The sequence below is a fragment of the Thermobia domestica genome, chromosome 12 (genome assembly GCF_964235325.1).
Source record: "Thermobia domestica chromosome 12, izTheDome1.hap1.1, whole genome shotgun sequence".
NCBI classification, from domain to species: Eukaryota; Metazoa; Arthropoda; class Insecta; order Zygentoma; family Lepismatidae; genus Thermobia; species Thermobia domestica.
In genome coordinates, this window is record NC_137465.1 from 28,641,465 (window position 1) to 28,769,501 (window position 128,037).

At 36.6% G+C, this 128,037-nt stretch overlaps 1 protein-coding gene across 7 annotated transcripts; it reads left to right on the plus strand.

The window, feature by feature from the left end:
- Positions 1-54,860: 54,860 nt before the first annotated feature.
- On the plus strand, positions 54,861-119,156 carry LOC145666385 (cotranscriptional regulator ARB2A homolog; the record flags this gene model as incomplete). Of its 7 annotated transcripts, none has more annotated exon segments than XM_081733575.1 (8): positions 54,881-55,014; positions 86,622-86,737; positions 95,527-95,608; positions 100,190-100,308; positions 104,618-104,808; positions 108,543-108,681; positions 111,374-111,493; positions 119,040-119,156. In XM_081733575.1, coding segments are annotated over 7 exon segments (882 nt in total), but the record flags the coding sequence as incomplete, so codon positions are not given.
- Positions 119,157-128,037: the final 8,881 nt, after the last annotated feature.

A 128,037-nucleotide genomic window follows, 5' to 3' on the forward strand; every position in this document is an offset into this window, starting at 1 on the left:
AGTGCCATACTAACGAGTTCGACTGACATAAGTTTCCTGCAGTAGTCAGGTCTTTAGTATGACGCTAATCTTACGTCAAAACGACTCTGCATAAGGCGGCTGGTCTCTAGTGATAATGATTAATCGAACTTAAACATAACACCATGGGCGGCGATTAGGGGGGGCAAAGGGGGGCAGTTGCCTCCCCCCCACCTTTTTGAAGTAATCCATTAATGTATATAATTTCATTTGGAAGTGTAGTTTTTGTATGTACAACTGTTTCATAAAAAAAAATGGTGCCATATGATTGCCGTTGCGTGAGTACGTATTGGTTGTCTTTCCGTGAAGTTAAGAAACGTACAGGAATTGCGTTTTGCCACGGAAAATGGCCCAAAAATTGACCTATTGAAGCACAACAATTTCAGCATACTTTCAATTCAGGGATATAGAAGCAAAACTTGCTAAATCCATTTTTTAATTTTCTCAGGAAATGAAGAAGTGACGCCCGTATGTTTCAGAAGTTGAACATTTTTTTTAGTGTTCACTACTTAATACAAATGAGTGAAATCAACCACCAAACAAAACAAAAAAAAAGTTGTTCAACAATTTGGAAGACATGATGGCATCACTTTTTCTTTGTTCCCAGATAAAATTCGAAAATGGATTTAGCAGGGTTTGCTTCTATACCCCCTTCCTACAAGGGCTCGATATGTTAGCCGCTTTGAAGCTAACTAAGAGAACGTTTCGCAAAGAAAATAAGTATTTCACAAGGTATTATTTAATTACACAAAAATTGACAGTTATTAAAATGTCTTTTCTTCTTTGTAAAGTAAGGAATATTAATTAAAAGGACAATAATAAGAAACAACTTCTACCTTTTTAATTGTTTTGTAGTGTAATATACGCGTGAAGTGGTGTGTTTAGGGGTGTACGAGTGTATATATAATGAAATTTAGTGAATTCAACACAATTCTAGGTTTTAGGATTATTTTCTATAACTGGAGTGTGGAGTGATTGTAAGTATTGTTGTGTTTTAATGTGTTCCAAGAAAGTGAAAACTGCACCTAGTGGCAACGAACATGTTTCGGGAAGCTGCAAAAGCAAATATTGCTTTAAATGCCGTAGCATATGCTTGTAGTATTTACTGTCTTTCATTTTTTAAGAGTAATAACATACGTTTAATAGCATATCTGAAATTAAAATTTAAGTTGTTCATTAATCCCAAGTTTTAATATTACTTCTACAAAACAAGACTCGTTATTCATTACTGTTTAATATTATCCTTTCTATTTATTTCTTTTGTACATTTGTTATTAAATAATCTGATTACACAATTTTCCACACAAAATTTTAAGATATTCATGAGCGTAATCAAATCTCTTCTTACACATTCGTTGTTTAACAGTACAAAGGGCTAGTACCTACTTGCATTGCTCTTGTCAATTTAATTAATAAAATATGAAATACGATATACTGTATTTTAACCGAAAAAGATAGTATCCTATTAGTTATACAACCTTTCGTCAAACAAAGTGTTAGAAACAACCAGGGAAACTAAGATTTATATACAGATATTCTGATCATATCTTGCCCCCCCCCCCACTTTTAACGTCCAATCGCCGCCACTGCATAACACATACCGGTATATTCTTCATTGCACTTCGAAACTGTTAATAGGAAATTATGTAAATAATTTATATATTTCAAGTGTTATGTATAAGCTCTGTAATTAGATTGTAAATAAATGTATTACACGAAGACATTGCTATTTTTAGAGCCAACAAAATTTCTTCGAAAGAGCGAAATATTCTTAGATATAATAATTATTAATAAGAATAAATATTTATTATTATTATTATTATTATTATTATTATTACTATTATTATTATTATATTAATAAAAATTAACGCTATAAACAAGCTTAGAAGCTTCTAAATGTAGGACCTACTTTTTTTTTTTTTTTTTTTTTTTTTTGCAATTTTTCTCTATTATATCCTTTATATTTGCAATTGTTGAAACAGATATCAAACAAGTAATGAGTCAGATGATTATTCGAACATTGTATACATAGTTCTTGTTTTCTGTTACGTTATAGATGTAACATTGTTTTTGTTTTTCTTTACACAAATGCCAATCAATGTATATCCTTCTTTATTTTATTTTATTTTATTTTATTTTTATTTGCTCGCCTTTCTCTCTATTTTTCCTCTCTCTTTTAGTTTTATTTTATTTTTATGTTTACTCTTATTATTGTACATGTATATAAGTATTTGAATATAACTTAATTCCTGTAAGCCTATTGTAATTGGGACAGCCGTCCTGTTATAGGTGACAAATAAATAAATAAATAAATAAAGCGGGGTTTGGAACCATCGCATTCAACTATCCTGTTGCAATCGAAGACTAAAATGCTAGACCGTTCCGCCACGCGGGTGGTTATAAAATATAGAAGGTGAGTAATATGCAAAATGTATTCAAATACGGTAACTGTTTATGCAAATTTAAAAGAAAATCTTTCGATAGGGATTGCACAGTTTGCGCATGAGCTCTTTGAATTAAATGAGTATTAGCTGATTTTTTACAGCGCACTGGCAACCCTGCCCAGGACCATCGAGTGACCGTTTCTCGATGACGGGGACGGGGCACCTGTCAACCAAATCTGAATTCCTCAGCCTCGCATTAAAGCCAGCTCCCAGTAATAATTTTCCTCGTGGTAAATAACATAAATTATCTTGGAAATATACTATGACGCAACAAGAAGAGATGTAGGGTTTCAAAAAACAATAAGAAAAACAATTTATTCCTGAATACCATTGAAGAAATTGTACACTTTAGCTTGCGATATACTATTAGATGTTTTGTTCATTTTGAAAATTATTTAACGCTTATATTAATTGCGCATCGTTGCATATGTATTATTACAATTTACAATTTAGTCAGTCTATTAGAAAATTGGGACAATACAACTTCCAAACAATGAGATTTCAATACTTAAACGAAGTAGCATGTACAGTACAACTACTGGTTGCAATCTATCTATCTAGCTAGCTAGCTATCTAAATCTTCTATATAAATAAAAGTGAAAGTGACTATTTTTCTGACTTAACTCTTGAGCCACACGACCGATTTCGATCAAATTTTCAACATAGATGAGGTTCGGGCTTGAGATGGTTTTTATCATTTCAATTTGACTGTGCTTTTTAGAGGAAGGAGGGGGAGATATATAAAAATGATCGAAAATGACCGATGTTAGTGTCAAATCCATAGTTTTTAGGGTCGCTGAGATTAACACTAATGCCGTTTAAATCCAAAATTAGCCCGCATTCGCAGTGGCGTATTTAAAGGGGGCTTCCGGGCTGAATCCCCCCCCCCCCCCGAAATTTTATTTACTATATTAAAGTTAATGAAATATCTTGCAGAATTTTCACATGTCCAGGAATAAAGTTAGCAAAGCCCCTCTCCGAAACAAAATCGTAAATACGCCACTCTCATTCGTACTCCTAAGGTGGATGGTGACATGTAAAAATAATTGAAAATGATCGATGTTAGCGTCGAATTCATAGTTTTTGGGATCCCTAAGTCGATTGTTGATAGTTTTGGTGCCCGTTATTATGTCAAAAATGAAACATATTTTCCCCGTGCGAAGAACGGACATTTTGCTAGTAGAGTAGTAAAATCAAAGATAGAATCTGTTCCTCGGATGCTGAATCCATATCAAAGACTTTACTCGCTATCGTGATATACTGATAAATGTTGAAACTGGAAATGACTAATTTGAACCACTTCCAGTTGGAATAAGTTAACGGAGGAGATGGGATCCATTCTTGGGACGCCGAATCGATTGAAAAAAAAAATCCATATATCTTACCGTTTTTGTTCTTTAGAAATCAGTATTGAAACCGAAAATACTAGCAAAAATTAACGACTTCCGGTTACGGCAGAATGTTGTGCTTGATGTTGGTATGTTCTTTAGAGATGTTGAATCAATTGTCGCTACATATTATCGTTTTTGTTCTATGATAATCAACATTGAAATCGGAAGCAGTTGATTCCTACCACTTCGGTTTTAATACAGGCTTAACGGAGGAAACGAAATATATTCTTGGGTCAGTGAATTGATCGCAAATAATCGGTTCCCGACATTCCTTTCAGTTTTTGTTGTGTGGAAATAATGAAAGCGGAAGTATTAGTAAATTTCAAATATTTCTGTTTTCGGTAAAGTGTTGCACAAAGTGATGATATGTTCTCCTGAGACACTGAATCGATTGTTTAAAAAAAATGGTTTGTAGCTATCGGTTACTGTTTGTTTCGTGGTGTTCAACTTTGAAACCGGAAATGGTTGAGTTCTAGTACTTTTGATTTGAGTAGAGGGTTAACGGATGAGATGGAACCTATTGTTGGGACGCTGAATCGGTACAAATACCCGCATCTTAATACGTCTTACCGTTTTTGCTCTGATACCTGTTGACAGACTGTCGAATACATTATCATATAAATATTCTTCATTATAATCTTGTTCTCTACTTTTCTTCACCTATTTCCAAAGTTTATTCTATAACTTATGCCTCTTAGCTGTGCTACCTTCGTGATACTGTACCTTTAGTCCCAAAGTTCGAAGCGCTCAGCTAATAGTTACTTGTTATGTCTACTTCCTCTTCAAAATTTGAAACGAATCTTTTTCTCTATATCTGAACTTTCCAGTACTACCATGTCTTCAATTTCGTTCCTATCTATATTTTATACGGGGAGATTCAACTTCAGTCATCATAAGATGATTTGACAACTTTTGTTCTTCCTATTTCTATACTTCTTCCATATAAGTACGAGGAGTGTTCAAATGAGAAGGTACGAAACAACACTGTGGGTATAATCGAAGTCTTTATTCAAAAGTAATCACCAGAGACCGAAGCAGAACTATCCCACTGTTTCACAAGCTGAAGGTTTCCCTGTTTCCAGAATCCCTGTGGCTGTGACAGCAGCCAGTCCCCCACTGTGTCCTTCAGTTCTTCGTCGGAGTTGAATCGCTTCCCTTTGAGATTTTTTTTTAGCAAACCAAAGAAATGGAAGTCACAGGGCGACATGTCCGGGCTGTAGGGAGGATGCTCTCACTGCTCCCACTTGAACTTGCCCAGTACACTTTGTATGACCTGGGAGACGTATGAACGAGCGTTGTCGTGGAGCAGAGTCACTTCCTACGTGAGCAGCCCAGGCTGTTTGCTCTTGATGAACTTGCGTAGGCTACGGAGTGTCTCACAGTACACGTGACTGTTAATGGGTTTTCTGTGCTTGTTTAATTCGATGAGTATCGGACCTCGGATGTTGAAAAAGACGGTGAGCATCACCTTCCCTGCTGAAGGCACAGCTTAATTTTTTTAAGGGAAGGAACGACGCATGCTTCCATTGCATGCTATCTCGCTTTGTCTCTGGCTCGAAGTTATGGTGCCAGCGATTGTCATCAGCGACAATCCCTCCACGGATGCGGGGTCTTCATGATACCGCAAAAGGTATTGCAATGCTAGCCTCATACGCAGTTCCTTTTCCGGTTCGCTGAGCATCGTCTGAACCCACTGCGCGCACCCAACCTGTCGTGCACAATTGTCTACATTGTTCCAACTAGGGATGCATTCGAGTCGAGTCGAGTCGAGATTTAAGACTGTCTCGACTCGTCTCGAGAAAATGTTGTCTCGACTCGTGTCTCGACTCGAAAATATGTTTCTGTCTCGACTCGTGTCTCGACTCGACAGTCTCTGTCTCGACTCGACTCGAATTCGAGTCGAGACGTCTCGAAATTCGAGTTGAGACAAAATGTACGAGTTAAAATATACGCACACATCAGCCAGACCATCATGACTACCTACCTAATTGCCAGTATGTCGACTTTTGGCATGGATAAAAACGGCGACACGTCTTGGCATACACGCAATGATCCTTGATAGGTCGCTGGAGACAGCTGGCACCACATGTGCTCACTCAGGTCACCTAATTCCCGTAAATTCCGGGAAGGGGGGCGATGTGTTCTGACGTCACGGTCAATCACATCCCACAAGGGACATCACTCAAATGTCCGGCTGCAATTTCAATGAAACTTTTTTTGCTGATAGAAGGCATGTATGCATCATTACTTATGATGACAAATTTTTGCCATGGTGCATGTTTTCTATTTTTTTTTTAATAACTTTTAAGAGTTGTGATGTGGTTATTAAAGATTACTACAGAAGTCCCTTACTACCCTTTGTAAACGGAGCGTTAATGAAGAAAAGTGAAGAAAAACCATGTGGATACATATAAGTCCTGGGGGGAAGTCGTATGGTACATATGACCTTGATGACAGCCATCTTGAAATCCGCCATTTTGAATTAAGGTCAAGTTTTCAAAATGGGAATAGGGTAATATGATACATAATTTCGGGCTAGAATTTAATTAGAAAAATAATGGTGAGGTTAGTTTTAAGATACACCCATTTGAGGGAAAGTTACAGGCATATTAATTGTTTTTACTTACTGTGTGCGTAAGTCCCTTCTTACTTTCGTTTTAAGACCTGTAAATCGATCGCAACGGCAGAGCCCGGTTTCGCACTAGTGTTTAGAAATCTTTAAACTCACTTGAGGCAATATTTGTGGATTATTGTATTGTATTTTGCCTTTAATTAAATTTGAACCCACTTCATGATCTTGTGTAAAGTATCACTAAAAGAGAATTTCTGTTTTTATGGAGAACGTAAGCATGGCAATTATAAAAGGTGACTAAGGTGCGTATGTATTTATAAGAAAGTTTATTTTACGAGTCTTTTGTGGTTCCGCCAACCTATTCTTTAGTTTTTTTTTTTTTTTTCAAAATACTCATATCTCATAACTAAAAGAGCTATTATAAAATATCTTACCACTATTCTTTAATACTTATAAAATTTTATTTATTGTAAAAGCACTGGCGAGATATTTCTTATCGCCCACTAAAATTATGGTGGAGCTCCTTCGTGGCTAACAGTTTGCATACTTGCCTTTGGCGTGGGAAACCTGGGCTTGATTCCCGGTGGGAGTTCATGTGGTTCGGATTCCACGTTAATCAGTAGATCCACGTCTCACATAGCCTCGCTGCTGAACGGGACGTTAAACTCAGAATCAATTCAACTCAAAATTATGGTTTTGACTTTATTATGATGTTATTTGGTCTAGGAATTAATTCGTGCGGGTGGACAAGAGATGGCGCAACGAACGGAGCGTCCGACAGTTCTGTGTATCCACACATGTTTTGCAAACCCCTGTCATCGCGTATCGTTCGTAGTATAGGGCAGTGGATTAAAGCGTCAACAACACCAGTTTGTAGTTAAGTGAACATGGCGCAATTTGTGCCTGATAAAGTGTTTTTGCAGGGTGTCCTGCTGCATTACTTTAACATGCAGAAAAGTGCGACTGAAAGTCATCGTATTTTGGTGGAAGTGTATGGTGACCATGCTCTAGCTGAGCGAACGTGTCAGAAGTGGTTTTCACGGTTTAAAAGTGGTGATTTCGGCTTGGCAGACCAAGAGCGAGCTGGACAGCCAAAAAAATTTCAAGACGAAGAATTGACAGCATTGCTCGAGCAGGATTCGTGTCAAACGCAGGAACAACTTGCAGCAGCATTAGGCGTTGATCAAACAACAGTCTCCAAACGCTTGAAAGCCATGGGAATGATTCAAAAGATGTCACATTGGGTTCCACATGAATTGAAAGACAGAGACGTTAAAAGACGAAAAACCATTTGCGAATTGCTGCTTCAACGACAGAGCAGAAAGGGGTTTCTGCATCGAATTATTACGGGTGATGAGAAGTGGATCCATTACGAGAACCCTAAACGAAAAAAGGCCTGGGTGAAACCAGGTGAACAAGGTCCATCAGAACCAAAACGAGATATTCACTGTGCAAAGGTTATGCTGTGCATATGGTGGGACATGAAAGGTGTGGTGTACTATGAGCTGCTGCAACCGGGTGAAACTATGAGTGGAGAACGTTATCGACGACAATTAATGCGTTTGAAGCAAGCTCTGGCCAGAACACGACCAGAATGGGAGAACAGACATGATAAACTTATTGTTCAACATGATAACGCTCGCCCACATGTCGCAAAACCGGTCAAAACCTATTTAGAAAATGTCGGATGGGAAGTTTTACCCCACCCGCCGTATTCACCAGACGTTGCTCCTTCGGACTACTACTTGTTCGATTGCATGAACAACGATTTGATTGGACAGCGGTTTACTTCTTCAGAAGATATCGAAACATGGGTCTCTGACTGGATCGCTTCCAAGGATGAGGACTTCTTTCGCCACGGAATCCGTACATTGCCTGACAGATGGGCGAAAGTGGTGGCTAGCGATGGACAATATTTTTCTTAAGGTATTTATGTATTTTGTGTTTGTACTACAGCTTCAATGTGTGCGTACCAACCGCACGAATTAATTCCTAGACCAAATATTAGTTTAAACGCCCAACTGCCCAGTAATTATAAACATTGTCTTCATTATAAAATTGTAATTTGTGACGACTAAAATATCAGAAATTAAAGATTATTCTTTGGGTTTTGGAACATTTTGAAAAACGTGAAAAACTGGTACTGCACCAATACAACACATCTTTTGGATTTGTCATAACATGTCTTACATAGCTTTGGTTCGATTCTCAACACGGACTGCAACTACCCGTTAAATTGTGCATCCGAAAGGCACTCTTTGTTAAACCTCGCTTATCACCGCTCATCTTAATAATATATATAACTTCACCGCGAAGCAAATGTTGCATTTCTCTCTTTCATCCTAACACAAAACAAAACTAACCACAGCTGTGACACGAAGGAGCTATTTCGAAAAGAAACAAGCTGTGCTTCATAGAGATGTGTACCAAATGATAGAAGTATAAAGAATTGTTTTCTTTCCTGTTTATTGATATCAGTTGGTGTTCTTAATGAGTTTACTCATTAGTTTAGAAAGAGGATATATGGAATTTGGACGTATGGCAAGATAGCCCCCCCACTTTCGAAAATTGAAACAATGACTAGGTCATTCGTTTGTACTACGTTTGTACCGTTTGTACCGAAAAAAAATTCGATTGTACCATTTTCCTTACAGGGTTACTTGAGAGGTCAACTGGGGGGGCTATCTTGGCGCCAAGATAGCCCCCCCGTATCACAGCACAAAAAATTGGAATACACCATTCGAGAGCAAATCGTTTGTACCGTTTGTACTGGAAAAAAGTTTTGTTTGTACCCTGGCAGTTTTCGAGAAACAGGGGATGATATGTTGGGGAGGGAGGCTATCTTGGCGCCAAGATAGCCCTCCAGGTATCACAGCACAAAATTTGAAATGCACCATTCGAAAGCAAATCGTTATTAACGTTTGTACCGAGAAAAAGTTTCTTTGTACCCTGATAGTTTTCGAGAAACAGGGGATGAGATTTGGGGGCTATTTTGTACGCAAGATAGGCCCCTAATGTGTACTTTTCCATGTCCATTAATAAGTATATATGTTTATCCCTGTAAATTGATGTGTATTTAGAATTATGGTTGTGCATATCAAAATAATAAAATGAATTTTTCAGTAATAACTCAACGTTAGAATTGAATCGGCGAGTGGTAAAACAGTGTGAGTCTAAAATAAGCCATTTTGAAGTAAAGGCAAAAATAACACTAAAGATGTAGAACTACAAGTTGTAATGAAGAGAAGTACAATTTGCAGGACCTTGCACGTTATAACAGAATGCTATAATGTCGACTGTACATTTGTGGCATTAACAAACCAAAGTTCTTTCTTCAAATATCTCAAAATGCGTTTTGTGGACTAGTAGTGGTTTTCCACTCACCGATTTAATTAATTTTTCTCTATTTCTGCCCTTTTCCTTAAGTAAATACGTATTATTCAGCAATGGCCTATTTTCTTTCGTCTATTGTCTATGAAAGCGGCAAACTTAATGTGACAGGTATAAGCAGCTATTTTTTTCAGTTGGTGTAAAGCTGAAACGTGGAAGGACGCAGTTTAGGTGAGCAAACATTTCATCTTTTAGTTTTCTTTGTTTAAGATTATTTCTGTAAATTCAGTTTCTTTCTGAATTTGTACACACTTCGTTATTCTTTTTACGGTATTTATTTACGGAAAAGGGCACAAATAGAGAAAATTCAATTGAATCGTTGAGCGGAAAAACACTACTAGTGCACAAAACGCATTTTGAGATATTTGAAGAAAGAACTTTCGTTTGTTAATGTCACAAATGTGCAGTCGACATTATAGCATTCTGTTATAACGTGCGAGGTTTTCCAAATTGTACTGCTCTTCATTACAACTTGTAGTTCTACATCTTTAGTGTTATTTTCGCCTTTAATTCAAAATGGTTTATTTTGAACTCACACTGTTTTCCCACTCGCCGATTCAATTTTAACGTTGCGTTATTCCCAACAAGTCCTTTTTTTTTGGGGGGGGATATGTACAACAAGAGTTCTAAATACACATAAATTCACATGAATAGACACATAATACTTATTAATGGGCATGGAAAAAGTACATATTAGGGAGCATATCTTGCGTACAAGATAGCCTCCCAAATGCCATCCACTCTTTCTTGAAAATTATCAGGGTACAAACAAAACTTTTTTCGGTACAAACGATTTGCTTTCGAATGGTGTATTTCAAATTTTTGTGCTGTGATACGGGGGGCTATCTTGGCGCCAAGATAGCCCCCCGCCCAAAATATCATCCCCTGTTTCTCGAAAACTGTCAGGGTACAAATGAAACTTTTTTCGGTACAAACGATTTGCTTTCGAATGGTGTATTTCAAATTTTTGTGCTGTGATACGGGGGGGCTACCTTGGCGCCAAGATAGCCCCCCGCCCCAAATATCATCCCCTGTTTCTCGAAATCTATCAGGGTACAAACAAAACTTTTTTCGGTACAAACGGTACAAACGATTTGCTTTCGAATGGTATATTCCAATTTTTTGTGCTGTGATATGGGGGGGCTATCTTGGCGCCAAGATAGCCCACCGCCCAAAATATCATCCCCTGTTTCTCGAAAACTATCAGGGTACAAACAAAACTTTTTTCGGTACAAACGGTACAAACGATTTGCTTTCAAATGGTGTATTCCAATTTTTGTGCTGTGATACGGGGGGGCTATCTTGGCGCCAAGATAGCCCTCCGCCCAAAATATCACCCCCTGTTTTTCGAAAACTATCAGGGTACAAATAAAACTTTTTTCGGTACAAACGATTTGCTTTCGAATGGTGTATTTCAAATTTTTGTGCTGTGATACGGGGCGGCTATCTTGGCGCCAAGACAGCCCCCCAAATGTCATCCCTTGTTTCTCGGAAACTATCAAGGTACAAATAAAACTTTTTTCGGTACAAACGATTTGCTTTCGAATGGTGTATTTCAAATTTTTGTGCTGTGATACGGGGGGGCTATCTTGGCGCCAAGATAGCCCCCCGCCCCAAATATCATCCCCTGTTTCTCGAAATCTATCAGGGTACAAACAAAACTTTTTTCGGTACAAACGGTACAAACGATTTGCTTTCGAATGGTGTATTCCAATTTTTTGTGCTGTGATACGGGAGGGGGGCTATCTTGGCGCCAAGATAGCCCCCCAGTTGACCTCTCAAGTAACCGTATAAGGAAAATGGTACAAACGAAAATATTTTCGGTACAAACGGTACAAACGTAGTACAAACGAATGACCTAGTCATTGTTTCAATTTTGTAAAGTGGGGGGGGCTATCTTGCCATACGTGAATTTGGACATATGTTGTACGTATTCTCCTGAGAAATTGATGAGACCAGAAAAGTTATAAGGACAGATGGAGTAGGTTTAAGCGCATGTACGTGACTTTATCAAATATTTATTCTCCATAATGGTACCACGCGGAAAACTTGGTATAGGCCTACTTTTATCTTTGCCTCCCTCTGTTAGCTGTTTCGTATCATATATATCGGATGGTTTTGCTATTTCTTCTGATCATTAAAACAACAATGGTACCTGTGTGCGTGCAGAAATGCAAAAGCACAAGGTAACTTCCTATTTGTTTTGGAAACAACAAACCCATTTCACGTGTGCGAGAGAAATTGAGCACATCGAGATCGGGTGTTTACTCACGGTCAGTTCGCAGTAGGAGTCCATGGTAAAAGATTTGGCTATCTCGAAAACAGTCGCAAAACCTTAGAAATACAAAAGACTGCGCTTCAAAGTTTAGACACAGATGTTTCAATTTTCTTTTAGCATCTTTCTTCAGCAAAAGAGTCGGTTCATTGTATTCGAAAAAAGGAAGGGAGAAAGGGTGAATTTATATTTTATGTGGGGGGTAACGTTGTAAGTAGTATAAACAATACATACCGCTTCCGACTCTGTACTGAAGCACTTCCTTTAGCTGTGTATCACTAGATCTATCCTGATCCTCATCCCACCTCAAGTTGTAAAGTAGAAAGGGACAGAAGTATTCAACATGACTGCGCACTTGAGTTTCAGTTCACAATACGAAAACCAGTGAGCAAGTAAACAGTCTTTTGTAGGATCGTGTTTTACTTCTTGAATTTATTTTTGAAAATTTCTGTGAATTCAACAACAGAACGCAGTAGAAATGCAGACTAGTTTTTACTCCAACAATTACTTTCGCTCCAACCCAGGGATGCCACATTTATGATTTCGTACTAGATTTAGTGATTTTACTATTGAACTAGTGATCTAGTACGTACTTCGGGTAAATAGGCACATTGTAGTGATTTGTTTTGCATTTTTTTTCTGATGCAGACAAATGAGAAGGAAATGGTTCTTAAAATAAAAGGAAGAAGTATATTGCAGTTCAAAACAAATGTAGAAACCTTAAATTATTTTTTCTTTTCCCTCTGACTGAATGAAACCCCTGCTGTGTAACGACCTTAGGTAAACAACGGCTATCTTTGGTCCGCTACCTCCTTTTGTTAGCCGACATGAGATGGGTTACTTTTTTTTTCTGGAAGAAAGTGAAGAAATAATTATCCAGTACATTTACGTTTTGTCAGGCACACAGGCGCAGTCTGTACTTGTTTCCTAACGAATTTTAGCAACATAACATAAATGAAACATATGTACCAGAAAATAGAGGCAGTACAAACGGAAAATTTCATCTGTGACACATTTGATGAGAAATATAGTTAGATGTCACGTGCAAGCACTCTAAACATGTCCTATCCTGTAATTCTATTCGTATGTTTATGTAGGTGAGACTGAGAAATCAAGAAACAATAATAACTGGTTTTCTTCCAGGGGAAAAATCTAAATGTGAAGGGGTGTTACACTGGGACTTTAATTGCGACCTTTGTACAAGATTAACAAGTAATAGCAATTTTTTAATTTATTTTAGTTCTTGAGGAGAGGAAGATGGAAGCGAACCCTCGTAAGAACCTCTGCAAGAAAACATGAATACTATTCGGCACTGTTTGTTACATTACACAAAATAGTTTTATATATATATATTGAGTTTTAGTCAGGGTTTTCATTCTGCAGGAGAGGGGGGGGATAGTAATACCTGACGAACATTTTCTATTCTCAGAGTGTTGCAATGATAGCATTTCCTCCATTATAACTTAGCCAAGCTAGTTGCATTATATGTAAGGATTAAGTTAGCCTAAAAAGCTTAAATTTCTATGGCTGTTTTACTCTGTACCCATGTTTCTCATTTTCGGTCTACGGGACTCTGTGTCCGGAAATTTTCGATGGCTTCCAAGTCGGAAAATAAGTGTATCAAAGGCATATATATTATATCTATGGTTATATGAGGCATGGATCTACAGTTTAAAGTGGGATACCGGTAACAACTTCATGAGCTTCCACCGTAAATCGAACCAGAGTCTCCCGCGATCAAGGCGTATGTGTTAACCATACAGCCACGAGGAAATTCACATAAGCACACACACATATATATTGTTGAGTTGATTTTGACTTTACCGTCTCTTTCAGCAGCGAGGATATATGAAATGTAGACCTACTGATTAACGTGGAATCCGAACTACATGAGCTCGCGCCGGGAATTGAACCCGAGTCTTCCACGGCAAAGACGCGTACACTAGCCGCGGAGTTCACACACACACACAGAATCAGAGTCCTCACACACCAAGGGTGAGAGCTGTGCCACTGATTCACAGCGGCCACGGGGCTAGGTCGAATCCACTTTACGTTCATAGTTTCTTAGTACATAAATGTTACGATTATGAAATAGATTTTCCTTAATGAGCTGCATAAAAACAAAAGCTTTCGAAATGCATTAAACAATTAGCTCGATTTGAGTGTGAACTTAAAGTTATATCAGAGTGTAAATACGGATACGCTCCAAAGCTCGAAAACTTAATACACTATTTCTCCTATATAGTCAGCATGTATCAATCAATCGTTCAGCTTTCATTTGAGAGGATGGAAATCGAAGGCCCCTAAACAACTATGTTACTAATGTGCGGAATGTATTTATCTTACAGTGAACTGCTTTGATGCCAAGTGGCCTAACTCCAAAATTGAAATTTTCCAGGAGTGAAAGTTTAAGTTCAATATCTCATGAACAATCCATATTTCTTTTATGTTGGGAACCAAAACCATAACTACAGGGACGGCACTAAGGGTGGGCGGGGGTGGGCGACCGCCCACCCGATGAATGGCCTTGCCCACCCATCCGCCCACCCCAACAGAAGTAGAATAATGAAGGTGACATCCTGTACTTCAAAAGCAATACGTATTACTATTCATGGTAATGTAATAGGTTCTAGGACCCTGTTTAACTCTGCAATGAACAATGATTTTATTTACAAACTTAGTTCCAGATACAGCTGAACGCCAATTTATACTGGAATAAGCAGTCTTCACCCTGAAAGTGAACATTTCCTCTCATTTGAGAAAATTGAACCACTTGCACGTCATTATGGATGTGATGTCGATAGTGTAGAGATGGAAATGAAACTTCTCCCGAAAGTTTTGAAACATTATGAGGAGGAAAAGCAATGCAAAATTACCTCCGTTTCTCAGTTTACTGAAGTGATGGATCGTTTCAAAATTGCTTTTCATTAAATTCACAAATTAGGCGTAATTGCTGTCACCATTCCTGTATTAGTTCACTATGAGTACTTTCTTTCTCGTGTCTTAGACGGATTAAAACATATCTAAGAAATCGAATGGCAAACTGTAGCCTAAGCAATCTTTCTTTGTTTCCTTTCAATAGAAAGAAAACTTGTAATGAATATTGCTGTAGAGAATGTGGTAAAATTATTCGATGTTGGACATAACAATCAACGCAATGTACTCCATTAATCTGCAGGTATAAAAGTTTACTGTAAGCTTGTTCGTACCATGTGATCAGCCCTTCATAGTTTAAAATACATTATTGTTTCTGTGGATCATGATGAAGTTTTGTTAATTGCTATTTATTTCTTTATCCAATTTATAATTGTTTTATTTTTTTCAACTTGAGTTTCAATTTCAAAGATTTCTGTGTAAGGTATGATCAAACAATATATGCTGTCGAATTTCCCTATTCTTTTAGTAACATAGATCTTTGCTGTTGCATATAGAGACCATGTCAAAAAATCTAAGGTGCACAAATTAAGGATATACGAGAGAAAATATAAATGATTTATATTTTTTGTCTCGCTTTTTTGTAATAGACGTTTCAAAGATAAAAATGTTTGCAGCAGCCTATTTTATTCTTGTTTTACTTTACTTACTTATTGTGTATTTTATTATATTAACGAAAGGGAGAGTATTATCTGTTAGTCTGTGCTGTTTGAACCTTCTTTATTTCTGTGCATTCATGTGCATTCATGGAGGGAGAGAAGGTAAAACTGACTTGAACTTCATCGGCTACACAGTACACACCGTTATTATTGTTTAAAAAAATCTGGAAGTAGAGGTAGTGTGTCTGCTACGCGGAATTCGGTAGGTCGACATATAGCCACGAACTCTCGCAGCCCATCCTAAGTCCTGCATTTCTTCAGTCCCACCAGGTGAATGCCGGAATTGTACCTTCTATAAGGCCAAGACAGCTGTTTTCCACATCCTTGTCCCTCCCCTATTTCGGTCTGAACCTTAGCTAACTAAAGAGTTTAAAGATTGAAACTTAATTATTGTCCAAAAAATGTCTACATTGCCCAGTTCTTATTTTCATTGTCCGCCCACCCAGCAACTAGGTCAGCCTTTTCCCGCCCACCCAGCAACTAGGTCAGCCTTTTCCCGCCCACCCCATCAAACTTTTCTGGCGCCGTCCCTGCATAACTACTGTATGTAGTTCATTGTTTTATAACTTAGTGTTTACAAAAATCCTTTAAAAAATGCCTATTCATAGAAGTGAATGGTACTTATCTGTACTAGTTCTTGGCATCCAAGCAGTCCATTTATTGTAATACTAGTTCAATATACCCATTCTTCGCATGGGGGCTGTATTTGGAAGTCAACACCTGTGGAAGTATCACCATTCATTTCAGTGACCGCGAAAACTATGGATTTGACACTAGTATCAATCAATATGGGCTATTTATACATGTCTCGGTATTCCTCACCCGCTGACACCCGGCCCGCATACAGTAGTAGCTGAATTTGTAAGTCATCGCTGATGGAAGTGTCACCATTGATCTCAGCGACCGTGAAAACTATAGATTTGACACTAATGTCGATCAATTTGGATTACTTTTACTACATGTCTCGTTAAACGCCCCCTGAGACCCCCTGGTTCCAATTTTCACAAAAACGCTTCGCCTTAGACTGGGACCTGGACCAAGGTATCCGTGACCAAAATTTGGTAACTCTCCGTCAACTTGTCTGGTCCCCAGGTCGGTCCCAGTAAACGTCCCCCCCGAGACCCCCCTGGTTCGAAATTTAAAAAAACGATTCGTCTTGATCTGGGGCCTGGACTAAGGTACCCGTGACCAAATTTTGGGAACTCTCGGTCCACTCCTCTGGTCCCCAGGTCGCACACAGACAGACAGACAAACACACAAACAAACTCTTTATTTTATTTATATTAGATAAGATATACTATGTAAAATAGTCTCGTATCATAATATGTGATTTACAACAAATGTTACATTATATATTATCCGTAGCTCGTGATATGCTGCAACATATTAAAGCCTCAGACTAGTTGGGCAAGCGAATAATCCAGAAGTTACGTAACCCTATTGCGTTCATGGGAACGAAAACACTATTATTATAACTATGCTAAATTACTATAGACTACCAACTGCTCATTCAGAGAATTTATGAAGTTCACTTTATCACAATAGTTTTATACAAACTAGATTTAGACTACGGATAATAGTTTTATACAAACTAGATAATCAATTATTATTATTATCATCATTATATTTGCAGTACAACCAAATACAACGACATTAACTATTAGTTCTAATTAACTGAATTGAGCTGAAAATTAAATCTTGATCTTTAAAGATTAACTATTAATTTTATGCGTTCTGTACCTTTCTGAAGGAATAAAAGCTGGAATTGGTTTCAAGGCTGTTTCTGAGTTAATACTTTCTTCAAAATAATATTAAAAATTATACAAAGATTTTCGAGACATTCGAGTCGAGTCGAGATTTTTAAGAGCCGTCTCGACTCGACTCGTGTCTCGACTCGAAAATTCGAGTCGAGAAATACGTTTGTCTCGACTCGTCTCGAATTTTACAAAGTGTGTCTCGACTCGAATCTCGACTCGAATTCGAGTCGAGTCGAGTCGAGATTCGAGACATGTCTCGACTCGAGCGCATCCCTAGTTCCAACGCTGTCCCTCACCGTCACTGCCAGCATTCACATTGCGACGCCGATCACTCTTCACCAGGTCATTTACCTTGTCGATGAGTTCGGCAGTGATGACCGTGTCATCACTCCCCCGCCCATCACAACAACGGGCACACCACTTACTCACTGACTTGTCAGACACACAGTCTCCCCTGTATACACCCAGCACCTGGCGATGACTGTCGGCCGGTTTAACATCTTTCGCAATCAGAATTGTGAAATACCTCGCTACTGAATATTTCAATCTGAACGCCTCATACGCAGCCATGTCATTTGGACGGAACGGAATACACAACTGCCTGATTCTCTCCTGCATCATGTGAGAGGCGCCCGCGCATGCGTACAACCACGCCAGACTATATTCTCTTCCCTAGATGTCGCACTATGTTATCGCAAAGTGGCATATTCCTATTTCAACCAGTTTGGTGTGAACAACGTTTCGCACCTTTTCATTTGAACACTCCTTATACTTCCAGCTTTCATCCATTTGTTGCTACACACAAAATATTGAGAGAACGCTTCCTCCCTGTCTCCCCCGCCAGAGACGCCCGCGTATAGATCAGAAAGATGACAGGAGTGACGATGTTATCACGAAACCAGTGATGTAATGCTAGCATTTTAGGTGAATATACGCTCAGTGTTTTAAAAAATCTAGCGTAATAGATAATTGAAAAAAAAAAGAGCATATAGTTTTGTATCACTCTTCTCCTCCCCCCCCCCAACACACACCCGTCCTTCAATTATCTCTGTTCTTCGTACCTTTATCAACAAATGTATTTTTTTTTTTTTAATGAAAGATAAATTTATGTTCAGTGTCTTTTATTGGCCGAGTAGCTAAGGCATATACCTTCTGAATGTGTGGTTTTAATTTCGATTCCTGATGGGATACTTGTTTACAAATGTGAGTAGCGGTTTATATCGCAGTTTAAACAATAGCTCCTGTCTTAAATAGCCGCAGTGTTGAAGAGGAACATACTCAAATCAATCAACTAACAAAAATAAGTTTTTACGAAGCATCACATTTCATGGACATTTACTACTATTCAAATTCCGAATAACATTTATAATTTTATAACAGAAAACTACAAAATTCTAAAATTAAAATTGAAACAATTGAATGGAGAAATACTTACCACTAGAATCTAACGTTCAGCAGTTTTGAAAAGTTGAAAAGTTGGCCACAATGCAAACAAGAAGAATATACCTAGGTATAACTCAATTTTCAGCATGAGGTCGAGGTGGCTCAGTGGTAGAGCGTTCACCTCTGGTGGATGTTCCTTGGTTCGATCCCAGCTTGCGTCAAGTGAAATTTGTGGTGAACAAACATCGTGTGCGTGGGTTTTCTCGGGGTTCTCCTCTTTCCTCCCACTTTCTTCATACCCACTATTTCATTCATTTCTCATCATTACCTCTCCTTTAGCCTAGCTGGCATAACGTGGGACGTAAAACTAGAAGATTTCATTTCATGTCAATTCAATTTTCAGCATATACCCATGTAAAGTTAGTATAAGATTGACTGTAAATATACTATGCTTACAGGTGGTATACGCTCGTATACCTTCCATTACTTCCCTCATATAATGTTAGAATATGCTGATCTCTAAAAATACTAGATGAGTACATGGCATGAAAATAATGGTATTGAAGTTGAGATGGGATGGGCATATTGCAAGAAGTAATTAGGCCTATGATCTACGGATAAAAGCATACCAAGAGAGACAAGGCAACCCAGAAAATATCTCCATTCAGTGTAGTGTAAGAAAATCAAGAAGCACTGACGAGTGGAAGAGATTTGCTCACGGTAAATCGGTGTGGAGAAGAGTTAGAGAGCTTCATCCAGCAATAGATTGACAGTGGTTGATTATGATAATAAGATGAGTAACTTATAGATATTATGATGATACTATATATTAGTTTTTACTGTAATCTTTTTTAAAATTCGATTTAAACTACTCGCTGACCAAAACAAGTAGATACTTGGCAAAACTGTTACACGTTATTATTATTATTATTATTATTATTATTATTATTATTATTATTATTATTATTATTATTATTATTATTATTATTATACAATAAACGAATTGTTTTGCTCAGCGTGTAATTTAAATTGGATTGAAGTCTGCTGAAAGAAAAACTTGTACAATGGAAAATATACTATTCTTTTAAGAAAAAATCTGCAAACACTCACATTCATTGAAGAATTTGGGTGAAACAAAGGTTTATTTTCTTTATATCTTACAAACTTTATGCACTGACATTGTGGGGGGAAAAATTGTACGGCTCGTACGTAAAATTGTATGTTACATTTGTAAATCCTGTAGTTTTTGAACTTAACGTACAGCAAACGTATAACTGGAAACGCATGTTTTATAATACTTTCTGTATAAGCGTTCCATTTGTACGCACTTTACGTATGAAACAATATAGGCGGTCAGAAGCTATACAAATATACGTATATAACATATAGCTCACAAAGGTAACATACATATATGTATGTAATATAAGGAAGACTGTTAGATATCAGACATCCTGCAACGGTATGATGTAACATCTAAGGGCAGTGCCTATGTAGCATACGAATTATGTATGCTCCGTACTGATTTCTGTAGTAAGCAAGAGGATTCCGTAAATTTCTACAATATACCACTGTCCGGAGAACGGATTTTTCTCAGCGTGGGAGACACAGGTTCGCTTCCCAGCGGGAGCTCATGTGGTTCGGATGTACACTAAAACTGTAGGTCCACATCTCGTGTAGCCTCACTGCTGAAAGGGACGCTAAACTCAAAATCAAATTAAAACTTACAAACTACCTGAAAGCCTTCTTTATAATATTTATTGATAATAATAATAATGAGAATAAAGTCTTTACGAGAAGGAGTGAGTGACCATAGCATTTTTTTAAACAAGCCTATCCATAATTTGAAGTAATAACGTCCGTTTAAAATATGTTAATGTATAGGCCTATAGGTTATATATGTATGATTTTCTTATAAGGATAGATCGTGCTAGAAATCAACAAATTCATCACGGAATCAAATAGCCTCGTAGCTGACGTTCCCACTACATAACCAACAATCAATTAATCAAATGTACGGATTTATTTTAATTTATGCTTCCGGATCGCCCGCAGAAACTTCCTTTTTTGAGTTATCGCGGGGCAAACCCAACTCAGAAATTTGAAGCAATTGCTATTGCTACATCTCACAAAGTGAATTGAAAGCGGTTTTGTCCTAACAAGATAAGCAAAGATTGAACATCATCAACGAGTATTTCCCTTTCGATGACCCCTATGATTGAAGGACTTCCTAAGTAAACACAAGCATTAGAACACGTTCTCATCTCAAAAAGGCACACTCATATATACGACTTCATGTAAATACATTGAACTTTTCTTATTAATGTAGGTTCACAGATGTCATGAAAATTGTACACCTTTAGAATACTGAATCATAATATCAGTTCCAGGTTGTGGCATGTGCCATGCAAATAAAAGAAATAAGACACAATTATATCAGAGTTTTGTTTTAAAGGTGGTATCGCATCGCAGTTTGCTACAGAAAATATGACACAACACTGGCGAACCTAGCCCGGGACAGAGGAGCGTAGGCCCCCCAGCTTTTTCAATTAAAAAAAATTGAAGCTGTTATATATATATATATATATATATATATATATATATATATATATATATAAAAGGGCGGATCCAAGGGAGAGCTTATAGGGGTTATAGCCCCCTCCTTGACCTTCAGATATACACTGGATAAAATGGACTTCAATCCTGTTTTACACATATCCTGGATCCGCCACTATATATATATATATATATATATATATATATATATATATATATATATATATATATATATATATATATATATATATAGATAGATAGATAGATAGATAGATAGATAGATAGATAGATAGATAGATAACTTATAATAAACCCATGATATACCTATCATGGTCTGGGTTTTGGCCGCCCCCCAGTTTTTACCATCTAGATCCGCCTCTAAAAACGAAATATGGCAAATGCTCTCTGCTTATAACTTATTGCTGAAAGTGAGCTATTTTTAACTCAGAAAGGAAAAAGTATTTCATTGTCTCTTCTTCATGACAGAACGGTTCTCTTTCTATCTCACATACACAGTGCGGCAATAAAGTTCCCGGTCTGAAATTTTTGCCACAAGAGAAAGCAGTCGATCACAGGAACGATAACAGCGCTGCAAACGCACATGTATGATGTCGTGTTGAGTGACTGGAGGCTTCAGGCAACGGTTGAACAGTGGAGTTTAACAATGCTACAAGATGCGCAATAACTCGGTCGTGTTTTCCAGAATAGAGTGGATGATTAACTATCAAGTCTTGCGTAAAATTAGTAAGATAAGGCACGGAAACCTATGGTTTGCTTCAGAGTGTTTACGGGCATGAAACGTTGTCTAGAACAAGCACATTTTTGCGGTGCAAACACTATCGTGAAAACAGGGAATCTTCGAAGAATGACTAGAGGAGAAGAGGCCCAAACACACGAAAAGAGAGAAATACTGTGGACTCCATGAGAAACTTTCTTGCTGACAATAATCATCTGACCCTACAGGAAATCAGCAGCATTGAAGATTTGCATAAAAGGAAACAGTGCTGCTGTTGATTACCAGCAAAGTAGAAAGAACATATTTACTGAAGGAGAATGGAAATCAAAATGTAAAATGAAATTATGTGGAAACAATACAGGTACGATACATACACTAAAGGTACGGGAAACTTAAGAAATTATATAGAACACTATGAAGATATTTCCATTTGATCTATGCAGAAAAAAAATATTTTATGAAATATGAACACATTGTTAAATATCTTTTTTCGAAAGCTATCTCCAGCCAATGCGACTTCTCCCAGGTGAATTTGTTTAATGAGCACCTTATAACTGACGCGAGCGTAAGCAAACTTTTACCATCCAACTCAACGAAGTTTTTGTCTATATGTCCGTCTCTCGATAACTTTTATAGAATTTATCCGATTTTAATTTAATTTGGCAGCTTGGGTTTGGGTACAAGACATCGCGGACCGAAATCTCGCCTGGGCAAAACCCCGCCGTCCAAAAGCTTGCAGCCCAAAATCTCGCCTGGCCGAAACCTCGCCTGGTTAGAACCTCGCCGCCCAAAACCTCGCGGGACAAAATCTCGCCGGACCAAAACCTCGCCGGCCCAATATATCACCTGACTAAAACCTGGCCGCCGAAAACCTAGAGTCCCAAATTTTCGCTTTACCTAAGATCTCGCCTGGCCTAAACTTCACGGTCCTAAATCTCGCGACATAGAATCTCGCCTGGCCTAAATTATGCGCAGCGTAATCTCGCCTAGGTGACGACACCAATAATGCAACCGACAAACTTCGCATTCGTGTTCAGGACCTCAATACAAAAAAAAAAAAAAAAAAAAAAAAAAAAAAAAAAAAAAAAAGTGTATCTGTGACTTTGGTCGGAAACAATTAAGGACATTGGGCTAATTAAAGGTAATTAGAGGAACAACCATTTCCACTAATTGTCTTTAATTAGCCCTATCTCCGTAATTAAGCGTTTACGATCAAAGTCTGAGAGAAACGTTTTCCTTGTATTGAGGGTCTGAACACGTATGTGAAGTATGTAGGTTGTTTTATTCAGTTTAGTCACCCAAGACGTCAAATCCATGGATTAGAGATTATGGGTTTATTTGACATGTGTCTGTCCATTTATTTTAAACTCGTCAATATTTTTACGCTTCTAATCACTAAAGTAAATGTTACTTATGCCTCCTCTTCTTTTTCTTCTTCTTCTTATTTCCAATATATTATTGGCATATTTAAAAACCCATTGGGTAAATTTTATGGAGAGATTTCATCGCGCAAGATTTTCGCCAAGCGAGGTTTCGGGTGGCGATCAGGCGAGATATTGGCCCAGCGATATTTTGCACAGGGGGGGTTTGGCCCGCGAAGTTTTGAGCGGCGATGTTTTGGCCCGCAAGATTTTGGGCGGCGCTGTTTCGGTCCTGAGATTTTGTCCATATCCCAGATTTACCAAAAGAAGTCTGTTCTTTGGGGTTGACATTTGTCAAGAACAAGAGGTAAATATAACTTTTGTAAAATTTATTTTATTTCGAAGCAATATGATTTGTACTTTGTTCAGGGCTTCTCGATTATTACCTTTGCTTGGATTTAAAATCGATCAAGGACATGAGCAAAGCAGGATCGAGGAGAATTTCATATGTATAAACTCTACAGTGGTCTTGTCTCTACTTTAGAAATTAATATATTAAACATATAGTAGTTTTTGTTTCAAAATATACTTATCTTCTTACCTATCTAAGATGGCCACTTTTCAGTGGATACAATGGTTGTCATCACAAATAGGTTTCGATTCCCGGCGAGAGCTAATGTGGTTTGGATTCCACGTTAATCAGTAGATTCCGTCTCATATAGCCTCAATGCTGAAAGGACGTTAAACTCAAAATCAACTCAACAAATTTTCCGTCTCCATTCCTTGGTGCAGTGCTGTCACCATTTCACCGTAGAAAGCATACGCGCCTCTGGGGAGGGAGAACCTGTTTCGATTCCCGCGGAAGCCCATGTGGCTAGGCTAAATCTATGTCTCATATACGTGGAAAGTGGCAACTAAGCGGAACGCTAAACTCAAATCTACTCCAATTAATATTTTCGGACTTATTAGCACAGACCAGTACGTTATAAACGCTTGTTATGTGCTGCATTGTACGTTTTAAAAATTAATTATTGAAAATGGAATTCTAAAAATGAAACTTTATTGTACACATTTTAAGATGAATTTCACCTAACTTTAGGAAATATAAAATGATGCATACTGTACAATATGAATACACACAATTTTAAAATAAACAAAGTAATAACGCAAAGGTAGCGCTAATTCTTAAAAAAAATAATAAACTTGATTTACTGTATATATATATATTAATAAACGATTACACAATTATGAAAAGATACAGGTGTCAATACAGGGTTTAGTTTTTGTCAGGGACGATTTCAAACGATTTTTCCCCGGGAGGAGAGAATTTTAATACACAGGGGTTAAAGTAGCACTTCAGAATCGGATTAACGCATCTGGAGGCCCGGGACTAGAAAATATATGTGGTCCCTGCTGACTCTGCTAAATACTTTTCTGTGAAAGTACAGAAGGAAAGTTAAGGGAATATGTTTCATATTTGTTGACATATTTTATTTAATGACAATGGTAGTATCTTTATGATTCTTTTTAGATAGCCAGTTGAGATTTTGATCAGAAAAAAAATGAAATGAAATCTTTAAGTTTAACGTCCCACGGTTATGCCGGTTAGGCTAAAGGAGGCGGTGATAATGAGTGAAATGAAGGAAGTAGGAGAACCCTGAGAAAACCCACGAGCACGGTGTTTGTCCACCACAAAGTCCATACGGTGCGAGCTGGAATCAAACCAGGGACCCCAAGCACCGGAGGTCAACGCTCTACCACTGAGCCACCGCGCCCCCAATTTTAACCAGAGTAGCCTGTTCACCTGAAGGCCTGAGGCTACAGCCCGCTAAAGCCCCTTTAAACCTGCCCTGACTCGTTGAGCACAATCTGAAATTTGTCCCGGGGAAAAATTTCCGCCATGGGGTCATATCCTAAAATCATCACTGTTTGGAGAAAACTTTGGGTAGATAATTGCCTCTCTTTTCGTTTTTATATAGGCGTTAAAGTCGTATGATATATTCCTCATATTACGGAGAATATTATTATTATTATTATTATTATTATTATTATTATTATTATTATTATTATTATTATTATTATTATTATTATTATTATTATTATTATTATTATTATTATTATTATTATTGAGAGTCGAAAGTCTACTCGGTGGTAGAGCGTTCCACTCTGGCAACGGCAAATTTATGTGAGTGCATATCAATGGCGGAGCGTGTTATATGTTTTCAGGGGACTGTCAATATTTTTTGATTGATTTCCTTTTACTTTAAATATTTATTAAACACTGTCATAAAGGGCTGTGCTGTGATAAAGTAAAAGGATAAGTTAGGGCTGCCCTAGCTCAGTCGGTAACATGGCTGACTTAAACGCATGAGACATGGGTTCAAAACTGGGACCTACGTTAAGGATAAGTTACTGTAACGAATATTCTCAACACGTGTAATCGTAATATTAAATGTAAACTTTCAACAACTTACATGATGCACAATGATTGCGAGAGGCAATGATATTATCAACAGGTTCCTAAAAGAAAATCTCACATTTATGCAAATTAAAATGGAAAAAATCTTCATCAAAGCAGAAAGAACTGTGCAAGAATTTTGTTGTGAACATGAACTTCAAAATGACTACAAGGTGTACAACTTTGCTTCTGCCGTTTTCCGATAGGTGGCCGCAACGGTAAGTAGCGGTCGAAATAAAGAGATCGCAGACGTCAGGCAGTTAGCTTGGACCTCTATCAACATAACCCCATTTAAGCATTAGTCGATTTGTGTGTGCGTCGTAAAGTTGTTCTCGATTGAAAATGTCAGTTTACGAGTCAAATTCTCACCATTTGCGGGAGGTTCTACTTTTTTGTTTTAATATGAAGAAAACTGCGGCTGAGTCTCATCGAATGCTCTCAAGTACTTACTCTCAAGTGGTGAGAACGCTATTAGTGAGAGAAAGTGTCGTGAGTGGTTTAAACGCTTCAAGAACGGTGACTTTAACGTCGAAAGCCGGCATAGTGGTGGAAGACAGAAAGTTTTCGAAGATGCAGAATTGGAGACATTGCTAAGTGAAGACTCGCGTCAAACTCAAGAAGAATTGGCACGATCATTGGGAGTGACACAGAAAGCCATTTCAAAACGGCTCAAAGCCATTGGTATGATTCAGAAAGAAGGAACTTGTGTCCCGTATGAGTTGAAACCAAGAGACGTTGAACGGTGTTGTGTGTTTGTGAATAGTTGCTTCAGAGGCAAAAACGGAAGGGATTTCTGCATCGCATTGTGACCGGGAACGAAAAATGGGTTTATTACGATAACCTTAAACGCAAAAAATCATGGGGATATCCCGGTCATGCTTCCACGTCCACGGCCAAACCGAATATTCATGGCTCCAAGATCATGCTCTGCATTTGGTGGGACCAGCTCGGCGTCGTGTACTATGAGCTGTTAAAACCAAGTGAAACAATCACAGGTGATCGTTATCGAAACGCAATTAATGCGTTCGAGCCGAGCATTAAAGGACAAACGGCCGCAATTCAGCGAGAGGTACAACAAAGTGATTGTGCAGCACGAGAACGCTCGACCCCATGTTGCAAAAATGGCCAAAACGTACTTTGAAACGTTAAGATGGGAAGTCCTACCCCACCCATCCTAAGATGGGAAGTCCTACCCCGTACTCTCCAGGCATCACTCGCTCTGATTATCACCTGTTACTATCAGTGGCGCATGACCTGGCTAACCAACACTTCCGACCTTATGAAGAAGTCAAAAAGTGGATCGATTTGTGGATGGCTTCCAAAGATGAAACATTTTTTCGACGCGGTATTCGTACGCTGCCCGAAAGATGGGAGAAAGTAGTGGCCAGCGATGGACAATACTTTGAATAATGCCTGGATAAGCATTTTTTTTTCCATTAAAGCGTAATATTTTGGGGGAAAACGGCTGAAGCAAAGTTGTATACCTTGTAAACAGTGTGTTGCTTGGTTTCTTTGGCAGAAACACTTTTGAAACAAACAATTATGTCTTAGAGGTTAAAAATGTTAACTTCCATCCCAATATTTTAATTGAATCGTCCGATTCCAAAACGGGCCTTGTTCATTTATATCAAATCCAAGAAGACCGAGAAAAATTGTAGGATCGATGCGTTTTGTAGAACTGCAAATATTCGAGAATGTTCAAGTTTTTCACCTGAACACACTGAAGTATTCCCAGTTCAACAAAACATGCAAATTCTGGGATTTGCTGTAAATGGACAAGAGCTACTTTCGAACTGGCGACTCAATTGCTTATTATTTCTTGATAGTGGCAAGTGAGGAATATTTATTTTATTTTGTTTCTGTGTGCGGCGCAACCCTAAGATTATTTATGTGGGTACTGGAGCCCCGGAGCACCCACGTAGTCGGCGCGCATGTCCTCTGGTGCATCGGGTCCTTGGTTCGGTCCCAACTCGCGCCAAGCGAGTTTTGTGGTGGACAAACACCGTGTGCGTGGGTTTTTCGGGGTTCTCCTGTTTCCTCCTACTTGTTTCATTCCACCATTTCATTCATTTCTCATCATCACCGTCTCTTTTAGCCTAGTTCGCATAATCGTGCGACATAAAACCTAAAGCTTTCATTTCATTTCGATAGTCTACTGTTTTAACATCTTTACTATGTACTTTTAGAAATTTTCTGTTTTTTTTTCTTCCCCTTGTTAGTAAAAGTAATTTTTCTCATAATATGTGTTTTTATTATTATTATTTGTATGTAAATATATGTACACGTGTAGCAAAACACTTACATGCAATTATAACATAGTTGATTGCTCTTTACTTTGTGCTATTTGCAATAATACTACTATTAAACAGTGCGCACACGATCTTCCCAAGTTGTAAATGGTATGCATCACGTGACAGCCTCAAGGAATGTTTGAAAATAATTGTCAGGGGAAGAACCTCTACGTCAGAAGTGGCCAACCCACATTATATTTCAAAAACCAGTTCTTGTGTTGACGCACACGCACAGAGAAATCGTTTTTATATCATAGGAGTAAAGAGCTTGATCATTCCCAAATAAAAACACTTTAAAAAAAATAAATAAAATAAGCAACGTTCCTGAAGAATGCAGTACTCATAAACAAAGATATCTTCCAGTACATGATCTGTCTAAACATAACGGAAACGTATTAATCAACCTTTGATTTCATACTGACGCATTTCCTGTCGTTTCTTTATTAGAATAAGTCCCCGTAACGATCTAATAGCTATTGAGTTGAATTGATTTTGAGTTTTAACGTCCCTTTCAGCAGCGAGGCTATATGAGACGTGACCTGCTGATTAACATGGAATCCGAACCACATGAGCTCCCGCCGGGAATCGAACCCGGGTCTCCCACGCCAAAGGCGCGTAAAAGCTATTGATGTCAGTGGCGTACGCAAGGGGATTTTAACCCCCGTTTTTTAACCCCCTTTTCCCTTGAAGATATTATGGAGAAATATATACCTATATATCAAGATATATACGCGAAAATCACGTGTTTCCTGAAAGTATATGAAATTTAGTGCTTGAATTCCCCCCTTGGTGAAATTCTACATACTCCACTGATTGAAGTTGATGTAAAGATGTGAATTATATACAATTATTACCTACTACGGGCTCAACAGACTAACAGATGAAATCTTCACATCATTGTAGGTATTCTGGCAGCATTGGCAAATAACTTGCTGCAATATTAGGATCACAGTCTTCAACTACCATAAGACGGGATTACTTTACACTAGATGTAAGGAATGTTATAGAAAATCGCATCTAACTTACAAATATAATGATTTAAAACACTGAATTTTAAACATATAATAGCTAGATACATAAGGAGAACATTTCGTGCAAGTGCACTAGTAAACATTTAGTATGGTTATAGTTATTGAAATATAAACTTTAGTGCAAAGTTACTCCATAGGTGAGGTTACTTTGCACAACATACAAAAAAGTACGTTCAACATACGAACATAATGTTTCTGTTCAATGTTTTACCTTCAGTATTTATACATTTCACTTCCTACATAAAACTGCATGCAGTCTATTGATATTAGAATGATGGTACCGGTATCAGTACTTAGTATGAATTATCGATATTTGTAAAGAAAATTATGTATTTTCTGGTACCGGGATAGGAACCACAAGCTGATAATTTAGCGTATGTGTCACAAAAATACCAACTCAGGAACATAAAAAAATTCCCATGGACTGATTTGCCTTGGTTGCTCCTTATGTCCAAGAATATCCCAAACGTAATCCAGGGGTGCCCACAAAGTAGGGCTATGACGCAAACTGCGTCATTGAAATATTTGGAGGGGGTTAAAAATCTATATAAATATGTTTGAGGGGGTGTAAAAATTAATCGGAAAGATTTTTTTTCATGGAAGAACACCTATGGATAGACAATTGGGGGGGGGGTCATGGACATAGGAGGGTGGGCACCACTGTGTAATCAGTGGAATATTCTTGGTTTGAGGATTTCAGGCTGATGTCCACCCAAATTGCACAGCTTCTTTTTTAAAAATCTAGTTTAGACATTCCTATGCGTATAAGCTTCAAGCTCCCCCAAACGTCTAGTGGTTTCCTTTTTTTAAAAATGATTTTCTGAATGAAGCCCCTCTCAAACTATTTTTCTGGATCCGCCACTGTTCGTAATTTATTTTCCAACAAGAATAGGGATGCGCTCGAGTCGAGACATGTCTCGAATCTCGACTCGACTCGACTCGAATTCGAGTCGAGACACACTTTGTAAAATTCGAGACGAGTCGAGACAAACGTATTTCTCGACTCGAATTTTCCCTTAAAAATCTCGACTCGACTCGAATGTCTCGAAAATCTTTCTATAATTTTTAATATTATTTTGAAGAAAGTATTCACTCAGAAACAGCCTTGAAACCAATTCCAGCTTTTATTCCTTCAGAAAGGTACAGAACGCATAAAATTAATAGTTAATCTTTAAAGATCAAGATTTAATTTTCAGCTCAATTCAGTTAATTAGAACTAATAGTTAATGTCGTTGTATTTGGTTGTACTGCAAATATAATGGTAATAATAATAATAATTGATTAACTAGTTTGTATAAAACTATTATCCGTAGTCTAAATCTAGTTTGTATTAAACTATTGCGATAAAGTGAACTTCATAAATTCTCTGAATGAGCAGTTGGTAGTCTATAGTAATTTAGCATAGTTATAATTATTGTGTTTTCGTTCCCATGAACGCAATGGGGTTACGTAACTTCTGGATTATTCGCTTGCCCAACTATTCTGAGGCTTTAATATGTTGCAGCATATCACGAGCTACGGATAATATATAATGTAACATTTGTTGTAAATCACAATTATGATACGAGACTATTTTACATAGTATATCTTATCTAATATAAATAAAATAAAGAGTTTGTTTGTGTGTTTGTCTGTCTGTCTGTGTGCGACCTGGGGACCAGACGAGTGGACCGAGAGTTCCCAAAATTTGGTCACGGGTACCTTAGTCCAGGCCCCAGATCAAGACGAAGCGTTTTTTAAAATTTCGAACCAGGGGGGTCTCGGGGGGGACGTTTACTGGGACCGACCTGGGGACCAGACAAGTTGACCGAGAGTTACCAAATTTTGGTCACGGATTCCTTGGTCCAGGTCCCAGTCTAAGGCGAAGCGTTTTTGTCAAAATTGGAACCAGGGGGTCTAAGGGGGGCGTTTAGCGAGACATGTAGTAAAAGTAATCCAACTTGATCGACATTAGTGTCAAATCCATAGTTTTCACGGTCGCTGAGATCAATGGTGACACTTCCATCAGCGATGACTTGCAAATTCAGCTACTACTGTATGCGGGCCGGGTGTCAGCGGGTGAGGAATATCGAGACATGTATAAATAGCCCATATTGATTGATACTAGTGCCAAATCCATAGTTTTCGCGGTCACTGAAATGAATGGTGATACTTCTACAGGTGTTGACTTCCAAATACAGCCCCCATGCGAAGAATGGGTATATTAAGCTAGTATTACAATAAATGGACTGCTTGGATGCCAAGAACTAGTACAGATAAGTACCATTCACTTCTATGAATAGGTATTTTTTAAAATGATTTTTGTAAACACTAAGTTATAAAACAATGAACTACATACAGTAGTTATGGTTTTGGTTCCCAACATAAAAGAAATATGGATTGTTCATGAGATATTGAACTTCAACTTTCACTCCTGGAAAATTTCAATTTTGGAGTTAGGCCACTTGGCATCAAAGCAGTTCACTGTAAGATAAATACATTCCGCACATTAGTAACATAGTTGTTCAGGGGCCTTCGATTTCCATCCTCTCAAATGAAAGCTGAACGATTGCTTGATACATGCTGATTATATAGGAGAAATAGTGTATTAAGTTTTCGAGCTTTGGTGCGTATCCGTATTTACACACTGATATAACTTTAAGTTCACACTCAAATCGAGCTAATTGTTTAATGCATTTCGAAAGCTTTTGTTTTTATGCAGCTCATTAAGGAAAGTCTATTTCATAATCGTAACATTTATGTACTAAGAAACTATGAACGTAAAGTGGACTCGACCTAGCCCCGTGGCCGCTGTGACTCAGTGGCACAGCTCTCACCCTTGATGTGTGAGGACTCTGATTCTGTGTATGTGTGTGTGAACTCCGCGGCTAGTGTACGCGTCTTTGCCGTGGAAGACTCAGGTTCAATTCCCGGCGCGAGCTCATGTAGTTCGGATTCCACGTTAATCAGTAGGTCTACATTTCATATATCCTCGCTGCTGAAAGAGACGGTAAAGTCAAAATCAACTCAACTATATATATGTGTGTGTGCTTATGTGAATTTCCTCGTGGCTGTATGGTTAACACATACGCCTTGATCGCGGGAGACTCTGGTTCGATTTACGGTGGAAGCTCATGAAGTTGTTACCGGTATCCCACTTTAAACTGTAGATCCATACCTCATATAACCATAGATATAATATATATGCCTTTGATACACTTATTTTCCGACTTGGAAGCCATCGAAAATTTCCGGACACAGAGTCCCGTAGACCGAAAATGAGAAACAGTAAAAGAGTACAGAGTAAAAGAGCCATAGAAATTTAAGCTTTTTAGGCTAACTTAATCCTTACATATAATGCAACTAGCTTTTGGCCAAGTTATAATGGAGGAAATGCTATCATTGCAACACTCTGAGAATAGAAAATGTTCGTCAGGTATTACTATCCCCCCCTCTCCTGCAGAATGAAAACCCTGACTAAAACTCAATATATATATATATATATATATATATATATATATATATATATATATATATATATATATATATATATATATATAACTATTTTGTGTAATGTAACAAACAGTGGCGGATAGTATTCATGATGTTTCCTTGCAGAGGTCCTTACGAGGGTTCGCTTCCATCTTCCTCTCCCCAAGAACTAAAATAAATTAAAAAATTGCTATTACTTGTTAATCTTGTACAAAGGACGCAATTAAAGTCCCAGTGTAACACCCCTTCACATTTAGATTGTTCCCCTGGAAGAAAACCAGTTATTATTGTTTCTTGATTTCTGAGTCTCACCTACATAAACATACGAATAGAAGTACAGGATAGGACATGTTTAGATTGCTTGCACGTGACATCTAACTACATTTCTCATCAAATGTGTCACAGATGAAAATTTCCGTTTATACTGCCTCTATTTTCTGGTACATATGTTTCATTTATGTTATGTTGCTAAAATTCGTTAGGAAACAAGTACAGACTGCGCCTGTCTGCCTGACAAAACGTAAATGTACTGGATAATTATTTCTTCACTTTCTTCCAGAAAAAAAGTAACCCATCTCATGTCGGCTAACAAAAGGAGGTAGCGGACCAAAGATAGCCGTTGTTTACCTAAGGTCGTTACACAGCAGGGGTTTAATTCAGTCAGAGGGAAAAGAAAAAATAATTTAAGGTTTCTACATTTGTTTTGAACTGCAATATACTTCTTCCTTTTATTTTAAGAACCATTTCCTTCTCATTTGTCTGCATCAGAAAAAAAATGCAAAAAAAAATCACTAGAATGTGCCTATTTACCCAAAGTACGTACTAGATCACTAGTTCAATAGTAAAATCACTAGATCTAGTACGAAATCATAAATGTGGCATCCCTGGGTTGGAGCGAAAGTAATGGTTGAAGTAAAAACTAGTCCGTATTTCTACTGCGTTCTGTTGTTGAATTCACAGAAATGTTCAAAAATAAATTCAAGAAGTAAAACACGATCCTACAAAAGACTGTTTACTTGCTCACTGGTTTTCGTATTGTGAACTGAAACTCAAGTGCGCAGTCATGTTGAATACTTCTGTCCTTTTCTACTTATCAACTTGAGGTGGGATGAGGGTCAGGATAGATCTAGTGATATACCGCTAAAGGAAGTGCTTCAGTACAGAGTCGGAAGCGGTATGTATTGTTTATACTACTTACAACGTTACCCCCCACATAAAATATAAATTCAACCTTTCTCCCTTCCCTTTTTCGAATACAATGAACCGACTTTTTGCTGAAGAAAGATGCTAAAAGAAAATTGAAACATCTGTGTCTAAACTTTCTTTGAAGCGCACTCTTGTATTTGTAAGGTTTTGCGAGTGTTTTCGAGATAGCCAAATCTTTTACCAAGGACTCCTGCTGCGAACTGACCGTGAGTAAACACCCGATCTCGCTGTGATCAATTTCTCTCGCACACGTGAAATGGGTTTGTTGTTTTCAAAACAAATAGGAAGTTACCTTGTGCTTTTGCATTTCTGCACGCACACAGGTACCATTGTTGTTTTAATGATCAGAAGAAATATCAAAACCATCCGATGTATATGATACGAAACAGCTAACAGAGGGAGGCAAAGATAAAAGTAGGCCTATATCAAGTTTTCCTCGTGGTACCATTACGGAGAATAAATATTTGATAAAGTCACGTAGATGCGCTTTAACCTATTCCATCTGTCCTTATACCTTTTCTGGTCTCATCTATTTCTCAGGAGAATACGTACAACATATGTCCAAATTCCATATATACTCTTTCTAAACTAATGAGTAAACTCATTAAGAACACCAACTGATATCAATAAACAGGAAAGAAAACAATACTTTATACTTCTATCATTTGGGACACATCTCTATGAAGCACAGCTTGTTTCTTTTCGAAATAGCTCCTTCGTGTCACAGCTGTGGTTAGTTTTGTTTTGTGTTAGGATGAAAGAGAGAAATGCAACATTTGCTTCGCGGTGAAGTTATATATATTATTAAGATGAGCGATGATAAGCGAGGTTGAACAAAGAGTGCCTTTCGGATGCACAATTTAACGGGTAGTTGCAGTCCGTGTTGAGAATCGAACCAAAGCTATGTAAGACATGTTATGACAAATCCAAAAGGTGTGTTGTATCGGTGCAGTACCAGTTTTTCACGTTTTTCAAAATGTTCCAAAACCCAAAGAATAATCTTTAATTTCTGATATTTTAGTCGTCACAAATTACAATTTTATAATGCAGTCAATGTTTATAATTACTGGGCAGTTGGGCGTTTAAACTAATGACATCATAATAAAGTCAAAACCATAATTTTGAGTTGAATTGATTCTGAGTTTAACGTCCCGTTCAGCAGCGAGGCTATGTGAGACGTGGACCTACTGATTAACGTGGAATCCGAACCACATGAACTCCCATCGGGAATCAAGCCCAGGTTTCCCACGCCAAAGGCAAGTATGCTAACCGTTAGCCACGAAGGAGCTCCACCATAATTTTAGTGGGCGTTAAGAAATATCTCGCCAGTGCTTTTACAATAAATAAAATTTTATAAGTATTAAAGAATAGTGGTAAGAGATTTTATAATAGCTCTTTTATTTATGAAATATGAGTATTTTGAAAAAAAACAACTAAAGAATAGGTTGGCGGAACCACAAAAGACTTTCCTATAAATACATACGCACCTTACTCACCTTTTATAATTGCCACGCTTACGTTCTCCATAAAAACAGAAATTCTCTTTTAGTGATACTTTACACAAGATCATGAAGTGGGTTCAAATTTAATTAAAGGCAAAATACAATTCAATAATCCACAAATATTGCCTCAAGTGAGTTTAAAGATTTCTAAACACTAGTGCGAAACCGGGCTCTGCCGTTGCGATCGATTTACAGGTCTTGAGACGAAAGTAAGAAGGGAGTTACGCACACAGTAAGTAAAAACAATTAATATGCCTGTAACTTTCCCCAAATGAGTGTATCTTAAAACTAACCTCACCATTATTTTTCTAATTAAATTCTAGCCCGAAATTATGTATCATATTACCCTATTCCCATTTTGTAAACTTGACCTTAATTCAAAATGGTGGATTTCAAGATGGCTGCCATAAAGGTCATATGTACCATACGACTTCCCCCCAGGATTTATATGTATCCACATGGTTTTTCTTCACTTTTCTTCATTAACGCTCCGTTTACAAAGGATAGTAAGGGACTTCTATAGTAATCTCTAATAACCACATCACAACTCTTAAAAGTTATTAAAACAAATAGAAAACATGCACCATGGCAAAAATTTGTCATCACAAGTAATGATGCATACATGCCTTCTATCAGCAAAAAAAGTTTCATTGAAATTGGAGCCGGACATTTGAGTGATGTCTCTTGTGGGATGTGATTGAACGGACGTCAGAGCACATCGCCCCCCTTCCCGGAATTTACGGGAATTAGGTGACCTGAGTGAGCACATGTGGTGCCAGCTCTCTCCAGCGACCTATCAAGGATCATTGCGTGTATGCCAAGACGTGTCGCCGTTTTTATCCATGCCAAAATTCGACATACTGACAATTAGGTAGGTAGTCATGATGGTCCGGCTGATGTGTGCGTATATTTTAACTCGTACATTTTGTCTCGACTCGAATTTCGAGACGTCTCGACTCGAATTCGAGTCGAGTCGAGACAGAGACTGTCGAGTCGAGACACGAGTCGAGACAGAAACATATTTTCGAGTCGAGACAACATTTTCTCGAGACGAGTCGAGACAGGCTTAAATCTCGACTCGACTCGACTCGAATGCATCCCTAAACAAGAAACCCATTCCGGCATCTTTCTAAATAGGAAATTTACCTAAAATTGGAAGGCAGGAGGTACCAGCAGTAGTAATTTCCTATCTAAGGGGTTACTTTGGATCGGTGCAAAGTAACCCCAATTAGAGACTGAAACCCCCTTCTCCCAGTTTTATTCTTTTTATGACGTTAAAACGTTTCACACTTCAATTTCAACTATTGTTTCAAAGTCTCATTATACACAGTAGTATTCTACGAAACTGACTCAACTTTGACGGAAATTTTTGTAGGTGATATATTTCAAATTTTGTCGGCCTTTACAGTGACTGCTTTCCATACCTGTACAACAACAAACCCTCCGGGTAATTAGAACCAATGTTAACCGCCAATATTATAGTCAAAATACAGTTAGATGTTCTATCTTACAGTGGCAATTGAAACTTGCTATATATAGTTCATGGTTTTACCGACAGAGGACTGTGTAACTCTTTTCATATTTTGTGCAAAGTTACCCCTGGAGCGCGTCTTACGGTAACCTTTTCATCTTCACGTTGTAATTTACTATTTTAATAGTCTGTCAATAGGAGCTTTTTCACCCCTCACTCTTTTTCCTGCCCACTATACCTTCTAGCACGCTTATCATGATAGCCTACAACAGTTCCTTCTCGTCCAGTTCCAGTTGGTTTTCTTCTTTTTCTCGGTTACATCTAAATTTGATTTTTTTTTACTTACTATTTCTAACACTTCTTAATTTATTTTCCGTTCGACCCGGCTAATTCTATTGGTACCAGTGGCGGATACAAAGGGGGCGATCGGGGCGATCGCCACCCCGCCAGAAGAGGACACTTTCTTATTATATATATATATATATATATATATATATATATATATATATATATATATATATATATATATATATATATAAATAAAACCCATCCTAGAGTTTGAAGCTCTTAAAAGTAGCTCTAAGTAGCAGTATGACAACCCACCGCCCCTCCCCCAGAAGTTGGTCTTGGATCCGCCCCTGATTGGTACCTTCCAAATGATTATGCTGAATCTCATAAACTTATTAGGCGCCAATTTCTGTGCTCTCACTATCCGTTTGTCTTCCTGCAAAGAGGTTCATCACAGCAAGTGTGTGTTCGGGCTCTTACTACAGTGATCAACAGGAATGTATTGGAGCCGGAGCTGAGAGGAGTCACGCTTCGATACAGTTTTTGAGGGAGGAACGACACTCCGGTACCCTGCATCATTTGCGGAATGCTGTTTTTTGCGTGTACTTGACTCCACGCCTCTTCCAAACCACTTCCAGCCATTATGTGACCTACTGATCCTATAAAAGAAAGGAGAAAGTGAAACCCTCCAAGGCGAATGAATAGAGAGTTCAGAGGGTTACTGAGAGGGGCTGCAGCTATAATTTCCCGAGCCTTGGCATATAATGGTTGATCGAACGTAACCATCGTGCAAGCCTGACCCTGCTTAGCACCTTCCTGAGCAGCATAAAGGAGAACGGTGTAAATAGTGGAAGGGTTAGAGGGTGCTAAATTCACAAATGGAAGAGCCAAAACTGCTGATGTTTCATACGGTTCTCCAGCATGCAGCCTTTCCATACAACCACTCCAACTAGGCCTACTATCGATACACGAACCATTAAGCCAAATACCAGACAACAAAAACATATTCAAAGTGTGGGTGGTAATAGCTGATAAAGGTTTAATTTGCATTACTTTCCAATTTAAAGCAGTTATACGTGTATACCCAGATGTATCTGGACGTTTGTATATCTGTAATTCTGTTAACCCACTGTGTTCAATTTCTTTTGTTCTGACATTCCTCCGAGGTACACAGGTGTCAACACTGAGTGCAGATTCAGGTGTCACACACAGTACACCATCCATGGAATGAAAAGTGGCATGACCATCCACAGTATGTACATTGTAATCAGCATTATCAAAGACATACTGAACATAGCCCTGATTTATGTTTAATTTATCCTTACTGGTAACTGACCTTTCGAATTTTAATATTTCGTTATAAGAACAGAACCCCATATTTGCCAGTAAGTCAATTAAGAGCCTGGACCCAAACCTTCTGTGAAGGGACACTGCTGTACCAAATTGAACAGGGGACACAAATGATTTTGGCTATGCTACTGCAATTATGGAATGAGCAATAGCGATTGTTTTCCGTTCAGTACTTTTTTTATTTTCTTCTGTTGTCCTTGTAGGCTTAATGATTTCATAAAGCAGTGTCTTCAGTAATTCTGGAATAAGATCTGGACTTCTCGTTTGAATTTACTCAAGAGTTGGAAACTGAGATCAATCATAAGCTTGAGATTTCAGTGTTGGTCGAATTATTGCTGCTGCAGTTTTGATCACTCTCAATTCATCATCTTTTTCAACAACTTGCCGATTTTGGTACCAGACGTCCGACAGGATTCTGGATGCTGTTCCACTGATGCAAATTACGACCCTTCTTCCGGGAAGATCTGTTACAAGTATGTTGGAACCAAAACGCCCGATCAATTTTCTTTTCAGGTGGTTGTCATCGTATGATTTCACGTTAGGGTTCAGATCGTTATACAGTTTTTGTAATTCCTTCAACGTGTACTGGCATTCATCATTCTCAATTAAATATTGACATAATTTATCAAATGCTGCTGCTCTTTCAGAGTCTGCTATTGATCCGCCTCTAGTTGCTGGCTTTCCAGGTTTACTTGAGCCTTCTACCTTGAATCTTGACAAACAATACCTATGGTACCTACCATCACATTGGACTAGGTCAATGACATTGCTAAGTCTGAGAAGTACTTCTCGTCCCCAAGCACAATTTCTTCTTATTGCGTCTTCACGGATATCTTTTATCAACTCAACTGTCTGTACCTCACTAAATTCTCCTTGGTATGGATATCTGCATTTCGATACGTCCACACATTGGCGACCACACAAGAAACACCGTGTTTTGAAGTCGAATGGAGCACGGGGAGTTTGTCTAAGCTCAGGATTTGGAACTGTTGGGGGTGGCTTGGGTTTTAAAGTGTAGCGCCTACGACACTCCTTATACACTTCCAACACTACTTCCTTTTCGAATTTCTCCTTCACACCATCTTGCTTAATTTCACTACACTCTATTATTCTCTCTCTCCCTTTTTAAGTTAACTGAATAAGTTCACCACCTTTATCAACACAAGGTTGCAATGCACAACTCATACTTACAATGATACTAATATCGTTTTCACGTCCACAAACCAAATCAAAACTGTTATGAAACAACTACCGGTAATACCACTTGTTATACTTTATCAGTGTGCCTTTGTTTGGAAGACATAGTAAATTATCAGAAATAGATTTTAAACGTAAAAGGTAAAGTAGGTTCACAAGAGAATGTCGTTTACATTTTTTTAAACATTAATCTTAAAATAATAAGTATGCATGTTGATTTAAAAATAACAATACGCAGAGGAAATGTCGAGATTTTGTAATTTAGAGACATCTGCGGAGCAAAAATATATAACTGTATCTTTAACAAAGAGAAAAAATAATTTTCTAATCTCTTTCCTTCTACCCCTTCCCTCTCCCAAACCCGACACTATTTCTGCGGAGACTTTTTACCACACTTAGAGTAAAGGGTAATAAATAATTTGGAACAGCCAAACCTTTGTTTTTTGGATGCCCGGGTTTAGGTGTTTTTCTGCCTAATTTTACTGTACTATATGGTCTATATGTAATGTGTGTTCAAAGTTTTATTGCAATATTTAGAATAGTTACGATGGAAAAATATTTCTCAATCCTACTTGACAATATCGAATTTCGTATATAAATAAGAAAAAGTGGGAAATATATATAAAATAAGTTTCCAAACAGTACTATTCATCCAAACATCATGGTTAATACGTCATTCTTTTCAGAATAAAACAAGACTTTAAATGATACCATGCGAATGTGTTTATAAGTACAAAAGAAAAGTGTTTTCGGATAAATATGAAAAATTTCCCTCCAAAAGTTCCTTTTTTGAAATTTGGGAGCCCTGAAGCTGTACCGGGTACAGATGCCTGAATATAATCTACCTTGAAAAATACTATTGTCTATACATAATGTATGCGCCAAGTTTCGTTGCAATATCTAGAAGAATTACAAGGAGAAAAAATATTTCTTAATCCTGTTTGACAAAACAAATGAGAGATTTTCAGAGATTCGAATCCAGTAAGAGTACTCTTACCCTTCTAATATATATAAATATTATTGGTATTAAATATGTCCATCGGAATTGGAGGAGATATTTCTAAGCGAGGCGTTTTGGATATTTTTGGTATCGAGCGAAGACGGATATATAATATATATATAAAATGATGAGAGTTACAAGTACTAAAAAAGCTGCTATTGACACAGAGATATAAAGATAATTTATATTGGAAAGTCCGTTATGCAAAGGACGTGATTTCTTGGTCACCCTGTATAAGGTGTAAAATTTCTAAAATATTCGCACTAAAGATATGTATTTCAATAAAATAATCCAATTTTAAATGTCAATGACGATGATAATGATGGTCCAGAATTCCTGGTCATCTTGTATCCTGACTGATCCTGACTTTTGGAACATCCTGTATAATATTAAAGTTGCATAATATCGGTGACAATATGTAGTTTACGGAGGAAAATAAATTACAGATGAAAATGTAGAATTATAAGTTAGCTGTCCTTGTAAGGATCAGTTGCCTTTTAAATGCGGAAATGCAGATCTCAGCATTCTTTCATTCAGTTGCAGAATAATGAATCAGCCTTTTATAAATCAAAAAGGAAATGTCTGTATCGCTATGAAAAGTGTTTTTATCCATCTGAAGTGTTGTCTTCGTATTTTCTTCTTCCTAGTGGTGAGTATTTTAATTTTTTTAAAGTAAGAAGTGAGAATGATTAAAAACGTTTTATGCTATTCAACGTTCTTTGCCAATTGAGTTAAATAATTTAGATGCGTTTATTTAGTTATCTTGTTCTGTTCTTTTCGAACTGCCAATTGAAAGATTATAAATATATAAGAGATTAAATATTCCAGATCATATAGTATATCTTGTGCTCTGTCCTGGCTATTATATACATTATTATTATTATTATTATTATTATTATTATTATTATTATTATTATTATTATTATTATTATTGTCTTCGCTCGTGTAGAAAATAAAAAGAAGTTACTTATTATTGCTCTATGTCTTCTTTATCTTCATAGTATGGCTTCCACTACACCCAGATTTTTGTGGTCATACGATGGACAAAATTTAAATTCAAAATTGTAAAATTTTGATACGTTCTGCAGCCTCTTAACGTTATGTACAGAGTGTCTGTCCAAATACAGGTATGAAAAAGCTCCATATTTTTGAATAATGTCATATATAAGAAATTGTTCAATTTCTTCTGCTGTAATATTGTCTACAATTTTGATTACACATTATCGCGTGGACATTTCAATAGCAACTAGTATGTGTTTGAATTTTCCATCTCCGACCGGCACCCGCCCAATTGAATCGTACTGCCAGGCAGTGGCAATCGGTTTGGGAGGATGATGAAGCAATTGGCCCGCCGGCTTAACTTGTAACTTCTTGAGTCTTTGGTAGAGATTGCATGTCTTTATTCTATTGGCTATGTAAGCTTTCATATTAGGAAAATAGTATTTCCTAAGCGCCGACGGGTATGTCCTGGTATACCCGAATGTGGTGCCATTGGGTTGTTATGGATAGGCTCAAACCATTTCCCTAGTAAAGATTTCGGTACGTAAAGTAAATACAGCAGTTCTAATTGAGGGTGTTTCTGAGTCCTATATAACAATTCATTTATAAGAGAAAAGTATTTCGCCGCACGGGGTGGAGATAACTTGTTAGATTCTTTATTTTCCAATACAGTAATGATGTCCGAAAACGAAGGGTCCTTCCTTTGTTTCTCTGCCAAATTAGGTAATGTCATAGGCTGGTCAATTTGAAAGGTGTGCTCCAATGAGTGGGAAGCAAAGACTTTAGCGTCTTCTGCGTCGGAGAAGTTACCAACTTCTTGATTTTCGTCGTGTTGTATATCTTGCTTGTCTTCTAAGCGGCTAAAAATGTCTGCAGGATGCTGCTGACTTTTAATGTGTTGAATTTCAAAATTGTAATCCGCTAAGAATATTTTATAGCGACTAAATTTGCGGACTTTGTCCGGTTGGGTGTTGAGTGAAACCAAGCATTTAGCATCTATAAATAATTTAAATTTTCTATTTAGTAAGAAATATCGGAATTTTCGCAGGACATATATCAGTGCATATAGTTCTTTTTGCCAGGTTGAGGCTCTTCTCTCGCTTTTGGTAAAACGGCGACTACAATAGGAAACAACACGTTCCTGATTGGTTTTATTATGATAACAAGCCAATATGCCGCCTGCGGAGGTTGACGATGCATCTGAACATGCTCGGATTTCCAATGATGGATCAAAATGAAACGAAAATGGAGCGTGTATAATATCCGTCTTAAGTATTTCAAATAGCTCATCATGCTGAGTTGTCCATTTAAATTTTGAATTTTTGTCCAAAATAATTGGAAATGGTTCCACTTTTTCCGTAAAATCTTTAATATGTGCCCTCAAATAAAAGCATAGTCCCAAGAAACTCTTCAAGGTCCGTTTAGAGGTTGGTTTTTAAAAATTTTGTATTTTGTTGGCAATTTTAGTGATATTTTGATCTCCTTTCCATTAACTGTGAATCCTAAAACTTCCGAGTATAATAGATGGGTCTTGTTCGGGTTTGCTGTAAAATCGTGTTTTCTTAACCTTTTAAAGGGCCATTCCAAGTCTGATAGTTGTTTGTTTCCAATTTTTGCTCCCTACTACGAGGTCATCTGCAAAAGCAGTTATGCGAGATGGTAAACCTTCCAAAAGCATGCGTACAGCTATACTTAGGGCAGCTGATGACGTGTGCCTCATTACGCAGCATTGGAATTTATACGCCTTCGTAGTATGATTAAGTTCAAAAGTCATGTATTTTTGACTTTTAGGATGCAATAATAGTTATTTTCAATGTCAATAGTCGAAATGCGAGATTTGCTTCTAAGTACATAAAAAATGTCTTCTGTGGACTGGAATGGAATGCTCAAATATTGTGTAAATTTATTGCAAGCCTGTAGATTCAAAACTAGGCGGAACTCTGAAGTATTTGGCTTCTTCACTATGAGAAGTGGCGAGGAATAGGAACTCTCACTAGTCTCTTTAATAATATTGGCATCTAAAAGTTGCTTAATTTGCAAATCAAGTTGCGGTTTTACTGCCAATGGAATGGGTGATACCTCTGGTGGAAAGAGGCTTCTTTATCTATCCTTATCTTCTGTACATAATCGCGAAAGTAGCAAATGTCTGTTGGTGTATAAGAAAAGACATCCCTGTATCTAAAAACTAGATCCTGTACAGCCTTTTTCTGTTGATTCGTTAAATTTGGATTGATGTCGAATAACTTAACATCAAAAAGTGACTTGGTCTCTTCTAGTCTATTCTGAATTTCTTGTTCAGTTCTATAAAATGTTTCCTCATTTTGTTCATCTATTTGGCAATCACCCTGTAAATCCATTTCTTGAAAATTCTCTTCAACATATGCAATTAGTGTGTTTTTTACTAACGTTACCGGCCTATTATTCGGATTTGATATTAATAGCGTGAAATTATTCTTAGGTACTTTGGTAGGCAACGTTTGTAGTCCGTATTTGTCCCGCAAGTTTTCTAGTGGGGAGATAAAAAATATTCATTGTCCATTTGCTGCTTCTTAACATTAATTGGTAAAAAGAAATATGTCCTATCTGGTATCGTAACCTTCCGAGTAGTATATATGTCAGCCGATTTGTACTGCTTTATTGTATGCATAGCGCTAGCAAATAATTTTTCTTGAGTGTCAACTTCAATTGAATACGGCGGAGGCCGTGGTTTCTTGTATACCGATAACATATAATGTCAGCCCTATAATGTTTCTCTCCTAACCGAGTCGTAAGCCTTTCTAAAATTAATAAAGAGTTGATGTACCGGGGTATTGTATTCCCACTTTTTTTTCGAGTATTTGGCGAATTGTAAAAATTTGGTCGATAGTTGATCGATTTCGTCTAAATCCGCACTGATAACCTCCAATAATTTCATCTGCGTATGGGGTCAATCTTGCTGATAGAATATTTGAAAGGATTTTATAGGATGTTGACACAAGAGAAATGCCTCGATAATTATTACAGTCAGTTTTGTCGCCTTTCTTGTGAATTGGAACAATGATTGATTCTTTCCACTCTTGTGGCAATTCTTCCTTGTTCTAGATAATGAGAATGAGTTTGTGTATCTTGTTCCATAATTTTTCGCCTCCAGCTAAAATTAACTCAGCCGGAATTTCATCTACACCAGGAGATTTGTGTTCCTTTAATTTCTTTATAGCGGTTTCTACTTCTATTCGGTTGGGTTCTGGAATATACGGTTCTGCGGTGTGTATCTCCTTTTCTCCACGCACACTAGTTTTTGGTTGCGTGTTAATCAAATCATCAAAGAAATGTTTCCATCTATTTAAGATGCTATCCGTGTCAATGAGAACTATACCGTCAGATTTCTTTAATATATAAGCACGAGGTTGGTGGCCTTTCTTAAATTCGTTGATTCCCTTATACATATCCCGGATGTTTTTTATTTTTACTATTATCTTCAAGTTCCTTAACTTTAGCTTTCAGAAAATTCGCTTTTCTTTGTTCTAAAAGTTTTGGAAGTTTTTCGCCTGGTATATGTGAAATTTTGTGTAATTATTTCATTCGGATTTTGTAGCCAGCGTAATTTTGCCTGTTTTCTCTTCTCTGCTAGTTTTATGCATTCCTGGTTGAACCATGGTTTGTTCCTACGTATTTCCGCGTGTCCCAATTTTTCTTTTGCTGAAATTTTAATATCTCTAATTTCAATCCAGGTATTCTCAACACTAGTGCATTCCGAATCTTCTAAAGCCGAGAATCTATTCGAAACTTCAATCTGGTATTTCTCTCTTACCTGGCTCTCTTCTAATTTCTTTAAATTGAATCTCTCCATTTTCGGACAATGAATATTACCTTTATTCAACGATAACCTCTCTCGTATTATCGCTGCTACCAGGTAGTGGTCAGTGTCACAATCAGCCCCTCTAAACGACCGGACATCAATTATGCTAGATTGCCTTCTTCTATCTACTAAAACGTGATCAATTTGATTATGTGTTTTCCAGTCTGGTGATGTCCAAGTGAATTTATGAACGTCGCGATGGGGGAATTTTGTACTCTTCACGATTAGGTTTTTGGATGTTGCAAAGTTCACGAGTCTAACACCGTTGTCATTACTTTCCTTATGCAGACTTTCGTTCCCTATAATCGGTTTGAAAATATCCTCTCGTCCTACCTTCGCAATGAACTCCCCTAATAGAATTTTCATATGGTATCGCGGGAGTTGGTCAAATATTGCCTTGTTGTCTATATTGTCTTCGTCTATATTGTCTTGTTAAAATAGCTAATTTCACTTGTGTGCTTGACAGCTATAACACATAGAAACATTGATCAATACCAGTTTGTAACATTTTACATTAAAAAAAAGCATGTAGTTTACTTAGGTAGTTAATAAAACTGCATATGAATACAAAAACAAAAGAACGATCAACCAGTGCATTTGAGCTTAGCGGTAGAACAATTACTTCAGATTCGGAAGATGATGTGATCGATCCTCGTGGGCAAATATTTCGACTTAGGAGTTTATCGAGATTCTTCCTTACAAGGGACATCACCCAATTGTCCGGCTCCGATTTCAATGACATTTTTATTGCTGATAGAGGACATGTATTCATTACTTGTGATGACAGAAATTTTTGCCATGGTGCAAGTTTTCTATTTTTTAATAGTTTTTAAAGGTTGTGATGTGGTTACTAGAGATTACTGCAGAAGTCCCTTACTACCCTTTGTAAACGGAGTGTTAATGAAAGAACAACCATGTAGATACGTATAGGGCCTAGGGGGAAATCGTGTGGTACGTATGAACTTGACGACAGCCATTTTGTAATCCGCCATTTTGAATTAAGGTCAAGTTTTTTAAAAGGGAATAGGGTAATATGATACATAATTTCGGGCTAGAATTTAATCAGGAAGACAATGGTGAAGTTAGCTTTAAGATGCGCCCATTTGGTGAAAAGTTACAGGCATATTAATTGTTTATACTTAATATGTGTGTAAGTCTCTTACCTCCGCTTCTAACCCGCGTATTAATGATAATAAGTGGATAAAGGTTTCGGTAATACATATTATGCCGAGAGGGAAGTGATACGATAAGGGTATCATTGACGGCAGCCATCTTGAAATCCGCCATTTTGAATTAAAGTAAAGTTTTGAAAACTGAAAACCATAGCATGTGGCACCAAATTTTAATAGTAAATTTTCCCCAAAAGCCAATGGTATGCTTATTTTTGTTCTATAGTTAACCAGTATGAATTTATGACTCTTCTAATGTGCATGAAACGTCCATTATTTGATCTTTCAAACTGGCAACACTCCTAATTTTAATCGCATGTTTTAAGATTCCAACTGGCATTTTGCAATTCTTTCCATGGTTCATGTTTTCTACATTTATTACATTTTTTAAGAGTTGTGATTTGTCAGTTCATGAATAGTGTCGCGATAATCATCCAGCAATCTTTCTGCATTTTTAAGACTTGCCATGTAATTATTAATTTCATAGGCAATGTAATTAATTATTTCCTATACCTGCCCATAAAAACTCGTTTACTGACATAAATCATCGCAGAACGAAAGAACTCCAACTTTGCATTCAGGTAATATCGGAGACGTGCTTGTAATGGATAGTAGACGAGACGAGAAATAAGTTGAAAATTCATTTCAAAAAAGGAAACGAAATATGATTGTTGTGTAAATCAATGGTCTTTTATTTTGTTTTATATGTATTTGTTTATTGTATATTTATTTATTTTCTATGGCAATATTTTAACTAGTCAGATAAAAAGTCTTTCGTTTTCTAGCGATTGTTGTCGATGGTTCATGTTTGTAAGATTTATAATCAGTATTGATCTGGAACTCGAGTAAGTTACACCTCTTTATAAACGAGTTACCTGTTTTCATATTTTGTTCATGGTACAAAAAGAGTGTTGGGAACAGTCATATTATGTCTCTTTGATATTTCCTATCATTGCTGCTGTTCCTTTAAAGTTGTAAAGTTGTATTTATTTAAAAAAAAAATGTTTGTCGTTTGCGAAACATGTAGGCTACATTTCATGATAATTTTGAGTTCGTGTTACACCAATTTCTTATATTTTCATTTGTATTTCTTTACATCACTTAGGTCCATAGGTTCCTCATGTACTCTAGGTTAAAATAAATAATTACACTGCCTAGGAAATTAATGATTACATGGAAAATCTTCAAAATTCAGAAAGATTTTTGGATGCTTATCCCAACACTATTCATGAACTGACAAATCGCAACTCTTAAAAAAAATGTAATAAATTTAGAAAACATGAGCCATGGAAACAATTGCAAAGTGCCAGTTGGAATCTTAAAACATGCGATTAAAATTAGGTGTGTTGCCAATTTGAAAGATCAAATAATGGACGTTTCATGCACATTAGAAGAGTCATAAATTCATACTGGTTAACTATAGAACAAAAATAAGCATACCATTGGCTTTTGGGGAAAATTTACTATTAAAATTTGGTGCCACATGCTATGGTTTTCAGTTTTCAAAACTTTACTTTAATTCAAAATGGCGGATTTCAAGATGGCTGCCGTCAATGATACCCTTATCGTATCACTTCCCTCTCGGCATAATATGTGTTACCGAAGCCTTTATCCACTTATTATCATTAATACGCGGGTTAGAAGCGGAGGTAAGAGACTTACACACATATTAAGTATAAACAATTAATATGCCTGTAACTTTTCACCAAATGGGCGCATCTTAAAACTAATTTCACCATTGTCTTCCTGATTAAATTCTAGCCCGAAATTATGTATCATATTACCCTATTCCCTTTTAAAAAACTTGACCTTAATTCAAAATGGCGGATTTCAAGATGGCTGCCGTCAAGTTCATACGTACCACACGATTTCCCCCTAGGTCCTATACGTATCTACATGGTTGTTCTTTCATTAACATTCCGTTTACAAAGGGTAGTAAGGGACTTCTGCAGTAATCTCTAGTAACCACATCACAACCTTTAAAAATTATTAAAAAATAGAAAACTTGCACCATGGCAAAAATTTCTGTCATCACAAGAAATGAATACATGTCCTCTATCAGCAACAAAAATTTCATTAAAATCGGAGCCGGACAATTGGGTGATGTCCCTTGTTAGTTCACTAGCGAAATGTTTATGGCCCAATTGACTCATTTCCCTCATTTCTATTCTCTGAGCCTCGGATGTTTCAAACCTTAAAATAAATTCAAATGTAGTCGAAGTAACTTAAAGCTACTATCCTGTGGTAGATGCTGAATTAATATTGTTAGTTTTGAGATTGGATATGAATGCACAGCATTAACTAGTAGGCTTATATCCTGTTCAAAATTCACGTCACCACTGATTTACTGTTCTGCATAATTCCTACAATATAATTTTCTCGGAAATGGTTAAGAATATTTTGACGAAGAACATATATAAGTCTGCGATAAAATTTGGTATTCAGTGACTGAACTCACTGAATGGAGTCTTTATAGACCAGTTCCATAAATTTCTGATATGTCTTTGATTACTAAATATCAGATAAGATAACGGGATGACACAACCTGGTCACGGGAGTAACTACCATTTTTACACAAAATAACATTACTGCCGCGATCAACTTGTATCATTTCGGTATCTTACCTGATGGTTAGTAATCAGGAGATTGTAACACTGGCTCTGTGATAAACTTTGGAATTTCTCTATGAAGTAGCATATTAGGGATTAAACTACAGTTGAATTTTTTAAAGGAAAATACTTCTGAACGATTTATTTACAAAGAATCACTGAATTTTATTACATTTCCCCAGGCTTTAGTTAGTAGTATCGGTCCATCAATAACTGACTCCGTTTTCCTGGAGGGCGCTAGTATCGCTTCTTAAAATTGTACCAGAAGGATTCTACAGAATTGCTAATGGCCAAGAGCGTTAGGAAACTAGACGTACTATGACAAGACCACAAGATAATCGAGCGGGAGAACCAATATCGGTAGCAAATAGTACTTATTCGCAGTATTCAGCATCTAAATTTTCTCAAACGTTCGGGATGCGAACAACAGAGAGAATAATTATTTCACAAGTAATAAAAAAACTTCTGCTCTCTTCTTTTATTGTTAATTAACCAAGACGGCTCGATATTAAGATGCTTTGAAAATAATAATAATGTCAAATTATTTAATGGATGCTATGCATTTGTTCTATGTCGCCATAATCAATGGGAATTAATTACTTAGTGTACAAATTATAATAAGTAATGTACGAAAACTTCTTTCGTCCAACGCAAGTGTAATGTTTTTCTGGAGTGTATGCTATTTGTAAGTAAGCATCTCATATTTTAGTATGACTTTCAACATTGAAGCGAATGAGAATGCCAACTGATTTGATTTTTCTTTGTGCTTCTTTGTCCAAAACAAAGGAGATAACTAGATAAGGGACAGAGGCAGAGGCGGCCTTAGTAGTATGCGGGGCCCCAGGCGGGGGGAAGGGGGGGTCGGCAGGCGAAGCCCCCCCCAAGCCAGGAAACATAGGTGAAATTTTTTAGGGGGTAAGGGGTTCTTATGGCATGGGGGTCGATATTACTTACGACATTAATGATTCGGAAACATTTTACATGCATGCAAGATCAACAAACTAGAACACATTATAAAACTATCACTGACTTACGAAGCAGCTGCTTTGACGGTCACAGACGGGAGTACACGTTTCTGGCTTTTCGCTGTGCAAAATCGTTAATAAGGTCCTCGTAGTCCATTGTTGAGGCAACTTCCTTTTCGATGGACAAAATAGCTAAACCGCACAATCTGCTTTGCGACATTGTTGATCGTAGATAGTTTTTGATAAGTTTCAACTTCGTAAAGCTTCTTTCCGCGCTGGAAACTGTCACAGGAATTGTCAACATAATTCTGTATGCAATAACGATGTTGGAAAATGAATCTCGAATGGGCCAAACGTACTGAAGACACTCTTGGGCGGTATTGATGTTATCAGGAAGCATTTCTCGAAAAATCTTCAATTCTGCGCACAAGTATATTCCGTCCAAATCGCGTGAATCTTCTGCACGTAACATGTTTGTCCAAATCCATGCAACACTTTAACAAATAATCGTCGTTCAATGACCGCAAACCCTTCAAGTTGTATAGAAATCCAAAGATTGAAGCATACTATTCCAGTTGTTCGAATCTTTTTTCCATTGAGGTAAGTGCTTGATCCACTATCCATAAGAAATATCCTGTTCTGAAGGACTCCTCCGGCGAAGATGTTTCTTCGTCGTTACCCTCATAATCGAATTGTTTTTTCTTGCATCTGACTCTTCGTTCCTTGAATTTCTGAGCTACGTTCATTTCGGACGCAATTTCCTTTGCTGCGATCATAGCATAGGAGAATCCGGTTTCCCGGTACTTTCTCAAGAAAGTAACAAGACCTTTGATTTGCTGTATTGCCACATCGAGCTGCATGTCAGCTGATTGCAAAGTTTTGCTGACAACATTCACAGCAAATAAAATGTCATACCATATGATTAAGCTCAGAATAAACTCGCAGCTTTCGAGCCCATAATTTGCAATTCACTTTTTACTAGCGGATCATTGGCGGTATCTGCGACAGTCAACAGTGCCTCCCTGACTTCTTTCGTCTGATAACGCAGCGCTTTCACACTTTCCAGGCGGAACTCCCACCGCGTTTCTGAAAGTGATTTTGTAGTCATGAAAGGCACGGTTTCTTCCATAATTTTCCACCTTTCAGCCGAGGCAGCAAAGAATTTATATATTCTCTGTATGACACCAAAAAACGTCACTGCTTGGGAGTTGCATTTAGCCATGTCTCCTAAAACAAGGTTCAAATTATGGCAGCCACACGGAGTGTAAAATGCTCGACTGTTCATGCGAAGAATGTTCGCTTGAACTCCTTGGTGTTTTCCCTTCATGTTCGCACCATTGTCGTACCCCTGGCCACGACAATCGGCGATGTCCAGACCGAGGTTCGCCATTGCGGCAAGAAGAGCTTCAGACAGCCCCTTTCCTGTTGCGTTGTCCACATCCAGAAATTCGATGAAGTGCTCCACCACCTTCACTTCCGGATCTGATACGTCCACAAAACGCAATATTAGGGACATCTGCTCTTTGTGGCCAACATCAGGCGTGCAGTCAAGAATGACGGCAAAATATTTAGCAAGTTTCACTTTATCAATAATTTTCCGCTTTACTTCTGACGCCATCAGGTCGATAAGCTCGTTTCGGATCCTATGCACGAGGTAATGGTCGTGATCCTCGTCGTTCTTAATTCGGCGGAGATGTTCTTGCATGGTTGGATCGAATTTGGCCGGCATCTCAACTAAGCCTAAAAACTGACCATTGTTCGGCGCATAAAGTTTCTCCGTTCTCCCACGAAATGCGTTGTTGTTTTCGGCAAGGTAATGTACAATCGCTAAAATGTTGTTAACACTGCGCGCCAATGGAGCTTTTCTTTTCTAATTCGTTCTAGCATCATGTTATCTATTGCGCTACCATTGGACATTCTCCGAGCTGATTCCAACCACGCTGTCATGCACTTAACGTGATTTACAGAAATTTCGTGGTGCTGAAGTTTATCGCCAAAATGCTTCCAGTCGCAGCAGCCTTCGTTTGCTAACTGGCCTCTAGTAGCTGTCGTGCCAAACAACTTACAAGGAAAGCAAAATACTCTGTCTCTGATCTTTGAATAACTTAGCCATCGCCTATCCACTGTTTCTCCGTTCGGTATCCTCCGTGTAAAGAAATTGTTCGAAAAATGTCTGTTACCTTCGTCCTTTGGGTATTCACAGTCACTTAGCCTGATTGGACCCTTCTCCACTAACATGTCACGCACTTCACTCTTAATATGTTTCCAATTACCTGGATCGTATATGTCCTCGAACAGTGTCCTCGTCGTTTGAAGAGTGTCAGAAGTATGCAGAGGAATGGTCGCGCTTTCACAGGAGAGGTCACTTTCCGGGTCTGTTGCAACAACGTTGTCCCCAGAGAATTGCACCAAGTTTTCATTGTTGCTTGTGGGACAACAGGGCGTAGAAACAGTTTTGTTGCCAGCTAGTTTGCTTTCTTCGTCGGACGCAAAACTTGGTATCACAACCTGGTCTGTCGCATCACACCGGTCGCTCACAGTCACAGACAAATCATCATCCGTGTTCTCAAGTTTTTGGTGTTGATCCGCTGATTTTACCGCTACAACAAACTTGTCCAAAGATCCCTTTTGCTTCTGAATGAAGTCTTCTTTATATTTCCGTTTCTTGGCTTTCGCAGCCCCACTTTCGTAATTTGTCTCTGTCTCTGCCACTCATGATGGTCACTTATTCTTTGCCCAATAAACGAATAATCGGAAGACACTCACGCACTAATCATAATATTACGTATCCACATCTCACTACGACTGCGCGGTCCGAGTTCCGAAGCCGAACTGAGGTACTACACAAGACGTGCAATAGGAGCTATTTCTTGGAAGCGATGACTCAGAGGTGTCCGTAGCAACAGGACCACTCTTCTGATCCAAAAGTAACAAACAACGTGACTTCTCACTCTATTTCGACAACAAAGAAAAGTTGAGATAAGGCCATTTAGAGTCACGTGCATGGTATTAGCGTCGCCTTGTTTGCTGACCCATTGTTGATCCGAAACTCAAGGGTTTAAATATTACGGTACTTTAAAACCAAAAATATCATGCTAAACACTTTCATAGGAATGGTGTAGATTTCGGGAATTTAAGGCTTCTAAAAGTAACATATTGAGTAAGAAGTCCTGGTTTATGAAAACTGGTTTCCGAAGAAATCCACCACACCGTATTATTGGCCAAAGTATTCACTTAACTCTAAGCTACGGTACATTAGAATGTTGCAGAGGCCCCGCATATTTGAGCTGACTGTGACAAGAGAATATCCTATCACGGGGCCTGGGGCGGATGCCCCAGTCGCCACCCCCAAAGGCCGCCTCTGGACAGAGGTTAAAAGGAATGTTCAAGTGGTGAGGTCAATGCATATGCATCAATGCATATGCACCCCACAGATTTCAGTGAATTAGATCTTGCTGAACTACAAGCAAAAACGAGTAAAGATATTTTATTCGGAGCGCAGATTATTGCAACATACGATATTCTGCAATTGGTAATTTTGTTGTCGAGAGACGTTTTGATAGTAGTTTCACTTGTAGCAACGACCCACTCACCGTTTGTCAACCTATAGCAATATCACTGTGTAGGGGGGCCACTAGGGGGGCCAAGAATTTGAGCAAGGGGACCTGGCCCCCCTTGGCCCTCCCTTAGCTTCGCCACTGAGGGATGCGCACGAGACGAGTCGAGACAAGATTTTCCTGACAAAACTCGAGTCGAGACACGGCTCTTCTAATAGAAAAATATACATTTTTCGAGTCGAGACATTACTTTTACAGCACATTTTCGAGACGAGACAGCCACAAATCTTGTCTCGTGCGCATTCCTATTCAAAACGATATTTCAACGATGCTGACATTGAGGAAGAGTTATTAATTAGTGATTTTGAAATAGATTTAGAATCAACATCCAAAGTTCTTAAAAAAAAAAAAAAAAAAAACTACACTTTCTACAGCGGTTCGCATCTGAAAATTACGCACTGAAGGGGTTAACATATGTTTCCTGCAGTAGTCTGGCCTTTAGTATGGCGCTAATCATACGTCAAAACGATTCTGCATAAGCGGGATGTGTTTTATAAACTGGCGGTGGTTAACGGAATTTATGCCAAACTTTTGTAATAGCTTCAATAACTGCTTTCTCCTACACCGCAAACCTAATGGGGTGTCAACATTCTCTAAATAAAAGAAAGAATTTTATTTCCTTGTAGATTATATAAGGATTATTTAACTCCATCTTCCTGTTCCAAAGCTTCTCTCTCTCTCTGTCTCTCTTTACTTGCTCATCGTCATCATGAGTCGCGACGCAAAGGAGTTAAACCTTTGTTCTAAACTAATGAACATACAACAAAACGATTTTCGAGTATCAAAATACACTATGTATGAACTAAATAAAGTACCACCACAGCTTGCCCAGTGCTCCGTGATGTTCTAAGTTACCCATCCATAACGTAGTCACGTATGCTTTTTTTTTTTTTTTCTTTTTGCGTTGTCCTTTTTTTTTTTTTTTGGTCTTGATAATGTAATCTCAAGGTTATTTACCGAAGGGGACTCCCCTGCTGGAGCGCGCGCGCTTGTTGCCGCCAGCGTCATGCAAACTGAGATGGAGTGACATATCATTAAGCTAGAAACAGGATTTCAATTTGAACGAAGATACCATAAAGGTAGGTTGTAAAATGATATGGAGTGTAATTAAAATTTTCATCCACAAAAAGAATGGGGATTGTGTACGCTCTGCTACAGGTAAGTGTTAAAATTTAATTCATCATATATTTGTAACATTTAATTGTTTTGACGTAAATCATATTATACATAAAAGCGGAACGGTTCTTGGAATAATTGTAATAATTATTATTCTATTTCAAGGTCGTACACCCAGACAGATAACATTGTTAATTCAGTATTTTCCCAAAAAAGAAAGAAAGAAAAGTGATTCAGTAGTATTTCCATGAATGAAGCAGTTCCGTACATGCAAATAGTGAAGTCACGCTAAACAACAGTTTATGTATGAAACATTAATTTTTGTTAGTAGGCTGCTAAGCTTAAATTCTTACAGACGTTCTCTTTGAAAATTCGAACAGAAGATCTTCATAACTTTACATGTGGTTAGTAGCCATAGTGCACAGGTACTTTTTTTAAAAAAATCATTTTGTTAGTCATATTAGTTAACGATAACTAAAGGAGTTGCTATATGTCTTATACGCTTAGAGTTAAACGGGTATGTAATATAACTGATTGTTTGTGTCACAGATTTAGACAACAGTTTAAATATATAGCATTGATGTTATATGCTCTGACTTAGTTAATCCTTGCACTTATCTTCTCGTGAACTATCAAGAATGTATACAATTGGAAGTCAACTTTGTTGTTAAGCACAGATCTATTTTACTAACGTTTTTTAGTTGAATTACTTTTACTTTGAGAATTGTAATTAAATATATGATGTTGGAGCTTGCTGTTCTTGCTTGCAAAATGTACTTGAATTGTTCTTGCACTTCTATATTGCTTTCGTAATTCATTTGTGAAAGGTTATAATACCGGTACAAAAGTAGTTTACTTTGCAATGTACCATCTCCCCATGTTCTAAGAGATGCTGGAAAAGTTGAAAAAACTCAAATTATTAATATTATTTAAAGAAATTGTATTAGGATCCTTTATAGGCATATGAGTTTCTCGTACTGTTAGTACTAGAATTCAATATTACTATGTTACACGTCATACCGTCACACAATTTCCGTATGCTTAATAATTCAAATCATTCACCACTTAAAATTATTTCAATTTCCGTAATTTATTGATTCATTCATACACGAGTGAAATGTTGAAAGAAACCAGGATTTACCGTTCTACATAAAAACAAAGTGCCTTTGTGTTATGAACTCTAGTACTTTTGACCAATGTTTAGTTCAGGGATGGCAGCTTTTTTTTTTTTTTTTTTTAATCGAAAAATATTACAATTTTTATCATTTCTGTTAATATTACGTTATGTGCGGTTTGGTATTTTCAATTAGCACTTAGACAACTCGCAAGAACAAGAAAGCTCTCCGTGGGTGGTTTCGGCAATGTCCGAACACTCGTATCACCTTACTAGTGACATTGTAAGTAAATGTGTATCCACCAACGTTGCCATAGTTTTGGGTCTCTGTTATACTCTGATTTATGACTTACACATGTGGGTTTAAGAGGTCACTTTCCTCTCTTTCTTTTTCCCCCTCGCCGTGGGTTTGGGATTCCGCTTTGCTCTTTTTCCCCCCTCGCCAAAGAAAGGTACATGCTCTGTTTTGTGTTAATGCTAGTAAAAAAAAAAAAAAAAAAAAAAAAATTAAGTACACGACCAAATCAATATTTTAATATTTCAGAGTATACCATGTGTAATATTCACTATTTAATGCAAATGTCATAATTTATTCTTAAAAGTATGTATTAAAATACAAAATATACACCACTTTCAACTATTAAGAAGAATGAATTCTGTTATTATTTATTTTGCTTATTTCAACTTTGTTTCGATAAAATTAAGAATATTAATTAAATAGTGAGTAAAATATTTGCTTTTAAATGAGTAAAACAAGAAACGGATTTTTGCAATCGATTTAGTGTTTCAAGAATACGTTTTAATCTCCTTCTTGAATTCGCATAGTTTGAAAGTTTTATTAACAGTAAAACGATAGTCGTTATGTCATCAAAATGTATATGCTAAGGTGGAGGAATAGGGTTTAAAATGTATGTCAAGAATACGATATTTCGCGACATGTTAGGGAGATGAAACAGTATATAAACTCATTATTAAAAGTAAGTGAACACTTGCTCCAGCATTTTGTGAAATTCCACTTTAAGAGGAAAAATTCTATAATTATTTTCTCAATATGTAATAAGATACAGGCCACTCCACTAAACTTTCTCACTCCAATTTCTTAAAGTATATCATATTATGCTGCAGTTATTGCTTAAACATGAAATACGAGCGAAATGTTTTGAGGAAATTTTATTCGAGGAAAATTACCTACATGAACTTTTTTATAAGAAGTGACAAATGGAACCCTCGTATATCAGGGTTATTAATAGAATATTTATTTATGAGGTGTCAACAAAATGATTTACGCAACATTACAGAATTATTAATGATATATAAACAAAATCGATTGAGTTGCTTTTGAGAATATTATCCAATAATAAACTCACTCCTATTAAGAAGCTACCCCTTGCGGATTTATTCGGGAGAAATTACTTAACCCTATTATAGGGTTATTAATCAAATTATTATATATCGCCTTTTTCGCATTTGAAATAATCGTCCGAAAAAAAACTCACTCCAAAAGTGAACTACCCCTTGCCGATTTTTCAGGATAAATGAGTTATCCCATATTATCATAATGTTATGAATCATGTATTTATGAAACATGAAAAAATCGTTAGAGGCGTTTCCGAGAAAATCACAAATTTTTATTTTCATGTTCAGTAAACTACTCGTAGTTTTGGCAGTAGTAAAAAAATCGAAAAAAAAACCGTTAGAGAATCTTACAGAAACCTTAAATTTAAAATTACGTCTCGATACGTTGAACCGTAGTTATGCCTTCTAGGCGACCAAACATACTTTCATTGGGACGAACAAACGTCCAGAACTCCGTTTTGAGGCATGTAGAGGCGATCCAACTTACAAATTCTTTTAAATCTCGATTTTTCCATTATATTGCTATACTTTCTTATCTCCTATCGTTGCTCGAAAGTAAAAATAAAATTTTTGGAAAGAAGACCATGGAGACTGTCTTGTCTCATCATCACTAGAAAACTGCTGAACCATTAAAAAAAAATTGAAACCGCGCTTGGCTGGAGCTGGATTTTTCATATCCCTTTCATTATAATGAATATCCTAAGAGGTATTTTTCTCCACATTCAAACTCATCTGTTATTTATCCCATCATCATGAGAAAAACTGATAGACTCTTTCAAATGGATTTTGCAATGTAGGTAGCAGTTGACTCGAGTCGGGTTTCTTTCATGTCACTTTCATTAAAGGTATATTCTAGGGGGAAAGGGTTAAAAAATAGAATATATTGAAAGCTGCTAAACCCTTCAAAATCAAGTTTTGAAAATAGTACTGGGTCACCTAAGCTTTTATAATTTAATTTAGATTCAAATACCTGTTCTAAATGCGAAAAGATGGTTCAAATATGATACACATTTCAAATATTCTACATAAATCTACTCTTCCCGTGAACGCCGGTTCTTGAGCCACTTAATAAATAATTTTATGATTAGAGGTAATAAAAATAATAATTTACAAATGTTACAGATCACCAAGGACTAACAAGGACAAGTTGTGTGATGTGTGGTCAACACATTGTTTTAAGCCTAGGATTGTTGTTTCTTAACTCAAGTAAATTTTCAATTGTCTAAAAATGTAGGTTTAAAACTGTGAAAACTATGTGCGCTTGATCGGAAATCGATCCGAAACAAAGTATATTAAAAATAACTATAATAGTAAAACTACATTTCCTGGTACTAAAAATCACATCACAACCGGAAGTTCAAAGAACTATGCAACGAGAAATCTTGACTGAAAATTCTCCACGATTCGTCCCATTGAACGAATAGTGACACGGTATCTTTTACTTATTCCTTGTCAGAATCTTTCCAAAATTTTCTTCTCATTTCTCATTGTTAATGTCAAAATGCATTCCAACTATTCCTAGAACTTCATTAAATAAACACCCCGTAGCACTAATAATAATAATAATAATAATAATAATAATAATAATAATAATAATAATAATAATAATAATAATAATAATAATATAGAACATTGTCCCGTTAATAACTAATCATCCTCGATCCTGGACACACTCGATCTATACCAAAGGTCTCCATACAATGATATCACAAGTATCATACATATTGTAGGATTTGGTAATACTGGCTTTCTAGCACTCGCGAACAGTTTTTCGGCCGGGGATTCGAAGAGAAGATCAATGAAACCTCGTCCAATAGCGTTATAGGAGAGGTGAATATAGATGGAATAGAGTGCAAGCACGAAAAATCAGAAATAGAAAAATATGTATGGGCACTGCCCCGCAAATCTCGCAGCACCCGGTCCTGGACACAGACCTCAATCTAGTTTCCAGGTCCCCATGCAATTATTCTACAAGGAACATGCAGTGGTGTGAGATTGTTAGTTCCCGGCTTCTAGCACTCGCGAGAGGCTATCTACCAGGGTTATGGAAGAAAAAAGAGGAAGAAACGGCGCCTAATAGCATTAGTAATTTCGGAAGGGTGTAGATGGATAGAACTCAGCAAGCTGAGAAAACCATCACACGTCTAGATTCAAACATCTGGAAAAACTGCGATGCCCAGCTGAAGGCTGAACAACGAAGGGCAGAAAGCCAGATGCCCTACTGCTGGTCATGAGGTGAATTCAATATGATCGAATAGGATTTTAGTGTTTTGAATCATGCTATGAATTAACTGCAGGATTCACTGTAATGAGGTTATTGAGTATTGGGTTGGCGTGATAAAAAGCATGCAGTTAGTAGGGATCTACCATGCCATGCCTTAAAATTATCTTTAGATATTCAAATTTTAAAAATATTTTTGTCTTTTAATTTTTTGTGCAAGTACCTTAGTATGCATTTTATTTTGTCTTTTTAATTTTACTTCTAATTTTGTTGATTTTGAGTTTAGCATCCCTTTCAGCAGTGGGGCGATATGGGACGTGGACCCACAGCTTAATGCAGTATCCGAAACACACGAGCTCCAGCCGGGAAACGAACCCGGTTCTCCCACGTCAAAGGTGCGCGCGCCAACTGCTCAGTCACGAGGGAGCTCACTTCTAATTTTGTGATGAAGATGGTAATAAGGTGTTTAATGATGGATGAATATGAGATGTTGATAATTTTGTATTTTACACTTCCTTTCCCATATAAGCTTGGCTTCTTCTTCATCCTTTGCTCTGGACCTGGAACGAGATTTCTCTAGACTTAATAAGTTCAACTTTGTGAATAAATAAATAAAACACTGTACAACGAGTGGTTCTCTAAAATATTCAAATACTTTTATATCACTGAGATAAAGCGTATCTTTTAAATCCTATCTATCCATTTGCTTAAAATTTAGAATATAATTGCAGTTTTTTTTCTAACGCAACTTCTTATATTTACGTACTACGTAAAGTGTACTCAATCACACAGGTCTCACGACTATTCTAACTTTTTTCTTAAAAATCATCTGTTGTACAGTTAGCATTATAGATCTGTTGTACAGTATCTGTTGTACAGTATTTATAACATTTTTGCTTCCATAAGCCATCCAAAACTTGCTGCTTCCTCAATATCAGTAAATACTGATGTAGAAAATTGGACACGGTGAAATGAATAATCATTATTTGCGTGGAGGGGGAAACTTATAAAATATATACAATAAATAATATTTAGATAATATATTACAATATATACTAATAATACTATACTACTGTTAACATACTACTAGACTAATAATATATCGTTAAATAATATATAAATAATAATAGAGAATAATATTTTTTCGGAATAATATCTGGTCAGAGTAAATTTTCCGCCTCCAAAATTTGTCGCCCAGGGCTTATGGCCCATGCGTAAATACGACAGCCATTTCACCAATGATTTTTTACTCATTTATTTACATTTATCCTCGTCTCTTTTAGCCTACATTCACCTTACATTTCATTTTATTTTAATTCCCATGGAAGTTTTATTGCAATTTAATTCAGAAGAAAATCGTATAAAATAACAGCAAATAAATTATACTTCCCTTTATATGTTATTGTCGTTATCATCATCTGCCAATTCTTCGAATCCATAGTCTCGCTCTTCACTTTCACTACCATCTTCCTCGTCCGTTGTTGAATCGCCGTCCGTTGTTATAACAAATTTTGCTTGTTCGTCACTGTCAAAAACACACTGCAGAGCACGATAGCTGTCCTCAATACCTTCTACATGCGTAATATAGTTTCTCCATTTTTCCGGCGTTATGTTCTGAACTGATTCCTTTATTATGTTTATGAGAGCACTGACGGAATGCCCTGTTAAGTTCCTGGCCGCCACTCGCCGTTTTAACTCTGACCACACTTGTTCGATGGGATTCAATACACAATGATAAGGTGGCAAACGTAGCACAACGTGTCCGTATGCAAGAGCAAGTTCATCAATCACGTACCTCTTCTCTTGAAAACCGACATGTTTGTTTACAATTTCTACGAGTACTGGTTTAATTGGAATGGGATTAGGTACAGGTATACAATGTTGATTCATATACCTGATAATGTCTTCCTTCCGCCAAGAAGAGTTTGGCTTCGGATTACTAACACGGGAATGCACTGACGCGTTATCACAAATAATCACTGATGGTTCTTCCAGTCGTTTTAACACGGAATTCTCAAACCATTCTTCAAAGATGGCTGCAGTCACTGTACCGTGGTAGTCCGCAGGAGCATTTTCCATCTTCTTGTGTGTTACGAAAAGTGCGTCCTCAACAAACCCATTACGGCCCCCACAATGAATTATTACTATTCGTTCTCCCTTTTTATCTGACACTGCTGCCGAACAATTCTCCGAGTCGTCAGTCCAGTTCTTCATTTTACACGTATTGGTATCGAACCATGTTTCGTCTAAATAAACGTCTCGAAACCCTTCACTACGATACTTTTTTACTTCTTCAATATAACGATATCGCCAAGAAATAATTTCTGGTGATTCCATCCTGCGTGGTTTCCTGTCTGCTCTCCGATACCTAAATCCCATACTTTCTAACAATGTATATAATGTCCGAGCACAATAAGGAAATTCGTAATCGGTGTTGGCGGTTTTCCTGCGCATTGCTTCGCACAATGACTTTACTGACGGTGAAATCCCTTCCTTGTAAAATTCATAAACTGTCCTACGCAGCAAATCCCGGGAAAAGTCATCGATTTTAGAAAACGCAAATTTTGTCTTGTGAACTTTCTTTTTAGTTGGGGTACGGTACGTAGCAGCATCCAAACGTGCAATTTTCTTAATTGTCGAAACACTAACTCCTGTAGCTTGCGACGTTAGTTCATTAATATTCTTGCTCGGTATAGAACCCCCATCGTGCACGATACCGCTAAAAAATGTACGAACACTTTGAATAATTTTCACACTCTGTCTGCTTACTTTTGCTCCTTTTCCAATGACATTAACTTTTCTCTTCGACGGTGTTCTATGTACACTAGGACCGGGAAGAGGATCTTCTTGGACTTCCCGAGTCATTGCTTGTCCTTGTTCCCAAGGTCTAAAATAGTCCGACATCTTTGTTCACTTGCAACACACGAACAAGAGTAAAAATGAATTTAACTTAATTTATACACACTTAAATAGATACATATACGCACAAATGTACACCACAGTTAAGTACACATGTACACACACATAAATGCTTGAAAGAAATGCACAAGTGCTTTAAACACTTTAAAAAAATCTTCGTATTTATCAGAGAGCTTTTTGAACTTAGCTGTGATATAAGAGAAAGCTAAATGCCCTCTGAAGGGGTGCAGAAGAACAGTAAATTCAGGTCCGTGCAGAGAAGGGTCGTCCTTCGAACGAAACAAGTTCGTGGTGTCCTGCGGTGCATTGTTCTCTAATTTGACACTTCACTTCGTCTGTTTCTCATATATCACATATGTTCACGTGTTCGGGCTTTACAAGAGTCTAAAGTCTTACGCAAGGTTTTTTTTTTTTCTACTTTTCGTTTAGCATTAAAACCTGGGGTTTCAACGATTCATATTTTTCAAGTATGTTTTTACATAATCGCTTTATGTTCATTTATAGAAGCAAGTTTCTAGTATTCGACATGGTGTGATGCTTGTAGTATTGCCTAAGAGAAAAGATTTTGTGCTGTCTTGTTTCGAATAGTATATTTGATTCTACTCGAAGAGTTCTGTTTCGTAATGTATCTCGTCGCGAAAATTTTGTTCCATCTCATCTCGCGTATGTGTCTTTTTGTTCGATAAATTTACCATATTATTATTACCGGTTATATTAAAATTGGTGTACTAAATATTTAAGAATTACCAATCCTCTGTTGATGGTGTGATTGAACTCGGTGAAAAGTAAGAAAATAAATGCGTCTCTCAATATAGGAAATGTGTGTCACAACAGCAGCTGTGAGCTTTCTCGTCGGTACTTAAATAGCGTACACACCTCCGGTGTGGGATTCCTGGCGGGAGCTCATCTGCGTATTCCACACTAAGCTGTACATTCACGTTTCATATAGTCTTTCTGCTGAAAGTGCTATTCTCAAATCTAACTAATTAACAATTTCTGCAAAATTTTCTAATTTTCATGAAATATGTTTTATGTATGAGTCTGTGCTTGTATGTTGCATTTGAAATTTAAGAACTATTCATATCGCTTGGAATTGAGATCAGTCAAGGATTAGGGTTAAATTTACTCTATATTTTTTTAAAGCATACTCTCGCTTACTTTTTCTCTTCTTCTTCTTGTCATACCCTATGTTGTATTCATTATAATACAACTTCTCCAGAACGCACTTAACATTCTTCTTCTTCTTCTTCTCTTCCCTATATTAGCTCGAGCGGTTGGATGGAATTCTCTTCGTTTTACTCTTTCATTTTCAGACTAGCTTTCCGTCAACCATGGCTTGAACACAGCACTAGGCATCTTTCATATCTTTATCGAATAAGGAAGAGAAAGAAGAAAATTTAATACTATAGTAACGTTCTTCTGGTGTCACAAGGAAAATCAGTTAAAGAAAATTAATTAGGACGACCTATGCTCTGGTGTAGAATTTTATAAAAATAATCGATGTAATACGCGTATAATGTAATTATGTAATAAAATACAAAATACAATTAAAATACATTATTCATAAATTTCTGATCTCATGTTGCCCAGTGGCTTAGGGAAGGGGGGCATATGGGCCGCCCCCCCAAAGAGGTCCGGCAATGTACTTTGGTACTTTGATGTTTGTAATTTTTTATATATATATTTTAAGTTTATATATTTTTTGTTTGTAATTCCTCTATATGTACCTTCAACAGCACTTGCCCCCCCCCCCCCCCCCACAGACACATCCTGGCTACTTTATTGATGTTGCCTTATCTATTATGCTAATGAGAAAGTTAGATACTTCTACATCATACATTTCAGATATTATTTGATTAGAATTCAAGAGTATTTTGTATAGATTAAAATCCCATCCTTCTTTCTCAATAGATGTATTCATGTTTATAACTTTAAAAGAATGCACACTCCAAAGTAGGGAAGGGAAAAATAAACACACATTAGATATAATTGAAAGACACTATTCGTAAATTTTTGATATCTTGTTGCCTTATCTATTATGTAAATGAGAAAGTTACTTCTTCATCATGCATTTCAGATATTATTATTCGACTAGAATTGAAGATACTTTTATATAGATTAAAATCTTCCTCGTGCTTTTTTTCAATAGATGCATGTTTATCTTTTAAAAAATGCCAAAATGTATTTCTTGCCTTCTTTGTTTATTTCATTCTTTCTATATAGAGAACAGGGAGATGAACTAACATTGACCAACTGACCTGCACATATGGGTCGCTCCTTCTTAACGGAAGAAGAAAGATATTCTGTTGAAGTGTCAAATAACAGAGCAACACGAAGGACTCGCAGCTTTCCAGGCTACTTTTTTCTTCGCCAAAACATTTAAAACATTCCATTCCCTACTCAAGTAACGGAGATCAGCTTTTACTCACCCCCTCCTATTTTAGCTGAGAGCTGTCATGGAGTTCGAATTTGTTGGCAACATCGGATTTCAGAAAAAATATCGGTTTCACTACCATGTAATGGGCGGAGAAGGGTAATAGGTCAATTTTCTGGACCTCACCCTAAGGCCGTCATGAAATTTCCAATAGTATACCTTCTCCTAAACATTTGGTTCCCTTCACCTAACATAAACTGTATTTTTTTTTAAAAAAATATCCGATTTTGCGAAAATTTTTATTTTTTATTTATTTCTTTTTGAGGCATCAATTACGTTCTCACGTTCAAAATTGCTAGCAGCTCGCTCGTGGCTAGGCGGTTAGCGTACGCGCCTTGAGTGTAGGAGACCCAGGTTCGAACCCCATGTGGTTCAGATTCCACGTTAATCAATGGATCCTGTCTCAGCCCTGCTGCTGAAAGGGACGTTAAATTCAATATCACCTCAAATCTGCTAGGTATAAGAGTATAAATTCAGATCCCTAATTAAAATTTCGTGCATACTGAGATGCTAAGTAATTGTAATAATCTTTAATGTATTCATTTTGTTTACTCAGTCATATACTGTATAGAAAATGAAGTACCTTGCATGTCTTGCGTTCTTTAACTTGAAAAGTCTCACAGACTATTTCCCCTTTTTTACACCGGAATATTTATCTGAATATGGGCTTCTAAAGAAAATATCAAATACTCTTATTTACGTGCTTGCCAGTTTGTCTTCTTCCTTGTATTTGAAGATGCTTTTAATTTTAAACTTCAACTCCAAGAATTCTTCTTACTACTTGTATAATTGATTAAATTTTATGCAAAATGTTAACTGACACTGGAAGAGTAGTGATCCTTCAAACTACATATAACGAATTCCTATTTTTGCAAGTGTCAGTTAACATTTCTCTTAAAATGGTTGAAATAAAATTTAATTTATTGTGTAAATAGTAAGGAGAATTCTTAAGAGTTGAAGTTCAAAATTAAAAGTATCTTTAAATACAAGAAAGAAGACAGATTGGTAAGTTTATAAATAGAATGTGAATATTTTCTTTAAAGGTCTATCCCCAGATGAAGCTTCCGGTGTAATGAAGGGAAATATTCTGTTAGATTTCAAATTAAACATCGAAAGATATCGAAAAATCTTTATTTTCTATGTGATAGTTGTATTTGTTGTTGAGTGGCTCTTTTATTAGAGCGCTCATTTTCGGTATCAGGGGTCCCCTGTTCAATCCCAGGCCATGTCAGTTTGTGATGAACAACATCGTGTAGGTTTTTCTCGCAACTCTCCTACATTTTCATTTTAACATTTATCTACTTCCATTAATAGCCCGTCTCCTTTATCTAGGGCTTCCAGATTTTACAGACTAAGAAGCCAGGACACTGTCTGAAAATTTACAGTATAATCATAATTATGCTGTTATTTTTTGCTGAAATACTAAGTTACTTAAAAGTAATAGATCAACACTCACCAGAAGTAAGTGCTAAAGAATAGATAATTTCTATAGGTGAGAATCGATTATGGTGGATGGCATTTAGTATCCCCCCAAATCCATCGGTCTCCAGAACTGGTGCTATAACGTATAGTGAGCCGTTGTAAACGATCTCGTTTATGCGTATAGCCACAATCACTGACGTACCTGCTTCATACAGACGCCGCATCCCCTCGCTACCTGTGGAGCCCCCCTTTGTGCTCCTGCCCTGACTCGGTTAGATAGCATTCGTGCTTTTTAGTAGCCACCTAGCACACGTTGGTTCGTGTTTTTTGCACTGTAGTTTTTATGCCACACGTCTACACTGTATTTATACTCAATCACAATTTCAAGCAACAAACTAAGTGAGTCAGTTACTAACAGGTGATTTGCGAGAAAACTAAATAATATCCAAAACGGCATTAAAAAAAAAAAAAAAATTCGCTGGAATTTCCTCCATGCTCACTCTGGAATTATAATTTAAATTCCATTATGTATTAATTAATATATAGACTTTTTATGTTTATAGACGTATAGAAATGATTTATGGGTGATTCTGAAATTAAGGGGAATTTTGGCATTGGAAAAATCTTAAAATTAAAAATCGGGGAAATAATGTATAATTTATTTTTTAAACACCTAAGGGTTAAACAAATGCAATCATTACAGTGGATGAGGTCAAGAAAATATATTTTTTAAAAAAAATTGTAATATATTATTTTGACAAACACGGTGGTTACATTAATATCCACGGAGGTTACAAAACATACTCAGTAAAGATATATTTAAGGTTTATTCACTGGTAAAATGTAAGACAATGTAATATTTTGAATTGAATGCTTAATATAGATTTGAGCACACAAAGAAAAGCTTTTCCAATCCCGCAACAACGTCTTTAGTATCCACAGTGGCTCTATTTGCTTTTGAGGGAAAAACAATTATGCGTTCTGCCTCTATTCTGTAAAAAACTCGACTTTATTCGGAGATTTTAGTAGACATTTTAAGGCTACATAATGTCTGATGGTATTTCTGGAGTACATAATATCAACATAACAAAAGAGTTTGCTGTGTAAGTTCTGTCGACATCCCAAAAAATTTGGCATCGTTTTCGTTGTCACTGGTGGATTACACATCTTGATAACACAACGTTTGTTGAGATTTATTTGGTACTGGGTGCAGTAGTTAAGTAAAAGTACGGAACTTTTAGCACGTAACTATAATGAAACTTCTGAACATCGTTAATTTAGAGTAAGAGTACGAAGATCTGAAAACAAGTTGTAGCAGTTCATAAATGCTGTTACATAAAAGAATACACTTTAGGGTTGAAAATCGTTGAGAAAAAATTGTAGGTGGCGTACTTAAAAAGATAGGTTACATGTGTAATTCCTGTAGTTTTGGACAATGTACAGCAGATGTATAACTAAAAACGCATGTTTTATAATATTTTCTGTGTAAGTGTTCCATCTATACGTACTTTCCGTATGAAACAATGTCGGCGGTCAGGATCTCACATACAAATGAACGTATATAACATATAGCTGACGAAGGTAACAGAAGTGTAGATATGCATGTGATATACGGAAAACTGTTAGATGTCAGACATCCTGCAACGGCATGATGTAACATCTAAGGGCAGTGCCTATGCAGCATGCGGATAACGTATGCTCCGTACTGATTTCTATTGTAAGCAAGAGGATACCGTATATTTGTTACCGCTGTCCGGAGAACGGATTTTTCTCTGTGCAGCAGGCACAGAGTTGTATTGTCCCTCATGAAAATGACTGCATTTAGTGTCAGCATTACATTGAAAGCAGCTTAGTCTACGCATATTTAATACCAATGTGTTTCTTCCCCATGTCACTTGACGGCACTTCCATCCCCTTTGATAGCTATAACCAAAGGAGATTGTCCCCCCCCCCTCATTTCAGTTATAATTCGCACACTGTCAACAGATGTAAACACGAAGCGTGAAGAACATTTTTTTACACAATGACTGGGGTAACCATAATATAACTCGTGATATCAATATATTTACGGAATAGATTACACTTTGTTGATAGTTAACATGGAACATTGAAGGATTTTACAACTGATTTCAGCATATCTATTGTTTTATTTATTATAAACATATGGAGAATTAACAGTTTACTTGTAGCTACAAATGGCTACTTTATTGGTTGAAGTAAAAAAAGTAAAGTTGACTCGGGCGGAAACCGAACCCGGCACCCTTTGCACGTGAGTCGTAGATGTTCCTCAATCTGACACGCCGTCACTTGATAACTTCATGCGTCGTACGATATATGCGGCGAGTCGGAAACTTCAAGACCATTTTTCTTCGTTATTTTTGGCTGTTTCGCTCTCCCAGTTTGTAATATTAACACTGTAAATATGCACTAGCACTTCGCGAAAAATGACCCCGAAGCTCATTTACTAAAGTCTGCTTTCTCCTTGTTAGTTTTATTTCGTTTTACAATTTTCTTACCACTTTTCTTTCGGCTGGTTTCTACCCGGTCAAAATTAGGCCCAACAATATAATTCCTTAACACATTTCGATTGTTACCACCATTATCACTGTCAGGAGGAGTTGTCCCTTCCAGCATTTTATTTACTGCTTCCTTCTTTTCTTCGTTTCTTCTTTTCTTTATGCCTTCTATCTTTTTCACGTATTTTTTTCTCTGGGCTCTTTTCTCTCGTTTACTCATGTCTGCTATTTTTTAAAATCATTCCTCTTGTAGTTCTGGCTTTGTATCTATCTATCTCTTTTCTTTTGAATTCTTCGTATAATACAGGATCTGCTTTTATTCTTTCTCTTCTTCGTCTTTCTGATTCTCTTTTCATTTTCCTACTTTTGATACCTTACTTGGCTTTTTCTCTCCACAATTAACGCTTTTATTTGATTCCATTGTTACCTGTTCACTACCATTCCTTTTTTCTTGGTGCCATTCTCTCTATAAAATAAAAAAGTAAATCAATAATTTTAATAATCCAGGTTTAATCAGCAATAAACCTGTTTTTATTAGCTTGGACTCTACAAAGTACACATCCTAACACCTAACTTCAAACATTTAGTGGTTTTGTTCAAAGAGATAAGCAACAACAAATGGTACAGATGTTCTATTTCGAAATTTTACTCATGTATAACATTTAATTAAATTTTAATTCAATATTCATCAACCAAATCATATATTATTGAAGGCAACATGTAATATATATTATAGTAGCATGTTTAGCAAACATATGATGAAATTTTTGGAATTTTTCCTCCGGGTAGCTCTAATAGGTAGCATTTCAATAAGAAGCTCATAGTAACTCAAATATATAACTATTTTTTATAATATTATGAAATGCTCATTATGGTAACCTCTATGGATCATGTGTAACCTCCATGCTAGATAGAAACCATGGAGGTTACTTCCATGGAGGTTACAAAAGTGCACTTCAGACAGCCTGATACTCAAAGATAAAAGACTATATATGCAATGACTTCGTTTTTAGTAGGAAAACTGCTATTTTAACAATAATCAATTGAAAAAACATTTTCAACATTTTTAATAATAAAACTAGCAAATACATGGAGGTTACAAGATCAAAGAGTACGCACCTATTTTCCACAAGATGTGAAGATTTTTCACGAACACGATACTGCACACACACTTATCAACATATCACTCACAAAATGGCTGCTCTAAACTTCACTTTCAGATCTAGAGACTGGACAGTGTTGCTTCCTAGTAGAGTTTCTGGTAATTTTAAAAGTACTCCATGGAGGTTAACTCACAACCCAGGGACAATATTTTTGCATTAAATAGGCAATGAAAATGACCTTAAAATTTAATTTCTTGCTAAGTAGTTTCATTATTTATGTCTCACAGTAGCAACTTATGCGGATTTTTCACGAATTTTCTAGTGAAAACATGTTTTTCTCTTCTGTTAATGTTGAAAAATGCTGGTGGGGACACTCCATGGAGGTTACATTTCACATATTTTTCGCTTTTTTAAAAGCAGAAAAATAAAATAAATGTTAAAATAAACTCTGGGAATACAAAGTACTAATTATTTTTTATTTAATAATTACTTTGTTACTTTAATATTGCATATCTAGAGGCTGAAAAATCAGAGGGACTGAAAATTCCCCTTAATTTCAGAATCACCCTTATAGACATAAGAGTTACAAGAGAAAATAACGCGATATATAAACATGTAAACGAAACAGGGCATGATATAAATTGGGAAGGTGTACAAGGCTTAGAAAAAGAGAATAGAACATGAATAAGAAAATGGAAAGAAGCGAAATGGATTAAGAGAGGAAAAAAGAGAAAGATTAATGAATTGGACAAATGGAATTGGATTCATGAATTATGGGATAGGTTATTAGAAAGAATTGAAGAATAAAAATTCACGGAAATTAGGAAATTAATTGATATTTGGGAATAATAAGAAAAGAAAGAGAATAATGATAATAGTAGTGGGTATATACATATATATATATTTATATATATATATACATATTAATGGAAATAGTTATAATATATATATACAAAATTTAAATGAAACGGTAAATTATAATAATATCGCATTGTTACATAATGTACATTTACTTTTTTTATAATTTAACGTATTTATTGGTATTTCACGTTATTAGAACTATAATGTACTTACAAATATATTAATAATTATAATTGTATAACAATTATATAGTACGATATAAAGTAATTGCATAGGTTGACCGTATACCTAAATAAGTTTGTTAAACAACATAAAGATTATGTGGAATACCCGATAAATGTGACTGACAATTTCAGTCCTCGCGGTGAAATATCACACATTCCCGTTTTCATATTGTTCGGAGTACATTCCACGAAACATGGTGTATTTCGATAGATGGTTCCATATCTATTCCATGGATGGGTTTGTTCACTGAGCCATTTTTCATAGGAGTAAGGTTTCGTGTAATTCTTTTCCTGATGGTATAGTTCCCCGAATAGAGGCAACATTGCCTCTTTTTACGGCCATGCTTATACGTTGTGTTAAAAAGGAACTAGCTCTGTTTTAAAATTCTATAATAAGCAACAATGAATATCAACATACATATTTATGAGTGAGGAAGATAACATTACGTTATGGAAACTGTTACGAAATAATTTATTTTTAATAAAGAAATGCATAGTTTGGCCAGAAAAATAATAATTATTTAAATCGCTGGAATTGTATTAATTTATGTTTGGGAGAAAAATCGGGTCATTTCGTATTTCAGACATGATATAAATCCGGGACATCGCAGCTAAACTGAGACATCTGGGGGGGGGGGAATAATATAAATCCGGGACATCTGGGAGCCCTACTTTTAGCCTACAAGGAACACTAGACTCTCGCTAATCCGGCCATTCTTTACAGAGAAAGGTGCTGGATTAGCGAAAGTCCCGGATGGTTGACAGTGTTTTAAAGTTAGTTTAACACATGCAGTGCTATATTTTATTAGATGTAAAGTTACGAGAAAAATGGAAAAACTTAGTGCTTAATATTGTATGCAGAGAATCACTCTCTATGAAACGTGTCCTAAATTTTCAGTTGAAGCAATAAAGATGCTCGACGGCGGTATGATTTACCACATAACTGCTTTACAAGCAACGATAAACGCAAGCTACAACAGTACTGTATGTATATTGCAGCAGTTAAAACGTGAAAAAAAAAAAAAAAAAAAAATACGTTCAACAGTTGACAGATCGTTGGAACGTTATGCGGCAGAGGCCAGAAGTGGGGCCAGGCTACTGAAGCCCGGATTACCGAAAGTCTACTGCAGCGTTTCCCATCCTTTTTCAACTTAGGGGCTGCGGTGGCTCAGTGGTAGAGCGTTCACCTCTGGTGCTTGGGGTCCCGGGTTCAAACCCTGCTCCCGTCAAGTGAACTTTGTGGTGGACAAACACCGTGTGCGTGGGTTTTCTCGGGGTTGTCCCGTTTCCTCCCACTTTCTTCATTCCACCATTTCATTCATCTCTCATCAAAACCGGCCCCTTTAGCCTAACCGGCATAACCGTGGGACGTAAAACTCAAAAATTTCATTTCATTTTCATTTCCTTTTTCAACTGCGGCACACTACGGATGTAACTTCAATTCTCGGGGCACACTCATAGATATTATTATTATTATTATTATTATTATTATTATTATTATTATTATTATTATTATTATTATTATTATTATTATTATTATTTGCAAATATAAAATACCATGGTAATTTTTTTCTGTGATTACTGATCTCTTCACAGAGATGAAAGCTTGATCACTGGTTTTCTCCTATGCTAATTTTTTATTCTAATTTTAAAATAGAAAACAATTGCAATGAAATATAGGACTCAGATTTTTAAAAATACGCTTTCTTTTTCGAAAACTGTATCCAACCTTTCGCTAAGAACGAAGATCACTAAATAACTAACGAACAAATAAATGTCTTGTACTTTTAACTTTGCTGTTTTAACCAAAACCGCTGCATATTATTCCAATCGCACAGCTTGCGATGCGTCGAAGTCAAAACAGGTGTTGAACAAAGTGTTGTTCTGTCATTCACGTGCGAAAGAGTGTTCTACGAACGTTCACTTGACGCATACCGTACAAGTGCTTCCATTTTTCGGTGTTAGTATGACTCTCAATTGAAGCGCAACATAGCAGCTAACCGTGGAAGTGTGTACGAACTGAAATACTATCTGCTACACAGTAATAGATGTAGAATAATGTATTACAATTACAGTAATTTTTTCCATGGTAGAAATTCATAGTAATGTGAAATACAAAAATATACATTTTTTCCCTGTGTCTTGCAATTTGGTTGCTATAAAATTAATAATTTTGTTTCGATTTTCTCGCGGCACACCGGCTGGGAAACGCTGGTCTAGTGTATAATTGTGAAACGTAAATCTGCAGGAATTCATTTCTTGTGTTATTTTGACTTAATAAAAATTAATAAATAAATAAAAATAAGAGCATGTTGCAAAGGATTCGAGTCGGTTGCAGACTGAGGTGTCAAACATATTTCATCACTGAGATCTTACGCTGCTAAATATTAAAATAATGGCAATAAGCAGGAAACCGCTAGTTTTGTTTTTATGTATCTAATGCTATTTGCCAGTGGATGCTGTAGAATACATATCTTTATTCAACAACGAATACTCACCTTGTATCCAAGAAATAATTAATTTTCCCGGTGGGAGCTCATGTGGTTCGGATTCCACGTTAATCAGTAGGTCCACGTCTCATATAGCCTCGCTGCTGAACGGGACGCTAAACTAAAATCAAATCAAATAATTAATTCTTCTTTATATAATTTCGGCTATCTGTGGAGTCTTCTTTAGTATCGTTACCTGTAGTCGTTTTGTTTACTTCGCTTCGTTACTACTGTTAAACTTGTAGTATTGTAGTGAATTCTCGCATTTCCCACTTTCGAAATCTGTTCTTCAATGCTAATATTTAATTTATGTCACTGTTAGAGTTTAGAAAATCTACTTTATAAGTTGTTAGGAAAATATATTTTATTGTTTCATAACTTAGTAGCTAAGGTTCCATGATTTAGTTTTAGCTTTGTTTTGTAATTATTACTATTGTTAGTATAGTATGGAAACGATCAGGTTATAAACTAAGGAAAAAATCAAGATGATCTTTACTAATAAATCGTATAATTCATCTCGGAAATAAGAGAATTAATAACTTTGTCCTAGCTAGTACAAGATTTTAATTTGTAGTTACATAATCAGAATATACATGATAAATATAAAAGAACAAAATGAAATATGAAAGAATGAAATCAATTTCTGAATGATATATCTCCTGGAAGACCTCCGCATTGGTATGAACTCATTTAAATATTTTATATAACAAAATAAAAAGGAACTTACAGAATGAGAGTTCCAGAACTTTAAAGTTTTCCATTCAAATGAGTTGGTTTCTAGCTTCTAACTTCGACTGTCAACTAACTTCTGATCAACTTGAGTAACCGGACTTCTTTATTAGGTATTCAGGCAGTTTATATAGTTGAAATTCGTGGTTTCACCTGTGTTTCTTCATGTTTTCAATTTCTCATTTTTGAATGCTTTCGCTTTCACTTTGTTAATTCTGACTTTCAGGAAGTGAGACTGTTTATTCTTATTTCTGGAAATGTACTAATTCGGTTTACTGCAAATCATATATTTTTTTATATATAACAATTTAATACACCTAAGCAGGGACGTGCTCAGGGGGTGGGTCCTGGGGGTCCGGGCTTCCCCAGAATTTCGACTTATGTGCAAATTTATTTTAATTTTAGGAGCACTTTTAGAAATTTTAATATAAAATACCTTCATATTGAGTTTGGACACACACACCCGAAATAAATTCCTGCATACGCTACTGCTATTCCAGCGACACGTCATGAATCCTATTTATTTATTTAGTTATTTATTCACAGTGTTCCTTACAGCATTAAGCCAATTGAGTGAAACTGATCAATATTACAATAACAAATAAAATAAAAACAAACAATAAAAAAGAAATACAAACATAGAAGGTTCAACTCTAAATTTACAATGTTTTCTTTGCCTGTATTCTAAAGTTTTGTTCAGAAATAAAAATATTACATCCTGTTAGCAACGTATTGTAATCATGCGCTAGTCTATAAAACAACGAGCGTTTTACAATTGACCATCTAGCTCTCTCGTAAGTTAGCATATTAAGAGAATGAGTTCACCTCCAGAGGAACTCGAAAGTTAATCTGTGATGGTAAAAATTCAGAATCAATTTTTTCATCGATAATCGTACAAACAAAACAGTTTTCCAACTATCTACGTGCAACTTTTCGAACTGAACACTAAAACTTATTTTGTTGTGAAATTTTATTATTGGTAATTATACATGATGTGATAATTCCTGGATTGAAACCTTAAATTATATATATATATATATATATATATAATTCCAGAGAGGTAATATTTTCATAATGTATCATTGGAATAGTAACACACATTTTTTAAAACTATTTGTATAATAACTTTTTTAAAACTCGTACAGTAACTAACTAACTCTATGGCCTATGGAACCCGGAGGTTCAATGCCGCGTTCACCAATGCTCTCCACTGACTTCTATCCTTAGCTAACTGCATCCAGTTTCTACTTTGTATTTCAATCTCTGCGAGATCCATCTTAATATTGTCCTCCCATCTGCGCCTAGGTCTTCCTAATAGTCGTTTTCCGATTGGTCTTCCAGTCAAGACTTTGAAAGCGTTTCTACTTTCTTCCATTCTAGCTACATGACCCACCCACCTAAGCTCTTCCATTCTAGCTACATGACCCGCCCACCTAAGCCTCCTAGACTTGACGACCCTAACAATGTTGGGTGATGTAACCGTATAAATTATGTAGTTCCTCGTTATGAAGTTTCTGCCATTCCCTATTCCCGTTCCTCTTGGGTCCGAATATTCATCTCAGGATCTTGTTCTCAAATACTTTCAGTCTATGTACTTCCCTCAGAGTAAGCGACCATGTTTCGCAACCATACAGAACAACATGCATGATTATCGTTTTGTATATTTTAAGCTTCAGATTCTTCGACAGAATTCGCGACGACAAGAGATTTTGAACAGAATAGTAACACGAATTCCCTGCTTTTAGTCGACATTTAATTTCTTCATGAATATGATTTTCCTCTGTTAATACTGATCGTAGATATTTGAAACTACCCACTTTATCAAAAGTATTATTTAATATTTTAACGCATCCATAATTTGCTGTATTACGGTCCCGACGCACTTCCATGTATTTAGTTTTCTCTGCATTTACTACTAAACCCATGTCCCTGCAAGAGTTTAATAAGATCTCTGCATTTCTTTCTATTGTTCTTCTATCATCCCCTATTAAATTTACATCATCAGCATATGCCATAACCTGATGAATACCGTTCACTCTAGACCCTGGTTGCTATCTTTGATTTCCCTTACAGCGTATTCCAGAACAAAGTTAAATAATAATGGCGAGAACGCATGTCCTTGTTAAAACTCTAACAGTGACATTCATAAATTAAATATTACTTTCAATTCAGCAGCAGATTTCTATAGTGGGAACTGTGGTAGAATCCATTGTGATACCATATTTAAGGATTCCCGGTTTTTGTGTGTCCTTCAAATTTTTCAGAAAAATCCTCTTTGGGGATGAATAAGTAAGGGAAGATAAGAAGCTAGCTGTAACATTTATTGCTAGATATTATAGGATACATATCAAGTGAGTAAAAGAATAATCTACCTCTGTATCTCATGACAAATTCCCTGTTAACCTGTGTGCATCATGTCGAAATGCTCTGGGTCCTTTCAGAACACCTGCTGCAGATGTGAACCTATCTTCTTTGCACTTTTCAAGTTGTTGCTCTATAAAATTATATATATATATATAATCATTTGAACGCTATAAACTGTTTATTGCTTCTAGACCTTCTTTTTTCACTTTCACGTCCTCCAAATATGAATGTTGAAGAAACTTGTCTACCCTTTTAAACGGATTCTTGAGGTTATCACTTCTTGTTTTAACTCATTGTAAGTTTTTTTTTTTTTTTTTTTTTTTTTCGCTCTTAAACTCTTCTATAGTGAGTTTCAAGAACAGAAATGATATTCTCAGAAATCCATTAAAAAAAACAGGTGCGTTTTTCAACATTTCATATTTTCAAGAATTTTTTGTTCATAAAAAGTGAAAGAAATTGAAATTTTCGCTTTTTTTATGATTTTCTTACGCAGTTATCACTTTTGTTTTTCTATACTAGGTTCTAATTTTTTAAAAAAAAAGTGTTTTTACAATATTCACTACTTATGATTCCTGTATTGAGTCCATAGCTAGCTAGCTTTATTGGTTTTCGTACTGGCATGTCATTACTGGCCAGCAACTGTAAGTTAGGCAACCATGTCACAAAGGTCATGTTGGTTGTCTCTTGTTTGACTACCTTATTCTAGAAGTTATACATCTTGTCACCTGTGTTGCACGGGGTTGCCTAAATACAAAATGACAGACAAGAATTAAATATGATAAACCCCGATACGGATAGCAAACCCGTATCTGTTTCGGTACAGAATTTTGCTTCCATCTCGTTCTTCGTTCGGGTGACAGTTTATTGTGAGATTCAAATATTCTGTTAGAATCTAATGTAAGTTCAGTTTACAAAATAAAAGCTATAAACGGCTATTTGGAGTATGATGTTTGTTGAACGGTAGTAAAAGTTCATTATTGATGCGATTTATTCTTTCTTTCTATCAGAAATATGAAAAACTTCTTTAAAAAAAAAAAAAAAAAAAAAAAAAAAAAAAAAAAAAAAAGAGCACATTGGGTTTTGTAGGCAAATTTGGGTTTTATTAAATTTTATAGCCTACTACCTTTAAACCAGTGTTATTACTTACAATACAATTTAAGCATTCATGCTCTATAGCACACATGAAATTATGGAATTTCCTTGTAGGGCCGCGGTGGTTTATCTCTGGCGTGGGTTCTTGGTTCGACTCTAGCTGCCGCAAAGTGGTCTTGGTGATGGACAAACACTATGTGCATGGATTTTCTCGGCGTTCTCCCGTATCCTCACACTCTTGTCATGCTATCATTTATATCATCATCATCATCGACTCTCTTAGCCATTACATAATCATGAAACATTGAACTTGACTTTAATAGAAAAGAAAAGTCACACAAGGGAATCTGTGAAGTCGCGCACGCATGTGTGAGATACACGTTTCATCATTGACAGTCCTTTATGTTTCATTTTCTAGAAAGAAGGAAATAGACAGTTTTGTAGAGTAGAAAGAGCTGGGTAATTCTATGTACTATAGTATAGGAATAAAATCCCCAGTAACAGTCACGATTCAAATCCCAGAGCCAGTCGTCCGGACTGAACGTTCCTTTAGGTTTCCCTCAAAATATGCCAAACACACTGGGATATTACCTCGAGTTCAGGAGTCAGAGTTAAAGAACTGTTTCTTTAAATTAATGTTGTTTTCTTTTCTAAGAAAGTAAGCTTTTTTTTTGGGGGGGGGGAACTCAAATGTTGGAAATGAATTATTTTTTCTTAAATTCCGATTTCCGGATGCATTATTATTATTATTATTATTATTTTCAATAGATCTCACGGAAGTCCTTTATAACGTACGCAATTATACTATACGTCACATACTTCCCAACATTCACAAGAATAATTCCGGAGTTTCACAATCTTGCGGTTAATGTTGAGAAGATTGCCTAGGTATACCAGTATTTCATATACCTAGGTATTTAATAATTGACTTTTTGAATGAAGCATTTTTGACTTGTAATTGACTGACACATGGAGAAAAACGTTTTATTATTTGTTTGTACATACACGAGTATGTACTACAAAAACAGGTAGTGGCATTATTTTGTATTCCAGACTACCTGAAAAATGTCCGTTATTTGCACCGTGAGAGCCAGACTATCCCGTGCACGGGGAGAAACGGAATCATCCAGATTATCGATCCTGTTATTCTAGTTCCTGTAAAATCTTGAAGAGATAATACAAAAGTTTAATTTGGAATACCCTTAACTTAATACGAACTGGCTATTTTGAAAATTTCGCGCCTTTTTCTTGACTAGCATCACCAACGGCATAACAATGACTATACATCAGTGGGTTGTCAAATTATGCCCGTTTCCCGCGTGTCCCGTTTTTTTTTTTTTTTTTAATTTATTTTTATTTTTATTTTCTAAATCTGGTTATCCTACATTAGATATACTTTGATAAATGGATTTCATGTCAGTTTTACGAGATTTTTTTTTTAATTTTGTAAATCTAGTCACCCTGCATTAGATACGTCTTGATAAGTGGATTTCATGCCAGTTTTCCAAGCGTCCCGTTTTTTTATTTTCTAAATCTGGTCACCCAACATTAAATACACTTTCATAAATGGGTTTCATACCAGTTTTACGAGTGTTCTCCCCCCCCTTTTTTGTTTTGTTTTCTAAATCAAGTCACCCTACATTAGATACACTTTGATAAATGAGTTTCATGCCAGTTTTCTGAGTGTCCCGTTTTTTTTATTTTCTAAGTCTAGTCACTCTACATTAGATACATTTTGATAATTAGGTTTCACACTAATAGGGTAAGCCAGAGACCAGAGTTCGGATCTCGTTTCAGTCGTATATTTTCTCACTTTTTGTATAACGTGTGGATATGTTTTTATGTCGCATGAGGTTTTTTGCGGAATTTTATATTTGTGAAAACTACGAAAAAGTATTAGGGAAAACATAAAAAAATCATTTTTTTAAAAGAGAAATTACGTAAATTGTGTCTCTGGATACCAATTCGCGAATATCCTGATTGTTGAACACGCCTCTAGACCTGTAAACAAAAGTCTCCTGACTTAGTTGTACTAAAGCTTTCTTTCTTCATTCAGATAAAGGAGAAAGACAAAAAACTAAGTCATCAAATGTACCAAATCTCGTGAGGAGGTATTTATAGGATGCTTTTGCTGATACCAATTATGGACTAATTCAGGCTTAGCATCATGGGGCATATTTTTTACTTATCACATTTTTTTTAATGGTTCTTATGAATTGCCCATCACCATTTTTTTTTTTAAACTACTGAATGGGTATGTTGCTACGGTTCTTCACACAAAATTTCATGCAAATTGAGATGGAGGCTGATAAGTTCTTGCAATTACAATGTTAGGCGTTTTTTACCTGCAGTTTCTCTAACTTACTGATGGTTTTCTTTTTTCCTTCTACCGTTGCAAGAATAACTTTTATGTATCTGTAAAGTACATTTATAAAGGAAGCAATAAAAAAATTCATGTTTCTAAGCTAACTTTGAAGAAAGTTACACCCTCTTTTCAATGTACCCTTCGCTCTCGCAGCTACTATTTCTCACGTTACAGACTTCAATTTCGAAGGTTCATAAGTCCAGAACCAATGGACAGATTTTCAACCGGTTTGCAGTTTTGGATTCAGCATCAAATACTCCGTAAGCTCATGAATTTTCATTCTATTCTGCGACAGGTGGATGTCAAATGAAACATATCTTGCCTGAAGTGATGTGAAATGACCCTATGAAGAATTACTTTTTGTAGTTCGGTAGTGTCATTGATTAATATGTATATTTTAGATCTTGGCGAAAACTATGAAAACTATTTAGAACATTTTATTACTACCGGTAGTTATTCAACAACAGGAAGAGTCAATTAAGTAAATTATTGCGGTGATGTGTCAATATAATATTATAATCTAGTCTAGGTAACAAGTGGGTTTTTAGACTACCTTGTTGTAAAATAGTTGGTTTATCTTATACGACGTAATAAACACTCTGACAGTGTTGTAATTTTCCTTTCTAGAGTTATATTACATCACGCTTAGCTTTATATGTTATACATAACTTTTTCAGTAACATCCGTTCAGTCAAGGCTGTGTCACAATAAGTTTATTGCTGTTTGTCAGTTCTTTCATCATTCATGTCTGTGTGCATGTGCTGTTCGTGTCAACTTAATTTTTAAATTTACATAAAATATGGAAAATGTGGAAATCAGCAGTTTTCTCTTTACTTCATATTCTTTAAATAGAAAATATGCGATTGGGTCGGTAATTGAACTGAGCAACTGTACTGGTATACTAACCATTATTTTAAACGGACACAGAATTTTGGTAATGTGAGTGCAGGTTGGAGACAGATTAAACAGAGTATATCAAAAATACTAAGATGTACGTAATAAATACTGTAAAGTTTTCTCTGCATATAGGGTAGAGCAAAATACTGTACACGGGAGTTTGGACTTTTCCTATCACCTTTTATTACAAAAAGTCTCCTCTTGAATACAATATGTTACCATAAGTAAAGTTATTTGGGGGTAAATAAAAGGAACCCAATGACCAGACGTCTTACGGTTTGTTAGTTAGGTGGCATTCAATGACCGAGGTGATAGAGCATGTAGGAAAGCCTTTCAATGGCTATAGATAATTGGTAGTTTGATCAACCGGCGAGATTGATACTTCTTGAGGTGTGCTCTCCTCTAGTATACCAAAATATTGCTGACAGCTTACCTGTGCGTTACTTGTCGAATGTTGGCTTCGGTGCGAAGATACGTGGGAATCTTACAATACGCTTATGCGCATAGTTAAAGAAACTGCACACATGGATACACGTACCTGTAAACTATGAAGCGCTTGAATTAAAATTTTATTCTTCAGTTTGAACAAGTAAAGTACTGTATAATAAGGAATCTATGACAGATTTAAATAGTTACTTAAATATAGCCAAACACAGAAAATAATAGATATTCATAATTAAATGATAATTGCAGGAAGAATAAAGACTGCACCTACTGTGCAGTCGTCTATGACTATTACATTACCCAGCCTGCTTCCTGACCATACATTTCAATTCTTGAAGTCGATTTTCATCTTGAACTTGATTCTCTGGCCAATCCTACTTTTTCATACTTCAAATTTTCATTGAATTTTCACCTGACAGAATATGATGTCAAGGTAAAAAAAAAAAAAAAAAAAAAAAAAAAAAAAAAAAAAAAAAAAGTTGATTCTTTCATTTCTTAATCATATCTAATCCAACCATAATAATAATAGGGTTCATACTAACTTTGAAAGTCAGAAAAAATCAAGGAAATTAAATTGAATCAATCAGGGAAATGCTTCAAAATATATCGAAAGTCAGGGAAATTGGTTAATTTCACAGGAGAGAGTTTTTTTTAAATTCTTTTTAACTGTCTACAGAAGATATGGAGAACACCTAAAAAAAAAATCAAAACAGATTCAATAAGAAAATAAGAATGAAAAGCTGAAAAAAAATTAGAAATAAAGAAGTGTGAAGAACGCCGAAAGGTGTTAAATCTTCAAGGTTTGAAAGAAAAAGAACAAATTAAGTGAAAAATACAAATGCTATAGAAAAAGAAGTTACGGTTGTTGATTGTCAAATAATCAGAGACAGGCGGCCAAATTATAATACATGTTTCCTTTTTTTATGTTTATAAATGTATTCAGAAGGCGAAAATATTAAAGTTAGCTTTAATTTATCAGAGAAAACTAAATACATGGAAGTTCGTCGGGGCCGTAATACTAAATATTATGGATGCATTAAATAGTACTTTCGATAAAGTGATACTTTCAAATATCAAGGATCAATGTTAACAGACGGACACCATATTCACGAAGAAATTAAATGTCGACTAAAAGTAGGGAACTCGTGTTATTATTCAGTTCAAAATCTTTTATCGTCGCGAATCCTATCGAGGAATTTGAAGCGTAAAATATATAAAACGATAATTGTGCCTGTTGTTCTGTATGACTGTGAGACATGGTCGCTTACAGCAAGTATTTGAGAACAAGATTCTGAGATGAATATTCAGACCCAAGAGGAACGGGAATGGGGAATGGCGGAAACTTCATAATGAGGAACTGTTTATACGGTTTACCAAACATTATTAGGGTGATCTAGTCTAGGAGGCTTAGGTGGGCAGGTCATGTAGCCAGAATGGAAGAAAGTAGGAACGCTTTCAAAGTCTTAACTGGAAGACCAATCGGAAAACGATCATTAGGAAGACCTAGGCGCAGATGGGAGGACAATATTAAGATGGGTCTATCAGAAATAGAAATACGAAGTAGAAACTGGATCCAGGTGGCTAAGGACAGAAATCAGTGGAGAGCTTTTGGAAATCGGTATTGACTTCCAGGTTCCTAAGCCATAGAGTTAGTTAGTTTGATTCTTAAGTATTTACACTAAGAAAGTAAGCTTATACTGTATTTAGGGAGCTTTAAAGAACTATGAGGATGGCAGAGACCGATTAAATGATTATTATTATATTTTAAACTTAACCACAAATGGTAGTGTCACATGTCGAGAAATTCAGGAAAACTTAGGGAAATCAATATCAGAATTTTCCTGACCCTGAACAAATGTAGATGTTCAGTAATATAGACATTGGATTGTCGAAGCACAATGGAAGTTGTAAGTACCCTTCAGTGACGCGATCTAAATGGCTGAGCACCGACTGAAAGAGAGACACTGGTCTTCCTCATTGTTGTAGATAATTGTTAATAACTCTGAAATAGTGAATATAAATTGGCTTCACAGACTGCCTTGAGGTTTCTTAGATGAATAAATATTGAGCCTTTGTTACGTAAATTAAAAAACACAGCTTCTGAAAAATTGTGCTTTTAGTGCAATTAGATGAAACCTTGCATCATTTCTTATCTTGACATACTTCATTTCCTTGAGCTCTCCTTTGGAAAAAAAAAAAAAAAAAAAAAAAAAAAAAAAAAAAAAAAAAAAAAAACTTACTCACTTAGACTATAGAGGTTGTCAAATACTGTAATTTTGTTTATCTGTTAATTCATTGGACCGCCGTATCCCATTGACCTTTATCAGTTCCTGCCACCTGTAGATACATACATAATGATTATCTGTCACATGAAATTAAAGCCTCCAGAACATGTGGTAAACATTATCTATAGTCTCAAGCCATTAGTATTTTTTTTTATTTTTTTTTTTTTAGTTGCTTCATATAAAAGTGTCAAATTCTAATTATATCAGGTTTATAAGAAAGACTGATTAGTAATATTGTGCCGTTATTTACAGCTATCAGTACCATTAATTGGCCACATGTTGTAAGGGTCAATAAACTCAAAAGATATCTTATGCTCTTCTGTATCCTCTTACAATGAAGTTTAAACAAAAATGTTAAACCATCGAAGCTGTCTGCATTGCTCAGGCGTAGATAGAATAACATTCCAGTGTAAGTAGTGTTTTTTTTTTTTTTTTTATAATGTTCAACGATTATACATCAAGACTAAGGGAGAGTGTGATATAATGGCAGAATGAAGAAAGTGAAAAAACGGAAGAACCCTGAAAAACACATGCACATGATGTTTGTACACCACAGAGTTTACTTGGTGCGGGCTGGAATCGGAATTAGTTTTCCTGTGGATGCACAGTATACAAATCTTTTTTTTTTTTTCTCCTGTCACCGTAGATGACGACAGTGAAAGTGTCCTTGTTTTTATCCCAACTTGTGTTTAGAGTACCAGTGTCGATCTTTGATCTGGATTCCTTCATTCGAATGAAAAAGGTCTCGTATACCTGTCCCACTATGAATGATGATGTTTTTGTATCACTTCCACTTCATCGAAGTTGTGCTTTGTACCTTTCAGGTGTTTGGAAATGTCCGATTTGGGGGACCATTGTGTTTGGCATCCCGAATATATCATTTCAATCTAGTGTGTGTTCTTTTTTGGCATATATATATATATAGGGTGTTTCAAAATAACACCGATAATGTTTGGGAGGTGATTCCTGACACCGAGATAAGACAAAAAGTATAGATCATCCTGGGTGCACAAATTCTTCCTTTTGGAGTTATAGGCTCACGAAAACATTAAAACATGAACTTTAAAGATCCATAGCTCCAAAACTATGAGACCTACTGTAGATTTCACTTAGGAACTAGTATGTGCGCTACCCAAATATCCAAGTTTCAGAATCCTGTAGTACTTCCGCAACAATTTTTATAGAGGTAGTTGGTGAGTACTTCAAATTATATGCCCGTAGCCAACTCCCTCTACAAAAATTGTTGCATGAGTACCTAGGACTCTGAAACACGCGTTTTTGGATAGCGCAACATTAGTTCCTAAGTGAAGTCTTGACCAGACTACGTTCCATAGCTATGGACCTTTAAAGTTCATTTTTTTCATGTTTTCGGCAGCCTATAACTCTGAAATGAGGATTTCTACACCCAGGTTGGTCTATACGTTTTGTATTATCTTGGTGTCAGGAATTACGTCCCAAACGTTGTCGATGTTGTTTTGAAACACCCTGTATATAAGACTTATAGACACATGGAATCCAGCTGATAGTAATTTAATTTAATTCACTGGATTCCTCATGTGTCTATGAAATCAGGAAAAAGTGAAGCGTAGCACTTAGGCCCTTGTCTCGAAGGGTGGGAAAGGAAGTGATCTTTACTTTACTACATGTTCACTTTCACACATCATCATCCTGTGCAATTATTGTGGATCTCATTGCTAAAAAGACGCCTGATATCGTCTATTTGGCAACCAAATTTTCTATTGTGTTTAGAATTGCTCTTCCTTGGAAGCATTATTTATGGCAGCCATGTTCAACAGCCAGTTTCGGACCACTGAACTCTTTTATCTCTGATCCGTTATTGAAAATGTATTTCTTACGTAATCTTTTAACTGAATTGATTTTTTTTTTCTCCTGGATAACTGATGTTTGCCTTGAAAATATGCTCCAGAATATTTTAATTATTCTGGAACGTAAGTGTACTACCAAGCACAGAAGGGGAATTTCAGAACACGAAGGGTCAAGTTGCGCACTAAAATTGTAATTTTTTTCTGATTTACTTTAGTAAGTACGTACTTTCGTTACAGTTATAGCAGTTTTGTGTTCCTTTCAAGATAGTGTACGATGAACGAGTTTCTGAATTAAATATGGCTTTTCAGTTTTTATGAAAATGTTAAACTTTGTCTCGTACGGCCCTCGGTTCCAGTAAGTTCTCTGTGATTGGCTCACCCACTATTCCAACTTGCACATGCATTATTTAAGGAATATATACTCACATTTCCTATAAATTAATACTCTCAAAACATCTCTTTTAAACATAAGAAATATTCTGAATACATGGACGATGGTCTATACCGCATGGTGCTTTCATTTTCCTGTGGATCCTTGGTTCAGACAGCTCCATTCAGCATACACGTTCTTGTAGTTTTCTCCCAAAATATGTTGAAGTAATCGCAAATTGTTTCTAAGAACATGCTTGGAAAATGTGGGAACTGGTTCGAGTTCCACAGATGCATATGAAATGGGGACGCTGCAGATGGTTGTCTTCATCATTGTCACTAGAAACAAATTTATATTTTGATGTTAAATGTGCTGATTACAAGACAACACCTCTTCAATTAAATTCTCTCTCATTTGATACTCAAATTTCTGTGTGATTTTCTCCTAGAACTTTGGAGTACGTAAAGATGTTAATTTATTGTGTATAATTTCCTATTTTCTGAGCTACGTAACTTGAAGTAATAACTTTTTGTTTTTAGGAATGACCAACTTATTTTCCATGAACATAATCCATAAGCTCATTCTTCGCAGAAGTAGTAGAAATTCTGTACGCAGCAGAAATTACGTACATCACACGAAACGGGGCAGCAAGAAAGTAAGTGTAAAATCTTCTTTTATCATTTCACAATTAGCATTTCTACTTAAAACACGTTTATCAGTGGTTTTAATATGGGTAATCTTTGTTTCCCGTCTTCCTTTCAATAATACAAAGGTTTGAAGTTTCTTCTCTAACACTCCTGCACTGGGTAGACTAGGTGAAAAGAATATGGTGAATTCCAAATAGGAATCTTAATTCTGCCGTTCTATGTTCATGATAGGCAAATAATAGGGTTATAACATTCGAAAAATCTAAAAGTGAAACGAAGTAATAGTGTCTGAAATTTAAATAGTCCACCTAAGAGCAAATTGAGTTATATTCTTTTTTTAACTCTTTAATGACCTTGCTTTTGGGGGCCACGGTGGATCAGTGATAGGAGCTTACCTCTGGTGTGTGGGGTCTTTGGTTCGATTCCCTGTGCCTGTAGTCCTCAGGATACTCCCGTTTCCTTTCACATTCTCATTTCACCGATTCTTCCATCATCACTCACTTGCTTTACTCATCCATTAGCCTAAAGGGCATAACTGTAAGACGTTAACCTGAAGTATTTCACTCCATGAATTTACGTACCTAATTCCTCTTAGGTTAACTTTATGGTTAGCAGTCTCTCCCTATTTATGCGTGATTGCGGTTTCGAATTTTGGTATGTGGAGAGGGGCAGTATTTTCTGTTTATTCTGCATTGGGGAGCTACAGAGAAACCACTTGGGACAACCACTTCCCACCACTACCGATTTGGTGATTGGATTTGTGAGTTTAGCGTCCCGTTCAGCAGCGAGGCTATATGAGACGTGGACCTACAGTTTAACGTGGTATCCAAACCACATGAGTTCCCACCGGGAATCAAACCTGAATCTCACACAGCAAAAGTACGTACGCTAATCAGTTAGCCGCGATGGAGCCCCTTGACCCATTTAGGTTTGAACGGAATTAGATTTCGGTTTTAGCTCTCTTTACGCCGACTGGTGATTTTTACCTCCAGAAAGGGTGGTGATTGTAAACTGTGATTGCAACTCATAAAAATTTGCAATCCATAACGCTTCCGATGCCTGTAGGTGGTGTCACAAAATGATCAACCAACTCTGCTTTCCAATGGGGAGCTGCTTTATGACGAAACACAATTGCATACATAGAATCTTAACAGTTGAAAGAGGCCTTCTAGTGGTTAGCGCCTGTACCTGTGGTCCTGGGTTCGATTCCTGGTGGAAGAGGACAAAAAATAATTTCACCATCATTCACTTTCATTAATCATCTGTCTCCTTTAGCCTAAAGTACATTAAATTAAAAGCAAAACGTTCATTTCACTTCAGTTTAGAGGATTCTCACAAACTGATTGACACATTTCCAAATGAAACCAACCTTTGCATTTCTTTCTCTCTTTAAGGAAAATTGTAATCTGTTTTATATTTACTACTCTTAATTGTTACCGTTTTAGTCAAATAGTCTGTCTTTGTCAGCAAACTGAAAGTAATTATATATAAAAGTTTTCTTTTCCTTCTTTGGTGTGTGAATTGTATCCCTGTTATATCTAGAGCCAATAACAAGAGGTAATTAATATTATTTTCACAAGAAGACAGGATTTATATGATAAAGGAAAATAAAACCAGGACATCACAGTGAAACTTAGGGGGGGGGGGGGAAGCGCATCGAGAATCAAGTACAATCTATACTTGCTAACCTTGAACGTTATGTGAAAGAATGGGAACTAAACTTGAACACAGAAGTGGAGAAGAGACGATGACAACCTTACGAGAAAATTAACAACGCAATGTTCATGCACGCGTAGAAGGCCCCACAATTAATTTATTTACGTTACCACATTTGTGATAAAGTTGCTCCTTATATCCCTTAACACTTTATCATCTCTAAAATAAAATTATTGAGAAACAAAAGCGACAGGAAGAAGGACGGATCCTGTAATTAATTACCTCCGTTCTTGGAGCTTTGAACCCTGCTTTGGAGTTACATAGCAAATCACTGAATCCTCTTGCAGAAGGCTACCTCTCTTGGTAGGGTCTTGAATTAGACAGTTGCGAACTTCAGTCTAGAAAACTATGAACAACTACGTTGGAAATCAGTGTACAATTAAAAAGCATCAGCATATCTCGCAAAGAGTAGCTCCATAGATTGTATCAGCAAAGCCTTTATTAGAAATCCTAAAATGTTCTGTTGGATCTAAAATGTACCTTCCACGTAGTAGCATTTTACGCTCCCTACAGCTTCTGTTTCTCGAGGGAAAATTAAAAAAAGTCTTAAGAAAAAGGAAAATACATCATTTAGAGGCATATTGGCTTCCAAAAATAGTGTTTTTGGATTGAAGGTTGAGCCAGTTTAGTGAAAGGAGGTAAAAGCTTACAGATCAGGTTAATTGGTAAATGTCTCCGTACACTCTTAACGTTAGAAACCAGAAATTACATTTTTCTTGCATCCATCATATAGATGATCATGTGTATTTCGCGCGATAAAAAATAACATTAATATTACTTGAAAGTGGACCATGGACCATAACGTATAGTACAGTGTTTCTGCTTTGAATCCGAACTCATATCCGACCTCATTTTGCTAACAGTTGATTCTCTAGATTTTATAGAGGTCAAAGACAGTTCCGTATTCTCACACAGTATGACAATTTCGTGGCCACTGTACACACTGTATGCCATTGTAAATGAAACGCGTACTGTGCAAAACAAGTATTAAAAAAAAAAAAAAAAAAAAAAAAAAAAAAAAAAAAAAAAAAACTGCAATACTGATAATATACTAAATTTTATTATAACCACAATGTATATCAATACCATGTTGTATTTTGAAAAAATCTTCCTTCAAACATCAATAGTATTTCGCACATATATTACGAATTAGCTGCCTTTGAAACGTAGTCAGCAGATTCCAATTTGTCATTTCCAAATTTGACAATACTATTGTCCACTACATAACAGTTGTCGGTTTCATTGCGTTTACATTTGGAATTCTTCGCTAAGATCAAATATTGGTTCTGCTGATAGCAGATGTTTGTGACGTTCATCTGTGGTGCACAGTAAGCAGAGCATGAAAGTGATTTCTTGTCTCATAATAACACTGGCTGACCGTGGTTTCCTCATTTTGTTCATTAAAAAAAAAAAAAAAAGTGTTCAATATCTAGAATAATCCTTTTAATGGTTATATTATTCATCTTTTCTAACAAAATAACGGTAACTTGTAGTAATGGATATATAGAATCGTAATTATGTAAATACATTATCGTAATTACTTTTTATGTGCGAACTTCTGTATTTTCTAGTATAGGGATAATTTAAAGCTTATGGTAACCTTATCTTCTGAGGCTTGTGCTGTAGTAGTTAGTTTAGGTGTTTTATAATATCCCTAAAGGCGTTGCATATTACCTTTAAGCAAAAACTACTGTAGTCACTCATTTTCTACCTTAAACTTCGTATAAAAATCTTCACGGAAATAAATATACAGTATATTTATGTGTGTGTTTTCTGCCGTATTTGGTTTGAATCTAAATCCATTTTTGTATGCTGAAGTTCCAGGATTCAAGTCCCGGTCCAGTCTTGCACTTTTTTGCTCTTTCTGTACCATTCTTATATGTTCCGAAAAAAAAAAAACTAATCATTTTCTTAGTTCTAACTAGTTCCAGTAATGTGATCGCATAAAGTTCACAAAGTGGTGATTTTTACCTCATGTAGTTGACAAATTATTCACATAGTACACGTTTCAAAACTACAATTTGTGTCCTGATCATCCCAGGTCATTTAAAGTGCTGCAAGTAAGGAAGGAAGGTTCTTCACACAGTGTTAACCTCAAAAGTCGAGGTGCATGCATGTCAAAAAAAAAAAATAAATAAATAAATAAATAAATAAATAAAAAATTAACAACAAAATGATAGAAGAAATTTATTGTGATTGATATACAAGTAGTCACTATGAATCCCCAGACATATTTGGTACCGTGACACAAGATTCCGTATACGCTCTTTCTCTCTCTCTCTCTCTCTCTCTCTCTCTCTCTCTCTCTCTATATATATATATATATATATATATATATATATATATATATATATATATATATAATCTCCCGCCTGAGAGTGCAGCCAGTCCACAACTGTCTGTAATAATAAAAAGGGGTTATTTGTGTATTTGAAGTATTTTACTATTTGTTTTGCTTTTACAACCCAGCATGTTTACTAACTTTTAATTTGGTTTAATTGGATGCATATCTTTTTTTTTAACAGTAATAAGGAAGTGGTCCACTACAATACGAGAATAAATTACAATATAATCGGAAACTTTTGTTTAATTTAAAGGTATTTATTGACATAATGATTTGTTAACATTTTATACCTCACACCATTTTCATTGTCGATATTTGACTGCATATCTTTCAAAAAGATTCAATTTTATATAATTTTGCCGCCTTTTTATTAAATTTGTAAATAAATAAAATTATCTATTTGACAAATATTTATTCAATATGTATAAATAATAGCCATGGAGAAAAATGAGACACTTATTAAAACCCATTCGCTAGTTTAGTGGGTATGCCCATTGAAGTTAGAAAAAGCGATTTAATTTAATCTCACTTTTGATAGTTTTCTTAATTTTTGAAGTAGTGAAACTATTAATTTGGCAAATATCTACGCAAAAGGCACATGCAGCAACCAGAAGAAATAAAATGAGCCACTTCCCATGAAAATCGGCTGAGAACTTTAGCCTGTGTAGCGCTAAAAAGACATCGATGTCTCGTTAGCGTCCATCTTAGAAGTATGACGTCATACACCGGCTCGGCCCCACTTTGGGACACAACACGATTCTATAGCTCATTACCTATTCATCGCCACCAATCGTATAATTGCTTCATTCAAAATCCCACGGACTTTGTTTTATTTACATATGCCCTTGCACTAATCACTGAATTGTATCAACAATACGAATAGCTGTGTGTGGGCGAGCGTTGTCACAGATCAGAAACATTCCTCTCCGCCGATTTTGGATGACACGTCGCAGATTATTTAGTGTTTGGCAATATACATCTGCTCTAATTGTTCATCCTGGTTCCAAAAATTTTACAAGAATCTCTCTTTTTGCTCCAAAAACACGGTTGCCTTGATTTAGTGAACTGATAGTGTTTGAATTTCTTCGTTTTAAGAGAACCAGAGTACTACAAATGCATTGACTGCTGCTTTCATTCCCCATTGGCTCAGGCACGTAGCCAGGGGGGGATCCGGACCCCCCCTCCCTTCGAGACCAGAAATGAAAAAATTAAGGAAGGTGAAACAAAATGAAAACAGAAAAAGAAGGATCAGCGTTAAAAATTAAAAACTACAGGAGGCTTTTGGTTACTCTTTCTTATGAGGAGATTTGTATTACTTGCAATAGGCCTACATGGTGGCGAGGTGAGCGAGATATCCTAAAAGTCAGGGAATTTAAAATTTCTAGAAAAGTTACGGAATTTTCAGAATTTCTGCTACTAGTCAGGGAGATTTCAAGCTTCCGAAAGCATAATGCCGTTGTGTAACACCGTGGACATTTTTTACCGTAATTTTTCGTCATTGCATCCTTGCAGTGTCAAACATGTTATTTCAAAAACAATTTTGTACTACTACTTTAACCTGTCATTTGGAACAGACAGTAGTAGACGGAATAATAAAAACAAAAAATTATGTGGAAAGAAAGTTATGTTAACATCTGATTCAACACAGAAAGAAACACAGATATCGTAAAATAATTTACAAGACATTATTGAGTATGTACTTTTTATAATAGTGAATATGCACTTTTTGTTATAGTTGAGGTCATAATGAAAGAAAAATTGTTATATTTGAATGAACAGAGGAAGGACGTAAATATTGTCAAATCTTTTTCAATACGTTTTTTTTATTTTACTCGAGATTTCTTCATAGCTTGTTATTAAAATACTTACCAACATATCCTCATTTTATTGTAATAACAAAACAATACATGTTGATAGTAAAGTAGTTTAGATTGATCGAGCTCCTGGGCCTTCAGAATTTCATGTCACTCCCCCCACCCCACCCCCCGTTACGAAATCCTGTCCAAAGGAACCAATATATGTTGCCAGTAAAATAGTTTAGAGTGATCGAGCCTCTGGTGTGATAATCAAAGTATTTCATGTGACGGACCCCCCCTCCCCTTTACGAAATCCTAGCTACGTGCCTGATTGGCTCCACACGATATCCATATTTGATCCTCCGTCATTATGTGAGAAAAGAGGTCATTCCCATCCTCCCACCAGCGGACCAAAAAAATCACGTGCGGGTGTCACTCTTTGCTCTTTGTGAGCGTTTGTTAGTACTTTTGGCACCCACCTTCCGACCTTGCACGTGGTTTGTGATAACCCAGCTTGTCAGTCACAATTCAATGCACTGCTTTGGCAGACACTTCTGGAAAACTCTTTGGCGAGTTCAGTTATTGTGAACCGGCGACTGGATCGCACTTTCTCGCTAACGCGTTCCACCAGACCGTTCGTCTGAACACTAGACGTTCCGCTATATTTATCGTCATGAACATTTGAACGCCCTTCCGGAAACTGATCTGCGCCATTGCCTGACCTTCCCTTCACTTATTACTGTCGGTTCGTAAATAGCATATAATTCTCGATAGATGTCAGTTACATCCTTTTCTTTGGTGTTCACAAATCGTATGACAGATCTCACTTCGCATTTGGCAGAATTTTGTATTACGACAGCCATTTCACTTTACTACTGCTCGCACGTACGCAACTCCACTCTGATGATTCTATCTCTGTTGCAAGCACTTTCACTTTACTACTGCTCGCACGTACGCAACTCCACTCTGATGATTCTATCTCTGTTGCAAGCACTTTCACTTTACTACTGCTCGCACGTACGCAACTCCACTCTGATGATTCTATCTCTGTTGCAAGCACAGAATCCTGGGCATGCTCTGCTCAATAGTGTTGCCAACCTCGCCGTCCTTTATTTTGACATATGCCTCGTACTTGTAGGTATTTACAACGACAGATAGTTACCCAATAAATATTAATTGTTTGGCTTTAAGTGTCATATACTTTCACATTAGCCTAGGAAGAAGAAAAGGATGTTAAGTATTTTGTTTATAATAAAAGAAATTGCGAATTCATAGTTTTATTATTTTGGTCTCATTGTCTTGTGACGGTATAGTGAAGAAAATGTTTATATGGTGGAGGAGATACGATCAAGTTACTAATCTCTTTTTGTGCAAACAAGTTAAAAATTTATTGTTTCGAAGTTTTAATTAAGTAATTCAAACATTTTATCATTTATCGTCTTGTTATGTAAGAAATGATGGTTCCTTTCTTTGCTTCTTCGGCTAGAGTAAAAATTGTGTGGCTCATTAGAAAATTATTTATCACTGTGTTTCGGACATTTTTTCTTATTTTCTTTTATTTCTCGTTATATTTTTCTCCATTATTCCTAATTACATTTTATTATCTACAGGGTGTTACAAAAGTTTCACCATATTTTGAGAATAGATTTCTCACATCAAAATAAGAGAAAAAAAGGTAATATGGACCTGTAGTCGGAAGTGCATAGTTTCGTAATTATCGGGTGCCAAAAACGTGAAAAAATGAACTTTAAAATGTCCACAGTTCCACTGAGTCCGATCGTAGTCTGGTCAAAGCTAGTATGTGAACTATCCAAATATTCATCTTTCGGAACCTCCAGTACTTGCACAATCATTTTTAGAGAGGCTGTTTGGGAGTACTTGATCACTCTCCATCTACATGTCTAAAACTTGGTGGATCATACTTCGTTGATGATCCTTTTCAGCTTCAAAAGTAAATGGCTTAATTTATGATATACAGTGAAACCTCTACTAACGGACACCTCTATAAAGCGGACACCTCCCATAACGGACATATTTTGTAATCCCCCAACACTGTAATAGGAAAAAAACATATTGGCAAACCTCTCTAAAGCGGACACTCTCTAGTACGGACACGGACAGTCCTTCTTGTCTGTTATAAGTATTATTTACCTCCTTTTACGGACACTTTATCTAGAAACAAGTTGAAAAGTACAGTAAAAATACACAGAACATGAGGGCGTGACAACACTTTGGCCTCCTGAATTGTCTGTTTAGCAACCGTGAGGAAGGGTCTCAGTTTCACAAGACCTGCTCTTTGCTTGCATTCTACTCCCACCCAACCTGTTTCAGAAACAAAAGTGATTGACAGTAGCCCACTGTTTGGGATGACACATCATTCTACTGTCCCGCTGGGTTGAATCTCTAACCAAGCAGAAGACAAGTTTGGTATTTTTGACCACGGGTACGCATATTGTCTTTTAAAAAAGTCATTACTGGACTGCAACTAACTCACGAATTAAAGCAACACATCGAAAACGTACTAAGTAGCGATAAGTGTAAAGTGCAGAGAACTATAACATCTTATTCCCATGTTGTGTCTCGAACATAGGGAATTGGATGACAAGATAATGCAGTAACATTTTGGTGATATTCATAAATACGTGATTCATGCAAAAATATTTTTTCTAATTGCATATTACCGTGTTTATTAATTTACGTAAGAAGACATTGAAACCTCTCTAAGGCGGACACCTCTCTACAGCGGACAATTTTTGATTCCCCACGGCTGTCCGCTTTAGAGAGGTTTCACTGTATATTGAGAATATAATATAGATACTTAGATCCTATGTATATAAGAGCAACTCATTTACATAGGAGAATTTTTTTTTTTTATCGATGACCACTATAAATGCAGTTTAAACACGTATATACTTAACCAGTATGTGTACATCATTTTCAGGTTTTGAGTGCTGTGATGTCCAGTAAACCAGAGGACAACTTCCCCACAGATCTGAAAGGTTTTGGATATGGTTTCAACGAAGGTAATTTCCATTATTTACTTTCTTTCTTAATTAGTTGAGTATAAGGTAAATACAAGACCCCATAGCAGAACATGCCGCGATCTGCGATGTGATCGCAGAAAATTTGCCGCGCCTGTGCATAAAAATTGCCAGAGGAAAAAATAAATAGCCAACAGAAAAGTATAAAAGCATGCCTGATATGTGTAGACGTCTTAAATGCACGGACTACTCGCATAAATAAAGTTTGAACTTTTTTAATGTCGTGTAAAGCGTATTTTAACAATCACAAGTGTTTCTTCTACAGAAAATTTTTGCAGAATTTTTTTTGAAGAATTCCTGTAGAAAATCCTTAACTTACAAAAGCTCATCACAGGAAGACAAAGAAAGTTCTGCCATCGGGATACAAGGTATGTTCTGGTGCTCTGTCAGAGCGTTTCTGTTTACAGTACGAGAGGAGTCGTCGTTAGCGACTGATTAGTGTTTTGTTCATTCGAACTACATCAAATTCAAACAATAATTAATATCTACGTAAACAACAGATTTTTCGACCATTTACTTCATAGTTCGAACCTCGCATTCAACATTTTTTTTTTTTTTTATTTGAATTTGGATCCTAGACTTAAAGTATATATTCGCAGTGATGGTTCGCACCGGTTCGCTAGAATCGGTTGTTAAAATATTTCGAGTGCGCAGAACCGTTTGTTAAACCAAGTCATAAACTTTCTCACACACGCACCTGAAACGGAGATTTTGTTGGATATAAATTTTTCACAGCCAAAAAACAATTGACCTATTTAAAGAACCTTGCTTTTTTTTCTGTACATATCAGAAGATTAATGGCGGAGGTGGGGGAACGGTAAATTTTATTTTAAGTGTCTTTGTTTTTAGAAATTCTTATAGTGTTAGGATTAAACATATGATTTCTCAGAACAAGATATAAGCGTTTATTCCTTAATCTCAAATGCTCAGATATCAAGAATAAGAAGAGAAGTGGTGAGGGTTACTTATATTTGAAACACATACGTATCATTATCAACAATTATCGATCCGTTGCTGAATTAAGCTTTTTTCAATACTTTTTGACAACCATCTATGTTGAATAATTCATTTCCAATCTATTCGCAGTGCTACATAATTTCATCACACCACTTTGTATTAGTATGCTGTGTAGGTCACTACTTGTCACTTGAGGTATCCAGTTTAAAAAAAAAAAAAAAAAAATGGATTTATCTACCTTGTGTGCCTTGTTTCCTAAGAGAATTATACCTTATCTTCCTACCTATAGATCTACTATCTCCCTAGGAGATGTAAATATATATATATATATATATATATATATATATATATATATATATAATATAACCGGTTGTTAAAAAATTAGAATAGCACCACTGGATGTAAGAATAAATTTTTGTACTTCTGTGTGTAGCCGGATGGTTATTACGCCTCGTTCCGAATTCGAAATCTGGTGATTGTGTAGAATTTTCGACGTTGGCGCACCACTCCAGTTAAGAAGATACTTGAAGGAATAGTAGTTGAAACTGGCTGTTTCATTGTTAAGCCTCATAATCTGCAGTTATACTGTGTTTGAAATAAGCAACGTTTGAGAAGGGAAGGGGGAGTATAACATGACCAAGGCGTTTCTTCTTTAAAGTACCTTAGCGTCATTATTTGCTATGACAATGAGAAGATGTTTACGTAGATATTAATATCTGTGTTATATTTAATATCTGTTTAATATATACTGTATGTTATAATAAGATTATATGAATATCTGCTTCAGAAGAGTCTATGAACTCAGTTAGTCTGCACACCCCAATTGTCAATCCTGACTGAACAATTATCAATCCTGAAATCGTAGCAGTGAAAAATATGTAAGTGGACCGAGAATTTAATCCGCATCTCTGACCTTATGTATCAGTGTGCTAACCACAAGCTACTCAATCCGCTCCCTGATCATTGACACTCTTTACTGGTACGGTCGGTGTTCATCTCATTATTACAACTCCTGTACTTCAATAACTCAGTGTTTGCGATTAACCTTTAAGAGTTGAATTATTATAGTTTTTTTTTTTTTTTTTTCATACCATATCCTTTATAGGCGTAAGTGAACTGATTTTCTAATCATGAAAATATTACTGAATCGAATGTTACTATGAGTGACTTGTCGTTATGGTGTAATAACAACTACAGTTCCCAGTTCTCTTACTGACCACTCACACATGTTCACTATGTTGAGCAATTCAGTCCACAGGGTTGTTTCCACCATTTGCCCAACAGCTATTGATTCAACCGTAGTAAGTATCCATTCGTGTAGGTGGAGCGGTCTGTCAAATTCACATCTACAGAAGAAGTGATGTTAAAAATCGTTTTCTCTATCTATCCTACGAGGTATTTTATTTAAGTAAGTACTGGTTTGAAATTCCGCTGCTGCAGTGCTGTGGTCGGCATCTCGCGCATGCGCGCTGTGTAACTACCTCTGTTGACAAGCGCCAGCCATTACAAAAACATTCAACTGTGTTTACGTTTGTTTCTGAGTAGTTAAAATGCCCCCGCCGACGGTAAAATATGCGCTGTGATTCGTTTTCTTAGTGCTAAAAGTGTGAAAACGGCTGAAATTCATCGACAGATTAGTGAAGTGTATTATTAGTGATGGTATGGTATGGAAAGTTCATGATGAAGAACAAAGTGGGCAACCTTCTGTCATCACTGAAGACTTGATCAGGAACTTGACGAAAACGTGAAAGAGAACGACACTTTACCATTTCGTTGTTATCTGATAAGTGGCCACCATATGTTCCGGCGTTTGAAGAAACATTTGAGTGGTCAACAACGATGATGAGGTCAAAACGACTGTTTTGCAGTGGTTGCCAAATCAGGAGCAGTCTTTTGTGAGGATGGTATTCAAAAGCTTGTTGTACGATACGATAAGTGCCTTAATATTTATGGAAACTATGTAGAAAAGTCGATTACGGTACAGGCTTTCATGTAACGATAAAATTCTTCCGAACAATATACTTATTTTTGTTATTGTTATTATGATGGTTTCAAAACCGTACTTAAAAAACATGCCTCGTATATTTGATAACCTTACCAATTGACAGTGAAGTTGTGTTGAAAATTGAATATAACGTGGCTGAAAGAATCAGAAAAATATTGCACTGTTTCAGGTGCAACATTTATAAATGACGTTTGATACTGGAAAATAAAAAAGTGATTATTTAGTCCTAACGAGGTTGAGTGAAGTTGAGGTTGCCATCGTGAAGTTGTCTATTCTGATTGATTCATCTTAGAGATAAAGTAGTAGAGGTAAATACTGTTGGCAAAACGCATAAAATACAAGGAAGTAAATTAAGTCTTTAATTTAATGACTTAGTTATATCCTTTAGGCTAAAAGTAAAGTTATATCCTTTAGACTAAAGGAGAGAGGTGATCAATAAAAGGGAATGATAATAAAATAATTAGTGGATTGAGAATGTGGGAGGAAACGAGAGAATCTACAAAATCCCGGATACGATGTAATCTCAGTATTGCCTGATTGGGCTACAAGTAGCGAATTGGGCGATTTTTTTAAGTGCCCACGCTACCAAAATTTCAAATTGGGCGATACGCTACTTTTGGGCTACTTTTAATTATCTACAGGCGTATAATTCTTAAGAATGCGCTCTTTCTTATTTTCATATATAAAATCACAAATTGTTAATTTTATGTAGTACAATAAAAGTTGTGTTTAGCGAATATTCTATTCACAACGAACAATAGTGAATACTAGTTTAATTCTTGTTTTAGTACTTTTTAATCTCCAGATCTGACAACACTTGACTTTGGTAGACTTTGTTTTGTTGCTGTATCACTGACCGTGTTGATGTCTCGGTTAATGGCTAGTCCTAATAATTGCACGGAGCTGTGTAAACGTGAACATACCAAATTTAATTGTGTTATTTTATTATCCATATTAACATAATGGATAAGTGGGGTTATAGTAAAAACCTGCAAAATTCGTAACTTTCAGATAAAGAATTTAGCAAATGAATTAAAGAAATGAGAAGTATCAGTGAAAATTCCTACTATAAACGTTGAAAAATGTATGTAAGCACCTACGAAACCGACTTAAGCAAACGTATCACCTTAAAATCAGATAAGTCGCCCATTATATACTATAACTGTCTACCCAGTTTATTACACACTCCAATTCTACTGCTTCTGATGTAGTGTGAAATTCGCCGTAACATACCACCGCCAACAGTCTAGAATTGTCGCCACCTAACCGTTGCCAACCCAGACATCTCACATATTTCCAACTCCAGGTGTTTCTATTAAATCGATGTATATGATTAGTAAAAGTGTATGTCTGCAAAATAATTCATGGACTGGGCTGCAAATAGTTTAAATCCGCTACTTTTAGAGCACATTCTCTTTATTTTTTTATCTTCGGATCTAGCAACACTGTGTAGTCCACTTACATGGATGAGATCGAACCAAGGATTCCATGTATCAGAGGTAAACTCTCTACCGGTGACCCATCAAGTCCCAATGAAAGATTCAATAGTATACATCATAATCCAGAGTTGATGTAATAATATATTTATTTTCTTAAAATAGATGGACAGCTGAGGAAATTAGACCCAGAAAGCGGCAAACCAGGTAACGAGCCCTTTGAGTTTAATGTCAATCCAGATGATCCTGGCTACAACCAGAGGCATTACGAAGCACTAGGAGAGGTAAGATTCCAGTCCTCTATATTTATACATATACGTAAAAAATAAGTGATTCAAGCCCAAATGAGAGGGTCGAACTTTAGATAATTCACTACATCATAAATAACAATAAAAATTTAAGGACATGATTTTATTCGAAAGTTCGCTAGAATAGATGTATAATCCTCACTTTCATGTAATGCCATTCCTATACATGTTGACATTCGCAAGGAGAAATCAGTATTAAGGTGCATGTTAGGAATTCTAAAAATAGTAAAAACACAGAATTCGGTTTGTCGAAGCATCTATTCATGCAGTAAACATAAAATAATTGCAGTTTAAATCGCGCATAATTTAAATAAAACAAATACGTATTTATGAATTATTTTTAATTTCAGCCAAAGATCCTACATTTAATTTGAATACAGCTAACTTAAAACATCGAACAGCATGATAAAAGTTTACAAAGAAAATACCAATAAAACTTAGATGACATTTGATTTCTAACGCATCAAGATTACGTCACTTTATGTTTATAACACTCACTTCTATGTTTCCAGAGGTTGTTCTGTGTGGAAAATGATTATTTATTTGAGCGTACGCAAGACTCGAATAAATAAGTTAGTTTACTGGGAACATCGAACCTATAAATATGTTCGGTAAATTTCTTTACGTTAAATTTTTCTTATGTTATAAATGTTTCCGTTAGTTTAACAGAAGATATGAATTTCTAAAAAAATTTAAAGAAATTAAAAATGTAAGGAAAAGTATGTAAAATTCGAAGTCTGCTTGCTGCCAGGAGATGAAGTCCGATTAGACATTGAAATTTTGCGAATGTTTACTTAACATCTGTTCTCAGACAATATGGAGGTGAGTGTCTTTGTGTTCTCTTCAGTAATTGTATCAGTTTAGTTTTTGACTTGAAATCTATGACATAAATAAAAGAGTTGCAGCAGCAAACAGACGGTTTCAACATTAATAAAAAAATATTTCAAATTTAGTAATTAGCTTAGTTTTCCTTTCGTTTCTTAGTTATTACCAGTTTACTATTACCTCACTCGTATAAAAGTAAGTCTGGAGATGGCCGTAGTCTGCAGTTGAAAGGATCTACCTTAACAAAAAAAAGCGTGAAGCGACCTTTCTTTGTTTTCTGACGAAAAATTTCTCGTTAAGAGGTAAGCTTCTCAATAAATAGGAAAATAAACCGTTAAGGAAATCCATCTCGAAAACCAAGTAAAAGTATACTATGAAATTAGGAAACAACCGAATTTTTTACACAGCAGATCCTCTGTAAGTGTGAATTCAATAATACACAGAGTGAAAAAGTGAACGACTGGACCGGTACTCAAACCCGGGATATAAGACATACCGTACCGTTGCGTTAACCATTAAGCTACCCAGTCTGCTTCCCAGAACAGCCACACACACACACTTTCACACCAAGACGGTGCTGTCCAAAGGTGCCCGAACTCATGACTTCGGAACTCACGCTCACTCGACTTGACTTTCACGAAGTGAGCGTGATGTCGGGATCATGATGTGAGCGTGAGGTTGAGTAGCGTTATGTTGAGATAATGTTCTGATCGTGGGATTGAGTGAGTGTAATGTTGAAAGGATGTTGTAAGCGTAAGTTCGAGTAACCGTGATGTCGAAAGCTTGATGTGCGTGTGAGGTCGAAAAGATGTGGCGAGCGTGAGTTTGAGTGAAGTTAGTCAAAAGTTGGGCACCTTTGGTGCTGCTTGCTCGAAGGGTAGGGTAGTGATAAACAGATCAGCAACGGCATGCCGAAGATCCCGGATTTGAGTCGCGGTCCAGCCATTCATTTTTCAGTCTTTGTATTATTAAGTAAAAGTAGTTTTAAGAAATTATACTCAAAGCGATATCTGCTGTTTAATCAGCAGTATCGTTCTTTCTAAAGATCAGGGTTTTAAAATTGAACGGTGTATTGGATAAAGGATTTTATAAGAAGAAGCTTAGTTAAAATTTACAAATCCTTCTGTTAACTCACCTTTACCTTCAAAAAGTTCGCGGAATATACCAGGGTTGGCTGGTTTAAACCAGCTTTTTTTTTAACCAAAAAACGAAGAATGTTCATAAAAATGTAAGTGTTCGTAAAATCTTGATGAACACACATTTGTGGGTTATCACGTTTCACTCCAGTATATCATCCGTATTATATTCAGATCTAAATTCCCCATTCATTACTCAAAGAAATTATACTACGAAAGCAATTTCTTTATAAGTTTATGAATGTTTCTTTTGTGACTTTTTATAATTTGTTATTATTGTTATACAATTGCAATCAAAGATAAATTCTAAATATTGTTTCGTTTTAATAATGTTTACTATTGATAAAATCGAAATGCCGTACTTTCTTTTGGGAGGGGGTCATAGAAACCCCACGAGAGGCATTTATTGAAATCAGAGATATCTTTGGTCTGGTGTCTGTTTATGTACAAATGGGTCAGCCCCAAAGTGGACTTAAATAATTCGTATCTTTATTCACTTTTCTTACTGATATGCAAATTAAGTTGTTGTATTTCTTTAACTTGAACTAATAAAAGTCGTAGTGAACCAACTTGGACTAAATTAGTTGTTCTGTACTCTGCAGTACTTTGAAATCGTCCATATGTAATTCTGTATAATGGTTTCACTTGTACAACTGTTTATCTTTTCGTCCTTCTGAAGTGACTCTTGACAATTATATTAACAAGTATGTAAAGATCAGTACAACGTATTTTTATCATGAGCCCTTCGTGAGTGAGTCGGCAGACGTGTCGCATTTGTGGCCAATTAGTCCCGGTTTTGAGTCCAAATGGAGGACAATTTCTCTCGGATGTAAGCCGAGAAGCGGTTTGGATTCCGCTTTAAGCTTATATGACCCCTTCCAACATAACCCGGTTGTTGCAGAACACCAAGGCGAAACAAACTTATTTCTGTCCATATGTGATATAAATACATAGAGCAAATTATTTAAACAAAAAAAAAAGTTTAAACCAAAAAAAAACGGGTTTTTGCCAACCCTGGAACATACATTGTCTGATGATAAAATATGAATATTTGCATGAAGTCAGTATTAACAATAAACTACAAGATGCTCACTCATGCTGCTCTTCAGTATCATATATGTTGTTCAAAAAAATTGTTAAACGTCGAATTTTCGTTGACAGCTATAATCATTGTCAAGTTCTGCATAAGAGAATGTTTTAGTGGGAAATAGGATGTGTGGGACGTTTCTGTTCAACAGAACACCTACACTGTTGTATTCTCTGAAATAGCAAGAATGTTAATAAAGCTTTTCCTTTGGGTTTACTAGCTAGGTTTTGATTTTTGACTTTAAGAAAGCTTGAATTTTGATCTACAATTTTTTGACGTCTCCTTGTCCTTGACGAAGTTATAGGAATATTTTATATGAACTTACCAAATACCTTCAGTTGTAAAAGTAAGCTATAGCGTGTTAGAATATCTTCAAGACATGTATGTCTTGGTTATAATAAAACGGTAATCGTAATTTAGGGAGAGAGAGAGAGAGAAAGAAAGAATTCTTACCTTGCATCCTGGAAATAATATTATTACAGCTTAAGCATGGGTTTTTACGGAAAGGAAGAACCCGTCACTATGTGATGGGCAATTTACGGCCGCGAACCAAAATATCCTCTCCCACCATCCCTTCCCTTCGAAAAGTTCTTTCCGGACCGCGGCATGATTTCTAATTTGACTAATGAAAAGAAGAATAGGGTTACTTCAAAAGAGTTGTATTAGATACAGAATCACAGATGAGCATTTAACTTCATTTTCGAGTATCAGTGCACCCCAGTTCGAACCAGATTATGACAAGCTTTAACCATTAATAAAGCTTAGTATTACAAGAACTTTGTAAAATATGCCATTATTGTTTATAATAAATTATATTGGTTCACACACAGTTTTTTTTTTTTTTTTCCTTTTTCTTTGGCCCTCTCCTAAAAAGTTTGTCTATGTTTGCCTTGGTAACATAGTGGTAGAAACTATCTTGAAAAAGAAGCCAGAAATACTTCGAAACCGTCTATCGTGATATTATTTCCATCATGCAAAGTAATAAATGTTTTTCTCTTGCTCTCTCGCTCTCTCTTTCATTCATTCATTCTTTTTCTTTTTTTCTTTTCTTTCTTTTTTCTCCCTCTCTCTTTCTCTAAATATTCAATACTCAACATGCATCCTATAGTTTCTATAAGTTGATAATCGCGGTTCTCAAAACCTTTTCAACTTGTTAAATGTGTTACGGCATATTACAGGTTACTTATTGTTTTACATTTAATTTACACCATAATATTAATTGTGACACTCTCTTTAGGTTATCACTGAGCATGTATATAAACTTTTGGACGAGGAGACGAAGCTGCATAAATTATATGTTCCTCAAGATGGAGCAGTGGGGAAGAGCTCATTCATCTTTGGATCCAAAGATGCTCTCTCAAATCCTGATCGTCTTTTGTTACTAGTCCATGGAAGTGGTGTCGTTAGAGCTGGACAATGGTCTCGAAGGTAAGCCATGAAATGTAAAAGTTGATGTTTATCCATTTAACTTGATTTAGTTATGGTATAGTACAATAATTCTCAAGAACGAATTAGATTATGCTTTGCTTGTGCGTCAGGAAATTATACTAAAACCGTTGTGTGATAAGTGGAGAGAATAATTGGTATTTTCTCACCATATGCTCCACTTCAATGACATTCAAACAAAGAAAATGTGCAACTTGACCGAGAATCGATCCTAGGTCTCCAGCTTACCGTGCCAGTGAGTGAACTGTTAGGGTTGTACGAATAAAATCTCGACACCAGGTACGTCATTTCCAAAGATAGACAACTACAGTACCTGATTAACGTCACCGTTTCCGTTGTGACGGTTATCTGTGGATTAACTGACGTATAAGGTCACCATTCTCCGTAAAATTTTTGTAACGCATTGACTCTATTAACGAACTCGGCTGAGAGAATCGCTCTAGCTACCTACTGCAGAAAATATAATTTAAAAAATTAGCTTCCGTTGAGAGTGAATGTGTGGAGTAACGATCATACAGACGTACCAACTTCATAATATATGCTCCACTAACGTGATCCTAGAAGGAATAAACAAACAATGAGAACGCAAGTGAAGGTGAAAGTATTATCAGTTATTACCTTGACATAAAACAATATTGCCCAGAGTTTCTGATTCGAAGTAAATGCAGAGAAAATTAAATGCATGGAAGTTCGTCGAGATCGTAATAATGCAATAATGCTTTCGACAAAGTGGATGGTTTCAAATATCTAGGATCAATATTAACAGACGAAAACCATATTCACGAAGAAATTAAATGTCAAGTAAAAGCAGGAAATTCGCTTTATTATGCAGTTCAAAATTTTGTCGTCGCGAATTCTGTCGAGGAGTTTGAAGTTTAAAATATATAAAACGATAATCATGCCTGTTGTCCTGTGTTTGCGAAACATGGTCACTTACTCTGAGGAAGGAACGTAGACTGTAAGTGTTTGAGAACAAGATCCTAAGGCGGATCTAAGAGGAGCGAGAATAAGGAATGTATACCATTTACCAAACTTGTTAGGATCTTCAAGTCTAGCAGGATCAGGTGGCAGGTCATGTAGCCAAAATGGAAGAAAGTAGGAACGCTTTCGAAGTTTTAAGTGGAAATCCAATCTGAAAACGTCCATTAGGAAGACCTAAGCACAGATGGAAGGACAATATTAAGATAGATCTTGCAGAAATAGGAATACAAAGTAGAAACTGGATCCAGTTTGCTAACGATAGAAGTCAGTGGAGAGCTTTTGTGAACGCGGCATTGAACCTTCAGGTTTTATAAGCCATAGAGTTAGTTATTTTCTGATTCGAATAGTGAAGTAATAAATAGTGATGGATTAACTAATATTCGTGGGTAATGGAAATCCAATGATATTCTACAGTCGTATTACTTTTTAATCTCATTCATCAATTATATTAAATTTTAAAGTGGAAATGTTAAGTATACATTATAAGAATTTTCTTTTCTTTCTGTAAGAAACAGTTGATAATTTTTAATCTTTTAGGAATACAACTTCTATAAAATAAAATAGATTTAAACAAGAACGGAGGAGGAAATCGTACGGCGAAGAAACACTAGATTGTTTTTATATCTATATGCTATATCAGGGTGTCTATCGGTCACGAATGTCACGAAATCAGAAAACAGTCATGAAAGTCAAGAAAAAGTCATGAAATTTAGCTTTTTAGGTCACGATTTTTTTTATCTGTACAAATGTAAGTACAGATTGAAAAATTTTGTTCTATAAAACGTCAAAATTCACTACCAGAAATGTCTATGGTCGACTTTAGACACTATCAAATCGCAAGCAAACCACGCTTCTATCGCATGAATGAAAATTCGGCCAAATTCGCACCCAAATTCGCTCTTGAGAGTGCTATGAAATTTTGAGATTTGGTAAAGAAAAGGTCACGAAATTTCATTTTGGAATTTTAGTAGACACACTGTATATAATATGAGCTGAAACCAATAGAATGGGAGTAGGATTATCCGGGGAATATAAAAATGTAGTGAAAAATTGTCTAGTGTCAAGAAAATATCGATTTTATTCGTTTGTTTCACGTACGTGGTATTCCTAGGAGATGATAATTATGGTGATTTAGGTACAGTATTGCATGAAAATATAAATTTATCAGACTGCCTTTAACATTATAAAGTGATTTAGTACCTTCATATATAAAACTACCTTTGTACTCGATGAGAGAAGTAACTAGTATGTGATTGTATTGTATCTTTAGGGTTCGATTGCCTTCAATAGTGCATTGATTTATTGTCGTAATTATACATTCTACAAAAGTAACTGCTTTTTATGTTTTAAGCGATCGGTAGAATAAACCCGGCTTCTTTTCCTCATAGTGTCGAGTTATTCTGTATTCGTATGAAATTGTAATCTCTCTATTACCTATTTAATTCAGCACACACTTAACAGCAACAGAAATATTGTCTGTTGTTTATCTTTTGTGCCTGTGACAGAGGTGAACTGGCTTCATTGAAAGGGTGGTGGTTTGGATATTAGGAAGGCGCAAATATACGTATTTGTAATTTTATGTTATCCAATGTTGTATACGTGATAACAAAGATTCACAGGGTACGCGAATTATTTTGCGTTTTAATGCAGAAAAATAATGTAAATACTTTAGGGTAATAAATTCATTTTATATTCGTTTATTTTCGTTATTGGGAACACGGTAGGTCAGTGATAGAGCACTTACCTCTTGTACGTGAGTTGCTTGCTTCGATCCCCGGCCAAGTAAATTTGAGGTGAACATCGGGTCCATGAGTTTTCTGGGTGTACTCTTACATTCTTATTCCGGCAGTACTTCCATTATCATTCACTTGCCTTACTCGTCCGTCTCCCTTAGTCTAAAGGGCATAATCATGAGACGTTAATCTTAAAGATTTCATTTCATTTTCGTTATTAAATAGATGGGGAGGGGCCGTAAAGGAGCCCTGGTCTGTGATCAATGCTACAGTGTTACCATAGTCTGACTGCTAGGTGAACGTATTACTGCATTCTGAATTGGAAAAAAAAAAAAAACAAAAAATTGAAATGGAATCTTTCAGTTTTACATCCCACGATTATGCCGGCTAGGCTAAAGGATACGGTAATAAGAAATGAATGCAGTGGTGGAAGGAAACGAGAGAACCCCGAGAAAATTTGGAAAACAGTGTTTGTCCACCACAAAGCCCACTTGGTGCGAGCTGGGATCTAATCAGGGATCCACGCACCAGAGGTGAGCGCTCTATCACTGAGTTGTCGTGCTTCCTGCGTTCTGAATTGAAAAAAATGAAATGAAATCTTTTAAGTTTAACGTCCCACAGTTATGCCGGTTAGGCTAAAAGAGAGGGTGGTGATGAGAGATGAGTGAAATGGTGGAATGAAGAAAGTGGGAGGAAACGGGAGAACCCCGAGGAAACCCACGAGCACGGTGTTTGTCCACCACAAAGTCCACACGGTGCGAGCTGGGATCGAACCAGGGGCCCCCTGGAGGTGAACGCTCTACCACTGAGCCACCGCGCCCCCCGCGTTCTGCATTGAGTCTCAGATTCAAATTTCATCAAGTTTCCTGATGTCACTGCAAGTTAAGTTCTTGAAAAGAGTAACACCAGTATAGTTACAATTAATGCTAATAACAGTGAAATTGAAATTAAGAGTGTCGACTAATTGTGTTCATATTTGTGAATCTTTTTGTTTCGTTTTAGTTTAATCATCAACGACTGTCTGTCTTCGGGGACCCAGATACCATATATTAAGCGAGCCATGGAGCTGGGCTATGGTGTTCTAGTCCTAAACACAAACGACAATTTTCGAATTGTTGATGGTAAGAAGATTCAAATAAAAGTAAGTTGATGGAATCTTGATAACAGCATAATCACGCGGTCAGTATTTTGTACCCGAGTAATACATTTACTTGTCGAGCTTTCAGTGTGTACAGACTGAACAAAAGTTACTTCTCAGGAATTTAATAACCTAAAGTATTCATCAAAACAAGACTTATATATCACTTTTCTTTTAAAGCTGTGTCCCATCATTGTTTGCTACTCTAAAGGATGGAAATGTGATACAAATGAAAAAAAAATTGAAACAGAAATTTGATTCATTTTAAAAATTGAAGCATGGGAATGCCACACAAAAATTGTAAACGGAAATATATTACTAATGGAAAATTGGAATATAAAAATGCGAACATATTGATTAACATAGAATTGCCAGTGTTCTGACAAATGGCCGAACTCCAGAAAACTTTTGCGCTATTGTGAGATATCTATCGGAAAATAACTACAAATAATGATTACAAAGAACTACGCGAAATATTTTCCGAACTTTGTCCAGCTGATAATTATTGTAAGTCTGTTTCCGGCTTTACTCCGGTTCTAGTGTAAAAATTTTAATTCTTATTCTCGACAATGAAGCGAGTGAAAACTGACTATCGAAACTTTCGCAATGTTAAAATACTTGACTGACTGACTGAAAATTTTCATTGAAAAATCTCAACTAGAGGTGTTCTCTCCGTCTTTGTTCAGTGGAGATACTTTTAACAAGGAATTGCGAAAGCCAGAAACAGCTTTATATGGTACAAGACGGAGTACCAGTTCATCAGCTGATTTCTAAAAATGACCAGTTTTGTACTTCATTTTTAATTTCGTTATTTTTTTTTTTTCCTGCTTTATTTTTCATTCAAATATCTACTCATTAACTGCCTACTTCGTTGAAGATATGTCAGGACTGCTTGAAAGGATTGTTTCAGGTTCATATCTTTCCTTATTCTCATTCTGTTATGTTTTCTCATATTTATTAGTATAGGAATGAACTCAGTCAATTCTTTGTGAGCTACAAAAACTATTCATATTATTATGTTATCAGCGTCAATTACCCGCTTCACTGGGTTGAAATAGCGTCAGGAATTACCTCCTAAACGTTGTTGGTGTTGCTTTGAAACACCATGTATATATAGATAATTATGGAAAACTGGAAGAAATAATGATAAATGAAATTGTAAAGTACTTTTTGAATTTTTACTTTGGACTTCCTGTATGTATGAGTAATTATTCCCCTATGGCACCAAAAATGCTGAAAATTTAGCATTTGCTAATCATTTTTTTTTTTCAGTTTGCCATTTAAAAGGCAAATAACAAAAAAGGAAAATATATATATAAAATTGTTCTAAAAAAAAACTAATTCTATTCATGCTACAAACTACCGAAAATGTCTAAAATTAGTTTGTAAAACAACTTAGTTCGAAACGTACAGGATGTAGCTAAAAATATTTAAGAAATTATAAACAAATTATTATGTAAAAATACACATAATTACTGCGTACGGAAGCCGTCGAATAAAAATTTTATCTGTTAAGGTTTAACAATTAGGATTAAAATAATTAAAAACCTGACTTTCGTTCTTTGTTGTCAAGAAATCAGAACTCGTTAATGGATACTTTCACAGTATGGTAGAGTGACTCGTCTTACTCATATATGAAATGCAATTAATTTATTTTCTTCTGATTGTAATCACTCTGTGTAACTCAATATTTTAATCGCAAAAGATATATCAATATGGGGATATGGATTATGGTTATTTTAAAATTTATCATGTGCAGTGAATTGCTTATTTACTTGTGAGGTGATTCAGAAAGTAATGCTTCCAAGATGATACCTTTATTTGTGTTTGACAGATAGCACTGATACAGGTATCAGTAGAAAGATTACAATATCAGCTACAAATGTTGGTATCATTTTTCAACATAGTCCCCATTACGGGAAACACACTTGCGCCAACGCGAAACAAGGTTTTTCATGACATCGGCGAAGAATTGTGGTGGCTACTGGTGATACCATTGCAGAACTGCTGATTCCACCTCCGCGTCACAGCTGTAGCGTTGGCCCTTAAGGTGTTCCTTAAGTTTGGGGAAGAGCCAAAAGTTGCATGGTGCAAGATCCGGACTATAGGGAGGGTGAGGCAGGATGTCAACAACACTTGCCAGTAGATGGGACAACTTTGACGTTTTTTTGGCGGAGGAGAGGATATGTGGCGGTACTTCATCAGCTGACACTTCGTTTCCGGATCGTATGGTGTATCCACGAGTCGTCGCCGGTGATGAATGTTTCTAGGCGCACAATCTTCCGCAGTCAGAAATTCAATGACAGCCCGCTGTTTCAACTGGACGTCACCACTTAATGCCATGGATTGGTCCATTACTTTGGAACGAGAAAAGATAGGAAGGTGAAACAAGTGTCATTCTATAGCTTAAACACCAGTGCATTAATAGTAAACAGTTTTTAGAATATTTGCAGTACTATTGGCCAAGTAGTGAGCTTGGAGGCATTACTTTCTGAATCACCCTCGTAACATACAAAGAGTCATTCGAACCCGGGATCTTCGGTATACCGTCCAATCAATTTTTCACTCTTTATATGTTATTGAATTCGCACCTACAGAGGATTTGGTGTGTAAAAAATACGTTTAAATCGATTGTTTCCTCCTTTTATTAATATATGCTTATTTAACTTTTTTTTTTTTTTTTTTTTAATTCCAGAATAGTCGTACCCCAGAAGAACACATGGACTATGTATGGAAAACTTACGTTAGTAAAGCGAAAGCTCGTCATGTTGCGATCGTTGCACATAGTTATGGAGGAGTATGTACAGTGAAACTTGTAAGTATGTTTCAGCGTTCAGCTCATTGCCCTAAAGTAAAATTAATGCTAGTGTTTCTAAATGTGTTTGAGTATTCTAACAGGGTTTTACTGTATATACACTGGTGGAAAAACATTTAAGAATATCTCTTTTATATCGTGCAATTCGAATGAAATTTGCACTATAAAACGCGTCTGAATATGGGGCTTGGTCGTGGTTTCAAGGTAGCATCATGAAGTGCAGGGTGATTGTAGTGTGTGTACAGAGCATAGTGCTGGTAGTTTCAGGGTTGTTTTATAACACGACGAGGTTAGTTGTTTGTGGACTACAGTCTGTGTCTGCGGTGTTTGAATGAGGCTGGTGAATGCCAGATTGAAAACTTGGCTGTATAGGGGTTTTGAGAGGTCCGGTGGCCATTTTCCGTAGAATGGTTGCTCAAATGGATGATGTGCTAGTGGTCCATCAATTGTGTCGAGGATGGGAAGCAGGGAGATCCTGCAGGAGATGTGCCCGCGAGGCACCGGGCAGTGCCTGGACAAAAGGATCTTTTGAGTCACCCTAAGTGATTGTACTGGACCATCAGGCCTCCGTAACCCCAATGCTAGCATACAAAGAGTAAACAAGCAATTCTTAGAGGAATATTTACATTTCCGCTTTCCTTGCGCACCAGGCTCATAGCTAGGTGACCAGATGTGGAGGATAAGCATCCCTTCCTACACACCAGCCAACTTTGAAAATTTCAGTTGTTTGTTGGTACATTTGTAAACTCGAGTTATCCTCCCCTCCCCTCAAATATATATATATACAGGGGTAGACAAAAAAATCTAAAAACACTTCATGCAGGACACGTAAGTTTGGCCCTCAACTGTACAACACATGTTGCGGTTGCCGATCTTTTTTTGTTTTCTAAGTGTTATGTCGACCTTCCTCTTCCGTCAGCAGTAACTAGTTCACCTGTGAGTGCCGTGGTGTGAAAGTGGTGCGGTAAAATGGGTGACCTGACAGACTTCCAAAGAGGCATGATCGTTGGTGCCCGTCTGGTTGGAGCTTCAGTGGCAACAGTGGCGAGCATTGTCGGGGTATCGAAAGGCACTGTGTCCAATGTCACGAGGGCATACACAATTCATGGGCAAACGACTTCTGCAAAGAACAACAGTGGTCGAAAGACAATCCTGTCAGATAGGGACCGGAGGGCATTAAAACGGATTGTAGCAGCTAGAAAGAAGACCATTGCAATGAAAATTACGTCTGAACTCAATTCCGGCCTACATAACCCGGTTTCATCGAAAACAGTGCGACAGGAACTTCATAAAGTGAAAATCATGGCAGGGCCGCTATCGCCAAACCCTGATCACAGCAGTAAATGTGAAGAGGCGTATCCAGTGGTGCAAGGACCGCAAGGCGTGGACTTATGAGCAGTGGAAACACGTAATGTGGTCCGATGAATCGACCTTCACATTGTTTCCAATAACCGGTCGTGTTTACGTATGGAGAACACCGTCGCAGGCCTATGATACAGACTGTCTGCTCCCAACTGTAAAGCATGGGGTTGGTTCTGTTACAATATGGGCAGTGATATCGTGGTTTTCTACAGGTCCCATCATAACCCTGCATGCAATGATGAATACTAAGGCGTATGAGGCCATTTTGGGGGACCAGGTTCTACCCACGGCCCAAATATTGTTTCCTGATGGTGATGGCATCTACCAAGATAATTAGGCACCCTGTCACGCTACAAAAACGGTGAAATCATGGTTTGAGGAGCATGACCAGGAGCTATCACACCTCTCGTGGATCCCACAATCACCAGATGTGAACATCATTTATTCATTGTGGTCTGAGTTAGAAAGGTGTGTTTGTTCTCATTACCCTCCACCAGCATCCCTTAAGGAACTGGAGCATGCTTTGGAAGGACAATGGTACAAAATTCCACACACCACGATTCAGGAACTGTATACGTCCATTCAACGTCGGATCCAAGCTGTTTGGGACGCAAAAGGAGGCCTCACACCATACTAGGTATGATTTCACATGGCTACGAGCCTGTCGCGCATAATTACCCGTGATACAGTGACGGCTGTGTACCTATCCATAAAATTGTAGGCCATATCATCTCATGAGGCAATACCGTCCCAGCCTCCATTTCCTCTAGAAACAAATGGATCTTGTTTTTTCCCGTACACACCATCGCACCTGAAACTGAGAAGAGACTTTCCCCACCCATCGTATAGTCATTTACCAAAAGCCCACCCTCATTATGAAATTAATCTTTTGAAAGACCTCGATCTTCACCGAAGAAATTTAGAAATCTAAGTATAAAACTTGCCTTAATTCGATTATCAATTTGCTCCAGCTCGTAAGAAGTGGACTTTATGGTGGACAAATGCCATGTGCATGGGTTTTCTCGTTTCTTCTCTCTTCATTCCACCATTGCATTCATTAATATCATTAGTACATGCTTTCCACCGAGTTAGAATTTTCCCAACCTTATTTTCACCCTTTTATACTGGTGAAACATTAATCCCTCTTTTGACTTACATCAACAATCAGCGATACACTGCAGTACTCAAATTCCCCATCTGAATTGTTAATCACTTATCCCAAAACATACCAACCTTTCACGTCAATACACCTAACCACATCTTCTGCATAAATATCGTCAGAATATTACCACGAGACCGTTCAATGTCCCTCAGAAAAGAGGTGGGAGGATACTTTCATTGCTATCTTATCCGCAAAACTCCTCTCTGGTTTCACATGTCTATATTAACGTTATGTCACTACACTTGGACCTCGCCCATACGTCTCCTTTTAATCTCTGCCAGTTTCTTTCTGTTTTTCCTATATAATCTTTTCATTCTACATTATATCCCATTTTTATTTATTTTCTATTAACTGCCATTAATTATTTTTAATGATTTCTTATGGTAATTTTCTGTGTTTCAGTTCTTTTTATCAATATCATAATACATAAATTTATTTCTTTTACTCGTATATTGTCTTGCATTCTTTATAGATCCACCTGTTCTGTTAGTTTGATCTTTCTGCATCTATTAAACTCAGTCTTTTTTCAGTCTAGAAACACTATAACGTGACACTATGGTCAAACATGGAGTCCACATTTACGCATGTCTGAGCTACTTTGTGTTCTTTAATATATCTTTTCGTAAGCCGAGGGAAAAATATTCACAAAACTTTGAAGTAACAGACCAAATGTTCATCTAAGAAGTACTTTCGGACTTTTTGTTCTTTTTTTCACTTTTTTAGTTCTCATACTGTTTTGTTTAATTTAATGTTATTTGTTTGTCTAAAAAGATGAATGTTAGTTTTATTCTTTGTTCCTCATCACAGCAAAACACTTGAAAAATTTTGTGTGACTAGAACGGATTAATTTTATTTACATTAATTTCAATGGGAAAAATAGTTTCGATATATGGACATTTTAGTTTACAAACAGCGTTACGAAACAGATTAAATTGTTAACCCTGGGGTCCGCTATAATTGTTTGAAATTGTTTGAAAATATGCATTAATAGCTATATCAGAAAAAAGTAGATTGGTGCAAATGAAATATCGGTTTTGACGTCTGCTGGAAAAATCATATCAATAACACAAATAGAAGGATGGACCAAAGTCACGCTTCTAATGTCACAAATTTCGTACACGCCCAGCGGATAGGCTGGGATACAAAGACATTTAGGAGGTAGTGCGTTGTTAAGCACGGTCCTATGGAAATACACCGTGGTGAACACAAGTGCAAGTAGTTTTTCTTTCTGAATTAAAACTGGGATATTCTGCACAACAAGCCACAAAAGACAGTATATTTGGACCAGCAATGACGAATGAACGCACCATCCACCAACAGTCAAATTTTGTTCCGGTGACGCAGTATTGCAAAACCGGACATGAACCAAGATTATGTTCCGATGAGCTCTGGAACACCGTGGAAGCCGACCCTTGGAAATTTATTTGTGCCATTGCAGACGAGTTAGGCATCACCATACCACTATCATTTGGTGGTTCTATTCCATTGCAGACAAGTTAGACATCACCATACCACTGTCATTTGGTGGCTCCATTCGATTGCAGACGAGTTAGGCATCACCATACCACTGTCATTTGGTGGTTCCATTCCATTGCAGACGAGTTAGGCATCACCATACCATTGTCATTTGGTGGCTCCATTCGATTGCAGACAAGTTAGGCATCACTATACCACTGTCGTTTGGTGGTTCCATTCCATTGCAGACGAGTTAGGCATCACCATACCACTGTCATTTGGTGGTTCCATTCCATTGGTGACGAGTTAGGCATCACCATACCACTGTCATTTGGTGGTTCCATTCCATTGCAGACGAGTTAGGCATCACCATACCACTGTCATTTCGTGGTTCCATTCCATTACAGACGAGTTAGGCATCACCATACCACTGTCATTTGGTGGTTCCATTCCATTGCAGACGAGTTAGGCATCAGCATACCACTGTCATTTGGTGGTTCCATTCCATTGCAGACGAGTTAGGCATCACCATACCACTGTCATTTGGTGGTTCCATTCCATTGCAGACGAGTTAGGCATCACCATACCACTGTCATTTGGTGGTTCCATTCCATTGCAGACGAGTTAGGCATCACCATACCACTGTCATTTGGTGGTTCCATTCCATTGCAGACGAGTTAGGCATCACCATACCACTGTCATTTGGTGGTTCCATTCCATTGCAGACGAGTTAGGCATCACCATACCACTGTCATTTGGTGGTTCCATTCCATTGGAGACGAGTTAGGCATCACCATACCACTGTCATTTGGTGGTTCCATTCCATTGCAGACGAGTTAGGCATCACCATACCACTGTCATTTGGTGGTTCCATTCCATTGCAGACGAGTTAGGCATCACCATACCACTGTCATTTGGTGGTTCCATTCCATTGCAGACGAGTTAGGCATCACCATACCACTGTCATTTGGTGGTTCCATTCCATTGCAGACGAGTTAGGCATCACCATACCACTGTCATTTTGTGGTTCCATTCCATTGGAGACGAGTTAGGCATCACCATACCACTGTCATTTGGTGGTTCCATTCCATTGCAGACGAGTTAGGCATCACCATACCACTGTCATTTGGTGGTTCCATTCCATTGGAGACGAGTTAGGCATCACCATACCATTGTCATTTGGTGGTTCCATTCCATTGCAGACGAGTTAGGCATCACCATACCACTGTCATTTGGTGGTTCCATTCCATTGGAGACGAGTTAGGCATCACCATACCACTGTCATTTGGTGGTTCCATTCCATTGCAGACGAGTTAGGCATCACCATACCACTGTCATTTGGTGGTTCCATTCCATTGCAGACGAGTTAGGCATCACCATACCACTGTCATTTGGTGGTTCCATTCCATTGCAGACGAGTTAGGCATCACCATACCACTGTCATTTGGTGGTTCCATTCCATTGGTGACGAGTTAGGCATCACCATACCACTGTCATTTGGTGGTTCCATTCCATTGGAGACGAGTTAGGCCTCACCATACCACTGTCATTTGGTGGTTCCATTCCATTGAAGACGAGTTAGGCATCACCATACCACTGTCATATCGTGGTTCCATTCCATTGCAGACGAGTTAGGCATCACCATACCACTGTCATTTGGTGGTTCCATTCCATTGCAGACGAGTTAGGCATCACCATACCACTGTCATTTTGTGGTTCCATTCCATTGGAGACGAGTTAGGCATCACCATACCACTGTCATTTGGTGGTTCCATTCCATTGCAGACGAGTTAGGCATCACCATACCACTGTCATTTGGTGGTTCCATTCCATTGGAGACGAGTTAGGCATCACCATACCATTGTCATTTGGTGGTTCCATTCCATTGCAGACGAGTTAGGCATCACCATACCACTGTCATTTGGTGGTTCCATTCCATTGGAGACGAGTTAGGCATCACCATACCACTGTCATTTGGTGGTTCCATTCCATTGCAGACGAGTTAGGCATCACCATACCACTGTCATTTGGTGGTTCCATTCCATTGCAGACGAGTTAGGCATCACCATACCACTGTCATTTGGTGGTTCCATTCCATTGCAGACGAGTTAGGCATCACCATACCACTGTCATTTGGTGGTTCCATTCCATTGGTGACGAGTTAGGCATCACCATACCACTGTCATTTGGTGGTTCCATTCCATTGGAGACGAGTTAGGCCTCACCATACCACTGTCATTTGGTGGTTCCATTCCATTGAAGACGAGTTAGGCATCACCATACCACTGTCATATCGTGGTTCCATTCCATTGCAGACGAGTTAGGCATCACCATACCACTGTCATTTCGTGGTTCCATTCCATTGCAGACGAGTTAGGCATCACCATACCACTGTCATTTGGTGGCTCCCTACAGTCGATACGGTGTGAGATTTGGATTCATGGGTGCTCCAAGAGTTGACGCCGGGTAATAAGTATCGCCTTCTGGAGGTGTCCAGTTCTCTGAATGTAAGAAACTGGAAGAGTTTCGTGCATCGGATTCTCAATTCTGATGAAAAATTACTACGACAATCGTAATCGATCAGGGCAGTGAGTGAATCTTGATCATAGTCAAAAGACTTTCCAAACTCCCTAGATGTTCCGGAGATGATATGGTGATCTTTGGTGGGGTTTGTTCATAATGCGGATCGTTACAGTGTTAAATTCCATGAAATGCAGTGGTTCCGCATAGCGTAGTCCCTAACGCTCTCGCCTTTGGTGTGAGCGGTCTTGGGTTCGATTTCCGGTGGGGGTGATCAAAAAGGTGGGAACAGCTTTTTCAGGCCAGCAATGCTGAGTGAGGCTTTTCCTGGGTTTTCCTCATTCATACCTTGCAAATACCGGGATGGTACCTAGCATAATTATCTCAGGCTGGTTCCTTCCATCCCTATTCCTTTCCTACTCTCCAATTCCCCGGGCAGTGTGATCATCGAGGGATGTCATCCCATATATGTATGACAAGCTAACATGACCATAATGCCAGAAGCCAAGAAATCTAATTCCTAATCCTAAGCCATGAAATGCACCGCATTTTTGCTCTAAGCATCCAGAAGTGTTGGTGTCTTTATATTGCATGATAGGACACGCAAAAATGTTGTGTAAGAGAAGTTGTAGACTCTCCACAAGCTGGCAGTATAAAACTCTTTTTCATCCACCGTATCCTCATAATATCTTTTCCACCGACTACTATTCCGATCACTTCCGATGATTGGGCGGTGCAATATTCGGTTGAGGACGTCTTCACACGCAGACTCCAAACTTCCTTCACCACGGAATTCAGTCGTTGGCAATGCGGCTGCAGATGGCGATTCATTATTTTGGCGTTTCGAAATGACAGGCTGGTGCGAATGAAATGTCTACCCCAAGTAGAAGACCACGAAGTTAACAATAAAACCTTAAAAACTGAAATTTTGTATTTTAAAAAAATTAATAGTAATTTGGTGAAAATGTGCTTTAAATGTGAAAATAATGAAATGCATGGAAGATATATTTCATACATTATAAGCCTTTTTTTCTTCTTTTTCTCCAGGCACAAACGCATTTTTCAGAGTTCAAGGAAAGAATATTTGCCATTGCAATGACAGATTCAGTTCATAGTTTTTCGTATCAGAAGATATCCGCAAATGTAATACATTTCCTGCAAAAGGTAAGTTAAGTTTTCTTTTTGTTATATCACAAATATTTCTGTCTGCGTACAATTAATTAATTATAGTAATAAGTTAACAGTGAAAAAAAACAATAATAACCAATTAGAAACTTCTGTCTGAAGAAAACAAGGGTACGAAAAAGTCAGTGATAATGATAACTCGAGAGCCTTCGATCCTCTCTACACTGCAGGGTAAAACTGTTCGTCATTAGAAGTTCTAATTCTCTATTTGTTCTAATAATAAATAACAAAGCACGTTCATGTTCACAATTTTCACTATCCATTTCCATTTTCCAACATCTTAAATGATTCCGCACACGTTATTCCGTTGGCAACACAAAAGTTCAGGCTAATTCTTGCTTGATATTTCTAGTAATTGTAAAACTTCCAAGAGACATTTAAGATCGACTTATAAAACTAGCAATTGTAAACAAATTAGTTGACCGATCGCGCTCATATTGCACATCATAACTAGGCATAGTGCTGTCATCCTATAGAAGGAGAATAATTGCAGAATATTTTACACCGTCCTCTTATATGAAAAATTGCGAATACTTTTTGTTTTTGACAGAATGTTCACCAACGCATGCTGGATACGTATGTAACTATTTGGACACATGCGCCAATTGCTGGTGCGATGTCGTTAGGAAGACATTTCGAACATTTGCTATGATATGTGTACCTCAGTATAATTCCTTTAATTATTCAGTGTACCTCCCAGTTTCTTTGACAGCCTATTCCCACCTTACTTGTACTGCAGTGTTTCAGTGCACTTGTTTCGACTCGCCACATCACCTGTCCCGTCCTACTCGGGTCGCTGAATTTCGTAGCTGTGTTGCTTGCATATTGCTATCACACCCTAGTCCGGATCTACTTTTTCTGTGTGTGGTTGGCAGCACTACTTACACATTCCTCATAACAAACCAGAGTTTTATTGCTCCTATGGGATGCAGTGTCTTGACATCATGACCGATCCCTCTTTCTGCCTCCCCTTGATTCTACGCTGCTTCCGGTAATCCCTCTTTCTAAGATTCTTGGGAAGTCCTCGTCGTATATTATCGCTGTTTACGGGTTTCAACACGCGTTGTATCGCCCCTTTTCTGCCTTTTTGTGTCTAATTGGAATTTCTGTTGCTCAGTGACCCTTCTCCTCCCATTTGTACGTCATTATATCTGGTCGGAGGGACTTTATGTGTAATCTTTTTACCCGTCAGCGACATTTTTCCGCGTTTATGAGACTTCACCGTTTTTTCAACGCATCATACGTAAAAAAAAAAAAAAGCGCCTCTTTCGACCCATATTTATTAGACATCTTTTGCTTAATTCCATGCTTACTATCATCATCTTCAGTTTGTCGGTGTGTTGTTTTACCGCTCTGTATAAGCTTATTTTCAGTCGCCAATTACAGCAACTGTCGTAATTGAACTAGGTCACTGCGCCAGTTGCTATACCGTTATTAATTGAATTAGGTAACTGCGCGTCATTCTATCGCCAATAAAATGATAGAAGGCAGGGGCTCTTTATAGATCCCTCGGAGAAATATGCAATGCTTCAGGCTTCAAGAAACGTTTTAGAATAACTACATGGACAATACCAACATAGAAAAACTTATTTATGTAGTACCCCTCGTATCTTTCTCCCTTTAAAATACACATATTAAAAGTACACGGATTATTCTCTGATTATTGAATCAATTGGTCTTCGAGCAGAGTTTCAATGCAAGGCGTAGCCAGAAATATTCGATAGGATGGGATATGTATGAGAAGTATTATTATCTCCTTCCATTGTGTTTCGTAGAATACAAGTTTCATTTCTTTGCCATTCCTTCGTGTTTCGATTCCATACACAAAATCAGGGATTCCATGTCCCTACTATAATTATTTGTCCATTTGACTGGAATATGTCAGTTTGATTGCAATTTTTCTTTATCCAAAGACTTTTAACGTCCCAAAGACTTTTACAAGATCCTGTGGCGTAGAATGAGACACAATAGAAATGAAATGAAATCTTTCAGTTTAACGTTCCACGAATATGCCCTTGTTGACTCAGGGGCGGATCCAGGACCGACTTCTGGGGGGGGGGGGGCGGTGGGTTGTCATACTGCTACTTTTAAGGGCTCCAAACTTTGGGGTGGGTTTTATTTATATATAAAAAATAAGAAACTTTACTCTTCTGGGGGGGCGATCGCCCCGATCGCCCCCCCCCTGGATCCGCCCCTGTGTTGACTAAGGGAGACGATAAAAACAAGTGAATGACGATGGAAGTATTGATGGAATAAGAAAGTGGAAAGAAACGGGAGTACCCCCGAGAAAATCCTCGAACACGATGTTGTCCACCATAAACTTACTTGGCCGGGGATTGAACCAGGGACCCCACGTACAAGATGTAAACGCTGTACCACTGAGCGCTGTAATGCTGTGCCGCCCGTAATACGTATTATATACAAATGTATTAGAATCGGTGATGTCATTCTGATCTATCGTTCAATGCAGTTATAGTGCGGTGCTGCGAGCAATCGTTTATACATTTTCTTTCATCTTTGGTTAGCTTTTCATGATCACATTAATATTCAGATCACTAGACATGGCATTCGCTTATCTTTGACTTCAATAAAAAAATCCTTTCACCTCCTTACCATCCCTGGATAAGTATATACTGTACCCATTCACATTTTCTAAACATTTGAAGTGGTGTATCTTCATATGTATAAATTAACCATGCTCCAAACACATATGTTGCTGCAGTTCCAAGATTTAAGAAAGCTGAAATACTTTCCATTTCAATATTATATGAAAAATTCGATGGGAAGGGTTACAACCCTCAGTCAACCACCTCCTCTTTTCAATACGCACGATTGTTTCAATGTCAATCTATTGAGTTTGACAGAATAATTCAATCAGTACAAACCTGAAAAAGAAAGGGAAAAGTTGTTTAAATATCTGGAACGTACTGTTGTTCATACGTAATTATCATTTCTTTATATTTACTTAAGGTTCTGCAATACCTTGGTGAGAACTGGAAAAAATACTATTTTTTAAAAAAACCTACAACTCACAGGGTGTCTACTGATACTGGAAATACTGAAATTATACTGGAATTTAATTTTGATACTGAAAATACTTGAAATATACTGGAATTTTGATCTACATGCTGGAAAAATTATGAAATAAAGGGTGGCCCAAAAGTAGGTATACAGTACCGTGCTGCATATTATATCATTTCTTATTGTTATCCATCAGGTAGACTTAGTTTCTTTATTATTTGTTCTTAATATTATTGCTTACATCTTAAGCTCGGAAGAACCGAAGCAAATAAACCCATAAACTAGAATTTTATACTTGATCAATACAGGGGTGTATACCTACTTTTGGGCCACCCTGTATACAAATATTATCATTCTTTACCGTATAATCTACCCTGGATTTTTGCATGGTAATAACAATCTTACATTGTAACTAGAATAGAATAATATACAGCTATTTATAGAAGGTATAATATAACTTAATAATACATTTAGATAATAAATAATGCTCTTGGCTCACTGTATCAGGTCTCTGAGCAGGGTGTCTACGGGTCATGAAGTCATGAATTGGGGTTATTGGTCAAAGGATCATGAAAGTAGTAAAACTGAGTTTCAGTTCATAATAAAGTGATTTTATAGAACAATAATACTTATGTAATACAGTACAGTAATAATAAATTGTGATTTTCCCCAATGACCGCGGCGTTAAGACGTGACGCCATCACTCTTGGGGCTGCAGATATTCACTAACTCCCCCTTCTATGCTAATACTGTTTTTTTTTTTTTTTTTTTTTTTTTTTAATACCTATCATATAATAACAATGGATACATTATATTATATGCAACACTTAAAGTACAGTATACAGGGCTGCAAACTTGTCAGTAAAAGTATGGCGAATGATGGGAAACTGAGAGACAGTTGTAATGCTTGATATGGATGTGGCACATTGCGTATGTAAAGATTTCAACGCTTTCATGAGCAGCTACATATACCTAACAGCACCACTCTTCTGTGATATATTTTATTTTTTTATTTTATTTATTTTTATTTTTTATTTTATTTATTTATTTATTGTTGCAGGTCGCATTAATTATTGATTTTTGAATAAATATTTTGTAAAGTCTACGAAGCGATTTTGTAAAGTCTACGAAGCGTTTGTTGCTAGTTTTTTTTTTTTTTTTTTTTTTCGTACACAATGCAATACAACTTTTTGTGTATGTACTTCTTTGTTTTTATATTGTGCATTAAAAAGGAGGCAAGGAAATTCGATTAAGCAGCTGCGACTTTCTCTGGGCTTCGATGATTGCACAACATTACCTCTTTATCGCGTTTCTTTATCTTTTAAAGATCGAATTTCAGTTTTCGTAGTTGCATAGTGGGGAGAAGGTGGCCGATTTTAAAAACAATTAATTATTTGATTTATTATTATAGCCTAGCGTACTTCATATTTAAAGGAGGACTGGTGTGAGTAATGTCAGGCATTTAGTTAGTATTTCCGTATTTTTAGTTAGTAAATTTTACCCTACAGCTAGTTTGCAGCCCTGAGTATATTATGTATATAATATGCTGCATCCATTGTTATTTATTTACTTACATTAGTGTTGCACTTATTTTCTCAGAGACAATGAGTAAAATAAGGGGAAAGACTTCTTTAAAGATGAGTGGTTAGACAGAGCAATAAATTCAAATAGGAATTGGCTTCAGAGGTTCGAAAATGATAATTATAAAGGGTATTGCTCTTTGTGTATGAGTAGTTTTGATATTAACAATATAAGAGTGTCTTCAGTTCGATCTCATGCCGAACGCAAAAAGCGTATTGAAAGAGTAAGTTCTTCAAGTTGGAGCAAAAAATTGTTTCACATGGTACCTGCCAAGGAAGCAACTACGGACTCTGTTCCTGTGAATGCTGCTCCTTCAACTACCTTACAAACTCTGTTCCAGTGAAAACTGAACTTTATGAAGTGCGAACTTCAGTTGTTAATAACGAACATACTTGTGTTATTGATAACAGAGTCACAACATTCAATACTTGTGTTATGCCTATAGTCCGCGTCACCCGAATTGGCGTGTAACATCAACCAGTAAGCTCGCTGTTACTAAAAATTCAGGGAGGAATCTAATCAGTCATAATTGACTTTGTTCGTATTTGTGGACAATTATGAATGATTAAATTTCTCCCTGAAGGTTTAGTAACAACGTACTGTGAGCTTAGTGGTTGATGCCACACGCCAATTCGGTTGACGCGGACTATAGAAGTACTCATAACAATTTTATCATCAATAATGAAGTTATTACTGCAGAAATATTGTGGGCTATTAATCAAGTTACAATCCATTCTTCTGCTAGAAGTTTTGGCATTTTTAGTGATCTTTTTAAAGTAATGTTTCCCGACAGCGAAATTGAGAAGTTCAAGATAAACTTGGATACCTAGTTACATATGGACTGGGTCCTTACTTTGACAAACGTGGTTAAAGAGTGTCCTTTTGTCTGTATTTCTTTCGATGAAAGTTTAAATTCTGTCGCTCAAAGATCAAATGGATACGGATTTTGGGACGGAAACTTAGTTCAAAGAAGATATCTTACATCCGCATTTTTAGGTCATGCTACTGCTGAAGACCTTCTGGTGACATTTTTGCAAAACTTGAGAGACATTGGTTTGGATGCGAAAAAGATGCTGCAAATGTCAATGACGGGTCGAATGTAAACCAAAAGTTTTCGAACGACTAAAGAAATACTTCACCTTTAGATCTGAAGCTGGTGGACTTCGGTACGTGCTCCTTGGATACTATTGATGGTGCATATGAAACGTCACACAACTCCAAATGGAACATTCACAGATTTTTACGCTCTCTGCATTACTTCTTCAAGGACTACCCAAGTAGAGGTGCAGATTACAAACGCATAACAGGGTTATATCTCTTTCCTCTGAAGTTTTGCTCTATCATATGGGTCGAAAACTCAAAAGTTATTGAAAGAGCTGTGAAAGTGCTGCCGCATATGAAAAAGTATGTCGATGCTTTTGTGAAATAACGTGGTCCATCAGAAAACTTCGTAATTATAAAAAGGTTTTGTAAGAAATTACCTGCTCCCAGTTAACATTCATGCGTTCTGTTTCTCTTGTACTAGAACAGTATCTCTCCAAATATCAGAGTAATGATCCTCTTTGCCTTTATGTTCACTTATATGAGTACTTGTTGGGAAGAATTGTAAAGAATCAGGTTTTGGAGTCGGCAAATACTAATAAGAAACTTCTCTGAATTGATTTGAAGAAGGTAGAAAACCTGAAGACCTTCCGAGCTGTTGACATTGAATTTGCAGTCTCAGCAGCTTTAAAAGGTAAGGCAATAAAAGATGGGAAAGTTCCTCAGTTCTATGTAGACTGCAGAAAATTCCTTGTTGATATATGCATGAAGATTTTTGCCGAAAACCCTCTTGCTTTCAATTTTGTTAGAGGTGCCAGCTGCTTCAATCCTGCAATTATGACCAATTCGTCTATTAAGACCTACAGAGTGACTGCTGCATTAGAAATTCTTTTTGAGACAAATCAATTATTTAGTATGTAAGCTGACATTGCAAAACGAGACTACTTAGATTTCTCATCGAGACTATTTAGAAGGAAGAAGTAATGAAGTATCTCAACTTCGATCCCAAAACTGATCGATTGGATCATTCTAAGCTCCACCTATTTTCAACACAATGTTTCCAAAGAATTAATCCACTTCACAGTAAGAAGTACTGGTTTTGTTTCACGCCAACGCTGCTATTGAAAGAGGTTTTTCCATAAACAAAGAATGCCTAGTAGAGAATCTTCATGAAAATAGTTTGACTGCACAGCGTGTGGTGTATGATGCATTATCTGCAGCTGGTGGGGTATTAGCTATTAGTGTTTCGAAGATGATGATCCATGCGTCCAAAAATGTAGCAGCAGAAGAAATAAAACAATTAGCGAGAGAAAAGTTTTAAAATTTCCATGTTGGCCACCAACCTATGGTTGAGATGAACAAGAAGAATTGAAGAAACGATGTATAATGCAGAGTGCTAAGGAAGAAAGAACTGGAGAAGGAGATGAAAAGTTTGAAAAAGATACTGTCTTAAATGTGATTACCTTTTGAGTATAAGGTATAATCATTGTGAATTAATAATTCACAAATTTGTTATAAAATGTATATTGTAAACTATATAGCATAGTACATAAAGTTTTTTGTTACATATTTTATACAGCATATCAAGTACTGTATGCAGGCTAATTTGTATTAAATTTCTTTCTATGTTGTATATAAAAGTGGTTGATTTCATATATGCATATATCTGCCTTATGACTTACTATTTAGAACAAGTTTTCACTTAGAATAAGCCCGGTACAGAATCCACTGAAGAACTGTTTACTTGCACAGTGATACTCTTTCTTTGGCTGTGTTTATTGGGTGTAAGTGTTCACAAAGTGATCTACGTAGCCGAAAGTTCATTGTCACTTAGAAGCAGTGATATTAGATAATACTATTCAAGTATATTTTGTATGTGTTATATTATTGTGAATTAAAAATGAACAGTTACATATGAAGCTATAAATTTATACAACGATTTTCATAATTTATGTAAAACTGGTAATTTGTCAACAATCCTTTTTTGTAATTAGACATTTAAAGCAATGAGTGGAGTCGAGGACTGTGAAGAGAATTGGGAAGTCCTTTAAAAATGTTAAAAAATCATTTGTATTTCAAAAAATTAAGGCTAACTAAATTTATTAAAATATTTTTTTAATGGTAAAACCAGGGTTGGCTGCTTTAAACCATGGCTTAAACCTTGGTTTAAACCGGCTGGTTTTAAAAAAAAGAACCAACTGGTTTAAACCAGAAAACGAAAAATGTTCGTAAAAGTTTAAGTGTTTGTAAAATCTTGAACACACATTTGTGGGTTATCACGTTTCGTTCCCGTATATTATTCGTATTATATTCAGACTAAATTCCCCATTCATTACTCAAAAAGATTACACTACAAAATCAACTTTTTCTTTTTTATAAGTTTATGAATGTTAGTTTTGTGATTTTTTTATAGTTTGTTATTATTGTTATGTAATTGCAATCAAAGAAAAATTCTAAATATTGTTTCGTTTCAGTAATGTTTACTATTGACAAAATACACCGAAATGCCGTACTTTTTTTGTGTGTGTGTGTAGGGGGGGGGGGGGGGTCATACAAATTCTACGAGAGGCATTTAGTGAAATTAGAAGTATCTTCGGTATCTGTTTATGTATAAATGAGCCTGAGCCAAAGTGGACTCAAATAATTCTTATCTTTATTCACTTTTCTTTATGATATGCAAATTAAGTTGTATTTCTTTAACTTGGACTAATAAAAGTCGTTGTTAACAAACTTGGACTAAATTAGTTCTTCTGTACTCTGTAGTACTTTCAAATTGTCCATATGTAATTCTGTATAATGGTTTCACTTGTGCAACTGTTTATCTCTTTGTCCTTCTGAAACGACTCTTCACAATTACATTAACAAGTATGTAAAGATCAGTACAACGTATTTTATCAGGAGTTCTTCGTGAGTAATTCGGCAGAGGGATCGCATTTGTGGCCAATTAGTCCAGGTTCCGAGTTCAAATGGAGGACAATTTCTCTCGGATGTAAGTCGAGAAGCGGTTTGGATTCCGCTTTAAGCTTATGTGACCCCTTCCAGCATAACCCGGTTGTTGCATAATAATACCAAGGCGAAACAAACTTATTTCTGTCCATATATGATATGAATAGATAGACCAAATTATTATTGAAAAAAAAAAAAAAACTGGTTTAAACCCAAAAAACGGTTTTTTTGTTGTTTTTTTTTCAATAAAAATCATGGTTTTTGCCAACCC